This window comes from Lithobates pipiens, unplaced genomic scaffold (assembly GCF_037356315.1).
Source record: "Lithobates pipiens isolate NorthernLeopardFrog02 unplaced genomic scaffold, aLitPip1_a1.2 Scaffold_18, whole genome shotgun sequence".
In the NCBI taxonomy this organism is placed as follows: domain Eukaryota; kingdom Metazoa; phylum Chordata; class Amphibia; order Anura; family Ranidae; genus Lithobates; species Lithobates pipiens.
The window spans coordinates 504,616,863-504,761,041 of record NW_027507758.1 but is presented as its reverse complement, the minus strand read 5'-3'; the positions used below and the strand labels follow the sequence as shown (position 1 = coordinate 504,761,041).

At 44.4% G+C, this 144,179-nt stretch overlaps 1 protein-coding gene and 1 non-coding gene across 2 annotated transcripts; one reads left to right on the top strand and one right to left on the bottom strand.

Annotated features, from left to right (window-relative positions):
* Positions 1 to 24,359: 24,359 nt before the first annotated feature.
* Positions 24,360 to 96,263, bottom strand: IL20RB (interleukin 20 receptor subunit beta). Its single transcript, XM_077488690.1, has 7 exons — positions 95,884 to 96,263; positions 53,468 to 53,591; positions 46,486 to 46,679; positions 38,886 to 39,013; positions 33,996 to 34,146; positions 30,308 to 30,447; positions 24,360 to 26,204 (listed from the first exon to the last, which is right to left on the bottom strand). The coding sequence occupies exons 1-7, from the start codon at positions 95,954 to 95,956 to the stop codon at positions 26,094 to 26,096; spliced, it is 921 nt and encodes a 306-aa protein (XP_077344816.1). The 5' UTR covers positions 95,957 to 96,263; the 3' UTR covers positions 24,360 to 26,093.
* A 35,169-nt stretch (positions 96,264 to 131,432) lies between these two features.
* Positions 131,433 to 131,505, top strand: TRNAK-CUU (transfer RNA lysine (anticodon CUU)). The gene has a single exon. It is a non-coding gene; the product is annotated as a tRNA-Lys (tRNA).
* The last annotated feature ends 12,674 nt before the right edge of the window (positions 131,506 to 144,179 follow it).

Below are 144,179 nucleotides of genomic sequence, written 5' to 3'. Positions count from 1 at the left end.
CCAGCGTCGGTGACGAGCAGTGTTCCCGGGAACACGCCACCACCAACGTGCACACGCAGCACGCTCGCGATCCCGAGCACGCGCCATGCACAGTGGGGGTGTAACCATCTGTGATCGGCCGTGACTTCATCACAGCCGATCACGTGGTAAACAGCCATATCCAATGGCTGTTCACCCCCCTCGGTGGCGAGCGGTGTCTCCATGACACGTCGCCACCGAAGGAACAGGGATGCGTGCGCACGATTGCGCGCTTTCCCTGTTTAAACGGGAGGACGTCATATGACGCCCTCCTGCCACAAGAGATGCGCCGCCTGCCCATCATTCGACGGCCAGCGGTTGGGAACTGGTTAATCACTACATATTTTTTATTATTTTTAGTATTTTTTTATTAGTTTCTAACGAGGTCACTGTTTATATATTTATGTGTAAATCATTTAGACGGTAATAATTGTCTATGTACAATTTAATGAGCACTAGTTACTAGTTAGTATATTTAGGGGCACTTATACACGCTTGATTGAGTCACAAATCTATCATCACCTGTCACATAACATTTCGATTAGCTGCTAGAACAGCACCATATCTACTTCACCTCCCTTAAAGAGGAAGTAAAGGCAATTTTTTTTATTTTTTTTAAAACACACCCTGTAAGGCAAAGGCATAATGAGCTAGTATGCATAGCATACCTTTTCATTATGAATAACTTACCTGAGAACGAAGCCCCCCCGAAGCGGTCCTCCTTCTTCCTCTTCGCCCCTGCCATGTATCCCGGAGCGACTTCCGGGTCTCGCGGCTCCGGCGCTGTGATTTGCTGGAGCCGCGATGACGTCACTCCCACGCATGCGCACGGGAGCTGACACTCGCGGCATATCACCGCGATCTGCGGCCTGCCCAGTGCGCCTGTGCGCCGCTGTCTACGGCGCATGCACCATAGACAGCGGTGGCTGTGTTCGAGTAAATATCTCCTAAACCGTATAGGTTTAGGAGATATTTCTTGGACCTACAGGTAAGCCTTAATCTAGGCTTACCTGTAGGTCAAAGTTGGTTGTAAGAGTTTACAACCACTTTAATAACCATACAAACAATAGTTATTTTTACCAATCCAATATAAGGTTACTTGATAAATATCCTTTCATGGTGTGAGTGTTGCCCATCTGCTGGCCATCTCTTTCCACAACTTCCTGGGTTCCCTGAATGCTTTGCAGTTTCCCTTCTGCTGTTTACTGTCAATTTTTAAGAAGAACTACATATCCCATGGTACCCTTATCGCCACCAGCAGTAACTCCACCTCCTGAAACCCCTCCTCTCAGCACCTGCATAGTTTAGAAGGCAGACTCTGTGAAATGCATGACACAGCAGGGCCTACTCGCAGGGTGTCACAGAATACATGAAAGTAAATGTGTGAGGACCTTCACTAAGTACATTTACAAACTTCAAGATTGTTCAGCTAAATAAGAGTAGGCTAGAAATTAAATATACACTATATAAATTACCAAAAGTATTGGGACTACTGCCTTTACACGCACATGAACTTTAATGGCATCCCAGTCTTAGTCCATAGGATTCAATATTGAGTTTGCCCACCCTTTGCAGCTATAACAGCTTCAACTCTTCTGGGAAGGCTGCCCACAAGGTTTAGGAGTGTGCCTATGGCAGCCCTCAAAAATTCCACTCGCCTGCTCGCATTTTGTGAGTGGATTTTATGGGCTGGTAAGCTATGGCTGCCTGGGAGCGGAGGGAAGGGGCGAGTTAAGCCGGAAGCCTGAGTTGAATGGGAGTCCTTCTCCCAGCGATCATGGAGGAGAAGAGAAAGGAGAGCCGTCCGCAGGGGCGTTTCTAGGGGGTGACTTTTGAGGTTATAGCCCCGAATCTAGGGTCCATAGCCCCGAGTCTCTCAGAGACGGCTGTGGTCGTGGCCTCTCTACAGCTGGGCCGCGAGTGCGGCGGCCAGCACCAGAGAGTGGGCAGGCAGTACGGGAGAGCCGAGCAGCCGAGAGAGCAGAGAGATGTAAGGAAGGGGCTCTCCAGGGACCCTGATGTAAGGGGGAGCTCTCTGGAGACCCTAATGTAAGTGGAGGGCTCTCTGGGGACTCTGAGGTAAGGAGGAGCTCTCTGGTGACCCTGTTGTAAGTGGAGGAGGCTCTCTGGGGACCTTGATGCAAGGAGGGGCTCTCTGGGGACTCTGATGTAAGGATGGGCTCTCTGGGTCTCTGGGGACTCTGATGTAAGGAGCGGCTCTCTGGGGACCCAGATGTAAGTGGGGGGCTCTCTGGGGAGCCGGATGTAAGTGGGGGGCTCACTGGGGACCCAAATGTAAGTGGGGGGCTCTCTGGGGAACCTGATGTAAGGGGGGCTCCCTGGGGACCCTGATGTAAGTGGAGGCTCTCTGGGGACCCTGATGCAAGTAGGAGGCTCTCTGGGGACCCTGATGTAAGGGGGGGGGCTCTCAGGGGACCCTGATGTAAGGGGGGTAGGCTCTCTGGGGACTCTGATGTAAGTGGAGGGCTCTCTGGGGACACTGAGGCAAGGGGGGCTCTCTGGGGACTCTGAGGTAAGGAGGGGCTCTCTGGGGACCCTGATGTAAGTGGAGGAGGCTCTCTGGGGACCCTGATGCAAGGAGGGCCTCTCTGGGAACTCTGATGTAAGGAGGGGCTCTCTGGGGACCCTGATGTAAGTGGGGGGCTCTCTGGGGAGCCTGATGTAAGTGGGGGGCTCACTGGGGACCCGAATGTAAGTGGGGGCTCTCTGGGGACCCTGATGTAAGGGGGGCTCTCTGGGGACCCTGATTTAAGTGGGAGCTCTCTGGGGACCCTGATGCAAGTGGGAGGCTCTCTGGGGACCCTGATGTAAGGAAGGGGGCTCTCTGGGGATCCTGATGTAAGGGGGGGCTCTCTGGGGACCCTGATGTAAGGGGAGGCTCTCTGGGGACCCTGATGTAAGGGGGGGCTCTCTGGGGACCCTGATGTAAGGGGGGTAGGCTCTCTGTGGACTCTGATGTAATAAAAATATATGTAATATACAGTAGAAATATATATGTATATATATATATATATATATACACACGCATGTATATTGGATACATGTGTATGCCTGCCCAAGTGTATGATTTTCTTTACTTCGCTGCTGTGGGCTCTAGCCCCAGATTTTTTGTAGACCTAGAGACACCCCTGGCTGCCTGGGGGCCCTGATGCAAGGAGGGCCTCTCTGGGAACTCTGATGTAAGGAGGGGCTCTCTGGGGACCCTGATGTAAGTGGGGGGCTCTCTGGGGAGCCTGATGTAAGTGGGGGGCTCACTGGGGACCCGAATGTAAGTGGGGGCTCTCTGGGGACCCTGATGTAAGGGGGGCTCTCTGGGGACCCTGATTTAAGTGGGAGCTCTCTGGGGACCCTGATGCAAGTGGGAGGCTCTCTGGGGACCCTGATGTAAGGAAGGGGGCTCTCTGGGGATCCTGATGTAAGGGGGGGCTCTCTGGGGACCCTGATGTAAGGGGAGGCTCTCTGGGGACCCTGATGTAAGGGGAGGCTCTCTGGGGACCCTGATGTAAGGGGGGGCTCTCTGGGGACCCTGATGTAAGGGGGGTAGGCTCTCTGTGGACTCTGATGTAATAAAAATATATGTAATATACAGTAGAAATATATATATATATATATATATATATATATATATATATATATATATATATACACACACACGCATGTATATTGGATACATGTGTATGCCTGCCCAAGTGTATGATTTTCTTTACTTCGCTGCTGTGGGCTCTAGCCCCAGATTTTTTGTAGACCTAGAGACACCCCTGGCTGCCCGGATAATCAGAGCACAGGGAACACAGTGTAAACAGCTTTCATTTCACATTGCTATGTTCCCTGCTGCTCGCTGTCACATACAGCCCCTCCTCCTGACGGACTAGGGGAACTGAAATGAAAGCTGTTATCGCTGTGTTCCCAGCACTCTGATCACCCGGGTGGCTCTCCTTTACCTCTCCCCCCCTGTACAGGTAGGCTGCATGGTGGACACAGGCTGCATGGTGGGTAGGGTTGCCACCTGTCCGGGATTCACCCGGACAGCTTGGGTTTGGAATGATGTGTCCGGGTTTCAGACTGCCTGAAACCCAGACACATTATTCAGACCAGACTATGGCTTCCCAGCAGGTGGCTGTGGTTGGCTAAGCTGAGAGTGTCTGTTACACTCTCTTTTACACTGCCCAAAACCAGCATTAATAATCCCCCCCTAAAAAAAAAAAACACAGACGAGAGAGAAGAGAGGGCTTGATTTGCACTGCTTTCTCCCCTAACCCCCCCCCCCTCCCCACCACCCCTCTGTGGATGCTCACACTCCAATTCCCAGCACTGTGCCTCAGAAAAGGATAGTGGGGGACGGGAAGTTCTAAGTCCAGCAGCCTCAAATACATCTGAATGAGAGGTGCTGACTGCTAAGGGGTGAGTGAACTCACCATCCATCCGTCTGTGACTGAAGTCTCCCCCCTTCTCTCTCCTGCCTCTGAGTGAGTACACTAAGGTAAATTGGGGTTCTCAGAGCACCCCTTACATCAGAGGCCACAGTGTTCCCCCTTACATCAGAGTCCTCTCCATTCTTTAGAGTTCTCAGTGTTCCCCCCTTAAATCAGGGTTCCCAGAGCATCCCTTAGAGTCCCTAGCGTTCTCCCTTACTTTAGAGTCCCCAGAGTGGATGGAAACTCTTTGTATCCAGATGTAAAACGGTAACGCTGTGGACCAAAAAATTGCTGTACGCCGCTAAAGTGTTCGGGTTTGATTTGAAGAAAAGGTGGCAACCCTAATGGTAGGCAGAGGCTGCATGATGGTCACAGGCTGCATGATGGTCACAGGCTGCATGGTTGGCAGAGGCTGCATTGGTGGACACAGGCTGCATTGGTGGACACAGGCTGCATTGGTGGACAAAGACTGCATGGTGGGCACAGGCAAGCTGCTTTGGTGGGCATGGATAAAGTTGTTGCTAATATTTTTTTTATAATCTAATTCTGCATAAAACATTTAAGTGTCATTTCATGAGATAATTTATTTGGGCATGTTTAGGGGTGAATTAGGGACAGGGCAGGGTCAGGGTTGGGTGAGGCAACTGGTGTCGAGCAATCCTTGAGGCCTGGCTAGTAGCTCAGGACTTGAAATTTTGAGTCCTGGTCTATGGGAGTATTTGACTATTCTTCTAGAAGCACATTTGTGAGGTCAGGCACTGATGTGGACGAGAAGGCCTGGCTCACACTCTCCGCTCTAATTCATCCCAAAAGGTGTTCTATCAGGTTGAGGTCAGGTCTCTCTGCAGGCCAGTCAAGTTCTTCCACCCCAAACTTGATCATCCATGTCTTTATGGACCTTGCTTAGTGTACTGGTCCAAATCATTCGGTTGGGGGGGGGGTTTGGTCTGGGGTTGTTTTTCAGAGGTTGGGCTTGGCCCTGGTTCCAGTGAAGGAAACACTTAAGGCGTCAGAAAAGCAAGACATTTAGGACAATTTCATGCTTCCAACTTTGTGGGAAGAGTTTGGGGATGACCCCTTCCTGTTTCAACATGACTGCCCACCAGTGCACAAAGCAAGGTCCATAAAGACATGGATGAGTGAGTTTGGGGTGGAGGAACTTGACTGGCCTGCACAGAGTCCTGACCTCAACCCGATAGAAGACATTTGGGATGAATTAGAGTGGAGACTGTGAGCCTGTGTTTCTGGAAGAATGATCAAACATTAGCATAGACAAACTCCTAAACCTTGTGGACAGCCTTGCCAGAAGAGTTGAAGCTGTTATAGCAGTAAAGGGTGGGCCAACTCAATATTGAACCCTACGAACTAAGACTGGGATGCCATTAAAGTTGTTGTGCATGTAAAGGCAGGTGTTACAATACTTTTGGTAATATAGTATGTGTTACATTTTGACCATGTATATGCTTTAGGAATTAGCACAGATTTTTGTGTAAGGTTGCTTAGGTTTTATCATAGCCTCTCTCACAATTAGTGATGGACGAACTTCCGACGGGACGTTTCGCGAACGCGAAACGCGAACGGACACAAACGTTCGCGAAAACGACCGTTCGCCGCGGGCTCCATTGACTTCAATGGGAGGCGAATTTCGCAAACCTTTAGGTCGAATTTGCGGCCACGGGGTAATTATTAGGGGGTAGCACGTAGTCCCACCACCTGGACAATAGCATAATACATGTATGAGGTGAATTTGGGATCGATAACTACAAGCATTTTTTTTTTATTTGGGAAATTGTTCTGACAATTCAGGACTATGGAGCTAATGAAGGCAATGGAGGAGAGGGAAGGTCAGGGACCAGGGTAGGCAAACAAGAGGGTGCAGGAGATACAGAGCACTGACAGCAGCACCGTAATACAGAGCACTGACATCAGCACCGTGACATACAGCGCTGACAGCAGCTCCGTGACATACAGCGCTGACAGCAGCTCCGTGACATACAGCGCTGACAGCAGCTCCGTGACATACAGCGCTGACAGCAGCTCCGTGACATACAGCGCTGACAGCAGCTCCGTGACATACAGCGCTGACAGCAGCACCGTGACATACAGCGCTGACAGCAGCTCCGTGACATACAGCGCTGACAGCAGCTCCGTGACATACAGCGCTGACAGCAGCTCCGTGACATACAGCACTGACAGCAGCTCCGTGACATACAGCGCTGACAGCAGCTCCGTGACATACAGCGCTGACAGCAGCACCGTGACATACAGCGCTGACAGCAGCTCCGTGACATACAGCGCTGACAGCAGCTCCGTGACATACAGCGCTGACAGCAGCTCCGTGACATACAGCGCTGACAGCAGCTCCGTGACATACAGCGCTGACAGCAGCTCCGTGACATACAGCGCTGACAGCAGCACCGTGACATACAGCGCTGACAGCAGCTCCGTGACATACAGCGCTGACAGCAGCTCCGTGACATACAGCGCTGACAGCAGCTCCGTGACATACAGCACTGACAGCAGCTCCGTGACATACAGCGCTGACAGCAGCTCCGTGACATACAGCGCTGACAGCAGCACCGTGACATACAGCGCTGACAGCAGCTCCGTGACATACAGCGCTGACAGCAGCTCCGTGACATACAGCGCTGACAGCAGCTCCGTGACATACAGCGCTGACAGCAGCTCCGTGACATACAGCGCTGACAGCAGCTCCGTGACATACAGCGCTGACAGCAGCTCCGTGACATACAGCGCTGACAGCAGCTCCGTGACATACAGCGCTGACAGCAGCACCGTGACATACAGCGCTGACAGCAGCTCCGTGACATACAGCGCTGACAGCAGCTCCGTGACATACAGCGCTGACAGCAGCTCCGTGACATACAGCGCTGACAGCAGCTCCGTGACATACAGCGCTGACAGCAGCTCCGTGACATACAGCGCTGACAGCAGCTCCGTGACATACAGCGCTGACAGCAGCTCCGTGACATACAGCGCTGACAGCAGCTCCGTGACATACAGCGCTGACAGCAGCTCCGTGACATACAGCGCTGACAGCAGCTCCGTGACATACAGCGCTGACAGCAGCTCCGTGACATACAGCGCTGACAGCAGCTCCGTGACATACAGCGCTGACAGCAGCTCCGTGACATACAGCGCTGACAGCAGCTCCGTGACATACAGCGCTGACAGCAGCACCGTAAGCAGCCCCAGGAGGAAGTCAGCACAGCACAGGGATGGTGTGATCCCCTCATAATAAGAACCCCCAGGAGGAAGTCAGCACAGCACAGGGATGGTGGGAGCCCCTCATAATAAGAACACCCAGGAGGAAGTCAGCACAGCACAGGGATGGTGGGAACCCCTCATAATAAGCAGCCCCAGTAGAAATATGACACCGCTCAACCTCTTCAAAGAGGAGGGTAGGGGCATATAGTACGGTGTGCTTTTTTGGGTCAGGGAAGTGAGCCAAATGAATTAAGAAGGTCTGTGTGCTTGATTCCAAAAATTGTTTATAGACATATACATGGTCTACTGATCACATGTGTTGAATTCCTCCGAGATCCATGCCTCATTCATTTTTAGAAATGTGAGGTAGTTAACACTGTGGTGAGCTAGGCGAGTACGCTTATCGGTCACAATCCCCCCTGCTGCGCTGAACGTCCTTTCGGACAGGACACTGGATGAGGGGCAAGCCAACAGTTCGATTGCAAATTGGGCAAGCTCTGGCCAGAGGTCAAGCCTGCCCACCCAGTAGTCTAGGGGTTCATCACTCCTCAGAGCGTCCACATCGGCCGTTAACCCAATGTAGTCGGACACCTGACGGTCTAGGCGTTCCCTGATGCTGGATCCGGATGACACCTGTCGATGGGTCGGCTGAAAGAATGACCTCATATCCGAAGTCACCAACACATCTTCAAACCGGCCTCTTCTTGCAGGCGCTGTTGGATTGGTACCCGCAAATCCTTCTCTGGGAGTGGGAATTGCTCCTCTGCCAGCGCACGCAAAAGCAGAATGCAGCATTTCTCGAAGCAAGGCCTGGAAGTGCTGCATTCTGACAGCCCTCTGCGACGGCGGTAACATTTCCGCCATTTTGTGTTTGTACCGGGGGTCTAAGTACGTTGCCACCCAGTACTGGTCCTTGACCCTCATGCTTTTTATACGGGGGTCCCTATTAAAACACTGGAGCATGAAGGCCCCCATTTGCACTAAAGTGGAAGCGGTGTGGTGGCCTGGCTCCTGCTCATCATCCAGGATAATGTCGTCCTCTTCATTCTCCTCTCCCCATCCTCGCACAACAGGGATCCCAGAAAGGTTTAAAGCATGCTCTTCTTGCTCCTGCTCATCCGCCCCGGCACCATCCTCCTCTGACTCCTCATCAGACTCCTGTTGTTGACTTGTCTCAGATAGAGTAGCCCCCCCTGGGAATTCATCCAGCATTGCGACTTCCTCATCTTCCCGCTCCTGCTCCTCCACAGCCTGATCAATGACACGACGCAATGCACGCTCCAGAAAGAAGGCATAAGGTACCATGTCACTGATGGCGCCATGGCTGCGACTGACCAGTTTGGTGATCTCCTCAAATGGCCGCAGAAGTCTGCATGTGTCGCGCATGAGCAGCCACTGGCGCGGTGAAAAAAAACCCAGCTCCCCAGAACCGTTTCTTTCGCAGAGTTCATACAGGTAGACGTTAACTGCACGTTTCTGCTGGAGCAGCCTATCAAGCATATAGAAGGTTGAGTTCCATCGCGTCGGGCAATCGCAAATAAGACGTCTGACCGGCAGATGGTGTCGCCGCTGAATGTCAGCAAGGCGAGCCATGGCCGTGTAAGATCTTCTGAAATGGGCCGAGATTTTCCTTGCCTGCCGCAAGATGTCCTGGACCCCAGGGTATTTGACAAGGAATCGCTGCACGACCAAGTTTAAGACGTGTGCCATGCACGGCACGTGCGTGATTTTGCCCTGTTTCAATGCGCTAAGCAGATTGGCACCGTTGTCACACACCACTTTACCAACTGTCAAATTGAGCGGTGTTAGCCACTCATCTGCCTGTGAACGCAAAGCTGAAAGGAGTGCCGGGCCAGTGTGGCTCTTTGCTTCCAGGCACAACAGACGCAGCACGGCATGGCAACGTCTCACCTGGCATGTGGAATAGGTTCTGGGGAGCTTGGGCGGTGCAGTGGAAGAGACGCTAGCAGCGGAAAAGGAGGAGGCAGCTGAGGAGGAGAGGGAGGAGGATGGAGTAGGAGGAGGAGAAGAAGAGTCAGGCCTGCATGCAATCCGTGGCGGTAAAACCAAATCTACACGGGTGCCACGGGTTACATGCTTGACGGCCGTCAGAAGGTTCACCCAGTGGGCAGTAAAACTGATATACCTTCCCTGCCCGTGTTTGCTAGACCACGTGTCTGTGGTCAGATGTATCTTGGCACCGACACTGTGTGCCAGAGATACATTCACTTGCCGCTGAACATGGCCATATAGCTCTGGGATGCCCTTCTCTGAGAAATACTTCCTTCCTGGGACCTTCCATTGTGGTGTTCCAATGGCCACAAATTTGCGAAAGGCCTCCGAGTCCACCAGTTTATATGGCAGTAGTTGGCGGGCTATGAGTTCTGACAAGCCAGCCGCCAACCGTTGGGCAAGAGGGTTATCCGGCGTCATCATTTTTTTACGCTCAAACATTAGGCCCACGGAAGCCTGCCTTTTTGCAGAAAAATGTGAGCTTGGCGTGATGGAAGGTGGAGTGGAGGACAATTGTGAGGAGAGAGGAGAAGGAGAAGTAGAAGACGAGGCTGGACGGTGAGAGCCTGCAGTGTGGCTTTGTGTGTTCCGTTGCTCCCACTGGGCTCGGTGATGGCTGCTCATGTGCCTTCTTAAGGCGGTCGTCCCTAGGTGAGTATTGGGCTTACCGCGACTAACGCGTTGACTGCAAAGATTGCAGATGGCAACGCTATTGTCAGCAGCGGACACGTTAAAAAAAGCCCACACTGCGGAGCCATGTGCCGGTGTCCTGGGAGCGCCAGATGTGACCGTACATGGTCGATGACTCGCTCCTGATACATTTGCAGTCTGCTTTGTCCCTGCTGTGCAATGTAAGTCATTGCTGCTTCTCCTCCCTATCTGCTGGTCCATATCTCCCTCTGAACTCCCCTCCTCTTCCTCTCTTGTGGGCACCCACGTGACATCACTAGACACGTCATCATCAACGTCACCTTCCCCACCGCTATAAGTAGAGTAGGCAGCAACACCGGGGACCAACCTCCTCCTTGGGCTGATCTGGGTACTGGCGTCAGACTGCTGAGTAGCGCTTGTTGCTACCTCCTCTTCCTGATCCAATACCAAGAGTGGCTGCGCATCAGAAATGTCCTCTTGATATGGATCGGAAAATAATTCCAGTGACTCAAGCGGAAGGTATGTGGTGGTGGTGGTGGTGGTCGTGTTGTTGGTGGTAGTGTCTTTGGGGGTGCACATAGCAGAGAGTGAAGAAGAGGGTGCAGATCGAGAGGATGAGGAGGGTGCAGAAGAGTAAGGCTGAGCGAGCCACTCAACCAAGTCTGGTGCATCCTTTAAAGTAATTGAACGCACCTTCTGCAACTTCCCACTTTGGCTCAAGCCTGTTGCTCCTGCCCTACCCCTACCACCCCTGCGGAAGGGCCTGCCTCTTCCTCTGCATGTCATTTTTTAAATGACCCTGTGACAAAACTCTTAGTCCCTATACCGCTGAAGGACTGCTGCAGTATAGGTGAGCGGTCAGCAGTGGTGCACGTCAACCCTATCTATTGTGGACCTATAGCGGTCCTTACAGAACAGCAGACTGTACCGCACTCAAGCCTATGTACCGTAGCACCCTATACCAAGTTACCAGTCCTTATAAGAACTTTTGTGGACCAAGCAGGTTGTGTATTAGTGTTTAGCAGACTGTACGTCAGTCCCTATACCGCTGAAGGACTGCTGCAGTATAGGGCAGCGGTCAGCAGTGGTGCACGTCAACCCTATCTATTGTGGACCGATAGCGGTCCTTACAGAACAGCAGACTGTACCGCACTCAAGCCTATGTACCGTAGCACCCTATACCAAGTTACCAGTCCTTATAAGAACTTTTGTGGACCAAGCAGGTTGTGTATTAGTGTTTAGCAGACTGTACGTCAGTCCCTATACCGCTGAAGGACTGCTGCAGTATAGGGCAGCGGTCAGCAGTGGTGCACGTCAACCCTATCTATTGTGGACCGATAGCGGTCCTTACAGAACAGCAGACTGTACCGCACTCAAGCCTATGTACCGTAGCACCCTATACCAAGTTACCAGTCCTTATAAGAACTTTTGTGGAACAAGCAGGTTGTGTGTTAGTGATTAGCAGACTGTACGTCAGTCCCTATACCAATGAAGGACTGCTGCAGTATAGGGCAGCGGTCAGCAGTAGTGCACGGCAACCCTATGTATTGTGGACCGATAGCGGTCCTTACAGAACAGCAGACTGTACCGCACTCAAGCCTATGTACCGTAGCACCCTATACCAAGTTACCAGTCCTTATAAGAACTTTTGTGGACCAAGCAGGTTGTGTATTAGTGTTTAGCAGACTGTACGTCAGTCCCTATACCGCTGAAGGACTGCTGCAGTATAGGGCAGCGGTCAGCAGTGGTGCACGTCAACCCTATGTATTGTGGACCGATAGCGGTCCTTACAGAACAGCAGACTGTAACGCACTCAGGCCTATGTACCGTAGCACCCTATACCAAGTTACCAGTCCTTATAAGAACTTTTGTGGACCAAGCAGGTTGTGTGTTAGTGATTAGCAGACTGTACGTCAGTCCCTATACCAATGAAGGACTGCTGCAGTATAGGGCAGCGGTCAGCAGTAGTGCACGGCAACCCTATGTATTGTGGACCGATAGCGGTCCTTACAGAACAGCAGACTGTAACGCACTCAGGCCTATGTACCGTAGCACCCTATACCAAGTTACCAGTCCTTATAAAAACTTTTGTGGACCAAGCAGGTTGTGTGTTAGTGTTTAGCAGACTGTGCGTCAGTCCCTATACCGCTGAAGGACTGCTGCAGTATAGGGCAGCGGTCAGCAGTGGTGCACGTCAACCCTATCTATTGTGGACCGATAGCGGTCCTTACAGAACAGCAGACTGTACCGCACTCAAGCCTATGTACCGTAGCACCCTATACCAAGTTACCAGTCCTTATAAGAACTTTTGTGGACCAAGCAGGTTGTGTATTAGTGTTTAGCAGACTGTACGTCAGTCCCTATACCGCTGAAGGACTGCTGCAGTATAGGGCAGCGGTCAGCAGTGGTGCACGTCAACCCTATGTATTGTGGACCGATAGCGGTCCTTACAGAACAGCAGACTGTAACGCACTCAGGCCTATGTACCGTAGCACCCTATACCAAGTTACCAGTCCTTATAAGAACTTTTGTGGACCAAGCAGGTTGTGTGTTAGTGATTAGCAGACTGTACGTCAGTCCCTATACCAATGAAGGACTGCTGCAGTATAGGGCAGCGGTCAGCAGTAGTGCACGGCAACCCTATGTATTGTGGACCGATAGCGGTCCTTACAGAACAGCAGACTGTACTGCACTCAGGCCTATGTACCGTAGCACCCTATACCAAGTTACCAGTCCTTATAAAAACTTTTGTGGACCAAGCAGGTTGTGTGTTAGTGTTTAGCAGACTGTGCGTCAGTCCCTATACCGCTGAAGGACTGCTGCAGTATAGGGCAGCGGTCAGCAGTAGTGCACGGCAACCCTATGTATTGTGGACCGATAGCGGTCCTTACAGAACAGCAGACTGTAACGCACTCAGGCCTATGTACCGTAGCACCCTATACCAAGTTACCAGTCCTTATAAGAACTTTTGTGGACCAAGCAGGTTGTGTGTTAGTGATTAGCAGACTGTACGTCAGTCCCTATACCAATGAAGGACTGCTGCAGTATAGGGCAGCGGTCAGCAGTAGTGCACGGCAACCCTATGTATTGTGGACCGATAGCGGTCCTTACAGAACAGCAGACTGTACCGCACCCAAGCCTATGTACCGTAGCACCCTAGACAGACCAAGTTACCAGTCCTGATAAAGAGCTTTGTGGAACAAGTGAGTTGTGAATGATTAGCAGACTGCAGCAGAAGGGCAGCAGTCAAGTATAATATTCTTTCTATATTTGGAAGAAAGAATATTATACGTGTACAAGCCTATTACCGTACCACTGATACCAGTCCTGAAAAGAACCTTTGTGGAACTAATAGTAACAGCAAGTCTTTAAAATTATCCTCACTGCCTGACACACTGCTTCCTGCCTGTCCCTATACAAATTGGCAAAAAAGAGTAGGCTGGAACGATTAGCTGGAACAGCTCTTTTGTGGACCTGATAGTAACAGCTAATGATGATGATGATGATGATGATGAAGAAAGACTAATCTGGCTGAGCTGTCCCTAAAATAGCAGCATACAGCGCTCTGTCCCTTTATCTAAACTGACAAAAGAAACTCAGGCTGCTGACCTAACACCTATACCAGTCCTGAAAAGAACTTTTGTGTACCAAATAGCTAGCGTTTTCTCTGTCCCTACTCCACACAGGATCCTTTCCCTACAGTGACAGAAGAAAGAATGTAAAATGGCCACCGGATCGGGTGTATTTATAGGTTAGGGGGAATGTCCAAGTGTCCATGAGCTGTCATGTCTCAATTGGTTGTCCTGTAACACATGATAAACGTGTCACGAAAGGTTAAAGTTCTTGTATACATTAAACACGTAAGTCCGCCGGGGCGAACGACGGAAAAAGGCGTTCGAACCCGCGGACGGCGAAAGTCGGAAATTCGCCGCGAAACGACCGCCGGGCGAACCGTTCGGCCATCACTACTCACAATACGCAATGGTTCTGTGCAAGTATCACTGCCAGACATGGTCAGCAAAGAGAGCAGAGACCTATGTGTACATTGTAGTCACTCATAGCAACTCATAAGCATTAAAGTGGAAGTTCATATACTGCATGTACTTTGATAAATGAATAGCACCGTGTTTGAATTCCTTCTGCACTCAACATTAGAAATTTGTGGCTAATATCAGCAAAACCATGCAATTCATACATGGATTCATACAGCCCCCCTCATGCTACCTATGTCCCGTCACTGTAAAGCCTGCCTCTCTGTACCCTGATGCTGTCAAAGATGTCGCTAACATGAGTGGCACCATGTGTGGCACGATGTCACTAATAATTCATGGCAGTTTCCAGTGCTGATTGCTGGACAACCTATGTTTGAGAGGATTCAAACATAGTGCTATGCATTTATCAAATTACAGTATGGCAGCTATCACACTGAAAGCGCTGGCCATTAGCGTTAAAGTATCATTCGTTTTAGCAGCGTTTTACCGATGTTTAAGAAGCTCTTTTGCGCCACTTTTCAGGCACTTTGGAAGTGCTGCCCATTCATTTCAGTTGGCAGAGCATTTTGGGAGTGTTGTATACAGCGCTGCCAAACTGCCCCAAAAAATGCTGCTTGCAGGACTTTTCCTAACGTCCCTCAAGTGCACCTCCCCAGTGTGAAAAGACACTGAAATTAATGGTAGGCAGTTTTCAGGCGCTATTTAGAGGCTATTTCTAGCGCTAAAAAACGCCTCAGTGTGAAAGGGTTCTATATGTGTTATATGTATGGCTGCCACCTGTCCGAGATCCACCCGGACAGTTTGGGTTTTGAATCATGTGTCTGGGTTTCAGTCCACCTGAAACCCGGACACATTATTCAGACCTAATCTCATTAGGATTCCCCATTTAACAGCCACCAACTCTCCCCCTCCCTCTGCAGCTTCGGCGGCTCAAAGCCCCCAGCTCTCCCCCTCTATCTGCACTTTCAGTTTACACTCTACCCCCCTTCTCACTTAGCTGCCCCCCGAGCCTACCCTGCTCTAGACATATGCGGTTCATTTTGTAAAAATCTAAAATTTGTACATTCGGAAGCATCTGAAATACAAATTTCTATGCTTCCGAATTGTATACGAAATGCGAGATTTCATGGACGAATTTTGGATCCAAATTCTGTTACAACAGAAACGTGACTGGTGTTTTGTTGACCAATCAGAGGTTTTCTTCTGCTGCTGAGTGAGGGTTGGGAAAATGACCTTTTTTAATATGAGAGTGGGAGACTGGTACTGGTAATAGATGGGAGATTCAGAATCGGACAAAATGAGAAAGTTTGTTAATATTGTTTTATTATTGTCATAATAATTACGATTATTTGTTATGATGAAGTTAAAAACCCAGAAAATCAGCACAGCACAGGGATGGTGGGAGCCCCTTATAATGAGCACAGCACAGGGATGGTGGGAGCCCCTCATAATGAGCACAGCACAGGGATGGTGGGAGCCCCTCATAATGAGCACAGCACAGGGATGGTGGGAGTCCCTGGGTTTGTACCCCTGCTGTTCTCATTATGAGGAAGTCAGTACAGCACAGGGATGGTGGGAGCCCCTCATGATGAGCACAGCAGGGGTACAAACCCAGGAAGGCAGTACAGCACAGGGATGGTGGGAGCCCCTCATAATGAGCACAGCACAAGGATGGTGGGAGCCCCTCATAATGAGCACAGCGCAGGGATGGTGGGAGCCCCTCATAATGAGCACAGCGCAGGGATGGTGGGAGCCCCTCATAATGAGCACAGCACAGGTATGGTGGGAGCCCCTCATAATGAGCACAGCACAGGGATGGTGGGAGCCCCTCATAATGAGCACAGAACAAGGATGGTGGGAGCCCCTCATAATGAGCACAGCAGGGGTACAGCCCCAGGAGGAAGTCAGAACAGCACAGGGATGGTGGGAGCCCCTCATAATGAGCATAATGAGTCGATGACTGCCATATTGAGAAAAGCATTTTTTGCTTTTTAAATTCATCATAAGGAATGTTCGTTAACGAACCTAAGGAAAATGCATATTTCGTATGAATCCAAATTGAATTTCGGACACGAATTGCAAAATATGCTTTGGTCCACCTCCACTGTAACACAACATAACTGCCTTTCATTCACGTTACATGCTGCTCTATCTCTCACTCCCACTAAACAATGCCGCACTCACTTCAGAACTGCCGCTCTCCCATTCATTCAGCCTCTTCCTTCCCTTCACCGCTGACTATGGTCCTCCTCTGATCATTGCCTCCTTGCTCACCTCCATCCGCAGCTCTCACCATAACAATTTACGGACCGCCTGCCGCAGTTTTACATCGCTACTTTGAAGAAGATTATTGTTGTTATGGCAGCAGCTAGCTGCCATAACCCCGGTATCCTCTTCTTTTATGGGCGGTCCGCTTTCAGATAAAAGTGGTCTCTGCGGCAGATTCGCTGCGTGATCACTTTTATCGGCGGCGGTAGAGGGCCCTCTCGCCGCACTCCGTGCCCTCCGCCTATTACTGGAGCCGTCGGTAGCGGCAGAGGCGATCTGATCCTTCTCCTGGCTTGGTATGGAGACGAGTGAGGGGAAGATGGCCCCCACCCGTCTCCATATCAGTCCAGTCAAAACGTCACTTCCACCCATAGCTCTTAAAGGGACTTTTTTAATTTTTTTTATTGCATTTTAGTGTAAATATAAGATCTGAGGTCTTTTTGTCCCCAGAACTCATATTTAAGAGGTCCTGTCATGCTTTTTTTTTATTACAAGTGATGTTTACATTCCTTGTAATAGGAATAAAAGTGACACTTAAAAAAAAAAAAAACAACAGTGTAAAAATAAAAAATAAAAGGTAAAATAAATAAGGAAAAAAAGTTTTTTAAATGTGCCCCGTCACGCTGAGCTTGCGTTCAGAAGTGAACACATACGTGAGTAGCGCCCGCATATGAAACCGGTGATCAAACTACACATGTGAGGTATCGCCACAATCGGGAGAGAGAGCAATAATTCTAGCCCTAGACCTCCTCTGTAACTCAAAACGTCGCCTATGGAGATTTTTAAAGGTAAAAGTTTGTTGCCATAAGCGGGCGCAATTTTGAAGCGTGACATGTTGGGTATCAATTTATTTGGCGTAATATTATCTTTCACAATACAAAACAAATTGGGCTAACTTTACTCTACTTTTATTTTTGAATTCAAAAAGTGTATTTTTTCCCAAAAAAGTGCGCTTGTAAGACCACTGAGCAAATACAGTGTGACAGAAAGTATTGCAACGACCACGATTTTATTCTCTAGGGTGTTAGAAAAAATAAAATACAATATATGTACCGTATTTATCGGCATATAACACGCACTTTTTCCCCCTTAAAATTGGGGGAAAGTCATGGGTGTGTGTTATACACCGATCCCCACTGTCTGTGAGCTGAAAAATACAGAGCGCCGCTGAAAAATACAGAGCGCCACCGAAAAGGACCGAGCCGACTGAGGGAGGCAGGACTGCGAGCGGAGCCAAGCCGAGTACACAGTACAGTCGGCTCGGTCTTTTTTGGCAGCGCACGCTCCAGAAACAGCAGGTAGGCGGGACTGCGAGCGAAGCCGAGCAGTCAGCTCTGTCTTTTTCAGCGGCGCTCGCTCGATCTGTCTCGGCGGAGGGAAATTTAAACGTGGGCAAGGCTGCAAATGGCACTGTGCAAGCTGCAAATGGCGCTGTGCAAGCTGAAAATGACACTGGCAAGCTGCAAATGACACTGGCAAGCTGCAAATGACACTGGGCAAGACTGCAAACCATGCTGGGCAAGGTGCAAATGATGCTGGGCAAGCTGCAAATGACACTGATCATTCTGCAATGATGGATAAGGCTGCAGATGCACACTGATGAGGCTGCATTGATGGGCATTTAAATGTAATTTTTTTTCCCTTAAACTTTCCTCTTAAAACCTTTTTACTTAAAATGCCCTCCTAAACTTGGGGTGCGTGTTATACGCCAGTGCGTGTTATAAGCCAATAAATACGGTATATATATATATATATATATATATATATATATATATATATATATATATATATATATGTGTGTGTGTCTTTGGGGGTTCTAAGTAATTTTCCAGCAAAAATTTTAATCAAAAAAAATAATAATTTATTTGTAAACAACAAATCTCAGAAAGAGGCCGGTCCTTAAGTGGTTATAGAAGCAAGCTCCCTTCTCTCTGCAAGTCTCATTCCATTTCTTTCCCCCCTCCTCATCCTTGTCTGTATCCCCCCCAACTCCAACAACCTACTACCAGGGCCGTCTTTAATATTGATTGGACCCTGGATAAAAAAAAAAATTTGGACCCCCCCCCCCCCCCATGCAGTTTCGCTCTCCACCTGATTTGAGACATATAATAAAAAGCAGCAAGACTCAAAATCAGTTTACTGAATCAGATCAGATAGCGACTTGGATTGGTTGCCAGAGGTTACAGTGTATCATTACCACTCACTGACTGGTTGCTAGAGGTTACAGCACATCATTTCTGCTTGTTGATTGGTTGCTAGAGATTACTGTACATCAATACTGCTCATTAATTGGTTGCTATAATTACTGCACATCAATACTTCTTACTGATTGGTTGCTAGAAGTTATAGCACATCATCTCCTCACTGCCTGCACACCATAGACTGGGGAGATGAGAGGGCCCATTAATAGACATTAAATTCCTAGGGGTCCTAGGACTCCTGGGCTCAGTGGCAGTGCAGTGCAGATTTTCAAGCATGCCCCTTCACCTCCCCAGTGGGCAGCATTCAGTATAGGTGATGGTGGATATGACCTCATGATATACATATGAATACCGCCTCTATTTACATATGAATCTTGCCGGTCTGCCTATATTTACATATGAATGTCATCCCTATTTACATATCAATGTCGGTATTTACATATAAACACTAGACATGTGCACACTGAAATATTTCGTTTTGGAATTTTGTTTTCGTCCGAAAACTACATTTATTTAGTTACTCCCGAAATTTGTTCTTACTTATTTTATTTTTCGTTAAAAATTGCATTCGTCCGAAAATCCAAATGAATTAAGGTCGAATTTGTCATTGAAGGCTTATGGTGTCTGTCGAATGTTCAAAGAAGATTCGACGGAGCAGCTAAACTGTATGACTCTGTATAGTTTAGCAGCTCTGTTGAATCTTCTTAGAACTTTCGACAGACACCATAAGCCAAAGATTCAACGTTTGTATGTTTTTCGCTGCTTTGTGGAATCTTTGTCGTTCATGTTGAATGTATATAGTTCAAACAGAAAATGGACTGGTGATAGTGATCACTGATCAGACAGGTAACAAGGTATATAGAATCTATATAGAATCTCAATCTATGATATAGAATCTATAATAATAAATCCCCCCCCCCCCCACAACACGGGCAGCCTCTGAGGCTATCACAACACTAGCAACACTAGTATCACTATCAAGTTCACAACACTAACACAATAGCAGCAGATTATTATGAAAAAGTTAAGTTGAACTGTAGCTTGCTTCACTATTGTTCTGCTTCTGTGCTTATGCTTAATTGCTAAATAATTCAGGTTCTCTGACAAACGGACCAGCTAAGATTGACTGTCTTCTGAAATGATTCAGTGTGTGTGTCTCTCTCTGCTAGCAATCGTAAGTGAAAGTAAGTTGGCTGTACGTGTGTACTTAGTTCTAGCTATTTTACTGCTCCTCCTCTTTGGTTACAATCAGCCAATAACATTCATCATCATCATTATTTTTATTTTACTTCCCCCACCCAATTCCAGCAGCGATCTTTTCTCTCTCTGTCGAATCTTTTCTCTCTCTGTCGAATCTTTTCTCTCTATGTCAAATCTTTTCTCTCTATATCAAATCTTTTCTCTCTATATCAAATCTTTTCTCTCTATGTCGAATCTTTTCTCCCTGTGTAGAATAATCTGGGACTAATAGAGTTAAGGTTAAGCACATTCGACCACGGGTTCCATAGACACAGATTGTTATTGTCAGCATCGTGTCGAATCTCCTATCTATATCGAACTGTTGTCACAACTAAAACGAAAATAAAGCATTTATTTATGTGGGATCTTTCGTTTTTCGAATTTTGCACTTTAGTTATCGTTTGTTAAACTGAGATATCAAGACACAGCATGGGACTATAACCTCAAGGAACAGGGGAATTTTAAATAGGATAGCTACTAAGTATGAGGCAGCTGCTTTTGGCCCCACAACAATGACAGGGCCCAGGGCAGCTGCCCCTTCTTTTGCCTTAAAAACGGCCCTGCCCACCACCTATCTTTGCTGCATCCCCTCTTTCTATCCCCAGTCACCCCCTCTCTCACCTCCCTCTCCCCACCTTCCTGTCCTTGGTTGATCCCCCTACCCCTCCCCTTGCAGTCCCTCCTATGTATACTACATGTAAACCCCCCCACCATCCTTCCGCATTATTACTCTCCTTGGGGCACCCAAAAGTGTCCAAGGGCCTTTTACTAATCCTTTAGTGTATATTACAAAAAAAATTGCTGTGCACTGCTAAAGTGTTTGGGATTTGCTTGAAGAAAAGGTGGCAACCTTAGTTATATGGCTGCTTAAAATTCATTGAATAATTTTCTATTTTAACTTATTTCAGTTTAGATAAATACCAGATAAATTCTGGTTTGATGTTATCCACTTGGAGACCAGCCCATTGTAGCTTTACTACTACAGGGCGGTCGCTCTGCACAGAATCATGTATATATGTGAGTCTACTCTTCCAGACAGAGGGCATGCCACTTCTGATGTGAATAGACACAGCAGAAGCCGAGTCAGTCAATGGATGACCGCCGGCACCCACTGATCGGCAAGGAGACAGACTGGACAGAGCTCAAGGCAGAGCTCTATCCTGTCAGAGGGGATGTGCTGGATCCATAATCCAGCACATCCCTTACTAAAAGTAGCACATAGTATACACAAAAGCCCTGGCTAGGCACACATTTAACCTTTGGATCACCCTAAATGTTTAACCCTTTCCCATATAGTGTCATTAGTACAGTGACAGTGCATATTTTAGCACTGATCACTGTAGCAGTGTCACTGGTTCCCACAAAGTGTCAAATGTGTCAGATTGTTCGCCACAATATCACTGTCCCACTTTAAAGTGGATGTAAACTCTGACACATACCCAGTGAAGAGAACAGCCTCAGATGATACACAGATGAAACAAATCTCCCTACATAAATTTTACAAGTATATAATCTATCTTCAGCTTTTTATATCCTTTAGAAAGTGCAGATCGTGTTACATATGTTTCTCTTCCTATTCAGCAGTGGGTATGGATTATTGGCATACAGCCAAGACAGCTGATTGGAGGAAAGGCACACACCCTTATTCCACATTGGTAAAGGAAGGAAGGAGTGTGCAGAGCTCTGTTGTGAGCTCTCTGCTAGTCTATTTATAGCAACTTCCCACAACAAAAATTTCAGGCTGCTTTTATCGCCTGTGTGATAACTTGAGAATTTGTCAGAAGGTATCAGGCTGATAACAGAAGAACGGAGAAGGAGAACGACACGGCACTTAGTGCTTTGAAGAGAGATAAGAAAACACTGCGGATAGATGTGCCCAGCACAAATTTCATGAACTGAGTTTACATCCACTTTAGGTCGCTGAACGCTGCCATTACTAGTATCAAAAATAAATAAATAAATATAATTTCCAGTATATATCCTATAGATGGTAGATGCTATATCCTTTGTCACAAACCAATCAATTTACGCTTACTGGGATTTTTTTTACCAAAAATATGTAGCAGAATACATATTGGCCTAAGTTTATGAAGAAATTCGATTTTTTTAAAAAAAATTTTTGGATATGTTTTATAGCAGAAAGTTAAAAATGATTGCTATTTTGTAAAATTGTCAGTATTTTTATGTTTATAGCGCAACAAAATCTCTATTTGTGGGGGGGGGGGAAATGACATACATTTCATTTATGTACAGTGTTGCATGACTGCACAATTGTCAGTTAAAGTAACGCAGTGTTGTATAGCAAAAAATGGCCTGGTCATGAAGGGGGTAAATCTTCTGGAGGTCAAGTGGTTATTAAAACTGCGATTTGCATTATTATAATAGATGTCCTCATAAAATGCACAGGAAAATTGGGAAATGGCAAATATTTTTCAGCCATATTCCTAAATGTCAGATCTGTCCCATGGCCTAGGCGGTATAAGAGCGTCAAGGGGAGAATACATACTGTACTATATAGCTGACTTATTACTGTACATCTTCTGATCCTTGTAGGTTTGTATGGATTGGAGTTGTCCTTTTCAATTGCCACAGTTCCAACTGTTACTTAAACCATATCTTAAGCTAAAAACAAAAAAATGTATATATTGCAGCTTGCTAGTTCTTAGATTTGGTGGCTGCATTAGTTTTTCTTTTTTTTTTTGGCATTTTCCCTTTATTTTCACCTGGTGATCCTGCAAATAACACACTTCCTGTCTCTGTATGGCCACACTCATTAATCAACTTATATATCTATGCAGGGAGCCATGGTTGTCACCCAGGCTGGACTTGATGGTATTAGTAGTTTACACAGAAAGATGAAGGATGTACACTATTTGCTATCTTTTCCTCCTATAAGAAGTGACAGACACTGCATTTCTGGTAAGCTCAACTGGTGTTTTCTGTACCTACTAACAAATATTCTTGATTAGGATAGTTCAGATAACTTACTGCCCAAACTCAATCATGTACCTACCCAACCGTTACCTAATTTTCCCATTAATGACACGAACACTGTGTTGGATTTAAATGGCCGCTTGGCCTTTTATTAACTCAAAAACATATTTAACCATAAACCTTATATGAAAGATGTTTGCAGATCCTTGACGACACCAATCCAAAACTTTTTGGAATCTGTGGTACCTCTAAGTTAGATTCTGTCCCCAGCCGCACCACCATCTCAGGGACTTACTAACTGACCACAGACCCCTACCACTTTACTACCCAGAAGCCTAGACTGAACTAGACAAACCAGGAGGACTCCTTACCTGAGATGGGTCTGATAGGGAAATCCCAGAACTTAGGGGATTCCAATAACATGTTGACTGCTGAACCACATTCAAAAAGATGTATTTTAATATTCAAGCCTATAGTTTTAGCCATAGGCAGGGGAGCAAGCGTATACAGTACACATGGTGAAGTAATTGCTATCTGAGGCTGGGAGCCTAAAAACATTTATACATTCTAAAGAGGGTGGGGGTACCTTGTGAGCCTCTTTGTAGGCCTCATCAATTTGTTGGTTATTTACATTGATAAACAGATGGTCACTTAGCACCTAGACATCACTTCCAGAGTTCTCTGGGAAAATGCCTTTTCACAGCTGGAGGTGTGAATGGCACTTGGACACAACCAAGACAGCTGTTACATACATCCTGGACATTTGCCACAAATACCTCTGCTTAATCAGAATACATGTTTTGATAATGATAACTAAATGTTTGATAAATAAATGGAGATTCCATTTACCCACTCAGGTCCAATCGTATTTATCAACATTACCTCTATTTGTGCCTTCGTCAAGGACCCCAATCGCCAAACCTTTTGCCTAAAGCTCCTCCAAACTTTTCCTCTGGGCGGAAGGCAGGACTTTCCCCACCGACTTGTCTTCTGCAACGGAGCCTCCTACTTCCTCCCTTCCTAACATTCCAGCTCCTCCTTATCCTGCACTAACTCCTCCAATCAGGTAAGAGTGAAATTTACTTCTGTGAAACCATACCAACCCCTCTTTAACCCCTTGCAATATGATCGTTCCTTCCACCCCGTCATGTATGCCCTGCGCTTATATTTCATTCCAGCTCAGTACACTTCTTAACCTGAAATAAAAGGGAAGAGATAAAAAATGCAGCCACTTTAAAGCCCAACTGCAGGTTAAACAGTGAACGACCCTTGCAATAAATAATTGAACTTATATAAAATGTGCCAAACATATACTACATTTCCAAGAACTCTTTGTTACCAAGTAGACTGATAATTGTACAACAATGCTTACAAACAAAAAGTTTCTGAAATAATTTATTTATAAAATGCAACTTAATTCAACATCTCTTTTACAGACCACACAGGACATACTGTATCTGTAGTCATCATTGGTCAGTGTATAGTTTGATGTCCTCAATAAAACTGTCCTGTAAGAGCGGCAAGGATGTGGAATTCTCTTCCACCAGCGGTGGTCTCAGAGGGTAAGCATCGGTAGTTTAAAAAAACTATTAGATAAGCACCTGAACGACCGCAACATACAGGGATATACAATGTAATACTGACATATAATCACACACATAGGTTGGACTTGATGGACTTGTGTCTTTTTTCATCCTCACCTACAATGTAACTATGTCAGGCATCCAGATAAATTCTGTGTGTTTATTTAGCCAGGAGCTACTTAAAGTAGACCTCCAGGCCACAAATACTTCAGTTAACTGTACATTTATACAGGAAAGGTGATACAATGCTAAAGTAAGAAAGTCCACTCAGTGTATGTCAAACTGAGTGTTATTATCTCGGGATTTTTCCCATAGAGTCCCCAAGCTAGGCCTGCAGTCTCTCGTCTCATGACCAGTGTTAATTTTGGCAGCAAATTTAGTTTTAGTCTTAGGACTAAAATGTCATTTTAGTTTTAGTCCCATTTTAGTCTTCTTTACTTGTTTTAGTTTTAGTCGTATTAGTAGACTAAAACTTATTTTAGTCATCTAAAATCGATGGGTGTGGTTAAATTGTTAAACATTTCTCTACAACTTCCAAACTCATTATATATTGCTGGAGTGAAAAATCTAATATGCTATTATTTATGTTATTGAGGTATGAACATGCACTACACGACATTCAGTTTTAGTCTTAGTCTTTTGATAAAATGCCATTTTAGATTTAGTCCCATTTTAGTCTTGACTAAAATGGTATTTTAGTTTTAGTCGTATTCTAGTCATCTCAGTTGTTTTAGTTTTAGTCATATTTTAGTCGACTAAAATGGTAATAAGTTAGTAGACTAAAATGTTTTAGTCGATGAAATTAACACTGCTCATGACTCAATGTAGTGCAACCACCCTCTCACACTCCAATACCTGCAATCATGGATGTTGTCTGCACATGCAAAGGGTGCTGCTTGAATCAGGAAACACATTGGCCTGGGTTTATTCAGCTCAGATCAAAAAGAATAGTTCAGTAGTATCCACCAGCATTCGGCTAATAGAACAGCCAGCAGCACAATATAAGAACTGGGATGAAAATTATAATCACTCACGTAGTTACCTTAGTCAACTGTGGTGTAATCTACGTCTGATTATATTGCATCTGTACACTACCGGCTTTAAAACTGATGAAAATCCAGTTGCAAAAGGAACATATTAAGTCCATGAACAAAGTGCTAACGGAAAGCAAACCCATTTTAGAGAAATCACGGCGTCCTCTAGGTCCATTGTACATACAGTGACATAAAAGTTGTAATTTTAAGAATTCATAACTAGGGAATTGTAGTCCCAATTTGTCTCCGCTTGAAAACCAACCAAAGGTTTCTGCCATTATCAGTTTTTCTTGATGTCAATTTCACACTTTATTTGAGCCCAATACAATTCTTTCCTCCAACGTTCTTTAGAACTGTAGATTTTCCAGTACAATCGCTGTGTCTTCTTTTCTGTTATTCATGTTATTGACAAATGAGCACTGAAGGTTTTATAGACTCCTAGTAGTGTTCTCTGTGTTATGAAAGGTCATCGGGATATCTCACATTTATCTGTACATTACTCCTGGGAGGCGATAAGATCATGAAGCTCAGCAGTGTTCACTGTTTCACATTTTTCTTGACCTAAGTAAAAATTGCTAGCCATTCCACGACCAGTGTAGAGTCCATTCTACGAAGGCAATCACGAAGAGAGTTATCAGTAAAACATCATACTTATATCAGATACTAAAATAAATTGTAATTAGGTCCATCTATGTAAATAAAAGAAAATACTAGTCATTTATTTTAAAGTGTGCAAACATATACCTGAAGTCTAACACAAGGCACATTTTAACACTGTTGTTAGCATTAGATCAGGTTTATTTTAAGGCTACATGCCCACAGCGGCTCGGGTGCGATTTGCACAGGAATGCTGTGTTTCTTTTGACCTGTTTCAGGTCTGAATTCAGCCAAAAATTTGGGCTGAAATCGGACCTGAAACGGTGAATGAGGATGCACCAGACTCCTGCTGTGAACCGCTGCATGCTCATATGTGAACTCAGCCTTAAAGAGATGTATGGGGAATTTATCTATTTTTGTAGAATCATACTTAGCTTGCTGGATGCAGAATCAGTCTGATGCTGTATCTGTCCCCTACCGGCTCTAACACTGAGAACTGAGCGATCTAACACCACTGATCGCTCAGTTCTCACAGCTCCGTAAGCAGATAGCTGCTTACTGTCAGTCTCTGCTCAGCCTGGAGCATTGGGCTGTGGAGGGAGTGGAAGCAACCATCTCAGCCTCTATGCAGCTCGCTGAGAGGCTGAGCCAGGTGCAGGTCCGGCTTGGACCGGCTCTGTGACATCAGCTGACAGTGGGCTTTAGCCCGCTGTCTACCGAAAACGGGTCACAGCAGTGCAGAACGATCTGCACTCCTGTGATCTACAGGGGAAGTACAGCCAAACAAGCTTTGGCTGTACTTCTCCTTTAACTTTAACGTTTATGTGAAACCTTACCTTGTAAAACAACGCATTCAGTTTAAAATAGAGACGCACTGCAAAACATTTGTGTGTATACAGTTTATAAATGATCACACAGCCTCTGTTCTCAGCTGCATGAAGGACTTAGAGAGGTGGTGGGGGTAGCAACTGTAGGGGCTGTCAACATGAGACAGAGAAACAGCTGGACACTAATCTTCCCAGTGAAGAGCTGTGCAGGGGAATGCCAGCACAAGTCTAGCCATTGGTGCACAGGCAGGTTGTGCTCCCAAGTGGAATGCAAAGATGAAAACTGACCACACTGGGAGGGATGTGCTTCCATGCCTAGCATGAGTTTGAAACAGAAAAGCAGAGGAACTGGCAGGAACGCCAGATATTTCACACAAAATAAGTGTAGCACCCTGGTGTTTAGACAGTGTTGCTAACACATTTAGTTTGCCAGGTAGCAATTGCCCTGGCTGATTGATAGAAGATCCACTGATCCCTCCCTAAATTCTGGAATTGCTGCACCTTTTCTCTTCTGTCACTATGTGGCACTGTGCTTGGTGACATTAGATTGACAGAGGCTTAGCAAGGTCAGATCATGAATGGATGGGGTGTCTCAGCCAATTGGCGGGGGTTATTTTCAGTCCCTTGGCCTGCAGGGAGAGCCTATTTATTTGGGTGGAGTCAGATGATCGGGTTCCGAGCCACCTGGACGGCTGTCTGGGTGGACATGTGTTATGTCACCTAGGGCTGTTGGCTGGAAGCCTGAGGCCTATCCCGGGGACACCTGGCTACTAGGCTGCCTGAAGCCTATCTAGGAGCAGGAGAAGCAGCATAGGGTGGGACTGCAGGATTGGAGTCCAACCGAGTTGAGAAGGTTCAGCTGGACGGGGGAACCAGTTGTGGTTGGAGGTAGAAGGGAAGCTGGAATAAGGGGTTGACCTTGCCGTCATATTATGATGGTTGTTGTGATATGGCTGAACCAGAGTGACTCCATCTTTATAAGTTCATATAAGATTAACTTGGGTTAACCTATTAGTGAGTTTAAACTCTGTATTTACAGACTGTAGCAGTTTTCCTATAAAGCATACATATAAGAAAATATAGCTTGCATAAGCAGTTTTATTTTGTACTGTCTAAATAAAGAAATTGTGTCACAATATGTCTGGGCCACAAGACTCATGACTGTGACTCATGAAAGCAGATGACATAATTAATGATATGTAATGATATGTAATGTACACCTCTGTATTAACCACACCCATGTTCTATGCAATGATTGGCTGATAATGGTGCATATAAATTGTATACTCGCCCAGAATAAACCAGACAACCCCTGAACACCAATCTTGACTCATCTCTTCTTGTGTTCAGCAAAATGATGTCTCCTTAGTCTGCAGTGCTGAGTGGGTTTCGTAAGTGTTGGTAATTGCCGTAATTATACCTAGCTGGTCTTTGGTCAGGTATATAGAAATTTAAATTCCAAGCAAAGAAGAATCCTTATGCATCAGTCCAGAGAAGAGAGAAGAGGGATCATCACCAGCACCCGACAATACTCTTACCATCAGTGCAATTTAAACATGCACATAAAGCACGATCCTTGACAATCACTCCCCTGAAGATGCACAATCGTGATGAAACGTTGGGTGTATGAGGGACTAGTGACATGCGGAGGAGTGCGGGAGTGGCTTCCATTCTTTGTGCCGGTTATATTCTTATTTTTACGCTGGTAAAACTTCAAATAGAATGTGAGTGTATTTTTATTAGAATCTATGAATAAAGAATGTTTGAATTTTTATGGTATTTGCGCAATGAGATTATTTCTTTCATTCCCACATATGGCCATTGAATTACTATTGAGGATATATCTGTTGGAGTGTGGTGGAGTAAACATTTATTTATATACCATCTGATGATACATTCCGCATTGAATTGCTGAGTCAGCATAAGGAAGAGACTGGGGGATTTGATTGACAAGGATCGTGCTTTATGTGCATGTTTAAATTGCACTGATGGTAAGAGTCAGTATTGTCGGGTGCTGGTGATGGTCCCTCTTCTCTCTTCTCTGGACTGATGCATAAGGATTCTTCTTTGCTTGGAATTTAAATTACACCAATTATATATATGAACTTTGGTTTCATTGTTTTTTAATTTTTTAGTGCTACACTGTACTTTTCATATATTCTATATTGTGTCCAGCAACATTGTGTTAGCTGCTGTAGTTTTTTTATTTTTGTTGGCTTATAGAGCAACAAATGTATTTTTTCATTTTTTTCAGGTATATAGAAATACCATTTTAATCACAATAGCAAATGTCAACTCCGTATTATTTATATCATGCGATTTTTTTTAAGTACAGTCTGGGTTACTGACCACAGAACAAGTATGTAGTAAGTAAGGTCAGACAGAGGGCAGAGATTTTGTTCTGGGTCATTGCTTGAAAGTTTTGAAGCTGGATAGCAAAGTCAGCATGACAGCCAGGTAACTAGTGTTTCTACAAGAAGAGGTCAGCAATAGCAGCTTCTAGATTTTCTGTAAGCTGACAAAGGTAGCAGAGTTCCCTCCGGTAAATATCTAGACGCAAGGATCAATCCTACATAGCTCCCAATGTCCCTCTGTCCCTCATTCCTCCTCATTTGTCCCTCATTTTGGTCTGATCTATATAGATGTATATAAAATGCACTTTTTCATAGTTAGTAAGGTTGAATAAAGACACCAGTCCATCCAGAGTGAATGTCTACAATTGTCCCTATCCCTGTATGTTGCACACTCACATCAGTCCCTACCCTCAAGGAGCCCACAATCCAATTAACCTACCTGCATGTCTTTGGATTGTGGGAGGAAACCGGAGTACCCGGAGGAAACCCACGCAGGCACAGGGAGAACATGCAAACTCCAGGCAGGTAGTGTCGTGGTTGGGATTTGAAACAGCAACCCTGCTTACTGCTAGGTGAGAGTGCTAACCACTACACCACTGTGCTGCCCTTAAATCCCCCTAAAATCCCCCTAAAATGCCCTTTTTATCTATCAAATAGTGTTTTTCAGCGCTAAACCTTTCATCTGATTTCTAAATTGCTGCATTTGTAAATTCCAAAAGCCAACATAAAAGAATACTAGTGGTAAAAAAGGACTTGTGGGTTTAACCAATCTTGATTTTTGTACAATTCTTTTAAGGGGGCATGGCAAGGGGTGTGTCCTATGCCTACACACTTTTGCTGATAGGTGTCCCTCATTCCCTTCTCAAAATGTTAGTAATATGATCCTATAAAGTAGTGGTGTAAGTACAATACACTAAATGATGTCTTCTTACCAATACATCAGGAATGTCCACTTGTGGGCAGCAGGAGTCCCGCAGCACCCTGATAACTCTTCTTGCTGCTAACGCCAATGGCACCAAAGCAAACACAAATGCAGATAGGAGGCCAATAATCAAACCTTTATGCTCAAGTGCTATAGAAAAAAAATGGAATATGACAATTAATAGCAAATTATATATCTTACCAACTGTAAAGTAAATACATTTTTATCAAATTTTTTAAAAATATATACAAACCACAACAAATTGTAATGTGTGCTAAGTACTAAGGGCTGATGTATCAATTGGGTTGATTTACTAAAACTGTAGACTGCAAAATTTGATGCAACTGTGCATGGTAACCAAGCAGCTTCTAACTTCATCTTGTTCAGTAAAGCTTGTACAAAAGAAAAAAAAAACAGGAAGCTGATTGGTTTCTATGCAGAACTGCACCAGATTTCGCACTATCCAGTTTTAGTAATTCAACCCCACAGTGCCAGTGTTTAGAGTTGACAGCATTACCCAACTCCCACCATTCAGATTCCAGCTTTCAGACTTCAACTGTCCATTTCCTAGATAGGTTGAACCTGATTGGTGGTAGTGAAGCAATGCTACTGACACACCATCCTCACGATGCCACCCAAACCTGCTGTCTTTTACCACTGCCTCCACAAAATATATGAGATCTGTGTCAGTATAGTGAGTAGCACTGGAAATGCATGATGGAAATGGTGCTTAATTGTTTTTTACCATTGCAGGTGGTCTTCCACAGTAATGTACTTTATTTATCTTACTTGATGGCGTTAAATATTAACATGGCGTCGGACATCACTGGCTCATATTCCCTTGGTACAGCCACTTCACTTGTGTTTATTAGAATCTGTAATCTTTTAACTTAGACATTAACTAGACATGTGTGATTCATTTAGTTACATATCGAAATTTGGATGAAGTTTTCATTATCCGAATGTATCCAAATCTGCAAATCACAATACTAATGAATTTCAACTAATCTGAACTAAATTATAATAAAAACAACAAATTATTTTGTATTCATTTGTTCAATTTGTTTGCAACTTCAGAGGTTTTTTTATAAGTTCAAAAATATATATCACATGCTGTATTGTTATAATTGGCCAAAGTCAAAATCGTAAAACATCAGACGCATGAAATGTGCATGAAAATCATAATGCAAAGTTACACTGGAAGTCGCAGTGCCATCAACCTAATACTATGAATTTATGGCCATATGGCAAAGAAAGAGGAGGGGCAGGAAGGATTTTCTTACCATCAAAAACATTGACAATCACATAAAATCAGAAAAAAACTTTATTATAATATATGAAAAAGAAAAAAAAAATTATATGTAAAGATACACAATTACAATACAATAAAATCGAGGATAATGAACCAATTATAGAGACTTATCTGTAACTATAGTGTTTACCTATGCTATTAAGCACAACATATAGTTTAGTTGGTGTGCTCCCATTTATTGAGCTCCTGAGAAAGTGCTTCAAACCATGAAACATGTTGAGTATGAGTATTGGCTAACTGTGCACACCAACTAAACTATATGTGGTGCTTAATAGCATGGGTAAACACTATAGTTACAGCTAAGCCTCTATAATGGGTTCATTTTATTCTTGATCTAATTGTATTGTAATTGTGTATCTTTACATCTACATTTTTTTTCTTTTTCATATATTATAATAAAGTTTGATTTTATGTGACTGTCAATGCTTTTGATGGTACCAAGAAAATTCTTCCTACCCCTCTTTTTTTCCTTGCCATGTGGCCTTAAATTTATTCAGACACTGATCTGTTTCGGCCCCACCCTCTCCCTCCTCATTGGCTGAGTTTGATTGACAGCAGCAGGACCCAATGGCGCTGCTGCTGTGTCTCATCCAATCAGGAGGGAGAGTCCCGGAGGACTGAGGCATTCGTGGACATTGCTGGATCGAAAGGGGGCTCAGGTAAGTATTAGGGGGCTGCTTTACACAGAAGGCTTTTTATCTTAATGAATAGAATGCATTAGGATAAAAACCTTCTGCCCTTACAATCACTTTAATGGCTGCCTACCACAGGTTTTTAGGTGCTTATTAACAGAAAAGAAAAGAAAAACAACACAGTGAAAAGTAAGTACGGTGTAACATTTTTGTGTTCTGCCAATGCAGCCACCATTGTGATGCCAATTGCTATTGCTGGCTCCACTTTACAAGATCTCATTGTATAGATATTATAAATGGATAGGCTTGCAGGTGTAACATTCAAAGTTGGGTTAGGTTGGGTCATGGTAGGCTGCTGGTATAGGTTTCAGACACTGAATTGGCTGTGGGATTTTAGAACCATTCCCTCCAGATCTCTACAAAAGGACAAGAAGGATCACCGTTTTGACCCAGTCTACCATGACAACCAGCCAATAGATTACAAAGGACAGGAACAGCAATCCAAGATTCTCCTAATGTTTATATCATACTTGGATCTCCGTAAGAGAAATATCACTAGTAGAGATCATTATGGTGTTGAGCATCTTTATAACCAGAACCCTATGTGCACTTTATTTGGCAAATTTATGTTCAAATGTTTCTAAAAAATAAATGTTTTTTTATCATGCACAATACCGCTAATAAAAGGGGCCCTCCTAAACAGATGTCACAATCTGACAGAAATGCAAAAAGGAGTAAAGCCTCCGTTCACACGTGTGTGACTTTGGACACATTGGACACGTTCATTTGAGACTCCCACATTGATTTTTTATCCTTTCCATTTTATTTATTGGATTGTGGATTGTTTTTACTTCATTTTTATCTTACAAGTTGTTGTGAGAATCTATAGCCTAATAAATGATATTGGTTGACCTGCACCACATGGAGCTTTTTCCTCTTATTCCCTTTTATATCCCATTGTGCTATTTTTGATCCTGGTTTGCCTACGTCTATGTGGATCCCTTTGTGACATCTTTGGTGGTCGCTCCAACGGCCTTTTGTGGATTTCCACGGTTCTGGGACTGCGAGTTATCTACCAATGCATCCTAGGCACACCTAAGGAGAATCACAAGCGTATTTGACCCACTGCCGTACGGTATGTGTGTCCAGCCTTGCTGGTAAGAGTACCCTATCCTATTTACATCACTGTAAGGATTTGAGTGACATATTTATATCCGTGTCAAGTCTATCCAGTTTACACCACTGTCAGGATTTGAGTGACATACCTATATCCGTGTCAAGTCTGCCCAGAAGGGAGGCCTTAAAGAATTATTTCACGTTTATATTTTGAACTGTTTAACCGGACTAGTTTATTTGCACTCACTGTGTTATTTTTTTTGTTCCCATCCATGGAGTTTTACGTTTGAGCACTATATATATTGTTTCACACATAAAGTTGCATGAAAAGTCGCAGCCCATTCAGTTCATATCTATGCGACTTAAAGTCATAGTGACTTTAAAAAGTTTCTTGAACTACTCTGATGCGACTTGAGTGCCAGACCGTGTAAAAGTCACATCAGAGTTGCACTCCAAACTCACACCCAAAATTTGCCAACTTTGGAGTCTCACAAGTGTGAACGGTGCCTAAGTTTCCCACCAGTACATCGGTAATGAACTGTTCACCAGCCGTTTTTCTCCCAGAATTAACAATACACAGATTTTGTATAAAATAGATGAATGCATTGTGTTTTTAGAGTTTATAGCTATTATGTTACCTGGTACTTTAACACACGCTAAATCACTCCTGCTGCTGTTCTTGCTTATAGGTATTGCCAATGCAACCACAGACGCACAGTACTCACGCCCTCCCACTAGCTGATCGAAGGAAGTGGATGTAACCTTTCTGCTCAACTTCATATTCTCCACCTACAAATCAAATCAGTATATAAGCCACACATGTATAGTAGGTAGAGCACATTACATTCAAAGTAACCCTTCCCATTTTGTCCCTCAAATGCAATGTTTTACTTTTTCATTTATTTCGTCTATTTAAGAAGCACCTCTTAGCGACTCAAATATGATAAATATGTATGGAAAACCACTCAATATAACCAGATATCCACGTGCATAGATGCAGTATATGTCACCAACACACCAAAATGCTTGCTAAAAGCTTATGTCTGTGAAACAGGAAATTGCCTCACGATGAGCATTTGCTGTGCTGTTGACATAAAGTGGTGACATCCAATGTTTTACCACCACAGCATCCATCATTCTCATGTCTATACACTCTATAGAATGTGCCAGGGCTGGTGCATTGTTCATACATGGACCCATTCATGTTCCAAAGCATACACTGGATGTTTCTAGATACTTTTATCAGCATAATGAGATGTTCTTATTGATTTTCATTGTGATTATTCTCTTCATCAAAATAAAAAAAGTTGTTTTTGGGCTAGCTTACACTTGCTTCAAAACTTCGGACAGGCTTTGTTAGAGCTCTCTGAACACCAGTCAAAGCTCCTGTCACTAAATAAAATGGTTAGCTTACAGTCCTGTCTACACCTTGCTTTTGCTTGGTGCTTCAATGAGGCTTCAATGAGGATTTGGTGGGGCTTCGATGAGCCTTTGGTGGGGCTTTGGTGAGGCTTCGTGGGGATTCAATGAGGCTTCAATGGGGCTTCAGTGAGGCTTCAAGCAAGCTTTGCCATAGACTTCTATGGAGGTTTTAAAGACGCTTTGAAGCACTGCTTAAACTACACGGGGCATATTTTTTTAAGCAAAGTAAAGGAAAAAGCAAGGTATAAACAGGACTGGAACCTAACCATTTTATTTAGTGACAGAAGCTTTGACTAGTGTTCAGAGAGCTTTACTAAAGCCTGTCTGAAGCCTTGTTTTGAAGCAAGTGAAAACTAGCCGATAATGTGTGTTGAAGCCGAAGCAAGTGTAAATGAGCCCTTAGGGTTAGTTTTAAGGGTGACTGTTAAAGCAGAACTATAGGCAAAAAAAACATGCATATAATATAGTCTGTCACTTGTATTACCACAACAGTTTTTGTCTTCTAGGTCTCCCCTGTAACTTAAAGTGGAACTTCGCTCTCCCAATTAACATTGATTATGTTTAAAGTGGTTGTAAACCCTTACAAACCACTTTGACCTACAGGTAAGCCTAGATTAAGGCTTACCTGTAGGTCCAAGAAATATCTCCTAAACCTACACGGCTTAGGAGATATTTGCCAAAAGACAGGCACCGCTGTCTAAGGCGCAAGCGCCGTAGACAGCGACGCGCAGGCGCACTGAGTGTGCCGCAGTTAGCGGCGATATGCCGCGAGTGGCGGCTCCCGTGCGCATGCGCGGGAGTGACGTCATCGCGGCTCCGTCGAATGACAGTGCCGGAGCAGCGAGACCCACCAAGAAGATGGAGGCTCCGTACACAAGGGGACAGCGGTGACTTCACTGGCTCCTGTGTCAGGTAAGTGACACATAATGGACTACTATGCTATGCATAGTAGTCCATTATGCTTTATCTTTGCAGGGAATCAAAGAGGAAGTAAACCTTGTGATGCTAGCATTAGTAAATAGATAGGACAGTATATCAGATTTACTTTTTATTTTTTACTTTTTAAAGGGGTTTCTCAGCTAAATATATACTTTCCTGCATGCATTCTTGTGCTAGGGACAAATGGATTCAAGGAAGTAAATTCTACATAAATCACCTGCCCTCACTCAAGTTGGCCACAGCCAGAAATGCTAGGAGCTTGTTTTTCAAAGTGATTTCTCAACAAAATAAAGCATGACTCCAGCCATCTGATGGTATGAAAGTTTAGTTGAGAGCACAAACCAATGTCACAGTTAGGCCCCTTTCAGACGTGCAGATCCGTATTTAGCCATCCTCTTGTTCAGCGGGGATCGCTCCGTTGATCCCCGCTGAGCCGGCGGATGACAAGTCCATCTCTGCACACTGTGCAGGGATGGACCTGTCAGAGAGACTGCTCTCCTCTATGGGGGGGGGGGGGATCAAAATTACAGACCGCCTGTCCATTTTCATCCGATCCGCCAGACAGATGGAAAATAGGACATCCATCCGTCTGGATTTAGCGGAGCGGGTCTAACTTTTTTTGAAACTGTTAAATCAATGGGTTTAGTTCTACTTTAAAATGGAACGAAATAAACGTGAGCAGACAGCCTCTTTATTGGAGGAGAGACATGCAATGTCTCTTCTGCAATAAAATAAACTTACTTAATTGTTCAGAGTTCTTTGCAACTCAGTTTACATTCCAACTCAGTGCCTGTGTGCTGGGATGACTGTTTTCTTGGCAAAAGATAGGCACACAAAGAAGCTTAGGAAAAGATGCCCGTGCCGGCGGGGGACCATCAACCATTGAAGCAGAGGTAAGTATTGCGGACTTTGGTTCTGCTTTAAAGCATTTTTGTAATAGAAAATGCCACTTTTTTTTATTGTGAATGGTCCAGAGAAGTTATGTGCATACCTTTTCCAAATAGATCCAGAGGGTGGTTAGGGGAGGGCTAAAATATTATTTTTATTATGGTAATTTTGAAAAGAAAATATGACTTTAATGGTGCTACAAGGTACTCAGGTATCCTTTAAAAAATTTAATTATTTTATTAGAATTTACAAAAAGATTAAAAATGTTACATTGGTACCATCACACCATTTCTTAATAAATTATAATGTCCGTTACTGTTGGCACCATCAGCCCTCATAAATGGGTTAGAACCCTCAACTATACACAACAATGAGTATGAAAAACTGGTCCATTTCCCAAGATAGCCAATAATGACTGCTTAGAGGGAAGATGATGTCCAGTTCATAGTCCTGCTCGACATGTTTTGCGACAGGTGCACTTCTTCAGGATCTAAAGGGTTAAAATTGTTTTTCTAACGTATATGATACAATAGTAGGGCATGTAGGGAGGAGGCAACCAGACAAGACAGACCCGCGTAGCTGCTCTCCTGGCGAACTCCAGGCCTTGATAGAGAGGAAGGGGCACACATTAGAGAGGCTCATCTGGAAGGATACCCTCTTTTAGGCATGAACTAAGACTTCCTGGTCACTACTCATAGGACTAATGCCCCGTACACACGGTCGAACTTTCCAACAACAAAATCCGTCTGACTTTTTCCGGCCCGGATTTTGGCCCAAACTTGTCTTGCATACACACAGTCGCACAAAGTTGTCAGAAAATCTGATTGTTCCGAACGCGGAGACGTAGAACACGTACCACGGGACTATAAGCGGGCCAGTAGCCAATAGCTTTCGTCTCGTAATTTATTCTGAGAATGCGTGGCACTTTGTCCATCAGAATTGTCTACACACGATCGGATGTTGTTGTCGGCAAATTTTAGAACCAGCTTTCACTGGAAAAAGTCAGATGGAGCCCACACATAATCGGATTTTCCGACAACACGATCCGATCACACATTTTCCGTCAGAGAGTCTGACCGTGTGTACAGGGCATAATGCCTATATAAATATACTCTGTATCCAGTGCTAAATTATAAGCTATGCTTTTAACTACAAGGATACTATATCCATGCCTTTGTTGACAAGTGGATACCTACCTGTTTATTTTTAGGCAGAGACACCTTTAATATATAAGTGCATCCCCATATCCATTCTTGGGGGGACTTAGGTTGGCCCTCTCGTCTGCTTCCTCCCTACATGCCCTTCTATTGTATTATATAGGTTAGAAAAACAATTTTAACCCTTAAACTCCTGAAGAAGCGAGCCTGTTGCAAAACATGTCAAGCAGGACTATGAACTGGACATAATCTCCCCTCTAACCAGCCATTATTCTGTATTTTGGAAAACTGGGACATGCTTTTCATACTCAGTGTTGTGTATACTTGGGGGTTCTAACCCATTTATGAGGGCTGATGGTGACACCAGTAACGCACATTATTGTTTATTAAAAAATTGTGTGGTGGTATCAATGTAAATGCAGGCTTCAAGTGACTAAAGCAGGTGATGAAGATTCAATATAATGCTTCCTTACTGCTTGTGAAATATTCTCTGAATAGCTATCTGAATATGGATCGCTCTTCAGAGACCAAAGCTAGTTTGAACAGACCTTCGCAGAAAGCCTTGCATCCTTTTCAATAAATACAAGGCTGTCTGTGAATTGGTGAGAGGAGATCCTGTGGATCTCTCCTCTGATGTCATAGACAGATCAAAGGTCACCACATTGATTGAGCTATGAATGAAATAGTAATTACAATGTAATAATACATTGTTATAGTGTATTATTCATTGACACTTGCAGACTATCTGCAAGTGTCATTCTAGCCAGGAAGGGCTGTATTTTGACAGTTGCTCCTGCTATGTACTACATAGTAATTCCAAGCTCTCAGTTTAATGGTTAAGAATGGCTGACAATAGCAGCAGGGAAGAGTAGGCAGCAGGAGAGGATCAGGGCATAGGAGGTATGCCCTGGAAAGTTTCTTGATGTTTTTTTTATAGCATATCTCCTACAACTAAGGCTTTCAAGTGATTTGAAACTACACTCCCATCCAAGACTACTCTGTCCACACTTTGAACAGTGTGTGAAATCTATCACAAAATGGCTGTGTGCATAAACCTTTACAGCTACAATTGACCCAGCTCCTACGTCTTTATATCAGCCAGTTTAGACTATATGTACTCACCTGGTTTTCTTTTTCTTTTTCCCAGAAATACACAAAATACTGGAAAGATTCTCCAAGGTCTTCAATGTTTAATGTTAAAGTGTTACGACCATGAGCTTGAAGGGTAATATTAGGAGGAATTAGGATCGCTATCAGTAAAAGAAAAAAACAATTTACTATATATTCACAAATCATTTCTCATGTAACATCAGTGAGAAACTTTAGCAAATTGCCAGCTGATCTAAGTTTTTCAAAGACTTAAATCGAAACTCCAAGCAATTAAAAAAATATTCCTTGTAGTGGGGCTGTGTCTGAACTGAAATGATTTATTGCTCTTTTGGCTCTAGATCAGGGATCTCTAAACTTTCTAAACAAAGGGTCAGTTTATTGTCCTTCAGACGGACTGTGGCCATTGGTAGTAGAAAAGGTCCCAATGACAGCGGGGAAAAACAATGCCCCATCATTGGTGTCATTGGGAAAAAAAACTGCTCCATCGTTTATGTCATCTAACCCAATTGTTGGTATCATTGGGAGGAATTGTGCCCCATCTTTGGTGTTATTGGGAGGATATATGCCCCATTGTTGGTGTCATTGGAAGAAATTGTGCCCCATCATTGGTGTCATTCGGCCCTATTAATGGTGTCAGTGGGAGGAATTGTGCCTTTTCACTGGTGTCAGTGGGTGTGGAATTATTATTACCCATTTTTGGTATCAGTGGATGAAATAGTACCCCAAGGGCCAGATAAAAGCAAGCAATGGCCCACATCTAGCCCCTGTGTCGCAGTTTGGAGATCACTGGTCTAGGGGACCAATAAAAGAAGATTTACTTATCGAACCTTCTGCTCCTCCCTGCTACTAAGCCAGTCCCCAAAGCTTAATTTCCTCCATGCTCCAGTCTAGAATCCCAAAGTCATCAAGAACAAAGCAGAGTTCATAGCCCTGCATTGGACTTGTTGAAACCAAGGGACAGGCCACTGCCAAAGCATGGAGTGCGCCATTTACCGGGGGAGCGGAAGATCAGGTAAGTAAAACTGTTTCGCCACTCGCCTAGACAAAGGATAAGGACAATTAACCCTTGTAGTGCACAGCCCCACTGCAAGAGATCATTTTAAATTTCTCCCATAGTTGGACTTTAAGCTGACCCAACATGCTACAAAGTTAACATAGGCTTCAGGCAACCAGCCTTATAGAAAAACATTTATTATGAATACAATATTTCATACCAGGCAGACATACAGTATTTTATACCAGGCAGATGTGTGGTCCACTATCTCCTAAATCACCGTATCGCTGAGCTCAGAGCCACTACGACGGAGAGAGAGAGAGAGAGCACATGTGAAGGGGTTTGAATTGACTGGGAGTGTCTTAGCAACCTGCACATACTCCTTCCTATGTATGGAAAGATTTTCCATTGTATATTATTGATAAGGTGACACTTTGTTGCCAGTCTAGTTTGTTATGATAGCTTTGTAGTAGGTGAGATAAAATCAACATCTAACATTTTAGTGACTAATATGAAGGAGAAATGGCCAGGTTTTGTTCTTTCTATTCTATGTCAACCATGCAAGTAATTGCAACAGGTGTGAGTTACTGTTGAGGTCAAGCATTGTCTGGAGCTGTGTGACCCATTGATATGACCCTGTGATATCAATAAAATCAAGTGCACGTCTGACATATGATTCATTCCCATGTTTACTTTATACTTTGGAAAGTTCTCACATGTATGGTGGGTTGGACCACAGGGATACCCTAGTGGCCTCCAAAGATAATAAAATGTACATTAATTCCCCTTACTGAGGATCTCTAAAATCTGTGCCCAAAAATGTAGATGGGGCAATGTACTAGTCACTAATATGCATTATTTTATTTTTTTTCATTTACATTTAGATTTTTAAGGCAGCACTTGATCATTTAATACTTATTTCTAAGTGCAGTGTATATTTTCTAATTTTAAATTACCTTTACTGTGGTCTCCCTGCAGCTGATCCTTTCTCATTATTGACCTACCATTCCTTGTTCTGCACTGTATCTTTGTGTGAAGGTGGCCATTTTGGTAGAGACAGGGCTTTGTTTCCTTATGTTGGAGCCTCCAGAAAGTATAACAATGAGCAGCACAGCAGTGACATCACCAAATATCACCCCAAATCTCCTGGTACTAGGGGGTTTATTTACTATAGCTAGAGAGTACAAAATCAGGTGCTGCTGTCCATGGTAGCTGTAAAGGAAAGTCCAGAACCCAGCTTGGGTGCCTCTGTCAAGATATACAGCTTCCTCCAGTCTTGACCTGGGAACAAGGTATTAAAGCTGAGCACCCAAGACTAGGTGATACTAGCTTAGATGCAACCTGAAACTCTTTATTATAAAGAAATACAGGTTTTTATATAATTCAAAAATAGGTCTGTCACCACATGAACAATAAAAGCAAATGTTACCAAAAACATCACATAATGGTTAGATAATGTGGTGGACTTGACACAAGGCTAATCCCATCATGTAGGAATCTCTAAAAGTTAGCCAATTTAGGCAACAGATTGAAACACTAGGTTACTCAATTGACTCAATTAACAATGGGAATTCACACCAAGACAAAGCTTTGATTAATCAGAGATCTAGACTGTCCGGCAACAGTCTAAAACAGTCTATGAGACAAAACGTATACAATTACCAGCAGTCGGAAAAGGTGTAATTAATTTATCTTCATATATTTCTTGAGGGATAATAAATGATTGTTGATAAATATATCTGTCCGAAATATTGTTCTTATTCAGAGAATTAATCCAAGCCTCGCTCTCAGCATTTACCACAGGGTTGCCCATCATTGGAGAAAGCCAGGGCACATAGTAAGTAAGCAAGAGGCCTCCCTGCAGTCCCCTCCAGTCCCCTGGTTGGATCTGTAACAGTAGCCAATCAGCTTTTAACTTCAGCTTTTAAAATTAAGCTCTTAAAAAAAAAAATACTGGAATCTGATTGGTTTCTATACAGAGCTGCACCAGATTTTGCACTCTCCAGTTTTAGTAAATGAACCCCTAGGAGTCTCACACTGCTGATATACAACTATGATGTTGTGGGCACAGTAGTGCCTAGGCTAGGCAAACTCACATACCAGGAAGTGCATTGATGTTTTTCAGGGGAAATTCCAGATAAAAGGTACAATATACTTTTCAGGGTACTGCGTAAGAACAATTAACAATTCTAGATATTTGCATGTAGCAATTCTTCACTTTCTGAGTTCAGGTCCACTTTAAAAACAGAAGATATGTTTTGAGAACAGGTTAAAATCCATCAACCAAGTGTTTATTTTACATTTTAAGAGTTACAGATGTAGATGGGAAAATCTTTAATTTGTACTCCCCTAATAAAAAACATTTCCTCAGGGTCCCTATACTGTCTGCATTCTATTGTTTTAGATACCCAAAAATAGACAATTTCTAACTGATTGTAATTCATCCATATTTTTATATTATCCCAGCAATAAAGGTCCAGACCAACAAGCTGTGAAACTTGAGGTTAAAGCAAAGATGCAGTCAAAGGATTATTTGCCATTGCCCACACATATTTTTAAAGCTGAACTCCTGGAATTCAGCTACATGTACTAGTTTAATATGGGCTAAGTCCAATTAGGCCCATTCTAGCTGTTGGACTTATCTATTTTATTTTATGACAGATTTATTATGCACTGGAAGTACAGATATTACTATACTCCCTGCACTCTATCAGGAGAAATGCTGCTTTATCACACAGAAGCCACTTTGCCCACCCCTTCCCCTCAGCTGCCCTTTCAGAGAAGGCTTTGTATTTTGATTAGCCAAGAGGAAGAGAGGAAGAAGAGCGATTGGATAAAACTATGCAGCTGTCAAAGCTGGGACCAGAAGCTCCAACGTTACAGGACCAGAAGTAAATCAATTGCTGTAGTCCTGGGGCTCAGTTAAAATTAAAATTGTAAATTAAAGTGTTAAGTTTATGAGGTGGCATGCACCTTGTTGGACTTAACCCATAGTAATCCAGAACAGTTTAGAAAATGGTTAAATTCCTGGAGTTCAGCTTTAAATGATCAATGCACATATTTGCAAGCACACCATGGATCGTCCAAAGCTTTTATTGCAAAAAGATCACACCACAAATAATATAATTGGATACTAATATTTATAGGTAAAGTTAATTCAGGGAATATCCGATTGCCTCACAGGGGATCAGGAAGGAATCCCCCCCCCCTGCTGGAGCAAATTGGATCATGCTGTTTTTTTTCCTTCCTAGATTGTGTACAGTGGCGGCTGGTGGTAATAAACAGAGCACCCACAGCCACCCCCCTCCCTGGACTGGTCAGTTGGGTCTGGAGCACTTACCCCATCTATGGCGGGCAGCGCTTCACCCAGGAGGCAGGCATCAGGGGTGACTTCCCCTGCTCTCTGTGTGCATCATGGCGGCTTCCCCTTCCCCAGCACTCTGCGGGCATCACAGCTACTTCCCCCGCTCGCCGCAGGCACCACAGCGGCTTCCCCTGCACTCCGCAGGCATCATGGTGGCTTCCCTTTCCCCTGCACTCCACGAGCATCACGGCGGCTTCCCCATCCCCTGCTCTCCGCGGGCATCACAACCGCTTCTGTTTCCTCTCTCCTCCTCAGTGGCTAATCAAAATGCTTCTCCTTTCCCCCAATCGGGAAATGGGTCAGACCCACTTCCTGATTGGCCGGGAGGAGGATCAGTGTTTCAATAGCGAATATTCATTTGCTATTGTAACACACCCAGGTGGGCTCAGTTCGAATTAGCTGTGCCCCAAGCCCACCCTATTTTGAAGCCTATTAGAGCCTCTAGCTCTAATTAGGTGCTTCAAACCCCCCCCCCATCGGAATTCATGCATCCAGCATCCAAATAGGGGCCTGACGCATGGATGGGGGAAATCAGCACCCGGGAGCCCCTAATGAACGCGCCACCACTGATTGAGTATATAAGATTGGAGGATTTTTTCCCCTTTTGTGGGTTGAACTAAATGGACTTGTGTCTTTTTTTCAAACAGACTAACTATACGTAACTACATGATATGTAAAGGACCAAGTGCTAAATGACAACAAATGTTTGGTAAAGTGGTCCAAAAAATTGGGTTCCTTTAAAAACGCATATAAACACAAACACAGCTAAATGCGGCTAAACACAGGTGCCGCGTTTAGCCGCGTTTTGCATCTGAAACGTGGACATTTTTGCGTCTGAACCCATTTTTTTGCATCTGGAAAAACGAGGTTAAACACAACTGCATAAAAACGGCAAAAAACGAGACTGTGTGCATGGACACATAGGATAACATTGAATGAGTTCAGGGGCAGTTGAAAAAAGTGTCCAACTGCATCTGAACATGCGTTTAACAGCGTCTCGTGTGCATGAGGCTTTAATTCTCCTGAATATGATTTTTATAATTTCATATAACTATTACAATGTTGTTATCAGTATGGATAAACAAGTTTGGGCAGAACCACACACATAATACTGTGCTCTGTTTTAATTAACTTTAATTATCTGAACTAGAACTAGTTTGTACAGAAGAGGATGTTTATTACTGAGATATAATTACAGGTTGCATAAAAAACACCTAAATATAAATAAATATATTTATAGATAAATAGCTAGCGTTTAGTGCTACTAAATTAAAGATATCAAAGAAAAGTGGACATGAATTGACATATACTGTGTATACATACTGTGTATATATATATATATATATATATATACACACATACATATACACAGGTGCATCTAAAAAAATTAGAATATCATCAAAAAGTTAATTTATATCAGCAATTCAATTTAAAAAGTGAAACTAATATATTATATACATTCATTACACATGGAACGATATATTTCATGCATTTCTTTTTTTCATTTAGATGATTATGACTAATACCCTGTACACACAGTCGGACTTTCCGAGAGAAAATGTGTGATCGGATCTTGTTGTCTGAAAATCCGAATGTGTGTGGGCTCCATCTGACTTTTTCCATCAGAATTTCCGACACACAAAGTTTGAGAGCAGGATCTAAAATTTTCCGACAACAAAATCTGATCGTTTAAATTCCGATCGTGTGTAGACAATTCCAACAGACAAAATGCCACGCATGCTCAGAATAAATTATGAGATGAAAGCTATTGGCTACTGCCCTCTTTATAGTCTTGTCGTATGTGTTCTACGTCACAGCGTTCAGAACGTTCAAATTTTACGACAACTTTGTGCGACCGTGCGTCTGCAAGACAAGTTTGGGCCAAAATCAGTCGGATTTTGTAGTCGGAATGTCCGACTGTGTGTACAGGGCATTACAGCTAGTGAAAACCCCAAATTCAGTATCTCAGAAAATGTTAATGTTGTGAAAAAGTTAAATAAAGTTTAATTAACTCAAAAACACTTGTTAAGGTTTCCTGAGCCTTTAAATGGTCTATCAGTCTGGTCCAGTAGGTTACACAAACATTGTGAAGACTGCTGACTTGACAGCTGTCCAGGAGACAGTCACTGGCACTCTCCAAAAGGAGGGTAAGTTACAAAGGGTCATTGCTAAAGAAGTTGGCTGTTCACAGAGTGCTGTATCCAAGCATATTAATGGAGAGTTGCGTGGAAGGAAAAAGTGTGCTAGAAAAAGGTGCAAAAACAACAGAGATAACCTCAGCCTTGGGCTAAGGAGAAAAAGGACTGGATTGTTGTTCAGTGGTCCAAAGCCCTCTTTGGATGAAAGTAAATTTTATATTTCAATTGGAAATCAAGGTCCCAGAGTCTGGAGGAAGAGTGGAGAGGCACTGAATCCAAGTTGCATGAGGTCCAGTGTAAAGTTTCCACAGTCAGTGATGATTTGGGGAGCCATGTCATCTGCTGCTGTTGGTCCACTATGTTTTAACAAGTCCAAAGTCAGCACAGCCTTCTACCAGGAAATTCTAGAGCACTTCATACTTCCCTCTGCTGACCAGCTTTATGGATTTCTTTTTCCAGCAGGACTTGGCACCTGCCTGTACTGCCAAAAGTACCAATACCTGCCTTAAAGTGGTTGTAAACCATTTAAAACCACTTTTTTGCTACAAGTAAGCCTATAATTAGGCTTACCTGTAGCTACACTGGATATCTCCTAAACCGGCGCAAATATGCCAAATACGACTTTGCGATGCCACACTGATTTGCAAAAAATGTTCCTGCACTATTTTTTGTGATTTCAGGTATGACTCGCATAAACAGCTGTGCATGAAGTCACACAAATGTCAGCCAAGTCACACCTAAAGCTGCACTGACCTGAGGCTTTGAAATCATGCGACATTCAAAGTTGGAATCAGTGTGAACAGGGGCCAAGTCAACCTCTATCATTGCTTCTGCAATATCACTTGATCAGTGTTTGTGTTGGCGTGTTATATGGATTCCACAGCTAATTGTGTCTAATCAAAGCATAACCTAACTTTAGATTCCTATGCTACCCATAGAGTCCTGGATATGGGCAGATGGAAGTGTAAGAATCAAATAACATTTCATCTAATCCAGTATCACCCCCCAGGATTGCCACGCTAATATTTGTTCTGAAAAGAGACTGCATAAAAAACTAGATAAAGCAAAAGGAACTAAGAAGAAAATTATAACTAGTATACGGTAATCAAAACTCACATGTCATTCTGTTGAACAGTTCCTCCATTTCAGCCCAGACAGATGTTCGCTGGACGTCCTGCTCTGATCGAACCCGAAATGCGTACAAGACATTAGCGGCCACATCATAAGTAACATTGCATTGGTGCTCAGAGATAGATTGGCATTGATAAATGTCATTCCAGGTATGATTTTTATATACTCGCTCATACTCTCTGGGAAAACAAGAAATCCATAATGAAGCAAAGTCAAAATGAATCACTATGTCAAGATGATAACAAAATTCTAAAATATCAGATTAAAAATCATGTATCAGCTATGGCTTTATGAAGAAGTAGGACATGCTCTGAGATTAGATGTAACAGCTTGTAAATGTGTGAAAAGGCGGTAACTCACGTTTAGCAGTGTTTCGTTTACAGGCGTTTTTAATGGAGATACATTTTTGACTATTTAAAAAAAAAAAAAAGCTTCTATCTTCTAAACACAAACGCTGCTAAGCGCGGCATGTAAACACGTCCAAATGAACGTTTTCAAACGTTGGTTACTATCTGTCAAGTTAAATCATTCAGGAGAATTTTTAAAATGTGTACATTAAGCCTTACACATTAGGTCTGGTGCTAGAATTATTGCTCTTCATCTGACTTTCGCGGTGATACCTCACATGTGTGGTGTAAATCACTGTTTACATACCAACATGGGACCAACGATTATTTCATTTGTTTTACATTGTATCTTTACATTTTTTTTTATCACTTCTATTGTTATTACAAGAAATGTAAACATCCCTTTGTGATGAGCAATAGGCAAAGACAAGTCCTCTTTTGGGCCGGTTCACACAGCGGGCGATGCGAGGCGACACGACTCGCCTCGCCTCGCTCCCGCAAGTCGCCCCCGTTCTGTACAATGGAACCGTTCTGAGAGGAGCGACTCCAGTCGCTCCGACTCAGAAAAAAGGTTCCTGTACTACTTTTGGGCGACCTCGGGGCGACTTGCATTGACTTCTATACAGAAGTCATCTGCAAGTCGCCTCTGAGGTCGCCGCAGGTCGCGGCGAGGCAAGTCGGAGACGCCTCGCCTCAGGGTCCCTGCCCTTAAAAGCTTTGGATCATACCAATATCGTTATGATCTGATGCATTTTTCAACCAAGTTTTTTTAAACCAGTTTACAACCAGTGAAACTGGAAGTGACAAAATCCTCCCGCTTCCAGCTTCTTAGACTAGGGGTAGGCAACCTTCGAGAGATGGAGATCTACTTGAACAACACTGATGAAGTCAAAGATCACCAGGCATAGTGTCGCCATAAAAAACAGACAGTAAGACCGAGCGACTTTTTTTTTTTTTTTCATAAAATATTTTTACTCAGAACAAAATATTTTTACTCAGAACAAAAATAAATATTACAAGAGAGTGCAGGGTCTAGGAGTGCGTTGTTCAGAGAATGCAGGTTTCATCAGTGCATTACGCTCAGAATGCAGGGATCAGGAGTGGGCTGCGCTCAGAATGCAGGGACCAGGAGTGGGCTGTGCTCAGAATGCAGGGTTCAGGAGCGTGCTGCACTCAGAATGCAAGGTTAAGGAGTGCGTTACACACAGAAGGCAGGGTTCAGGAGTGCATTGCGGTCAGAATGCAGGGTTCAGGAGTGCGTTGCAGTCAGAATGCAGGGTTAAGGAGTGCATTGCGGTCAGAATGCAGGGTTCAGGAGTGCATTGTGGTCAAAATGCAGGGTGCAGGAGTGTGTTACGCTCAGAATGCAGGGTTCAGGAGTGCGTTACACTCAGAATGCAGGGTTCAGGAGTGCTTTACACTCAGAATGCAGGGTTCAGGAGTGCATTGCGGTCAGAATACATGGTTCAGGATTGTGTTATGCTCAGAATGCAGGGTGTTGCACTCAGAATGCAGGGGATCAGGAGTCTGTTGCGCTCAGAAGGCAGGGGATCAGGAGTGCGTTGCACTCACAATTCAGGGTTTAGGGGTGCATTACGCTCATAATGCAGGGTTCAGGAGTGCAATATGCTCAGAATGCAGGGTTTAGGAGTGCAATATGCTCAGAATGCAGGGTTCAGGAGTGTGTTGCGCTCAGAATGTAGGGGATCAGGAGTGTGTTGCGATCAGAATGCAGGGTTTAGCGGTACGTTGCACTCAGAATGCAGGGATTGGGGGGAGGGAGGTGGGAGATGATGTGAAGGGTGGATAGAGGACACTGCTATGTGAGTGACCCTGCCCATAACAGTGTCCTCTGGCCCTTCACATCACCCCCACACACACACACACACAGTGGTGTCTTTGTCTTCGGCCCCCCCTTCCCCTATAGCAGTAACCTCTGCCCCCCCCCCCTTTCCCTCCCATAGCACAGTGTCCTACCTGTTTCCACAGCGGAGACCAGGAGGCAGCACAGTTCTGCACAGAGGGCGGGAGCTGGCAGAGTGACTTTTCATATTAGCAAGCTGGTGATTGGCTGCTTAGGACCACCCTGTGTCCTAGCAACCAATCACCAGCGTTTTAACATAAAAAGTTAATTTGGCCGGCTCCTCCTCCTGCCCTCAGATCTGAGCTGTGCTTCCTCCCAATCTCTACTGTTCACTGATCACAGCAACAGAAGAGGATGAGGCGGGGGGGAGAGAGACCGGGACATAGATGGCACGGCGGTGCCGAGGAGGAGGCTTGAGGCTGGGAGGGGAGACAAGGTCCGGCACATAGAAGACGGGAGTCAGCAGTGGAGAAACCTGTTCGCTCTCCACCTGTCTTCCTGCCTGCAGTCGACAGGTGGTCTGCAATCAACGGGTTACCAACCCCCATCTTAGACCATAGAGATGATCAGGGCCATTCCGGTCACCAATTAGCTTGATGGTCAGCCGGCAGGACTGCCGGCTACAGTCCCGGGTTCCCGGATGGGCTGTAAAAGCAATCCATGGGGAATCCCTTGCCAATTTTTTATGTTTTTTTCTTCCTTTTGCAGGCCATGTGTCCTGGTGTTTTTTAAGGAGAATGGTGCATGCTCACTGCCCCCTTTTTCATGGCTTCATGTATAAGGAACTGGTGAGGGAACCCAGGCAAATTTTTTTTTTTAAATGACAGCGTGGGATCTCCCTCAAAATCCAGGGGACCAGGAAAAGGAAAGGCAGTGAGCGTGTAGCACTCTCCTCCTGAACCAGACCAAGCCACATGCCCTCAACTTTGAGAGCTACCTTGTCAGGAGGGCCCAAAAATTCCAGCTACTGCCTTGTTTCTCATTCATGTGCCCCAATGTAAATGCAATGTCATTCACTTTGTTTAGCAATGTAATTTTATATATCATTTTTAGGGAAAGTTTTGTTATTATATAATTAAACTACATCGGTGCAATTACACCTGTGCAGCGTGTTATATGGATTCCACAGTTAATTGTAGCTAATCAAAGCATAACCTAACTGTAGATGCTACCCATAGAGTCCTGGATATGGGCAGATGGAAGCGTAAGAATCAAATAACATTTCAACTAATCCAGTATCACCCCCAGGATCGTCACCGCTAATATTTATTCTGAAATGAGACTGCATAAAAAACGAGATAAAGGAAAGGGAACTAATGCCGCGTACACACCTAGCCAACTATCCAGCGGACGTAGTCTGACGGACTTCCCGCCGGACTTTCCGAACTGGCTACTTGCCCACGCACGGAACTTTTTCAGCGGACTAATACGGCATACCAAGTCCGCCGGACTATCCGCCGTACTTCTGAAATGAACGGACTCGCCCACACACGCGGAGGAAAATCCGCTCATTTTGAGCACGTCTCCAGGTAGCCGGGGCCAGCGAAGGAGGCGTCGCTGGCCCCGCCACCAGGTATGGACTTAAAGTAGAATCCCTATGCCGAAAAATCGGCGTGGGGGTCCGCCCCTAGGTCCACATCAGACCCTTATCTGAGCACGCTACCCGGCCGGCCAGGAAAGGGGGTGGGGACGAGCGAGCACCCCCCCCCTCCTGAGCCGTGCCGTCCCAAAGCACCTTGTCCCCATGTTGATGAGGACAAGGGCCTCTTCCCAACAAGGTCTGCGGGCGGGGGGCTTATCGGAATCCGGGAGCCCCCTTTAATAAGGGGGCCCCCGAATACCGGCCCCCCCACCCTATGTGAATGAGTATGGGGTACAGTGTACCCCTACACATTCACCTGTGGAAAAAAGTAAAAATAAAACACAACACACAAGGGTTAAAATAGTTTACAGCTCTGGGGGTCTTGTCAGGGGTCTTGTCCCCCTCTTCGGTTCTTCTTGCAGGGCCACCGCGCCTTCTTCTAGCTCTTTTACAGGCGGTCTTCTGTTGCCGCTGTCGCCGTCTTTTGTTCTTCTTTTCTTCTCTTCAGATGTTGCCTCGTCGCATCCTCCGCTCACAATGGCAGGGACGCTGCGCGCGGTGACTTATATAGGGACATCACTGGATGATGTCCCCGCCTATTATGATGTCACAGTCCCAGCATCTATATAAGTCGCCGCGCGCAGCGTCCCTGCCATTGTGAGCGGAGGATGCGACGAGGCAACATCTGAAGAGAAGAACAGAAAACGGCGACAGCGGCGACAGGAGACCAGGCCACCGCCTGTAAAAGAGCTAGAAGAAGGCGCGGTGGCCCGGCAAGAAGAACCGAAGAGGGGGACAAGACCCCCGAAGTCGGAAGAAGAGGGTGGCGGCTGCGAAGAAGAAAGCTGGGCTCCTCCGCTAGCAAAAGAGCTAGCAGAAGATAGCGGAGGAGTCCGGCAAGAAGACCCCCGAAGACGGAAGACCCCCGGAGCTGTGCAATAAACAATTTTAACCCTTGTGTGTTGTGTTTTATTTTTACTTTTTTCCACAGGTGAATGGGTAGGGGTACATTGCACCCCATACTCATTCACATAGGGTGGGGGGCCGGTATCCGGGGGCCCCCTTATTAAAGGGGGCTCCCGGATTCCGATAAGCCCCCCGCCCGTAGACCCCGACAACCAACGGCCAGGGTTGTCGGGAAGAGGCCCTTGTCCTCATCAACATGGGGACAAGGTGCTTTGGGGTGGGGCAAGGCACCCCCCCATGTTGAGGGCACGCGGCCTGGCACGGCTTAGGGGGGGCGCTCGCTCGTCCCCACCCCCTTTCCTGGCCGGCCGGGTAGCGTTCTCGGATAAGTGTCTGATGTGGACCTAGGGGGGACCCCATGCCAATTTTTCGGCATAGGGATTCCCCTTTATGTCCATACCAGGTGACGGGGCCAGTGACGCCTCCTTTGCTGACCCCGGCTACCTGGAAACGCGCTCAAAATGAGCGGACTTTTCTCCGGGCGGGAAAAGTCAGTTCATTTCAAAAGTACGGCGGAGTGGCACACACACGGCCGGATTGTCCGCCGAAATGCGAGTCCGGCGGTAAGATTGGAGTGCAAAACTACTTTCTAAGTCCGCCGTACTTTTGGGTAAAAAAAGTCCGCCGGAGGCTACACACGGGGGGATTGTCTGGCGGACTTGAGTTTGCCGTACTTTTCCACCGGATTGTTTGATCGTGTGTACGCGGCATTAGAAGAAAGTTATAACTAGTAGAATCAAAACTCACATGTCATTCTGTTGAACTCAATTTCAGCCCAGACAGATGTTCGCTGGACTTCCTTCTCTGATTGATTACAGCATGGGGTCTCTAAATTTCCAGCTACTGCCTTGTTTCTCATTGACGTAAAAGTAAATTAACATACAGACATGTGCCCCAATGTAAATGCAATGTCATTCACTTTGTTTAGCAATGTAAATCCAGTGGCAGTCACAATGAACAGTGCCCCTGCAACCCACAGATATGACGACACCCCATGACAGGCCGTTCCTGTTGCATTGCTGCCACAAATGACTGCTCCCTGGCCAACTGCTAAATGTCAACAAGCCAGCAGGGGATACTGGCTGATGTATCTGACCACATATGGTCATGATATCAGCCAGTGGCTAATGGCTATAGCTGTGGGATTGATTTCTTCCCTTGGCTTTGATGAGAAATTTCCAGAGCGTGGGGTGGGAAAATTCAAATCCCCAGCCTGAATATTTACTTTCCCCTGACCAATCCTTGGGGAGGTGTGCTCAGTAGGTGGGGAGGGAAGGGGTAAGTAAGCCGGAGCTTGGACAGACAGGTTTTTTGGAGCCTGGTTATCCTGCCTGCAAGGATGAACTGCTAATTCTCCAAGGGGCTGCTTGTCCCTGGAGCCTTCCAGAACTGGCTGCTAGACTACTCCATGCTACTCCAGAGCCTACAAACATGATCTCCCTCCCGGGTCTGTGAGTAGAGCCTGAACACTGTGCTGCAGTTATCAATAGTCTGCAGCTGTGTATGACTGTTCCAGTTAGCCCAGATTGCCCGAACTGTCTTAGGTCATCAGCTGCAAGAGTTCAGACTGTCCCAGTACATTAATTACATAGATGCATCCGAATGCCCGAAAGATGCAAAATTTGGCCGAATTTCGATTTGTTACGAAACGAATTGCACAAGCCTACTGGAAAGTCCAGTCATGTGTACGCGGCATTACACACCACTTTTACCTACAGGTAAGCCTATAATAAGGCTTGCTCGTGGGTACCATGAATATCTCCTAAACTTTCACCATTTAGGAGATATTCGCTGTATATTCGCTGTATCACAATGTGCCGACGTCATCGGCACATGCGCACTGAAGAAGCAGCTCTCGCGCCGTTTCTTCAACTGCTGTGCCATTACCAATGACTCCTATGTGCATGTGCATGAGTAACATCATTGCGGGTTTGACGAATCACAGCAACGAAGCCTGCGATACCGGGACATAACTTCGGGAGACATGTCCCAGGCCACAGCGGTGTGCCAGGACAGCTCCGAGGGCTTTGATCTAAGACAAGTATTTCATAATGAGCTAGTATGCTAGTATACAATTAACTCATTATGCCTTTGTCTTGCAGGATTTTTTTTGTTTTTGTTTTTCTGTAGGTTTACCACCTTATACTAATCATTATAAAGAAATTAGCTGCATTGTCTCTAAACCTTAACATTAAATACTAGTCATACCCTTGTGACTGGACGGAGTATGTCACATTTCCCCAGGACTTTGGCAATGGTTTCCAGTGCAAGATATGGATCAGGTTGGTGGAATGTATAAAAATGTTCTCTGGAGGTGGAAGCAAATCTGGTTCTAGAAAATATAAAAATATGAGATTAAATGTTTCATAACAGGAATCTGCACTGATAAAAATAGGCTTGGGTCACTTTAAAAAAGTACTGTATAGCATGATTTACTGATACAAAGTCTATGGTTGAAAACAATCAATATGAAGAGATAGCATGTGCCCTAGCTCAGACTGTTACTATAGGAACTGACCAGAAGTTTCTACTATGTTAACCACTTGACCTCCAGAAGGTTTTATCCCCTTCATGACCAGGTAATTTTTTGCTATTCGACACTGTATTATTTTAACTGGGAGTGAGGCTGGGTTCACACTGCAGCGGTCTGAGAACGGATGTGATTCACACCGCACTGCAGTGCAAATCACATCCAATCTCTGTGCGATGCGAGTTCAGCCATACAGATAGTATGGCTGAATTCGCATTGCACACGGCCCAAACTCGCACAGGACCCTTTTTTTGGTCCGCAGCAGAATCAGATCGCATGGGTGTTCACACCATGCGTTCCGATTCCTGTCCGAGTTTGCAGATCGCACTGCGATATGCAAACTGATCTGGGGGTGTCATTAACATTTTACTGACACTCCCAGCAGTTCGCATAGGGCAGTGTGAACTGCCACCCGGAGGTTTGCGATGCGGGAACCCTCAGCGGATTTGCGGCGTTCCCGCATCGCTGCAATGTGAACCTAGCCTTACAAGGTCATGCAACACTGTACACAAATTACATTTATATAGCTTTTTTCACACTAGTAGTGCTTTCTTTTGTTGGTATCTGATCATCACTGTTTTTTTTTTTTTTTTTATTAATATTATATAAACAAATAAAGAATGAAAGTTTGGGGTAAAAAACTAATACTTTCTGTAATAAAAAATATCCAATAAAACAAATGTTATCATAAATTTCTTGAGGCCCTTAAAATGCCGGGACATTACAAATGACCCCTTTTTGGAAAGTAGACAGTCTGATTTTGTAAGAGACATGCTGAGTTTTTTTTTTTTTAAGTTGTAATTTTTTTGTCACAATTTTTTCTTGAAAATTAGGAAACAAAATTCTTCTATGACTGGTGTGACGGTGATCAGGGACACTGACTGACAGTGACAGTATGTTAATAAAAAACTAAAACAGATTTTTAAATTATTTTTTATAAAAATGTTTTTTTTTTTTTACTATTTTTTAGTAGTTCAGTGTCCCCATTTTTTTTTTACAGTTCGATTGTGTTACAATGATGATCATTGTAACAGCAATGTTTTGAACTGTCATGAATGGGCTACATTCATGACATCTGTGATTAATAGTGATCTGTGTTCACAGCTCATCACATTGTACAGGGTTTTTTGACTGGTCGAGGTACCATGTGATAGCTGTGAGCCAATCGCAGCTCATTTGTATAAGAAGCAGAGCTGTTATAAATGAGATTCATTCATAATAGCTTTGTTTATTATATAGAGATCAAATGATCCCTTGGCCCGGGCATGTCGCCCTGCCGCAGTATATGTACTGTGCCGGATCAGCAAGTAGTTAATAAAATCAGAGAAGGCTCCTGCCAAGACTCGGATTACTTGGTGTAACTGTTGTTCCCATGGTGCAGTTCTGGGTGCCACCAGTGGGCGTCCTCAGCAGCCAGTTGATTCCAGTACTTAGGCTCCATCTGATGCTGACTGCTTGGAAGGTATATAATCCCTCCCTTAATTGATAACTGTGCTTCTGTTTGTGAACGGTGTCCTTGCCTAATCCTGTATTCTGTGGCCTGCATCCAGTACCCTGTGTCCTGCTCCGCTCCCCTTGTTCCAAGTCCCAGTACTGACCTGCCCTGTTCATGTGAGCTCCCTACATTTTTGTAGGTAGCGTTTGTTAGGTTGTTGTTCTTCTGGATTTGCTGCACTGTCAGGATTATTTCTCACTTTTACCTTATTTTTACAAGTATGGCCCCAGACTTAACCAAAGGACCACTACTAATATTTAGTAAATGTAATACTACAGAAAACTCTCAGAGACAGCAGACATAAAACAGAAGATGTTTAGAGACTACAGATATGGTATAACAGATGGTCGGAAATGGTTAATATGTTATAGGTGTTGGAGAATTCATGTCCCAGTCTCATGAGACTACTAGAGATCATTGCTACTATATCCAAGTCAACGCTTCCACATTTGTGTTCCATACAGCCTACTTAAAATGTAAAGGGAAGGACAACACATATTGTTATATATCAATTATTTCAACATATTGAATGATATACTTACTGAAATTCAATTCTTTGAATACATAACTTGTATATATGGGAAAATTGCACTCAGTGATCTAATTGTAATTGATAATATGTGACACAACAGCAGCACTCATAAATATGTACACATCATAAAAGCAAATAAAGAAAAAATGTTGCGCGCCAAAATAGTGATATATATATATATATATATATATATATATATATATATATATATGACAAAAGTCTTTCCTCGTTATATTATCAGAGGATATAACCCGTTAAGTTCTTCACATAATCCAAAACACATAATATGTTTAAAGTGATAAAAGTGTCCAAACACCAGTTAATCCTTAGGGCCGGTTCACACTGCGACGCGAGGCGAGGCGACGCGGCTCGCCTCGCCTCGCTCCCGCAAGTCGCCCCCATTCAGTACTATGGAACCGTTCTGAGAGGAGCGACTCGAGTCGCTCCGACTCAGAAAAAAGGTTCCTGTACTACTTCGGGGCGACTTCGGGGGCGACTTGCATTGACTTCTATGCAGAAGTCCTCTGCAAGTCGCCGCTGAGCTCCCCGCAAGTCGCGGCGAGGTAAGTCGGAGACGCCTCGCCGCGGCTCGCTGTGTGAACCGGCCCTTAGGTGAAAAAAGGGTGGTGTCCTTCCAATTAAGGACAGGTGCATCACCTCGTACTCCCCAGGGGAAAGATAAAACAAAAATACAGCAATGCCTCAGATTGCGAGTAACATGGTTTACAAGCGTTTCGCAATACGAGCTATTCTTTTTTTAAAATCCTGACTCCATTTGCAAGAGTTGTCTCGCAAGATGAGCAGGATTCAAGCCAATGGGGTATGCAGTACCGCATCTGGCCAGAGGTGCGGGGGCGCCAGTGGCACTCTGAGCCACTCGGATGTACTTGGAGCCACTGGTAGACACTCAGAAACACTAAGTTCCCGAGTGTCTCCAAGTGCATCCGAGCGGCTCCAAGCGTTCCCTGAGTGTTTCCAAGTGTCTCCGCCTCCCCCACCTTTGGCCACATGCGGTACTGCATACAATAGCAGTCACTGTAGAACTAATTATCTGCGTTTCCATTGACTCCTATGGGGAAACTCGCTTTGATATACAAGCGCTCTGGATTCCAAGCATTCTTCTGCGAGTACCTGTGTATTGTCTTGTTGAGTACCTGTGTATTGTCTTGGTAAGTGTTAGTGTCAGGTAGCTAGTTGTTAGGTAATTTGTATAGGGTATAATCCCCAATCCTCATTAAATTTAATAGGTACGATGCCCGGCTGGTGTGGAGAGGCATTTTGTTGTACATCTTGCGGCATGTATGCGTTCCTTGATCATCCGATCAAAGGGTGAATACTGCTGTGCAAAATGTAAGTGCATTGTTTCCCTGGAAGCCCAGGTTCTGAATCTGGAGAAGCAACTGTGAGCACTGAGAAGTCCCTCCATACTAAAGGAGAGCCGGGAACGTACACAGCAGGTACAGGCAGGGGCCAGCACAGAGGCGGGTGGAGACAAAGAGGTGCAGGCACTAGCAAAGAGTAGATGGGTGACCGTCAGGAAGGGTAGAGGGGGGAGTGCCAGGGAGGCTGATCCAGAGCTGGAGCATCCCAATAAGTATGCTCCATTGAGTGACATTGGTGAAACCAGTCAGGGACCAGCACTGCTGGAGCTGAGGGACTCTCCTAGCTCCCAGGGAAATAATTCCTCCATTGAGAGTGAGGGGGGAGCAAAGGAAAAGGAAAGACAGAGTTTGGTGGTAGGGGACTCAATTCTTAGAAGGACAGAGAGGCTAATCTGTAACAAAGACCTGAAGCGCCAAACAGTATGTTGTCTACCAGGAGCTCAGGTTCAGCACATCACGGATCTGGTGGACAGATTACTGGGAGGGCTGGGGAAGACGCAGCTGTCATGGTGCACGTTGGCACCAATGACAAAGTCAGAGGCAGATGGCGTGTCCTAAAGAACGATTTTTTTACTAAATTGAGGAAAAGGACCTCCAAGGTAGTATTCTCAGGAATACTACTGGTACATCGAGCCACACCAGAAAGGCAGAGGGAGATTAGGGAAGTAAACAAGTGGCTGAAGAGCTGGTGTAGTAAGGAGGGGTTTGGGTTCCAGGAAGACTGGGCCGACTTCTCAGTCAATAACCAGTACTATAGAAGGGACGGACTGCACCTAAATGAGGAGGGTGCAGATCAGCTGGGAATGAAGATGGCCAAAAAGTTAGAGGGGTGGGAGGGGGAGGGTCCAGAGGTAGAGATAGTCAGTGCGGAACATATTCCAGAGGGTAGTATTGGGGTATTAGTGGTAGGTTGACTAAAGCACATAAACCCATGGTAAGTATAGTAACAAGTCTTATTTACAATCTCAGAACACCCAATAAGAGTATAATATGCGACCTACGTGGCATGTTCACCAATGCCAGGAGCCTGGCAGACAAGATGGGTGAACTAGAGATACTGTTGTACGAGGAGGATTTTGTGGGAATTTCAAAGACCTGGTTCAACAGCTCCCATGATTGGCTGGCAAACATTCAAGGGTATATCCTTTATTGCAAGGATAGAGAGGGTAAAAAAGGGGGGAGGGGTATGCCTATATATCAAGAATAATGTACAAGTGAATGTGAGAGATGACATCACTAAGGGAGCTAGGGAGGAGGTGGGATCCTTATGGGTAGAGCTCCAAAGGGATGAAGCTAAGGAGAAAATAATACTGGGAGTATGTTATAGGCCCCATAACCTGAGGGAGGAAGGGGAGACAGATCTCCTATCACAATTTGGATTAGCAGCAAGGATGGGAAGTGTTATCATAATGGGGATTCTAACTATCCAGACATAGACTTGGCGGAGGGAACTGCGCATTCTTTTAAGGCTCAGCAGGTCCTAAATGTCTTGCAGGACAATTTTATGGGTCAGATGGTAGACACACCAACTAGAAATAAAGCGTTACTGGATCTACTGATTACCAACAATACAGACCTGATCACGGATGAGGAAATACGGGGCAATTTAGGTAACAGCGATCACAGGTCAGTTGGCTTCAGTATAAATCACAGAAATAGGAAACAAGGGGAATACAAAGACACTGAATTTCAAAAGAGCCAACTTCCCTAAACTACGAACCTGGCTAGAAGGCATAAATTGGGATAAAATCTTAGGAACAAAGAACACGGAGGAGAGATGGGTTTGCTTTAACAGCATATTAACCACTTGCCGACCGCCGCACGACGATGTACGTCGACAGAATGGCACGGGCAGGCATAAGGGCTTACATGTACGTCCTTGCCTGCCCGCGGGTCGGGGCCCGATCGGGCCCCCGCCCGGTGCCTGCGGCGGTCGGTATTCGTTCGGGAGCGATCCCGGACGAGGGGACGGCCATTCATTCATGGCCACCCCCTCGCGATCGCTCCCGACGAATGAAAATGTCCGGTGACATCACTTCCTCTCCTGTAATGTAAACACAGGAGAGGAAGTGATGTATTCTCTCCTCCGTGTCGGTATTTTTCGTTCCGGCACCGAGGAGAGAGCATCGGTGAGTTGCACAAGCACTACACTACACAGTAGAACATGCCAGGCACACTCACACCCCCCCTTTACCCCCCGATCACCCCCCAATTACCCCTGCCCCCCCAGTCACAGTGACACCAATTGCTTTTTTTTTTTTTGCATTGGTGTCATTTGTGACTGTAATAACTGTTAGGGCAGTTAGGGTTAGCCCCCTTTAGTTCTAATGTGCCCCCCTAACCCCCCCAATAAAGGTTTAACCCCGTGATCACCCCCCCTCGCCAGTGTCACTAAGGCTGGGTTCACATTGCAGCGGTTTATGAGAACGAATGTGATTCGCACCGCACTGCAGTGCAAATCACATCCGATCTCTGTGCGATTCGAGTTCAGCCATACAGATAGTATGGCTGAATTCGTGTCGCACCCGCCACACCCGCCGCAAATTCGCACGGGACCCTTTTTTTGGCCCGCAGCAGAATCGGATCGCATGGGTGTTCACACCATGCGATCCGAGTTTGCAGATCGCACTGCGATATGCGAACTGATCTGGGGGTGTCATTAACATTTCACTGACACTCCCAGCAGTTCGCATAGGGCAGTGTGAACTGCCGCCGGGAGGCATGCGATGCGGGAACCCGCCGCGGATTCATGGCGTTCCCGCATCGCTCCAGTGTGAACCCAGCCTAATAAGCGATCATTTTTCTGATCGCTGTATTAGTGTCACAGGTGACGCTAGTTAGGCAGGTAGGTATTTAGGTTCGCCGCAGCTTTTTATAGCGCCAGGGACCCCCATATACTACCGCATAAAGCCCCCTGATTTCCCCCTAGTTAACCCTTTCACCAGTGATCACCATATAACTGTTACAGGTGACGCTGGTTGGTTAGTTATTTTTTTATAGTTTCAGGGCACCCGCCATTTATTACCTAATAAAGGTTTAACCCCCTGATCACCCGGCGGGTGTCATTTGTGACTGTAATAACTGTTAGGGCAGTTAGGGTTAGCCCCCTTTAGTTCTAAGGTACCCCCCTAACCCCCCCAATAAAGGTTTAACCCCGTGATCACCCCCGTCGCCAGTGTCACTAAGGCTGGGTTCACATTGCAGCGGTTTATGAGAACGAATGTGATTCGCACCGCACTGCAGTGCAAATCACATCCGATCTCTGTGCGATTCGAGTTCAGCCATACAGATAGTATGGCTGAATTCGTGTCGCACCCGCCGCAAACTCGCACGGGACCCTTTTTTTGGTCCGCAGCAGAATCGGATTGCATGGGTGTTCACACCATGCGATCCGAGTTTGCAGATCGCACTGCGATATGCGAACTGATCTGGGGGTGTCATTAACATTTCACTGACACTCCCAGCAGTTCGCATAGGGCAGTGTGAACTGCCGCCGGGAGGCATGTGATGCGGGAACCCGCCGCGCATTCGTTGCGTTCCCACATCGCTCCAGTGTGAACCCAGCCTAATAAGCGATCGTTTTTCTGATCACTGTATTAGTGTCACAGGTGACGCTAGTTAGGCAGGTAGGTATTTAGGTTCGCCGCAGCTTTTTATAGCGCCAGGGACCCCCATATACTACCGCATAAAGCCCCCTGATTGCCCCCTAGTTAACCCTTTCACCAGTGATCGCCATATAACTGTTACAGGTGACGCTGGTTGGTTAGTTATTTTTTTTATAGTTTCAGGGCACCCGCCATTTATTACCTAGTCTCACTAGTGTACCCCTAAATTTAGGGGTGTCTACTTTCCAAAATGGGGTCATTTGGGGGGGGTTTGTGCCATCTTGGCATTTTATGGCCTTCAAAACTGTAACGCCCTTAGAAAGCCTGAAGGCGGTGCTTGGTTTTCGGGGCCCCGTACGCGGCTAGGCTCCCAAAAAGTCCCACATATGGGGTATCCCCGTACTCAGGAGAAGCAGCAGAATTTATTTTGGGGTGTCATTTCACATATGCCCATGGCATGCGTGAGCAATATATCATTTAGTGACAACTTTGTGAAAAAAAAAAAAAAGTTTGTAATTTTCCCGCAACTTGTGGCAAAATATAAAATATTCCATGGACTCAACATGCCTCTCAGCAAATAGCTTGGGGTGTCTACTTTCTAAAATGGGGTCATTTGTGGGGGTTTTGTGCCATCTTGGCATTTTATGGCCTTCAAAACTGTAATAGGTAGTGAGAAGTGAAATCAAAAATTTACGCCCTTAGAAAGCCTGAAGGCGGTGCTTGGTTTTCGGGGCCCCGTACGCGGCTAGGCTCCCAAAAAGTCCCACATATGTGGTATCCCCGTACTCAGGAGAAGCAGCAGAATTTATTTTGGGGTGTCATTTCACATATGCCCATAGCATGTGTGAGCAATATATCATTTAGTGACAACTTTGTGTAAAAAAAAAAAAAAAAAATATTTTTTGTCATTATTCAATCGCTTGAGGCAAAAAAATAAAATATTCAATGGGCTCAACATGCCACTTATCAATTTCCTTAGGGTGTCTACTTTCCAAAATGGGGTCATTTGCGGGGGTTTTGTACTGCCCTGCCATTTTAGCACCTCAAGAAATGAGATAGGCAGTCATAAACTAAAAGCTGCGTAAATTCCAGAAAACGTACCTTAGTTTGTAGATGTGACAACTTTTGCGCAAACCAATAAATATACAATTATTGACTTTTTTTTTTACCAAAGACATGTGGCTGAATACATTTTGGCCTAAATGTATGACTAAAATTGAGATTATTGGATTTTTCTAATAACAAAAAGTAGAAAATATCATTTTTTTTCAAAATTTGCGGTCTTTTTACGTTTATATCGCAAAAAATAAAAATCGCAGAGGCAATCAAATACCATCAAAAGAAAGCTCTATTTGTGGGAAGAAAAGGACGCAAATTTTGTTTGGGTACAACATTGCATGACCGCGCAATTACCAGTTAAAGCAGCGCAGTGCCAAATTGTAAAAAGACCTCTGGTCATTTACCAGCAAAATGGTCCGGTCTGAAAGTGGTTAAAGGGGTTGTAAAGGTAAATGTTTTTTCACCTTAATGCATTCTATGCATTAAGGTGAAAAAACATCTGACAGTCCCGGCGCCCCCAGCCCCCCCGTTTTACTTACCTCACCCCTCGAAAGTCCCACGCTCATCCCCCGACATCCTTTCCACCGTTCAGCCTGGCCGCTGATTGGCTGGAGTGGATGGATGGAAAGCAGCGCAGCCATTGGCTCGCGCTGCTGTCAATCACATCCACTGACGCGGAGCGCCGGGAGCGGGGCCGTGTGATACAGCGAGCGGCAATAGCCGCCGGCTGTATCACGGGAGCACGCCCGCAGATGCTTCTCACCATGCGAGGGAGCTCGCATGAACGTGAGAAGCACCTGCAGGAGGAAGCCAAGACAGCCGCCGAGGGACCCCAGAAGAGCAGGTTTGGGGCCACTCTGTGCAAAACCAGCTGCACAGGGGAGGTAAGTATAACATGTTTGTTATTTTAAAAAAAATAATTCACTTTACAATCCCTTTACATAAGGGCATTAGCCAATGCATCCCATTGGGTAATAAATTTAAAAAAGAGAACAAAAGTCCTGGATGGCGTAACTCCAATGTAAAAATGCACATAAAAGCAAAGGAGAAGGCCTTCAAAAAATACAAGGTTGAGGGATCATCATCAACATTCAGACTTCTAAAGAATGCAACAAGAAATCTAAGGGTGCAATAAGGACGGCTAAGATAGAACACGAAAGATACATAGTGGAGGAGAGCAAAAAAAATCCCCAAAAATTCTTTAATTATGTAAACAGTAAAAAAGGGAGGAAAGAACACACTGGCCCCATAAAGAATGAGATCTGGTTACAAACTATGGCGAGATGGCAAAGATATTGAATTTCTTCTCCTCCTCAGTCTTCACAAGGGAATCGGGGGGCTTCAGTAACCAAAACTGCAGTGTTTATTCTTGTGACACATCACAGGAAGCACCTCCATGGTTAACAGAGGACAGAATTAAAATTAGACTTGGGAAACATAACATTAATAAATCACCGGGACCAGATGACTTGCACCCGAGGATACTTAGGGAACTCAGTCAAGTAATTTCCAGACCATTGTTCCTAATTTTTACTGACAGTCTACTGACTGGAATGGTACCAGCTGATTGGAGAAAAGACAATGTAGCACCAATATTTGAAAAGGGCCCAAAATACATCAATGGGATTTACAGACCAGTTAGCCTAACATCAATAGTATATAAACTCTTGGAGGGGATGATAAGGGACTATATATAAGATTTTAGTAATGAGAACGGTGTCATTAGCAGTAATCAGCGTGGATTCATGAAGAATCGTTCTTGCCAAACCAATCTATTAACCTTCTATGAGGAGGAGAGTTGTCAGCTAGCTAAAGGAAGGCCCATAGACGTGGTGTATCTGGATTTTGCAAAAGCATTTGACGCAGTTCCCCATAAATGTTTACTGTACAAAATAAGGTCCATTGGCATGGACCATGGTGTGAGTACATGGATTGAAAACTGGCTACAAGGGTGAGTTCTCAATCCATGTACAATGGGGAGTACTCGGAATGGTAAGGGGTAGTTAATGGGGTCCCCCAGGGTTCTGTGCAGGGACCAATCCTATTTAATTTGTTCATAAACAACCTGGAGGATGGGGTAAACAGTTCAACCTCTGTATTTGCGGACGATACTAAACTAAGCAGGGCAACAACTTCTCCGCAGGATGTAGAAACCTTGCAAAAAGATCTGAACAAATTAATGGGGTGGGCAACTACATGGCAAATGAGGTTCAATGTAGAAAAATGTAAAATAATGCATTTGGGTGCAAAAATACGAATGCAATCTATACAAGAACCTCTAGAGGAATCTAGGATGGAAAAGGACCTGGGGGTCCTAGATGATAGGCTCAGCAATGGCATGCAATGCCAAGCTGCTGTTAACAAACCAAACAGAATATTGGCATGCATTAAAAAGGGGATCAACTCCAGGGAAAAAACAATAATTCTCCAGCTCTACAAGACTCTGTTCCGGCCACACCCTGAGTATGCTGTCCAGTTCTGGGCACCAGTCCTCAGGAAGCATGTACTGGAAATGGAGCAAGTACAAAGAAGGACAACAAAGCTAACAAAGGTTCTGGAGGATATTAGTTCTGAGGAAAGGTTGCGAGTGCTGAACTTATTCTCTCTAGAGAAGAGACGCTTGAGAGAGGATATGATTTCAATATACAAATACCATACTGGTGACCCCACAATAGGGATAAAACTTTTTTGCAGAAGGGAGTTTAACAAGACTCGTGGCCACTCATTAAAATTAGAAGAAAAGAGGTTTAACCTTAAACTATGTAGAGGGTTCTTTACTGTAAGAGCGGTAAGGATGTGGAATTCCCTTCCACAGGCGGTGGTCTCAGCGGGGGGCATTGGTAGTTTCAAGAAACTATTAGATGAGCACCTAAACGACCGAAACATACAGGGATATACAATGTAATACTGACATATAATCACACACATAGATTGGCCTTATTGGACTTGTGTCTTTTTTCAACCTCATCTACTATGTAACTATGAAAGACTTTAACGGTTTATATCCTCTGATAATATGTTGAAGAAAGACTATGTTATATATATCTCTATTTTGACTGTGCAACATTTTTTATTTATTTATTTGAATACATAAATGCATAATTTTCTCTGTTCTGTTGAAGCATATAGGAACCTTTCTCACAGCCAGTTAGCTGCGGCCACTGGATTTCTGTGGCAGGAATCAGTAGATTCTTGTGCTGGAATGACCAGGTTATGTGATCAGCAGCGGCTATTCAGCCCATTTGTACTAATGGCGGGTTGACATTCTCATGTAGCAGCACACAACAGTACCCTGCAGTTAAGGAGAGATGTCCAAGCCTGAATGCAGCTGACTGTGTCCAGGCTTGGACATTTGTCTCTAACCACTGCTGACTGTTCTGTTTGTGGCTACATGAGAATAGCAACACCTGCTGCAAGACCACCATTTGGTTAAATGGGCTGAGCGGCTGCTGCTGATCACATAACCTGGTCATTCTAGCAGCAATAATCTGACAGTTCTTTCCACAGGTATCAGGCAGGCACAGCTACCTAGCCGTGTGAAAGGGGCTACAGTTTAAGTATTGTTACAGATTTTTTTAAACATAATACAAACGTAAAATAAGCAATAACCACAAAAAAAAAGGCTAATGCTTATTTAAACTAAATTCCACTTTACTAGATGGTAATCCAGTTCTTCAAGTTCTGGAATCCCAATAATGTAAGAAAAAAATTGCAGCTACTGGAGAGTAGAAACCAAAATACAATGTATTAGGAGATATTCTAAAGATAAGGAAAGAGCCTTATATGTGCCCTACGTAGCTCTATGCACAGCTAGATTGTAAGAATTGTTTATCACATCTTCCAAGTTCCCCATTAACTCGTTGGGCGTCAAGTGTGGGTAACATCAGAGGCCTACCCCATGATGAGTTCTTCTGGGCTACATTAGGCACTTTGTTGTAGGGTCACTTTACACACACACACACACACACACACACACACACACACACACACACACACACACACACACACACACACACACACACACACACACACACACACAGAGTACCTTTGTTTTGTGCCATCTTCACTAGTGTCTTGGGATAAAGCTAAAGTTGCTGTGGAGGAATACTTCACACACTTGACCTCCACACTTGAGATGAACATACACCATGTACACTGTGCTGCAGCTGTTCATCAGTTAACTGTTGGTTCCCTTTGATAATCTACATCTTCACTGTAACCTGCATTTCAGAGGGAAATGCTGAGCCAATCTTCACATCCACCTGTCCAGTGTTTTGTGCTACAATTCCCCAGTAGAAGATCGGGCCCCGCCATGCACTCTGTGCAGTCTCCATATGTGCACGTAACTTGACTCTTGAACCGCCGTACCTCTGCACAGGATGGGAAACTCTGTGGGGTAATCTGCTTCCATTGTGATGGGAAATAGACCATGGGTGGATGGAGTGCAGACAACATCTCCCTCGCTGCTAGACGCCATGCCACCTATAACAGGTACACACTATCGACAGGGTGCTTGTTACACTTCCGTTACTCTTGACAACTACTTATGTCTTCACGTTACTCTACTCCATACTGATGTCTTCATAACCCAAAAAGTCACCGCTCTCGTGACTTTTTCAAAGGGACCCTTTGAAAAAGTCACGAGAGCGGTGACGCAACGCATCAGGGAGGAGACAGGTGTCATTGTCGTCACTTCCAGTTGCAGCCGAGACCGGAAGTACCTTGTGTCTACAGCGCTAAAAGTTCTGCTTAACTGTAAGTGATTTTATGGATTAATAAAATAGTTGTTTACATATTACACATCGGAGCCCCTTCTCTTCTCTCCCTTTGTTATTGGTGTATGGTTATGGATACCTGTGATTTATGCTGATACTTGACGGGCTGGAGTGGATAAGAGTGTAATAGCCAGCATTGCATATATTGCCATATGGTCCTCAGTGGCCGCCATTGGAGGAGTGGATCAGAGAACTAACAGCCAGTATTATATATACAGCGTTATATGGCCTTCAGTGGCCGCTCTTGGTGGTGAGAGGCTGGGGGAAATAAGGGGCACACCCAGAATCACTTTTGAGCACAAAGCATCGGTGGATATGCATTATTTGAAGTGGATTGCACAACAGCTTATTAAACTCACTTATGAGGATTCTTATTTTAATGTAATTTTCTGTTTATTATTTTTTGGGACTGCATATAATATTTATTTGACGCTCACGTTATTGATTATTCAATCAGTGTGATACACGGATATACTTTGAAAATATTTGCTACCTCATTAGCATACTGCACTTTATTTAAATTTGTTTGCACAATACTTTGGTATATGTTTGCACTTTTTTAAGCATTTTTGCACGTTGGCACACTTATCACTACTTGCACTTTATCATTAATGCTATGTACTGTATTTAGATGATTAATTTTTATTGATACTGTATTTATAAATTTAGAGGTGAGGTAGCGCCACATATTATTTATCACTATTTTTATAACTGTGCAGAGATCACTTTTCTATGTTGGCAGCTTCCTGACAATTTGATATATTGATTTTCTTAGAAAGTAGATATTTGGTTGTGCGCGCTAGTACTTTTTAGTTTATCATCACTCAATTACGTCAGTTGATAAAATCACAGATATGCACCAAAAAAGAAAATTATATATGAAATCTCATAAAGGGAAGAATACATTCAACAATCCAAATGAAACAATTTAAATTGAATTCGACATTGAGCCCCGTGGGTACCCCCACTTTGGTCTCATAGACCCAGAAGGACTCACAGCGGCTCAATTGTCTAATGAAATTGACCCCCTCCAATGTTGAGTCACCTTCTCAATCCCCCAAAATTTCAATTTGGCGGGGCTGCGATTGTGAAACGTTCTAAAATGTTTGGAGAAATTGTGAGTAACTAGGCCCTTTTTAATATTACTCACATGTTCTCCAATTCTTACATGTAGTGGTCTAGATGTTCTCCCTACGTATTGGAGCCCACATTCACATTCCAAGATGTATACTACTCCAGATGTTGAGCATGTTATCAATTCCTTGATTTGGTACACCTTTTTAGTGGCAGTGGTGACAAATTCCTTAGGTTTCTTTACATTAGCCCTAGCCTGTTTACATGGGGGGCAGCGGCCACAGGCATAAAACCCTGTCAGAAAATTGAAGATCCTATTTTCAAAAAGGACAGGAGGATCAATGACCCCTGGGGCCAGTTTATCTCTCAGGGACCTTCCTGTATACAAAAATCGGGAAGTGACGGACCCAGTACTCTTTACTGTTTAAGGATGGGCCAATGCCTACGGACGATCTTTTCAAATTTTTTATGTTGGATATTAAAGTCCAAGGTCATTCTCGTATGCATAGCTGTATTCTGTTTATCCTTAGGACAATTGGACACCAGTTTTGTTCAGTCAAGTTTCAACAGTCTCTATTTCTCTCTCAACAATGGACTTGTCATACCCCTTTTCCAAAAAGCGGGCAGATAGAACCTGGTTTAGATCAGGAGAAGGAGCAGCGAGCAGTCACGTGAGCACCGAGCAGTGCTAGGAAATAAGGTAGAAATCCTCATATTTTTTGCAAAGCACAGACACTAGGAAATAGAATGAACTAAATAACCTAACAAACAGGAAAAACCTAAAATCAAACTATATACAATATGTATAAACATGAACAAATTAGGTAAACCAGAAATGCAGGAAAACAGATGGGAAGGAGGAACCAGGACTGGGATCAAGAATAAGGGAAAGAGATAAAAGGCAGCAGGGTACAGGATGCAGGTAAGGAGCAAAATCAAGATATAGGCAGTAAGCATAAACAGGCAAGCAAAACACTGACTGTAATAGCAGAGGAGGACTTATATACCTTCCTAGCAAGCATCATCAGGTGGAGATTAATTACTGGAGACTGCTAGCTAATGGGAGACACTGGAACTGCAACCTCCCACTCTGGGAAGTACAGTCCTGACAGCCATCTTGGATGTGGGGAGCTGCTGTGACTTCCGGGTGCTTCCCACTGAGCGTGTGTGAGTAGCGATGTATTTTATCAATCAAGAAAAAGAAAAATACTGTGCTCCTAATAGAATAAATTACAACTAGAAATGAACATAAAGCAGCAGATAATATATGGAATACACACATATAACATTAGAAAAGGGAAGAAATAGCTGTGCTGACAGTGAAACCACTAGTGGTAAACCAGTGCTAAATAAATTAAATATATATATATATATATATATATATATATATATATATATATACATGGATGTGAAAAAGTCTATATAACGGAAAATTGTATACTCACCTTTCCGTAATTTTCCTTTCCTGACGCATCCCATGGCAGCACACACATTGGGTTGTGACTCCACCTCCACAACCTGATAGGACTGGTTAGCTATAAGATTTGAAGAGGAGTCCACCATTGCATTCTCAGTAACTATAACCTTAGATGGGTGGGATCCTGTGTGCTGCCATGGGATGCGTCAGAAAGGAAAATTACGGAAAGGTGAGTATACAATTTTCCATTTTCCTGACGCATCATGGCAGCACACACATTGGGAAATAACTCGCTACATGGGTGGGTGCTTTTCAGAAGTTTTTATTTACTCAGGTACAAGGTATGGATGAATTTGATTGAATAATTGATCTCCCAAACTCAACCGTAGTTAATTGAGCCGGGTCTATTCTGTAGTGCGACATGAATGTTGTTTTTGACTTTCAAGTTGCTGCCTTGCATATAGTCTCTGGGGATACTCTACACTACGCTGCCCATGAAGCCACCACCGCCCTCATTGAATGCACTTTCAGGTTTTCTGGTATTGGAAGATGTTGAACTAGATATGCTTTCTTGATAACTTTAATCAACCAAGAAGCTATTGTTCTTGAAGAAGCCGCCTGACCCCTCTTGGCGCCATGCGGAATGACCAGGAGGTTCTCTGTCTTTCTGAATGGAGCAGTAACTTCCAGATAGGTGGAGATTGCAGACTTCACGTCCAGAGGATGAGGATTTCCGTCTGTGTTGAGAAAAAAAGGGAGATTGATCTCCGGGTTAAAGTGGAAGCTAGACGCTACCTTCGGCACAAACTTGTCCAAAGGTCTGAGTACAACCCTGTCTGGGTAAAAAAATAGGTGTGGTTCTTTGATTAATAGAGCTTGCAGTTTGGAGACCCTCTTGGCTGACGTGATTGCAACTAGAAATGATAGTTTAAGTGTCAAGTCCCATAGGGATATTGATCCTACCGGCAAGAAAGGTTCTTTTGCTAAAGCTTCCAGAACGATTGACAGGTCCCAGGTCGGAAAAGTTGGTTTTCTGGGAGGCCTTATTTTTAGGCATGCCTTCTGAAACTGAATGATGAGGGGGTTTAAAGCCCATTTGATTCCTGTCATTGTGGATATGGCAGAGACGTGAACTTTTAAGGTACTTGACCTTAACCCTTTCTCTAGGCCTAGTTGTAGAAATTCTAACATTTGAGAGACTGATGGAGAGAGGGGGTTCCAGGACTGCTGTTGGGCTATTGCGGAAAATTTCTCCCAAATCTTATTATATATGTTGTTTGTCGATTTCTTCCTTGCTTGCTGTAAGGTAGATACTACTCTTAACGAACACTCCTGATCTAACAACCTTTCCCTTTCAATTTCCAAGCCGTCAGTTGTAATCGCTCTGGTGACGGTGTATGAATTGCCCCTGCGAGAGCAAGTCTGGGAACGGCGGAAGTGGGAGAGGCTCCTCTGTGTTTAATTGCAGGATGGTCGGAAACCATGGTCTTCTGGGCCAGAAGGGCAACACCACTATTACTGTGGAAGACGAACTCCTCAGTCTGGCCAGAAACCTGGCTATCAGGGGCACCGGTGGGAATATGTAACCTAGGCGAAATTCCCAAGGATGGTGGAGACAGTCGATCCCCGTTGCTGTTGGATAGGCGGTCCTTGCTAGGAAGTGGGTACACTTGCAGTTCGCTGGAGTTGCTGTCAGATCCATATCTGGAGTGCCCCACTTGCGTGTGAGAAGAGTAAAGGTCTTGTGACTGAGAGACCACTCGTTGTTCGATATAAACATTCGAATTAGGTCGTTGTTGTTTGCCTATCGCAAAGCGCAGGTACTTTTGAAAGGTCTGATGCACTGGAATGTGTAGATAAGCGTCGAACAAATCGACCGAAAGCATCCAATCTTTCTCTCCTACTTTTAGTAATATTGATTGGAGACTCTCCATCTTGAAAGATTTGACTAGAATCATTTGGTTCAACTTTTTTAAATCTAACACAGGCCTCAGGTCTCCTGTCTTCTTTAAAACTAAGAAAAGGGGAGAGTAAAAATCCTCTCCTCTCTGCTCCTGTTGGACTTCTACGATTGCCTGCTTCTGGAGCAACTCCATGATGTATTTGACTAAAAGCTTCAGTTTCAGATGCGAAGATGGTAGTTTGGTGGGCCTGTAGTGTTTTTTTGGTGGTTTTTGCTTGAACTTCCACCTGTGGCCTTGCTGAATGGTGGATATCGTCCAGGGATCTTTTATTCTGTCTATCCATACTTGGGCAAATAGCCTCAGCCTCGCACCTACTATTGCGGGCTGGGCATGCGTGGCATCAAAAAGATTTTTGTTGGTCTCCCGGAATGGTTGTCTTTGATTTTTGGACTCTCACAAAAGAGGGTTGTGTGCTTCGCCAATTTCGTTTGAATTCTTTCCCGGGTCTATAAGATCTTGCGTCCCGATACCTCTCGGGCAAGTGTCGTCTGAAGGGCGGATTTTTTTGTTGTTTGGATCTTCTGTCAGACAGTATTAGAACCGATTTTCCCCCCGTGACCTTTGATATTGCGGAATCAAATTTTTAACCGAAAAGATTAGTACCGTCATAAGGGATCTTGCACCAACTGGATTTGGAAGTTGCGTCAGCAACCCAAGGCTTCAGCCAGAGTGCTCTCCTGGAGGTTACTGAGGTTACTGAGGTTACTGAGGCAAGCATTGCTCTTGCTGAAGACCGTATAACGTCCACCGCCGCCTCTGCTACAAAATCACCCGCTAGGCTGAGTTCCTGCAGCGCTGAAATAATCTTGTCTTGATCTGCTGCTTCCAGTATTAATTTTTTCACGCCGGATGTCCAGGAGGTGATGGCTGTACCGACTGCTGCTAGAGTAATTGCTGGCCTACAAGCCCCACCCGCTGCTGAATAGGCTTTTTTTAAGATCGAGGTCGATCTTACGGTCCATCAGATCCTTAAATGTTACGGCGTCTTCTATTGGTAAGGTTACTTGGCGAGCTAATCGCATTAGTGAGGAGTCTACCACAGGAGCGGAGATAAGAGGGTTCACTGCTGGCTCTTTTAGGGGACAGAGCTTTGCTAATCTATTATTTAAACCAGATTTTTTTTCTGGTTTTTGCCACTCATCTTTTATAAGCTCTTCTAGCTGTTCGATAAAGGGAAAGACTTCCGGGTCTTTTTTTAGGTTAGGGAAATATTTTCGTAACTTAGGTGGGGCGTCTCTCTCTTCTTCCCAACCGATCGCCTCCTTAACTGATTTCGCAAATGGGTTTATCAATGCAAAGTCGAAAACCGTAGGGGTCAGGGGTTCATCTTCCTCTGGGGAGTCGTCTGGATCCTTAGGAGTGTGTGAGGTTGAGGCTGAGTTAGATGACCTAATTGGATCATATGCTGTCACCTGTAAAATTGGCTCTTTAACCGAGTCTCTTATTATGTTGGATGCTTCTCTTGCGTCAGCTTCTTTATCTTGAGTTGTTTCCTCCAGACAGATTTGGCACACAAGTTTATGAGGTAATGCTTGCGCTCCACAAACCCAGCAGGTATTAACCGCAGGACGGGTATGGTGCTCCTCTTGGTGCGAGTATGACGACACTCTGTGGTGACGGGAAGATCTTGACCGACTACGCGGAGAGTGGGAGTGTCTTGAGGGGGAACGTTCCTTCCGTTTAGAATGGGATGACCCCGATGACATGCCAGAACTACCAAAATGAAAGATATTAATGGGCAGTGCTTTCTTTTCTCCTCTTCACTACTTACCAATCCATGCGCCCCTTACCTTGTAGTTCTTGGATGGTCTACTATGGCAGTGGTCTCCATAGGGCAGAATAGAGTATACCTGTGACCAGAGGTTTTCAGTGTGAGAGCTAATGCAGAGTATAAGCAGAAGGTGCTGACATAGAATAAATGGTAAAGTGTCATAAAGATGATAGAAAAAACCTTACCAGAGACTAAGGAGGACTTGTCTTGCAAGGCAGCAGGCTGTGTGATGAAACCAGGATGGAGAGTGGTGTAGAAAACACAGGCAACATTAGAAATGGGAAAAGGTAGTTTTTAAATAGACCGCCGTCGCCGGAGGAGTGACGTCACGGCCGCGCATGCGCTTTGGCCGCCCGCGCCGCCCTGAGCCATCTTGGATGCTGGCAAATGGAGAGGGCAGAGGAAATGTCACTTCCTGAGCGCCGAGCATCCAAACGCGGCCGCCATGATGGAAAGGACATACCACTGTAGAATTACAGAGCTCAGCATGCACGGAAGAGGCAAAAGTAGGAAAGAAAGAGAAAAAAAAGGAAAACCAAAATGAAACAAAGGAAAGAGGTATGTGGGGAAAAGTAAATAGAGCAGACTAATAGATGGAAACAAAACAGGGGAAGACCGCTGCAAAACTTAAAAAAAACTCTTTAAGGCTTTGTTAGGATTTTGGATTTTGTTTTTGCCCCTGAGACCACCATAGTGGGGCCCCTGCGTTATAGCTTATTTAGAGACTGTACAGTCAGGGGCTTCCAGGTAGGAGAGGCCGAACCTAGCTGGGGTGGTGCGGTAAGGGGCTCCATCTGCTAACCGAGCGAATACATGATGTCCCATTCAGGTGAGGAAAAAAAGGAGAATGCAACAGTGGACTCCTCTTCAAATCTTATAGCTAACCAGTCCTATCAGGTTGTGGAGGCGGAGTCACAACCCAATGTGTGTGCTGCCATGATGCGTCAGGAAATAAAAATTAATAAATAATCACAACATAGATTAAATACTTAAAGAGTGAGTCCAGCGAAAAAAAATTTTTTAAAAGTCAGCAGCTACAAATACTGCAGCTGCTGACTTTTAATAAATGGGCACTTACCTTTCCTGGAGTCCAGCGATGTCGGCAACAAAAGCCGAGCAATCGCTCGGCTCTCGGCTGCTGCTGGCGCTATTCTCGGTGAGGGAATCAGGAAGTGAAGCGTTGTGGCTTCACTTCCCAGTTCCCTACTGCGCAGGCGCGAGCCACGCAGTGCGAATGGTCCGCGCTGTCTCTGGGACCCGTGTGTGTCCCAGCAGACAGCACGTCAGGACAGGAAGAGGCATAGACTCCCATGGGAGTCTATGCCTGGAAGTGGGTGCAAATACCTGTTTTACGGTTCCAAAAAGTGGAGGTTCAATTTTTGTGAGCCTCCGCTTTAAATAAATAAAAGTCCAAAAGAATGTGATAGCAAAGAATTGAAAGTAGGTGCGAGATTTAATGAAAAATCAAATAAAGTCCAATTTATCGACTGATATAATGTGATATAAATGTGCAATCTTCCATCACCAATGAGTGCCAATTAACAGAGGCAAGCAACAAACAGCTTGCGGCTAAACACCCAACCGGGATAAACAGCTCAGAGGGCGTCCAACCAGGAACCCAATGCGATCGACAAACCACTATTAAGATGTAGCAAAGACTCTTGTATGTATACCAGGTGTCACAGATATGTCGGGAAACTTCTTTTTCCTCCCTCCAGCCATGTGACAAGGAGATAGAATGAGTGAGAACGGGCAGACTTCTTTCACTGCACGGTGGCGCTCTCTATATTGCCACCTGCAGGCTGGGGGGTATTTTCTGAATGGACCTGCAGCTTCCTAGAACGTGTGACATGTCCCAGGAGATGGCAGGCGGGGGACCAACTGTTAGAAATTGGTACCTACTCCAAGGAAAAAAAAAGTTCCAATAGTGGTGGTGGTGGGGGGGGGGGGTGGGGTTGTTGGTACTGATCTTCCCTTTATAGGTGAAGTTCTGCTTTAACTTCTCTCTTCCTACCTTGCCGTTTTTTCTATACCCCCTCTAACTTTTTATTTCATTATCCCCCATGTGTTAAGTTATAGAAATTAAGATAAATACTAAAATACTGTGAGCTTATAGTATGTTGCTGGAGATGGATTTAATTACTCCTGACTTTATCTGTGATTTGGTATAATGCTACATTACATTTACTATTGCTTATGAATGCCCGTTCTGAGAGTTCATTATTCATTTATCACTGTATTACACTACATTATGGTATTGTACATTGCTTCATTTCCAGCCCTGCGATATGTCTCTCATACTAAGAATAAAGAATTTACACATAAATACTCAACTTTAGAGGATATTTTTTTTTTGGGGGGGGGGGGGAATTAAATATAATATAATATTGTACTGGCTCACCATAATTTTTTTTTATCTGCAGTTGCAACTAGGGAGGCAGTCATTATCTTGAAATCCAAACATCGATAGTAGAGTGCAAATACAAGTCAGAAAAATATTTTCCAGAATCCATGTACAGCATGCACTTTTATCAGCCTGCAGTTAATTGTTGAGAGACCTAACAAGTATTTACCACTTCACTCCCTTAGGATGTAGCTGTACACTTACCATTTTGCTAGCTTAAGACCAGACCACTTTTTGAGATTCGGCACTGCGTCGCTTTAACTGAGAATTGCGCGGTCGTGCAATGTGACTCCCAAGCAAAATTGACGTTCTTTTTTTTCCCACAAATAGAGCTTTCTTTTGGTGGTATTTGATCACCCCTGTGGTTTTTATTTTTTGCGCTAAAAAAAACAAAAACAGAGCGACAATTTTGAAAAAAAAAACGCATTATTTTTTACTTTTTGCTATAATAAACATCCCCAAAAATATATTAAAAAAAACATTTTTTTCCTCAGTTTAGGCCCGATACGTATTCTTTTACATATTTTTAGTAAAAAATCGCAATAAGCGATTATTGATTGGTTTGCGCAAAATTTATAGCGTTTACAAAATAGGGGATAGTTTTATGGCATTTTTATTAATATATATATTTTTTTACTAGTAATGGCAACGATCAGCAATTTTTATTGTGACTGCGACATTATGGCGGGCACATCGGACATTTTTGACACATTTTTGGGACCATTGTCATTTATACAGCAATCAGTGCTATACAAATGCACTGATTCCTGTGTAAATGACACTGACAGTGAAGGGGTTAACCAGGGGGTGGCAGTGTAGGGTTTAAGTGTGTCCTAGGGGTGTGTTACTAACTGTGGGGGGCATGGCTGTGTGTTAGTGAACACTGATCTCTGCTCCAATCATAGGGAGCAGAGATCAGTGTCACTTGTTGCTAGGCAGAACGGGGAGATGCTGTTTACTTCAGCATCTCTCCGTTCAGCCTCCTCGTGAGACGATCGCAGGTATCCCTGCAGGGATCGAGTCCGCGGGATCCATGACCGGACTCACGCGCACGTGAGCCCCTTCAACCACCATCACAATTCAATCAATCCGAACCCAGCCATATCATCAGCGATACGGTCGGATCCCATATACGAGCCTCTCAGTCGCATCTACGGAGGATTCAAGTCTAGTCGCAGCATCTCCACAACGATTCGAGTCCTTGCCAAACGCAACTCTAACAACCGAGCCGAATCCTGTTGCATCACCGATTTAAATGAGTCAAATCTTTCACAGACTATTCCATAGCTATAGCCCAGTTCAAACTAGTCACATCGACAGTACGAATTCAGCAGCACTTACGTTTCACTTTCTCAGTCTATCCATGCACGATCATACACAATTCCCTCCACCAATTTGCTCAGTGTTGCGCACGGTCATTCCTACATAATCAGAATTTTCTTTCGCCTTTCAACAAGGCTGCATTCTTGCAATCGCTGCGAGTCTTTCTGCATTTGGCTTAAAAACAGCCAACGTCTCCAGTAGCAACATGGCTACTCATACGTTTTCTCTATCCCTTTTCCCCAACAGGTCAGTAAGGTTGCCAGTTGGTCCATCCTATGCCAGACTTGGACTGTCTTTCACCCAAAAAAAAAAAAGAATAAAAACCCATTGTCGAGGGCTTGCATCTTCACCAGGGGGCCAGCTTTGCCCCAAAAAGCTCTTTGCAATCCCCCTTGTCAAAACAAAATTCTCATGTCACCTTACTACAGGCTCCCGGTCAACTCAGTTCTCGCCCCCAACCAGTCGACTTCACAACTAGGGCATAAAGTCAGGTGTGTAGTTCAATGGGATTCCCCCTTTCTCTTAAACACTCTTTCACTACATATTTTTACTTCACATACAGAATTTGACCTGCTCCTGAGGCGTTAGCAACTGTCACATACTTCTGTGCACTTCACTCTATTTTCGAAGCACAAGCCTTCAATACGCAGACAAGGTCGCCTATCTCCATACTTGCTGGCAGTGCAAGCGTTAGTAGACCGAACCCACGTCAATTAACTACAGATCGCAACATTCCTACTTAGTATACCAGACTTCAGCTACCCACCCCAGTCCGCCCTGGGGCGCTCTGGTTTATTAGTCTGTGCCAAGCACAGACGGACACCTGAGCTATCGGTTACCTAGCCAGTCACCTCCTGGCTCACCTCGGTTGTCACGCATTCTTTTGAGTTTTCTAAAGTCACACTCAACAGCGCTCGAGCACAAACCAACTGTCACTATGGCTGTCGTTCCTTGTCCTGTTCTTGTTTTCCTTCCGACTTTCATCTTATCTACCCAAACGCAACTATCCCCTCCTACCTTCGCAACCTACCTCAAACATACGCACCCACCCCCCCGTTGCTTTTAGCTGATGCCATGTCACAGGCAGGCAGTGAGGACTTTGCCTCAGCCCTGCCATCACCCTTTGCGGGCTCAGCAAGCGGTGGTTTACAGTCTCACAAGTGCTTGGACCGTTAAATAAAATAAAAAAAACAACAAAGAAAAAAAAACATATATAAAAAAAAAAACATCATAACAGAACGTTGTCGCAGGAGTAAATCCTACCGTGCCGCAGCCAGGAAACCAACCTTTTAGGCTACTGTTTCCACTGCCAGTGGCAGCCCTTCCAAGCACCACTTCAGTCTATCTTCTTTGCGACTACTCAGCTGCACTCCTGGGTGACCACACTGTCAACAGCAGTCACCGAAGTCCAAGCAGAGTGACAGCCCTGGAGGTACGCCCAGCCGTGCCCCTACCAGCTCCAGTCACCACCGTCATTCCCGTACCTTCACTTACATGTACACCTAACATCTGCACCACTGTCTTCCCTGCACACCTTGTCCTAGCAGGGCATCTAGGAGGACATCTTGGATGACAATGATGTTAACTTAGCATCCCTCCTCATAGCAGTACACAACTTGGCCTAGAACAAAGGTAGAATTGGACCCGTATCTGCATGCAGCAGGTCACAAGTACGCAGGGTGCCCATCCTTTGACTATCACCGCTCATTTTCAGCCAGGGCAGCAGCCAGACTCAAGGTGATCCTTTATCTCCCACCTTTTAGTGTTTCTCTCCCAGGTACAAGACCCTGACTAAATCCTTAAATTAAGATGTGCCAGCTATAGCGGATCTGCCCATGGGAGTCGCATTTCTCACAAATTAGAATGGCATGCCAATGTTCATTCCCTCAGCATTTCTCTCTTCACCTCAGGTAGTCATGGACACCACAGCCTCCACAGGTCCTAGCCTCAATTTTTGGCCAACTTGGGTTTATAGGGCCATGGCCATCAGAAATCCTCTTGATTCTTGGGTTCAGTTAGTCCTCCTCTTTGTTCGACCTCTACCCCATTGTTGCAGTAGCTCAAGTCTGGTGCAACAACTGGGCAGGACAAACAGTGACGTTCACCACAGACAACCAAGCCACAGCTAGTATTATAAATAAAGAAGGTCCTAGACGCTGGCCATCATGGCCTTCCTGCGCAGGCTGGTGCCACTATCCCCACAGCACCAATCTAACGTCCTATGCGTCCACATCCCAGACAAACGCAAAAATCTGGCCGATGACCTACCCGTTAACTTTGCTTCATTATTTTTGCAAGAACCTGGAACCGACCCGACCATGTCTCTTATCCCACACTGGTCGTAGCTAACCTCGGATTCAAACAACACTTTCACGACGCTACCTGCCTTATTAATCTTTCATTATCTTACAACACTCTGAAGGCCTACCGTACAGCCTAGAGGTTCTATGTCAGGTTACTAGCCTCAAACCCCAGAGCAATACCAGGAGTTCTCCATCACATCCTAGCCTTCATATCATGCCGCCACACACAGTTGGCATTGTCACACAATACCTTAGACTCTACTCAGCTGACATCCAGTATTTCATCCCCTTACGAGATCCAAACTGTCTTGTTTGCCACCCATATGGTCAAGACCATGTTGTGTGGTATTCACAGGCAATGACCCCAAATCAGTATCAAACGGCTACCCATCACCAGCGCCATATTCCGAGACGTGTCTTTCATCCTGTCACATTCTCCTTTGGTTAAATTCAGCCTGGTCATTAAAGCAGCCATCTATCTGGCTTTCTACAGCTTCTTACGCCCCAGTGAATTCAGTCACCGTCCCAGTTGTAAAGTGTTACGTAGACGCCACCTCACACGCCATCAGACTTACTTCATCTTGCACCTCAGGGTGTCCAAAACACAATAGTCCAGTCCAGGGGTTGACATCAAACCTTTCCAAACTCTCAAAGCCTGGTGCCCCGTGTCCATTCTAGATCAATTTTTGGCTCACCTTTTTGATCCCTCGCAGGACAGCCCATTACTACCGTTCCCGATTAGTACCCCAGGCAGCAACCAGTTCATTAGTCATGTCAGGTTCCTTTTGAGCAAATTAGGCCTGGACCCTGGCCATTTTCTTGGACATTCTTTCGCATTGGAGCAGCATCAGCAGCCTCACGAAACGGGGTCCCAGACCACGTGATCAAAAGATGGGCAGGCGAGAATCCACCTGCTTTACTCGATACAGCCCCAAACCACAAGTGGAAATGTCATGAGCCTTCAGCAACTTTGCCCTGTAGTGTCTTGTTGTACATAAATTAATAATTACCTCCCTAACCAAGTCTTTTGCGGCCTTCTCTTTGCATATTGCCTAGCAGACCAGGGCTCACCCCCCAGCTCACAAGGCACACTTCAGGTCTATTTTATGTTGTTAGTCTTGTGACGTGTTTATGTGTTCTTTCATATCTCTTAGAGCGGAGGGCTCCGACCATAAATAAGAGGGCCAGTATGGTGGCCTGTAATTATGGGAGGAGCCTGGAGGGTATTTAATCAGACCACCCACAACGGTCTGTGTTGGTTCCAGTGCAAGGTACCCACCCACCCATTTCCCTTCTCAGAGTACTTCTCTTAAAACACGCTTCTCTACAGAAACATCCATTTACTTTCTTAAGGTATGCGGCCTTCTCTTGGCATATCGCCTACCAACCAATAGATTTCGTTCCACTTCACAATTGTGTCCCACTTGTTGGCGATTCTTCACAAAAAATTAAAATTTTATATCTTTATGTTTGAAGCCTGAAATGTGGCAAAAGGTTGAAAAGTTCAATACTTTCGCAAGACACTGTATGTATGTATGTATGTATGTATGTATATATATATATATATATATATATAACAAAGATCACACCAGTCTCATGCAGAATCTTCATTAAAACTTCATTATTAAAATACTTCAAATACTCACAAGAGTACTTGATTGTGGCATGTAAAACACAGCATTCAACCAGGTATGGATTCTCTCATATTGTTGGTAAAGGCAAAACCTGCCACTTGGCACTCACACAGAAATGTGTCATGAAGTGCAGTTACATACTAGCACAGTGATGGTGGACCTCGGCACCCCAGATGTTTTGGAACTACATTTCCCATGATGCTCCTGCACTCTGCAGTGTAGATGAGCATCATGGGAATTGTAGTTCTAAAACATCTGGGGTGCCAAGGTTCGCCATCACTGTACTAGCACGTCTCAGTTTACAGAACAGAAGCAGCCAGAGCCCAACCTTCTCTGACTGGAAAAATAGTGATTTACTTTCCTTAAGGTTAAAGCTGAACTTCACCAATTCATGTAGGTACATTTTCAATAAAAATCATCATCAAGTGTACCTGATTTTGACTTGGTATTGAGCAGTCTACTGCTCAGCAAAGCTCCAGACTAAAAAGGAGACCATACAAGAGACAGTCAGCTGTGCAGTGTTCATGTGCAAACATTGAGCTTCCTGACAAGAGAAGCAGAGTGACAAAGAGATGAGCTCATCAGTGTCCTGCGTCACTATTACTGTCCAATCACAGGCTGGGGGCAGGGACAAGACCTTGGTGCATTAGGTAACTGCAGTGGAGAAATACTAGGGCACTGTCTGCCTGTGCTGTGTGACAGGGCCGTGTGTGGGCAGGTTGAAACGATTAGTTAGGTGCTGTCCAAGCTGAGAGGGTTATGCCCCATACACACGATCGGATTTTCTGACAACAAAACATGGATCTTTTTCCAAAGGATGTTGGCTAAAACTTGTCTTGCATACACACGGTCACACAAATGTTGGCCAAAAATTCTGAACGTGAGAACGCTGTGATGTACAACGAGCTGAGAAAAAGGAAGTTCAATAACCAGTGTGGCTCCTTCTGCTTGATTCAGAGCATGCGTGAACTTTTGTGTGATGGACACACAATCGGACTTTCCGACAACAAGTTTTGTTGTTGGAGAATTTGAGAACCTGCTCTCCAACATTTGTAAGCGGAAATTCCTACAGCAAATGTTCGATGGAGCATACACACGGTCGGACTTTACATTTCCTGGCGAAAAGTCCGACCGTGTGTGCGCAGCATAAGAGCTAATGTCATGCCTGGTCTCTTGATCTTGGTTCTGCTCTGGGTCTGGTGCACTTTGTCCCATGAGATATAAATTGAGTCAGTGGTCTGGCTCAAAAAAAAACGTCCTTCCTTCCTGCCCCCAAGCAGAGCAATGGGAGAGAGTCTAGCACTGCTGTGGGTTGTAAGACCTATAAGGGATTGACACGGAGGATGAGTCCCAGAGAAGCAGGAGAATGTTGTTCACCAATGCCCACGTGTAGAAGCATATAACTTGGAGTTTGCCCTGCAGACACCAGAACTGGAGAATGCCTCTGAAGGACTTGCATCTGCATGAGAGTGCCTCTGAAGTACTGTAATTGCTGGACTACACTTCTTCAGGTATGCCGGGGCAGCACTCAGTCTGTAGTTATAGTCAGGGAATTAGGAACGTATAATGCCTTGCCTGTTTAACTGTGAAATGTCTACTATGTGCCCTTATTAAGTAAAATGTTGAACGTTATCACTGCCTGGTCCAAAGTTAATAGAGAGTTGTATTGCAAGTAACTGGCACACACAGGGTTTGCCTAGTGGGTCCTAACACATTGGAGTATGAAGGTATGCATGAGGAATGGAGTAATGAGAAGACATATGTGGTTGTCGAGTGTAACCGGAAGTGTAATAAGCAGACTATCGATTACGTGTACCCCATAGCAATGGGGACAGATTGCACCGCAGATGTAACCATCCTGTGCAGAGGTACAGAAGTTCAAGAGTGGAATTGAGTGCACGGCAGGGCCCACTCCACTACTTGGGAGTAGTTGTGGAAATCGCTCTTCAGGTGGATGTGGACAAAGGCTCAGGCTGTTGTTTCTAAATGCAGACTAGAAAGAAGGAGTGCATTGACACAGGAACCCAGAGTTAACTGGAGAGCAGTTGTGGTGTCAGTGTGCATGGTGTATGTTCATCTCTAATACTTGACGCCCACCTTAAGGTTGAGTATTGCCCTATGGCACCCTCAGCCGTGAAAACATACCAGTATGCACGGTTATGACACTTGTGTGAATAAAGCGACCCTTTAACTCAGTGCCTAACATAGCCTAGAAGAGCCAACACCTTCCATGTGACCCAGTTCTTGGCGCCAAACTAGTTAATGGGGAAGCATGGAGGAGGTGACAAACAACCTATCTCCCCCTGTAGGCCCCACCTGCCCATATGCTTGGCCTACATGTGCATATCTCAAAAATGGAGATATGCACATGTAGTGAAATTCCTTGTGTGTATTTCATCTGTATCTTTAGCTATTTTCCTGGAGTTCAGCTTTAGCTATCTACCAACAGATCTAAGCCTCCCACCACATCACAATATTGTCGGGGCCTTGTTTTCAAATGCCATTTCTCATATTTTCAGGTTAGTTTTTTTACTTACAAACCAGTTTAACTTGTTGAGCTCTACACACAAATATGTTTATGTTTAAACATACTTTTTAGATGATTCTTGCCCCAGATTTTATCCAATAGTCAGTGTTCAGTGCACAATCCTAAGCAATGCTTCCAGCTAGTCTTATCATTCTTGAAGCAGAACTTCAGCCTTGCTTACTCTGATTTCACCATATACTGCAAGCTTTTCACAGTGTGCACTAGAAGCTGCAATAAGTGAGATAGATTATGTCATTTCTTGGCTGGAGGACATCCATCATCTGGCTCTTTCCATCCAAGCTTGAATGTCTGTGATGCCCACTTTCCTAAATATAATATCACATGTAGGTATTGCCCAGTGTAGTCTGAATGCAATTCGGTCTTCCTAGGAATGGCCAGTCCTCCAGATGGACATTTGCATAAGTCCCCCTGGGGCTAGCCCACAGAACTATGGACTCTTGAGGAGTACTGAGACAGGGCGCTGTAATGTTTTCAGAAAGCTATGTAGGGCAGACTGCCAGCCCTGCCCTCCAGACATGACCTGCCTGCAGTTACTGGTGGTCATGAAGGATCTGGGTTCTGTTTGCCCCAATAACCTACACTGGTTGTTTCAGCTTAATTTTATAGGAACCTTAGACTAAGTTCACATTCACATTAAAAGCAGGCATTTGAGAGGCGTTAGACCCCTTTCACACTGGGGCCGCCCTCGCGTTAGCACTAAAGTGCTGCTCGTTTTAGCAGCAGTTTACCGCTGTTTAAGTGCTGATTTGTTGCCACTAGCGGGACGCTTTTAACCCCTGCTAGCGGCAGAAGAAGGAGTTAAAACCACCTGTGTTGCGGTGCTAGATGCCATAACCCCAGTATAGTTTTTTCCCCTTAGGCGGCCAGATTTCCAATAAAAGTGATCCGAGTGGCGAATTTGCAGCGGGATCACATTTAGAAATGACGGGAGAGGTGCCCACCCGCTGCTTTCCGTTGGTTCCCAGGCTAATGTTACCGATTGGAAACATCCGGTGCCGACAGTTTCTTCGCATAGAGATAAGCAATGGCAAGATGGCCATCGCTCATCTCTATGCCCTTGGAGGACCAGAGCGACGTCACTTCTGGTTCTCAAGCCATGTGAACATGTCTTTTTTTTTTTCTTAAAGCAAAAGGTTACTTTTTTTAAATCTTTTGCTTTTAAGGTTAGAGGAGAAATTTGAGGACCTGTCATGCTATGTTATCGCAAGCTATGTTTACAAAAGGACAGTGTAAAATTTTTAAAAAGGTAATAAAATATAAACAGTGTTTACACCACACAAGTGAGATATCACCTCAAACGTCTGAGTGAGAGGAATAATTATAGTACTAGACCTCCTCTGTAACTCTAAATTGGTAACCTGTAGAAATTTTTAAAGCGCCACCTATGGGGATTTTTAAGTACTGTAGTTTGCCATCATTCCACAAGCGTGCACCATTTTAAAGCATCACATTAGGTTAGGTACATCATCTTTCATAGTATACAAAAAAATTGGGGTATTTACTATGTTTTTTTTTTTTTTCCAAAAAATTGCATTTGAAAAAACGCTGCCCAAATCCATGTGACATAAAAAATTGCAATGACCACCATTTTATTCTCTAGGGTCTCTACTAAAAAATATAATGTTTGGGGGTCCTAAGTAATTTTCTATGAAAAAATACTGCTTTTTACTTGTAAAAAACAAAGGTCAGAAAATGAATACACACACTTTAATGCTCATTATGTCTTGTGTTCACGCGCATTGTATTAACCACTTGCGGACCGCCAACTGTACTTATACTGCGGCAGGGCAGCCACTCTGTGCCAGATCATGTACCTAGCAAGTGATCTAACACTGCTGGGTCTAGGGTGTGCTCAGCAACCCACTCCTGCTGTGATCACACACAGCAGGAGCCCAGCAGTGGGTACCGTGGACTCAATGTCTGCCGGCATCTGCCGATTACACAGGACAGAGTCAGAACGACAATCTGCCTATGTAAACAAGGCAGATTTACGTTGTCAAAAGAGAAGGTAAAAGCAGAAACACAGCTCAATCCTTCCCCCAGTCAAAAAAACCTTCTACACAGTGAGTAAGCACAACCTGGGAACACAGTTAACCCTTTGATCATCCTTGATGTTAACCCCTTCCCAGCCAGTGTCATTAGTACAGGGATAGATGCATATTTTTTAGCACTGATCGCTGTATTGGTGTCACTAGTCCCCAAACAGTTTCAAAAGTGTCAGGTGTCCGATTTGTCCGCCGCAATATTGTAGTCTGGCTACAAGTTGCTGATTGCTGGCATCACAAGTAAAAAAATATATATATCCCATAGTTTGTAGGTGGTATAACTTTAGCGCAAACCAATCAATATGCGCTTATTGGGATTTTTTTTACCAAATATATCTAGCAGAATACATATTGGCCTAAATTGATGAAGAAATTCGAGTTTTTACTGGGTATGTTTTATAGCAAAAAGTAAAAGTTTTTTTTTTCAAAGTTGTCAGTCTTTTATATGTTTATAGCCCAAAAAAAATAAAAAACGCAGAGGTGATCAAATACCACCAAAAGAAAATCTATTTGTGGGGGGGGAAAAAAAGGATTAAAAATGTATTTGGGTACACTGTCGCATGACCACACAATTGTCAGTTAATGTAAAGCAGTGCCGTATTGCAACAAATGGCCTGGTCATGAAGGGGGGTAATTCTTCGGAGGTCAAGTGGTTAAAGAAGGCTATTAAAATGAATGGGCTGCCCAGGTACTGTAATGGACAAAAAAACAGACAAGTATTTTGACAACAGACAAAAAACAACAATGCAGCAAGCCACAACACACCACCATAGTGTGTAACCATGCACTGCGGTTCTCTGCAATGCAGGTGCAGTGAGGTGCCATTTAGAAAGAATGCCACCACAGTGCACCAACCCACATAATATGCATTACAGCAATGCATAGGTGTGAAGTGAACCCAGCCTAAAAGTCCACCTCAGATTCATGCTGCTGGCTTTAAAGTAGAGTGAATAATCCACTGCTATTATAAAAATGTAAGAACATAAAAAAAGCTATAAAAACATGTAAGAGAGCTTTATGCAAATGGGAATTGTGCCCAGAATTCTGTAATTACCAGAACATGCATATTACCAATATTTCATGATCTTTTCTTTTAAATTTAAAGTGTAACTATACTCAAAGTGGAACTTCAGTCATGTTTTCATCTTTCCATCTATTTAATCTTCTACCCTTGTTGTTTTAACTTTGGATAGTAAAACTTTTTTTTTCTGTAAGTAAATACTTTATACAGACCACTTCCTTTTTCTTGTCCGGCAAAAAGCCTAGGCTTATGACACCATGCACAGCTCTCTTTCTCACTCATGAGAGTTTGTCAGGAAGGGAGGAGGATGGGTCATAAGAGGGCCAATGAGAGCTGCAGAGCTGGAGGTGTGCCTCTGTGTATCTGCGTAAATCCAGGAAGTGAACAGACAGCAGCTTCAGCTGCCCACAGTTAAAATGGATGCAGCCAGACCTGGTGGATGGAGATTTCTGCAGCATATTTGGCAAGTACAGAATCACAGTATATATAAAATAATATGTAAAGTGGTTTGAGGGAAGCTTCAGAATGGCAAAGATGTTTTTATTACAAATTATGTGACTGCAGTTCCTCTTTGAGTACAAGATGTTATATATAGTGTGGGGTGGCTGACTAAGGCCGCGTACACACGGGCGGACTGTCTGGCCAACTAAGTCCGTCCGACAATCCGACAGACAGTCCGTCCTACTTTTGAATGAACGGACTTGACCACACACGATGAACAGACAGTCCGCTGAAAGCTTGCGCGATGACGTGTACAGCACGTACGACGGGACTAGAAATACGACGTCCAATACACTGCATTGCAACCTTCGGCCGTGTAAATCCTTTCTGAGCATGCGCCATACTTAGTCCGTCCAACTTGCCTACACACGAGCGGACTGTCCGCTGAAACCAAAGTTGGACGGACAATATTACGGAAATTCCGAAAGACTTAGTCCGCCAGACTGTCCGCTGAAAAAGTCAGCTGAAGCCCACACACGAGCGGACTGTCCGCTGAAACACGTTTCAGCGGACCAAGTCCGTCAGACAGTCCGCCCGTGTGTACGCGGCCTTAGTTTGCTTTTTTGCTTTTTTTTCTGAAGATGGACCAATGTAACTATATATATATATATATATATATATATATATATATATATATATATATATATATATATATATCATGCCAATACTTGGAATTATTCTTTAAATATATTTGGGTGCGCTTAGGAAACAGTAACACTACATTACCTAAAAATGTAAATAGTAGAGGCAGTAAAAATCTTTACAGCTCATCAGTTTACATCTAAATGATATCCCTAAAATGTTTCTACCTCTGGCATGTGCGAGGAATATGTGTTGTCTGATAGGTGTTTACTATGTACATGTGTAACGGCACATGTGTGTGTACTTGTGATCCTTTCATGTTTATTTTTGTAAACATTTTTTTCATTGCTATTTAGGCTACTTCCAGACTGGGGCAGCCATCGCCTTAGCAGCGTTATTCGGCCACTAGCGGCCGAAAAAAGTGTTAAAACCGTCCACGGCTGCGCAATGCCGGCGGTTTGGCGGCGCTGCTTCATTGTTTTCAATGAGCAGGGGCGCTTATGGAGGGGTGTATACACCACTCCTATAGCACTGCAAAGATGCGGCTTGCAGGACTTTTTTTTACCGTCCTGCAAGCGCACCTCGGGCTTTCACACCAGAAAGACAGGAGAGGCACTTTACAGGCGCTATGCAGGCCGAAGTTTTAGGGCTGTAGCGCCTGTAAAGCACCTCAGTGTGAAAGTAGCTTTATTATTATCACAAGAAAGCTGATAGAACAATGGCAGCATCAGGTTTTCTTCATGAAAGGACAAAGGAGTTGATTTACTAAAGGCAAATAGACTGTGCAGTTTGTAAAATGCAGTTGCTCCATAGCTTAGTAATTGAGATAAAGGTTCACTGTGCAAAGAATACTCAATCACATGCAAGGAATATTAAAAAAACAGCATTTTCGCTTGCCCGTGATTGGATAATGGAAGTCAGCAAAGCTTCTGCTCATTTGCTAAGCTCAGGAGCAACTGCACTTGCATAGTGCAAATGCACTTTGTAGAGTGCACAGTCTCTTTGCCTTTATTAACCACTTCCAGACCGCCCACCGTCATTATATAGCAGTACTTTGAAATGTAATATTGTTGTTTTGGCAGCAACTAGCTGCCATAACCCTGATATCCACTACTTCAGTGGGGGGGTCTACTTTCAGATAAAAGTGGTCTCTATGGCAAATTCGCCACAAGATCACCTTTATAGGGGGCGGGAGAGAACCCCCCTCCCGCCACTCTTCGTGACCTCCGCTGGTTACCCGAGCCACCGGCAGCGGAGGAAGCGATAGCGTCCTCTTCCATGTTTGGTATGGAGCTGAGTGAGGGGAAGATGGTCCCCGCTCAGCTCCATACAATTGCAGGGTGAAAGCCACATAAAACCTTCACTTCCACCCGTAGCTCTTAAAGGGACATTTATTTTATTTTTTTCCCTGAAACAACATTTTTTTTTTCTTCTTTTTTTTTCCATTTTAGTGTAAATATGAGATCTGATGTCTTTTTGACCCCACGTCTCATATTTAAGAGGTCCTGTCATGCTTTTTTTCTATTACAACCAGTGGCGGCCCGTCCATAGGGGGCGCCCGGGCGCCGCCCCCCCCTGTGTGGTCACAAAAAAAAAAAAAAAAAAAAAAAGTTTTAAAACTGCCCCTTTAAAAAAAAAAAAAAAGTTCTTTAAGGAAGTGCTCGAGCGCCGGTCACACTGCACGCCGGGAAACGCCACGCCAATGCAATCATGAGATTGCAGGCGTGGCGCTTCATTTGCGGGCGTTTAGCCCGCCTCAGGGCGCTTTCTGAAGCGCTGAGTAGCTTCCGCCCGGCGCTGTAGTATGTGTTACTACGGCCGGGCGGGCAGTTTGATTGACATCTGAGTTGACTCAGATGTCACTTCCTGTCTTCTCTCTCCCATCTCACCTGAGAGAGGAAACAGGAAGTAAGAGGAGTAGAGCGGGAGTGCAGGAGAGGAGCGGCTGCGGAGAGCACACAGTCAGGTAAGTGGTGTGTGTGTGTGTGTCTGTGTGTCTGTGTGTCTGTGTGTCTGTCCTAATCAGGAAGATTGCCATATTCCAAGTCACATGTTCTTTTACCATTGGAGTAACAGTATTGAATCCATAACAAAATCAAAGACCAAGCTCTATACTAGTGGAGTCTGTGACCAGAGAATTGGCATTTTCTACAGCTGTTAACCTAGCAGTTACCAATGGCCTTTTTACATATGTTTTTCTTTAATGAAGAATAATATGCATGTAGAAGAGACCTACTTAAAGCTTCATTTATATTCTTTTTAAATCTGATCCTTATTTAATAACTTATGTACATTGTTAGAATGGTATGCACTTTGCTGCCCTTTGTATTTTGTGGAAAACTAATTGTACTCAAAAAAAGAAAAAAGGCATTTTTTGTTTTGTTTTGGCAAATACCAGTCATTCTATTTTTGCAAAGTTTGCACATGCTCTAAATGTCCACATTGGTTATAATCTGTTCTTTTCTGTAAAATGATCTGGTAAATGTGCTCCGTGCATTTCTTATTAAATATTTTATCTGCTTTTCCATGTGCAGAAAATTGTACTAGAATGTTGAGTGTGGATTTGCAGTTGGCAGGTTTTGTTCAATACTGTTCTGCAACTGACCTGTAATCTGTTGCCACTAACACCTCTCACTTGTCCGTATAACTTGCGTGTGTGTGTGTGTGTGTGTGTGTGTGTGTGTGTGTGTGTGTCCGTGTCCGTGTCCGTCCATGGTACAAGGAAAGAAAAACAAATTGTCTATGGGCTGCTTAAGAGCAACAAGATGTAGGTGTGGCTATGTGTCTTTCCCCATCCTGAGAACCCTGCCACACAACCCCTTTGCCTATGTTGTCTTTGTGGCAATCCTGGCCTGGTAGTGCCTAGTATGACACCATTTATACCCAGCAAATTGCACAATGTAGTGTTGTTGTGGGTTATGATTTCATCTTCCAGTTAACTACAGGTGAATACAAAATGCAACTCACACTATGGCTCCTAATTCGAGTATTGTATTGCCCTACCCCCCCCCTCCCAAACACCCCATTAAAAAGCTTGCAATGACTGCGCAGGAAAAGGGCAAATTTGCAAACAAGCATCTTCAAGCACAGTGTACAGTAATACAAGTCTTTGTTTGTAGCTACTCATCTGGAAGAAGTGGCAGGGTTAAAAATTGCTTAACGTAAATGATTTACTGCCAAATAAATCCCTTCAACTTTAAAAAATTATCGCAGCTACGTTAGTTACTTTAAAGCTAATAGTGCCACTGGCAACACATTAGGAGTAATCTGTATGCACAGTCTCATTGTCCTATTTCCTATGTGTTTTATTTGTTGTGGTTCACATCAGTGAGTTTGATGTAAACTTGAAGAGTTGTGTTTTACTATTCAGTCATTTACATTTCAGATCTTGATGCAAATGAATCTTTTAGTGTTTGTGGATTGCGTGAGTTGTACTTGGCTAGATTCAATGATCCTTCCTTCCTTTTGCTGTTCTTCAAACCAAATACACATTTCCCTCACCACCAAATAGGGCCTAATATGTGCATATAACAGTGATAAGCACAGTGCAACTCCGATGGTAGGTAGGGAGTCTATGTCTATGTACACAGCTACTGTATTTGCAGGACAATGAAATTCTGGATACACGCCAATATCATTCTACAAATTCTGGGTGTGGCTTATGAGAAGTGGGAGGGGCCAACCGTGGATGGGCGGGGTCTTGCGCCCCCCCATCCTAAAACTTCACCAGCCGCCACTGATTACAACAGATGTTTACATTCCTTGTAATAGGAATAAAAGTGACACATTTTTATTTTAAGAGATCAGTGTAAAAACAAAAAATAAAAAGTAAAATAAATAAGAAAAAAAAAAGATTTTAACGCGCCCCATCCCGCCAAGCTGGCGTGCAGAAGTGAACGCATAAGTGAGTAGCGCCCGCATATGAAAATGCTGTTCAAACCACACAAGTGAGCTATCATTAGAGTGAGAGAAATAATCCTAGCCCTAGATCTCCTCTGTAACTCAAAACATGCAACCTGTAGAATTTTTTAAACGTCACCTATGGTGATTTTTAAGGGTAAAAGTTTGTTGCCATTCCACGAGCGGGCGTAGTTTTAAAGTATGACATGTTGGGTATCAATTTACTCGGTGTAACATCACCTTTCACAATATAAAAAAAATGGGTTAACTTTACTGTTGTCTTATTTTTTTAATTAAAAAAAGTGTATTTTTGCCAAAAAAGACCGCTGCGCAAATACAGTGTGACAGAAAGTATTGCAGCGACCGCCATTTTATTCTCTAGGGTGTTAGAAAAAATATATATATAATGTTTGGGGGTTCTAAGTAATTTTCTAGCAAAAAATAAAAATGATTTTAACTTCTAAACAGCAAGTCTGAAAAATAGGCCCGTACTTAAAGTGTTTAAATCAACCCTAAAGTCTAGCATTTATTCATCTAATGGGCATTTTGTGTTATAATTGCAGGGGGGCAACCAATATTCATTTGTTTCCTAATAAATAATTCCTACAAATGAATGAGGATCCTGACCCTCAAAGATGTAAGATTTGTAGCCCTTCCATACTACATGACAAATCAGAAAATATGAAGAATACATAAGCAGAGGGAAGACAAGCAACAGCAACAGCACTACAGCATCTGAGTATTATTATTATTATTATTATTATTATTAATAATAATAATAATAACAATGTGTTGCAATACAGTATCCCTTTTATTGATGTTGCGCAAACCTTGCTTCTTGAAACAAATGACTGGCTGTGAGTTGTAACATGTTTAATAAAGTAGCTCATAGAGTTGTATTTAGTATGATGAGTAAACTGCATGCAAAGTGTTACTATGGATAGGTTGGGGAAAACTGTCAAAAGTGTCACAAGCAGATTGCAGAGGAAGGAGTGCAGACAGGACCAAACTAGGTGCTATGGACTAAGGCAAATACACTTTATTTAAGGATACCCCGTGTTGTTTTAAAATATATATTTTTAAATGTGACTGAACGAAAAAAAAAGAACATATGTAACAAAAGCACCCATTTGTTTTACCTTCTGTTCAATCTCTGGATATCTGTATTGACCCAACAAAGAAAGCTTTTCCTAGAAACTGAGCTTTTAGTGCATAGAAAAGTAAAAGTACAATATACAGTATCTAACAAAAGTGAGTACACCCCTCACATTTTTGTAAATATTTTATTATATCTTTTCATGTGACAACACTGAAGAAATTACACTTAGCTACAATGTAAAGTAGTGAGTGTACAGATTGTATAACAGTGTAAATTTACTGTCCCCTCAAACTAACTCAACACACAGCCATTAATGTCTAAACCACTGGCAGCAAAAGTTAGTACACCCCAAAGTGAGAATTTCCATATTGGACCCAAAGTGTCAATATTTTGTGTGGCCACCATTATTTTCCAGCATTGCCTTAACCCTCTTTGGCATGGAGTTCACCAGAGCTTCACAAGTTGCCACTGGAGTCCTCTTCCACTCCTCCATGATGACATCACGGAGCTGGTGGATGTTAGAGACCTTGCGCTCCTCCACCTTCCGTTTGAGGATGCCCCACAGATGCTTAATAGGGTTTAGGTCTGGAGCCATGCTTGGCCAGTCCATCACCTTTACCCTCAGTTTCTTTAGCAAGGCAGTGGTCGTCTTGGAGGTGTGTCATTATCATGTTGGAATATTGCCCTGCGGCACAGTTTCCAAAGGGAGAGGATCATGCTCTTCTTCAGTCTATTTCCCAAAGAGAACCTCTGGATCTGATGCTGAGCACATCCACTCAGCTCCTTTGGTCGACCATGGCGAGGCCTGTTCTGAGTGGAACCTGTCCTGTTAAACCACCGTATGGTCTTGGCCACCATACTGCATCTCAGTTTCAGGGTCTTGCCAATCTTCTTATAGCCTAGGCCATCTTTATGTAGAGCAACCATTCTTTATTTCAGATCCTCAGAGAGTTCTTTGCCAAGAGGTGCCATATTAAACTTCCAGTGGCCAGTATGAGAGATTGAGAGAGATAATACCAAATTTAGCACACCTGCTCCCCATTCACACCTGAGACCTTGTAACACTAAAGAGTCACATGACACTGGGGAGGGAAAATGGCTAATTGAGCCCAATATAGACATTTTCACTTAGGGGGGGAATACATTTTGTTTACTTTACTTTACATTGAAGCCACGTGTCATTTCTTCAGTGTTGTCACATGAAAAGATATAATAAAATATTTACAAAAATGTGAGGGGTGTACTCACTTTTGTGAGATACTGTATATACAGTTGTAGCACCCTCTACCATAAGTAGGTGCTAGAGTGAGGATTTTGTAAAGGGAAACTGTCAGTTCTGGTAAATTTGGGCAGGACTATGCTTCAGGTTAGGCCTGTTTGTTTTGATCTGGAGGGCAGGGAGTAGTTAGTGCAGCAGTGGATGTGACCACCTGTGCTTTAGTCATGAGGTGCCTCCCCTGCTTCCAGGGAGAATGTTCTTGAAAAGCGGGGCAGGGCCTAGGACTGGAGTGGCAGGCAGCTCAAGTAAGGAACCCTGACCAATCCCCAACTGGAATTGGCAGTGGGCAGGTCTCCTATATAAGCTTAAGTAACAGCCTCCTGGGGAGGAGTTGTCAGCTGGGAGACACATTGAGAATGGAGTACCAAGCAGCAGCAGGGGCCCCATCCCCATGGGGGGGGGTGCAAGGTCTAGCGGAGGAGCCTAGGAGAGCTTGGAAGGAGCTTCACCCTTACACGGTCATGGATGAAGTATTCTGTAACAGAGGGGCTGGAGAAGCTGTTGGAACATACGCCCAGTTAAAGTTCTCCATCATGTACTCGGGGCAGGAGAAGGTCGGTGAGTGGGCCACAGTGGATTTCTGGATGAGACATGCCAGAGGAGAGACTGTGGGGAAAGTGTCAAATTGTTGCAGCCTGAGGGCATAGGATTTGCAGGCTGGACTATCTGGGAACAGTAGTCCACCAATCAACACATGCTACTAAATTACTAGACAATCGAGGAGTGGTACTGCAGACCTCTGGCCTAGTAACAGTGCAACCAATTCTAGCCAGCAACTAAGACTGTTCAGAGTGGTCTCTTTTGTCAAGAGAGGATGATGTGGCAGGAAGAGTAATGATTTATAGTGGAAGTTTGTGCAGGAGAGTGGAAGTCCTGGGAGTAACAGTCTGCAGGAGATACGCAGAGGAGGAGTAATAGTCTGCATGGTATTATACAGGGGAAGTGACTGTAGATATTATGTGTACATCAGTACTTCAAGGCTCAAACTTCTTTCTAATTCTTAAATATGATGGCAAAGCAATTGTTCTATGGGCATCCCATATTTCCTTTCCCCAACTAAGTTATATCCAGGGCTGGACTTACCATTGGGCTTGACTGGGCTCAAGCCCATGGGCCCGGTCCAATAGGGGGCCCCGCCGAGATACATAGGCGAGTGTACTTGGCTCAGCTTCGCTCACAGTCACGCCCAGTCCCACCCTATGATGGACATAACACGGGAGTACACTTGGCTACTCTTGGCTCCGCTCGGGACTGCGAGAGGACCAGAGAGCTGTCGAGAGGACCAGAGAGCCGTTGAGAGGACCCTAGAGGATCCAAGAGCTGCCAAGATACAGAGGACTCTGCGCCATTTTTAAACTTCAAGACTGCAATGACAAGGCTGCAAATGACACTGGGGCAAGGCTGCAAATGACAAGGCTACACTGACAAGGCTGCAAGTGACACTGACAAGGCTGCAAGTGACACTGGACAAGGCTACAGATGGACACTGATAAGGCAGCATTGATGGGCATTTAAATGTACGTTTTTTCCTTAAAATTCCCTCCTAAACTTAGGGTGTGCGTTATAAGCCGGCGCATGTTTTACGCCACTAAATACGGTAATGTATAGAAGGTAGGGCCTGAAAGTGACTCAAGCCCAGGGGCCCCCACCACCCTAAGTCCTGCCCTGGTTATATCCCTCAATAAACGAAACAATACAATGCAAATGACTGTTCATTGTCTCAGGAGTGATATATGGAGGTCTGGCAGCAGGGTGACATGGTGGATGTTAGTTACTAGAAGAAACCAAGCGCTACACAGTATTCAGCTTTTCTGGTGTAACAGCATCAAAACCATTGAGATTAGAAGTATTTTCTATTAGTAAACACTAAAAAAACTTTTGCTTTGGAGTTTAGAGCATGGTGTTTCAGTAATGCGCACAGTGCAGTATATAGGGCACTGAGCCAGTTCTTAGTAACACAGGCCCAAAACCAGTCTGTCATCTCGTGCCTGCCAGAGTGATTGTTACTCATGTCTAAGTGTTTCCTGAGAAGAAACCATGTTTTTCTTTGCTGTCCTACTAATTTCTCCCAATTTATCTGTTCTCCTTTATAAAATTTTTGTATCAAAATATGCACAATGTAATTGTCCATGCTAAAACACAGTCACACTGATGAAATTAAGTTACAAATTATGCAAGCAAAAAGTAAGCTGTGTGTGAGATAGATAGAATCTCATACAATATTTTGTACAGGTTGACAAACAAATAAAAATAAAACACATTTTACATGGCTTTTAAGATCTATGATCGAGCACCAGGTGATCCTACCAATGCCTGAGGGTATGTTTCAGGTGCTACCATCTAGTATTTGTAAAAATATGCTCCTACATACAAAGTCTTACCTGTAAAAACCGTATGGACAGAAGCCAAGCACACCAGCATTGCTTGAAGTATATATCTATGGAGTGTTCTCATTCTCTGTTTAGCCTATAAGACAGTCCGGTTATAACACTGCAATGTGTTACACGGCATTGTACAGCCATACTCTCAGTAGCAGCTCTGCTCAGCGATACTGTATACTTGTATATTTAAAGTAGACTTGGAAATCCTGTTCTTCACCACAACCTGAGCTGCCTTCCTGAGAGGCGTAGCCATCATGTCATCAGTTAAATGAAACAACAATAAGGAATGTTGCTCGGCTCACGGGGACTATGTGATATATGTTAAGGCAGTTCAGTGCGACAGAGCGAAATACTAAAAAGGCAAGGTAAAAAAAATGTAGTGACCTTATGAAGCTAGATTTTTGCTTGCATTGTTACTAAAATATGACCTGATTTGTATCCAAGTCACAATAACAAACACAGGTATTTATATGTAGCGACACCCCATGGCTGGCCACTGAATTGTTGTGTGACTTCTCTACACACCAGAAGATGACACACCTCCCTTACCCAACACTTACCAACACACCTTAAGGTATTTCTAAGAAATTATTTTTCCAAACATAGCCTAAAAGAAGAGGCTAGGATTACCACATTACAAACAATTAATAAGACAATAACATTAGTTTGCGTGAAACAGAGAAACCTCAGGTGGCACAGTGGTGTAGTGCAGTGGTCATCAACCCTGTCCTCAGGGCCCACTAACAGGCCAGGTTTGCAAGATAACTGAAATACATCACAGGTGATATCATTTGCCACTCGGTGATTGCAGTATTCTAGTCTGCATCTCCCCCAAGGTAATACATAAAACCTGGCCTGTTAGTGGGCCCTGAGGACAGGGTTGATGACCACTGGTGTAGTGGTTAGCACTCTCACCTAGCAGTAAGACGGGTTGCTGGTTTGTATCCCAACCATGACATTCCTTGCCTGGAGTTTGCATGTTCTCCCTCTGCCTGCGTGGGTTTGCTACGGGTACTCCAGTTTCCTCCCACAAACCAAAGACATGCAGGTAGATTAATTAGCTTCTGTCCAAAATTGGCCCTAGTATAGGAATGGGGACCTTGGATTGTGGGCTCTGTGAGGGTAGGGACCGATGTGAGTGTGCAATGGGATAGGGACAATTGTAGACACTCACTCAGGTTGAACTGGATCTACTGGTGTCTGCCTTACTAACTATGAGACTACTAGATGGTCCTAACTTTCTATAACAGTCACAGTGAATGATGAAAAAAATGTTGACTGGCAAAGTTGGGGCCCTTGAAAAAAGCACAACAGTTTTCAGCAGACAACACATTAACTTGTATGATGTTTGTCTCTTACTAGACCCAGAGCACCCTCTTCTGGGTCTCTAGACACATGTTCTAATTCAGTCAAGTTCAAGATACACAGGAATAAAAGTTGCTGTGATCTCTCTCTCTCTTTCAATTTTCTGAGTCAGTCACTCTATTCCTTCTTTAAAAATGGTGGGAGTGCTCTCTAGTACAGTCTTTGTAATCCAAAGAGGCAGTAGTAGCCAGTAGTCCTCTGATGGTCAGGGGTCTGTTGATGGTCAAAGTCACTCGCCGCATCCAGCAAGAGAAACACTGATCGGGATCCAGGTCCCTACACAAATTATGATGGCAGTAGTAGTCACCGATCAGCGCTCTTCTGGACAATGCAACATCAGATAAGAGAGCAGGATACCTTCTCATACAAGTACATGGTACAGCAAGCACGTATCAGGAATATGAAATGTTGGGGGTAACAAACGCTTTAAGGCAAACCCACTGGGTCACAGCTAGTTCACAGAACCAGCAAACAACAAAAGTCATACGGCCAAGAGGCCTCTCACAACAGTAGACATTCTCTGGACTGAAATGCACATAAAATCTTATGGGAAGATAGCTGCCCATGCAGTGCAAAGTAAAAGCCCTTGTACACATGGTCGGACATTCCGACAACAAAATCCGTCTGATTTTTTCTGACAGATTTTGTCTAAAACTGGTGTTGCATACACACGGTCGGACAAAGTTGTTGGAAAATCCAATCGTTTAGAATGTGATGACGTTCGTTCATTACGACGGGACTACGTTCAGGCTAGTAGCCAATAGCTTTGGTCTCATAATTTGATCGGAGCATACGTGGCACTTTGTCCGATCGGAATTCTCTACAAACAATCGTACAAAGTCCGATCGGATCATGTTGTCGGAAAATTTTATATCCAGCTCTCAAACTTTGTTGGTCAGACATTCCGATGGAAAAAGTCTGATGGAGCCCACACACGGTCGGATTATCCGACAACACGGTACGATCGGATATTTTCCGTTGGAATTTCCGACCGTGTGTACAAGGGCAAAAAGTCACTTTTTTTTTCTCTATCCCAGCAACATACTGCATATTCAACTTTCTTCATTTCTGTAAATTAAACAAAGTCATGAGTAAACCCAAATCAACTTATCACACAGGGCTATACATTTTGTCCCATTGAGTCACATGCTCACTTATACTCACCAAGCCTTTGTTTAAGTAACATCATAGTTAGAAGCTTAACGTAATTTGACAAAGCAGATGCCGTTGAGAAGGGGTGTTGAAAGAACAACAGCAAAGTTGCTTATAAACTGAAAATACTGTATGTATTATTCCTATCTATGCAGCAGATGGCCCTGCAGAATTATAGTGTGTATTCTATGGTAATGTAACCAGAGGAAGTATTATATTTCTCAGTGTATGTGTTCTCTTATATTTCTGCTTCCTGTTCCATAAAACAACATGTTCTGATATTCCTCCATGAAAGTAAAGCTGTATTGGAGTATACAAGTGCATATATTCAATACCCTGCACAACAACCTTGTGGGTACAAGGACTGCTGCATATGTTTGCAGTGTATACAGCCACTAGGTACAGATTCTGTTTAATACTCCCCTTTAAGCTCCTCCCACTGTTAGGCAAAACATGTCCTCTGTGTCACCTACTACTGACCCCTTAGCTCTGCTTCACTTATCTGACCTCTGAACTCTGCCTTGCAACTTACTGATCCTATCCTCTGCCCTGCTTACCCTCTGTACACTGCCCTGCTGGCCCCCCCATCCTCTGCCCCCTTGATATTTTTTACTGCACCCCCACACTAGACATGCTAGATCTGGCCCTGCTGGTGATATCTTCCACCAGTTCAATTTCTTTGCAAAGCGTGCAGAATGATTATTACCTAGAATGTAGTGACAGGACAACTACAGGTGATCATCAACAAGTGATAGATAGCACAAATAGCACACCATCCTTCTCTTTTGCATAGACAGATTTAAAAATGAAATGCTTGGGGTTGACAAGAGTTTGGTATCTCTGGTGCTCTTTCCCTCTTCACAGAATAATCTTTTGGCACTGAACTGTAGATAGGGACAGCAAGGTCTTTAATTAACTGACTCTGGCAGGGGCACCCATCTTTAATGGTCAGTACAGAATACTGGAGATAGTAAACACCTCCAACCCTGAGAAAAGTCAAGAAGGGGGAGCTTTAAAGCAAGGACATTTTAAATTAAAGAACCCTTATCCTTTTATATAATTGAATAATAATAATAATAATAATAATAGATTTCTGAACAACTTTGCCTTTAGAAACAGTAGAAATGTTTTTGATTAGACCTCAGTTGTTCTGTTTTATGATGATTAAAGTGTTTTCTTTGTGAATTAGGCACCTGGATGAAAATTCTGTGAATGCCTCAAACTGCTGATTGTGCTTCTTTGTGCTGCAAAATACTAAAACTTTCAGTCCCATTAAATATTTTATGAATCATGTCTTTTCAGACATTTAATTCCACTGAAAAGACTTCTGGAGCTGTTTCTGTGAAATACTTTTCCTGCTTCCCATTAGAAGGTTGACAGGATGCAGATTAATCAGTACAGTGATGTGGCTGCCAGAAGATCCTAGTACTTGCTATGTTTAGTGGTAAATCCTCTAAGAAATATCCATTACTAAGTAAACATTATTCTATAACAAGCACCATTTTTTTTTAATATACAGGATATCCAGGGCTAAATATCGGGCTAAAGGAACCGTACAGCCTTCCACAGCAAAAATATCTATAAGCTAGTAGAAATAAGTGGCTGTATAATTTTGGGATGTATCCATACACCATCCATAGCTGTGCTATAACCCAGTTCTGAATGCACAGTGAGAAGCTGAGACACAAGTAGATGATTTGAATGATTTTACCTGCAATGATTTTTTGGATTTATGATGGAAGCCATGACATATAAATTCTTCCTGTTTTCAATTTTGTACTTTATATTATGTAGCGTCGGCTCCTGAAGAGCACGTGTGTTTTTTTCTATTTAAAATTCCTAAAACCACAGGGTTTTAGGGTCAATTATACCAAATTATGGTTTCAGTACCAGTCTAGCTGGATTGCACTGTGTTCTGCTTGGCCACAGATGGTGCTGTCACCATTGGCAAGTGTGAGAACGCAGTTTAGCTGGGCGCATTGAGTGCCATTCTTTCTTTGAACCAGCCCAGTGGCAGTGTCATCTTGCTGTGCATTCTGGGAGAGGGTACTTAAGGTACTGACATCACGTGCTTCTGGGTTCCGGTCCAGAAGATCTTTCTGTCTGCTTGGTGCTGGTCCTCCTGACTAGCCCCCATGGCCCTCATGGCCTGGGGTGCAGATCCATCCAATTACGAGTCTCAGGGCAGGCTAGCCCGAGGCAAAGTAACTGGAAGGAGGATTCAAAGGTGGTCTCATCTGTGGAGAGGCCCAGCAACTGGAGAAGCAACCAGGGGAGGACTCTTCGGGAGAAGGTCATGCTGAACACTGGCTTCTCAGAAAGAGCCTGGAGGCTCAGTTGAAAGACACCAAGTGAATCTACACTCATACGGTATCGCCAGACCGGCTGCGAGATACTGGTACCGTATGATAGCTCTCTAAATTTATCTACATCCTTCCGTTACATCAAGTCTGTGGCAGAGACTTTATTCACCAGTGTTCTACATCCAAGTCTGTGGCAGAGACTTTGTTCAAGTGTTCTATATACAAGTCTGTGGCAGAGGCTTCGCTTTACTCAAACACTCTATCGGCTGCTAGGCCTAGTGAGAGGAGGTCTATCCGGTAGCTGTGAGAATCCAGTTGTGAGTGGCAATTCTCTGGATTTCTATAGTGAGAGACTTCCTATCTTTTGCTGTTCCAAGAGTACCTGAACTTCCTACCTAACCCTCTACCCTTCATTGAAAGTCTGTTCTGTCTACCTGTTGTCAAATAAATATACTAAAGGTGGATCCAGTGTCAGTTTCTGCAGTTCTTTGGGCAATCTACCTCGGGAAAGCCCTAGACGTACACAAGGTCAGGAAGGTAACGGTAAGCCCAATTAAACCAGCCACACCTTCGGGGTCAGTGCTACATGTGGGGGCTCGAGTCCGGGATTTGCTGTTACCCCTCACAACGAAAGAACTGTACACGTGGTATCTGCATGGTAGAGGGTTAATTTTTTTTGGGGACTGCGCCATTTTGTGAAAGATTATTGACATCCCCTGTTAGCGCATAGTTAGACCGGCCACGTAGTTTAGACCGATCGCGTACTATCCTCTTATTGGGTGTTCTGAGCTTGCAACTAGGACTTTTTACTATACTTACCTTGGGTTTATGTGCTTTAGTCAAACTACCACTAATGCCCCCAATACTACTCTCTGAAATATGTTCTGCGCTGACTATCTCTACCTCTGGTCACCCTGTTCCCTAGTTTAAAAACCCCTCTTGGAAGTGCAGTTGCTGGATACCTGAGGGGGACATGCAAGGAAAATAAAAAAACAGCATCTTTGCTTCTACATGATTGGATGATAAAATCACCAGTGCTTTCCCTTATATTTACAGCGAGTACACTTGTATTGCAGAGTGGATTTTCCCTTTAATTTTATTAAATGTTTTGCACAATATAACAATATAACAATAAAGTATATACATAATTTCTTCTGCCATGATGCACCACAATGCATGGTAGTGCGTTAAACTGCATTGTGTTGAATTGCACTGCATGTGTGTAGGAAGTGCGTTGGGTCAATGTGTTGGGGTACCATTGGCGATGGATGGCACTGCAACACACTGATGCTTGTAATGGGAATTAAAAAACATAGGCTGCAGTAATGCACATTTACCACAACACAAAGGTGTGATTTGGCGCTAAAACATGGCAATTCACAGAACAATCCAAAACACAAATTTTCCCAGCATACTTACCAGCTAGCCAGCATAATATAGAGAAAAAAAGTCTAAACTGTTTCCACAATTTACATTGGATGCAAATATATATGAAGCCGCACTGCCACGTCAAGGCCCCTCTGCAAAGTGCAGTCTCTAATGTTTCCAAATTGAGAAATATATAGCAAGAAATAAATTGAGTGTCTAAACTAGCTCAAACATTTTAAAAATTGAGGTTTTTGTTATATATTTGCATTCATAAGTGAAGCTACATAGAGCTCCCAGGGATCCCATTGGATCTTCCTTATGGCTTGTGCTTGGTCACAGTGAGACCTAGTATGATTGGGATTTCTGTGTCTAGCACTCGACAAGGTTATTTCCACTTATTGTGAAAAAAAATCATATTATTCCAGCCTGTTTTATTGCTGGTTCGATAGTACCAGAAAAAAAAAAAAAAAAAACTGGCCTCCAACCTCCCCTTATAGCCAGTCCAACACACACCTAAAAAGAATGGTCCACCCTTCTGGAGCCTTAATGGACCATTCTGCTGAAGCCTGAAAGGCCCACCCTTCTGGAGCCTTAATGGGCCATTCTGCTGCAGCCTGAAAGGCCCACCCTTCTGGAGCCTAAATGGCCCACCCTTCTGGAGCCTGAACGGACCACCCTTCTGGAGCCTGAATGGCCTACTCTTCTGGAGCCTATATGGTCCACTTTTCTGGAGCCTGTACGGCCCACTCAATTGGAGCCTGAACAGCCCATTCTTCTGGATCCGGAATGGCCCACTCTTCTGGAGCCTGAATGACCCACTCTTCTGGAGGCTGAAAGGCCCACTTTCCTAGTGCCTAAAAGGCCCATTCTTCTGGAGCCAGGATGGCCCATTCTTCTGGAGCCTGAACGGCCCACTCTTCTGGTGCCTGAATGACCCACTCTGCTGGAGCCTGAACGAGAGTGTCACACTCTGCTGGAGCCTGAATGGGGGCTGTCCATCCCAACCATAAGGGGGGTGATTGGAACAAAACTCTCCTTCAGATGGAATCCTGATGGATCCATCTTCTAAAAGCCACTCAGCCCCCGGGCCTTAATGACAGCATTTGGTTTAAACCCTTCTTAGAAGGGTTTGTTTCAGGTGGCAGGGAGCAGTAACGAATAAGTAATTAATACTAATTCAGGATATTTATATCATACCAATTAATTTTATCTCATATTATATTTTCTATTTATTTATAATCCATGTATTGTGCTTACAGTATATCGATTGATTTTTGCCAATCGTTATATGTTATATTTTTTCATGTATGTGTTTTTTGTTTTGTTTTTCTTTTGGATTAATTTGTATTTATTAATTTATTTTGTTGTTGTGATTGCTAGTTGCTTCCATGTTTATATTGTATTAATTTTGAATTATTAATTCAATTTGTTGTTATGTTTGCCAGTCTTCCGCGCCACCTACCCCTGGTTTTCGGTTCTCCTTTTTTTTTTTTTTCTCTTGAATTAATTTCTATTTATTAATGTATTTTGTTGTTATGATTGCTAGTCGCTTCCATGTTTATATTGTATTAATTTTGAATTACTAATTCAATTTTTTGTTATGTTTGCCAGTCTTCCGGGCCACCTACCCCTGGTTTTCTGTTCTCCTTTTTTTTTCTACTCACTCTTAAGGATAGAATTTTACTTTTTTGACACTTATTCTTTCCCAATACTTCCCTTACTATGATCACAGGGTTCACCCGGCACACGCAGCCGCCTGAGTTTTATACTCTGGGCGGCATACTTGGAGGCTCTAGCCAGCATGTTCATCGCCAGCCATCCTCCATCTTGCCATCTCAGCGCTTGTCCGCCGGAGTGGCCTGTGTGTGTCAGTGGGTGAAGTGGGGGGGGCCCCGCTCCGACGCCTCTGTCTGCTGACATGCGTAATGGGGGCAGGGCCGCGCGCACACCACTCGGGGGGCTGGTCAGAGCTGGGTCCACCGCTCTCCATCAGCTGGCACAATTACCTCGGTGCCAGCTGATTGGAGTTTATCTCTCTTATATTTTCTGCACTCGTCTTTCTGGCTATCCGCAGACTTCCCATGCGGGACGCCAGTCTGACGATTCACCGTTTTTGTACCAGTGGCTGTTTTTACAGGTATGAGGATTACTGTAATCAGCATATCTCTTATACCCCTACCTCTCTTTACCAATTCATATCAGCATAGAAATTTATATAGGGCTTTTATTGTTGTCTTGCTCTTTTTCTAGCATTGCCAGGTATCTGATTGTTTGCAGATACACAGCTATTTGACAATTTACTATTTAATCTATTAACCTTTCCAGCGTACATTTTCTTAACTATTGATTTGATATACCATTTCCTAACACCCTATGCTTCCTATGTCTCAGAGCATATATATTTTTTCATTCCAATTAAACTTGGACATTTCTCCAACTGCTCTAATATTTAAAAATAATTTTATAAATTCCTTATTACTTATATACATTTCATTGTCCACCAATACTATAATTTACATATTTTCTCTATATATCTATGATTCTCCAATCTGGACAGATATAAAACATGGAGATTGACATACACGTATAGTGAGCAAATAAATTTACACCCTTCCACATACCTATATATATTTCTCAATCCTTTTTTTTTTTTTTCTCCATTGACTCAGCACTTTTATTCAGCCCAAGTGTTTCCCTGTTATCTAGTCCAGCTACCATCTTTTCCCTTGTTTTTCTTTACAGGGGTCCTTTAGGGAAGTGTATCTGGGATTCTCCTGCTCTAGCAATTACAGAATATCAATGATACACTCTTGCTCCATTATATCCCCCTGCCCCCCCCCCCTTTAGGAAGCCATGAACACTGGCAAAACCTGCTATCCATCCGATATCGCTCATTGCTCTTGCTTTTAAAAAACAAATGTGGGAAACATCTAATTGTTGTCACAAGCTTTGTGAGTACCATCTGCATTCCTCCTTGTTTTCAACTTTCCATGCTGTATTATTTGCCTGTTTGATCATTTACCTGCTCTAATATTCTGCCATCTGTTATTCAATAGAGTCCTTGTATTTATGTTTCATTTACACCCCTGAAGAAGGAGACTACCTACAGCTCCGAAACGCGTAGGGTGATCGCATCCACATTGACTAGTATATAATGTATAGTCCTATGCTTTTGTTATCCATTGTTATAAATTTCCATGACATGTATCCACCTGTTTTATATGTATGTGATTTTATATATTCAATAAAGTAAAGTAATTGTTCTTTGATCTTAGCTTGTACGTGCCAGTAAAATCCACTCCTAGGGGGTCTTCTTTACGCAATTATTCCTGGATGTGGCACAACTACCCTACACAGCCCTGCCGAACCATACCATTGTACATGGGATCGTTCCGTCATTTGACAGAGCGATCACGTGGTAAACGGTCGCGGTCATGTTCTCGGGTGCGCACCCCCTGGAGCGGGATTCTGGGAGGATGTCACTGTACACCCTCCCAGAGTTATGCAACTGCCCTGTAGCCATCATTTGGCTATGGGCCAATTGGCAAGCGGTGTATGTGTGTGTGTATGTATATGTGTATGTATTTGTGGCGGGGCAAAAAAGTATTTAGTCAGCCACCAATTGTGCAAGTTCTCCCACTTAAAAAGATGAGAGAGGCCTGTAATTGTCATCATAGGTATACCTCAACTATGAGAGACAAAATGTGGAAACAAATCCAGACAATCACATTGTCTGATTTTTGAAAGAATACATTTGCAAATTATGGTGGAAAATAAGTATTTGGTTACCTACAAACAAGCAAGATTTCTGTCTCTCACAGACCTGTATCTTCTTCTTTAACCACTTCAGGACCGCCGTATTGCCAATGTACGTCAGCACAATGGCACAGGCAGGCACAATCACGTAGATGTACGTGATTGCCTTCCAGCGGGTGGGGGGTCCAATCGGACCCCCTCCCGTTGGATACGACGGTCCGGTTCCCTCCAGGAGCGCTCCGTGATGAGGGGATGGCCGTTCATTTTCGGCCACCCCCTCTGGATCGCTCCTGGCCAATGAGAAGCTTCCTCCCACTGTGTATTGTTTACACAGGAAGGAGGAAGTGATGTCATTCTCCTCGGGGCGGTCTTTTTGACCGGACTACGAGGAGAAGAGAAAAAGTAAGTGTGCACCAACACTACACTGACATGTAGGTACACACAGGCACACAAACCCCCCCCGATCCCCCCCCGATCGCCCCCCGATCCCCCCCGCCCCCCCTCCCCCCCCCAGTCACAGTGTCACTGATTGCATTGATCATTTCTTTACTGATCAATGCGTTCAGTGTCAGTTGTGACAGTAAAAACTGTCAGGACAGTTAGTGTTAGGTCCAGGGTAGCCCCCTATCACCCCCCAATAAAGATTTAACCCCCTGATTGCCCCTAGAGTTAACCCTTTCACCCCCTTTTGCCAGTGTCACTAAGCGATCATTTTTCTGATCGCTGCATGTGTCGCTAGGTAGCTAGTTATTTTTTTAGGTTCACCGCCAGGTTTTTATATCGCTAGGTACCCCGATATACTACCCAATAATATTTTTAACCCCCTGATTGCCGCTAGTTAACCCTTTCACCCCCTTTTGCCAGTGTCACTAAGCGATCATTTTTCTGATCGCTGCATGTGTCGCTAGGTAGCTAGTTATTTTTTTAGGTTCACCGCCAGGTTTTTATAGCGCTAGGTACCCCGATATACTACCCAATAATGGTTTTAACCCCCTGATTGCCGCTAGTTAACCCTTTCACCCCCTTTTGCCAGTGTCACTAAGCGATCATTTTTCTGATCGCTGCATCAGTGTCGCTAGTGTCGCTAGGTAGCTAGTTATTTTTTTAGGTTCACCGCCAGGTTTTTATAGCGCTAGGTACCCCGATATACTACCCAATAATGGTTTTAACCCCCTGATTGCCGCTAGTTAACCCTTTCACCCCCTTTTGCCATTGTCACTAAGCGATCATTTTTCTGATCGCTGCATGTGTCGCTAGGTAGCTAGTTATTTTTTTAGGTTCACCGCCAGGTTTTTATAGCGCTAGGTACCCCGATATACTACCCAATAATGGTTTTAACCCCCTGATTGCCGCTAGTTAACCCTTTCACCCCCTTTTGCCAGTGTCACTAAGCGATCATTTTTCTGATCACTGCATCAGTGTCGCTAGTGTCGCTAGGTAGCTAGTTATTTTTTTAGGTTCACCGCCAGGTTTTTATAGCGCTAGGTACCCCGATATACTACCCAATAATGGTTTTAACCCCTTGATTGCTGCTAGTTAACCCTTTCACCCCCTTTCACCAGCGATCACAGTATAAGTGTCACTGGTGACGCTGGTTAGCCAGTTAGTTATTTAGGTTCCCCGTCAGGTTTTTATATAGCGCCAGGGACCCCCATATACTACCTAATAAAAATTTGAACCCCCTGATTGCCCCTAGTTAACCCTTTCACCACTGATCACCGTATAAGTGTTACGGGTGACTCTGGTTAGTTTGTTTTTTATAGCATGAGGGCACCCACCATTTATTACCCAATAAAGGTTTAACCCCCTGATCACCCGGCGGGTGATATCAATTAGGTTTTAGGGTCAGGGTCTGCGTCGCCCCAGGCAGCGCTAGGTTAGTGCCAGTACCGCTAACACCCACACGCAAAGCATACACCTCCCGTAGTGCTATAGAATCTGAACAGATCAATATCTGATCTGATCAGATCTATACTAGCGTCCCCAGCAGTTTAGGGTTCCAAAAAAACGCATTGTTAGCGGGATCAGCCCAGATACCTGCTAGCACCTGCGTTTTGCCCCTCTGCCCAGCCCACCCAAGTGCAGTATCGATCGATCACTGTCACCTACAAAACACTAAACACATAACTGCAGCGATCGCAGAGTCAGGCCTGATCCCTGCCATCGCTAACAGGTTTTTTGGTAGCATTTTATATTTAAATCCGGAAGGCAGTGCTTGGTTTTCGGGGTCCCGTACGTGGCTAGGCTCCCAAAAAGTCCCCCACATGTGGTATCCCCGTACTCGGGAGAAGCAGCAGAATTTATTTTGGGGTGTAATTTGACTTCTGCCCATAGCATGTGTGAGCAATATATCATTTAGTGACAACTTTGTGCAAAAAAAAAAAAAGTTTGTAATCTTCCCGCAACTTTTGGCAAAATATAAAATATTCCATGGACTCAACATGCCTCTCAGTAAATAGCTTGGGGTGTCTACTTTCCAAAATGGGGTCATTTGGGGGGGTTTTGTGCTATTTTGGCATTTTATGGCCTTCGAAACTGTGATAGGTAGTGAGGAGTTAAATCAAAAATTTGCACCCTTAGAAATCCTGAAGGTGGTGATTGGTTTTCGGGGTGCCGTGCGCGACTAGACTCCCAAAAAGTCCCACACATGTGGTATCCCCGTACTCAGGAGAAGCAGCAGAATGTATTTTGGGGTGTCATTTCACATATGCCCATAGCATGTGTGAGCAATATATCATTTAGTGACAACTTTGTGCAAAAAAAAAAAGTTTGTAATATTCCCGCAACTTGTGGCAAAATATAAAATATTCCATGGACTCAACATGCCTCTCAGTAAATAGCTTGGGGTGTCTACTTTCCAAAATGGGGTCATTTTGGGGGGTTTTGTGCTATTTTGGCATTTTATGGCCTTCGAAACTGTGATAGGTAGTGAGGAGTTAAATCAAAAATTTGCACCCTTAGAAATCCTGAAGGTGGTGATTGGTTTTCGGGGTGCCGTGCGCGACTAGACTCCCAAAAAGTCCCACACATGTGGTATCCCCATACTCGGGAGAAGTAGCGAAATATATTTTGGGGTGCAATTCCACATATAACTATGGCATGTGTGAGCAATATATCATTTAGTGACAACTTTTTGTAAAAAAAAATTTTTTTTTTTTTTGTCATTATTCAATCCCTTAGGACAAAAAAAATAAATATTCAATGGGCTCAACATACCCATCAGCAATTTCCTTGGGGTGTCTACTTTCCAAAATGGGGTCATTTGGGGGGGATTTGTACTGCCCTGCCATTTTAGCACCTCAAGAAATGAGATCGGCAGTCATAAATTAAAATCTGTGTAAATTCCAGAAAATGTACTCTAGTTTGTAGACGCTATAACTTTTGCGCAAACCAAAAAATATACGCTTATTGACATTTTTTTTACTAAAGACATGTGGCTGAATAAATTTTGCCCTCAATGTATGACTAAAATTTAGTTTATTCGATTTTTCTTATAACAAAAAGAAGAAAATATCTTTTTTTTTCAAAATTTTCGCTCTTTTTCCATTTATATCGCAAAAAAAAAAATCGCAGAGGCAATCAAATACCATCAAAAGAAAGCTCTATTTGTGGGAAGAAAAGGACGCAAATTTCGTTTGGGTGCAATATTGCATGACCGCGCAATTACCAGTTAAAGCAGCGCAGTGCGAAATTGGAAAAAGACCTCTGGTCCTTAAGGTGTTTATTGGTCCGGGGCTGAAGTGGTTAAGGGGCTCCTCTGTCCTCCACTCATTACCTGTATTAATGGCACCTGTTTTAACTTCTTATCAGTCACACTCCAAACTCCACTATGGTGAAGACCAAAGAGCTGTTGAAGGACATCAGAAACACAATTATAGAACTGCACCAGACTGGGAAGACTGAATCTGTAATAGGCAAGCAGAATGATGTGAAGAAATCAACTGTGGGAGGAATAATTAGAAATTGGACATACAAGACCAGTGATAATCTCCCTCAATTTGGGGCCCCCTCCTTACCTCTCAAGGCCCCCTTTATCTAGATACTAGTATTCCTGTAGGCCCGCTGATCACACAGGAAGAAGAGGAGGAGGATTGTGTCAGCTTGGAGGTGAAGGATAACAGTCAGCATCAGCAGCAGTCTTCAAGGGATCACAGTCCCCAGAAACCCATGGAGTTGTAAGTGGCTGGGAGGAGAAGGTTGAGGATCATGTGATCCTTAGTGACCCAGAGGACTCAGGATCGAATGCCTCTGCAAACCTTTGCTGCATGGCCTCCCTGATCCTGCAAAGCCTGCAAAAGGACCCTAGAATTTGTGGTATCAAGGAGAGGGATCATTACTGGCTGGCAACCCCTTCTCGATCCACATTACAAGAATAAGGTTGCAAAACTTATCCAGCTTTCGCAGAGGGAGCAGAGGATGAAACATCTTCGGGAGGCCTTGCAGAAAGGTTTGTGCAATGCGTTTCCAGAGCCTGGGAGGCTACAATTTCCTGGTGCTGGACAACGTGTTGCTGAGGTTTCGTTCAGTCACAGAAAGAGCGGTGGAGAAGGTGGCCAGCTTACTGATGCCTTCAGACAACAAGAGCATGTAATTACAATTCTTGATATAATATTTCACAGCAGGGCCAATTCCAGCTCCCACTAAGAGTAACTGTGAGGGCTTACAGTGTTCTGGTACCACCAACACCTAAGGTCCAATGTTCCACAGAGTGTATAGGGCAGGCCATATAGTATATACAGGCGGTCCCCTATTTTCAAACATTCAACTTACAAACAACTCCTACTTACAAATGGAGGGAGACAACAGGAAGTGAGAGGAAATCTACCCCTATGAAGGGAAACTCTCTCCTGTAAGAGTTAATATGGGAAAAAGCTGATGATTTATCACCAATCCTTGTTTCCCTAATAACCCAAAATGTTCAAAATCCAATTGTCATTGGGACAGAAAGTGAGATGAAAACTTCTGAACAGGGGCACAGACAGAAAAAAAAAATGTTACAGGGGTGATAACCCTTCCCTATATTATCCAAAAATACCCGGCCATAGTAAAATGACATCCTTGCCTTTTAGGGGGGTATCTGAATGATACCTGTAGCTAGAGGCATCATTCAGATATCATTCTTTGCAGCCAGTGATTCTGTGCACGATAAGAATGATCATAGCGTTCCACCGCTTGACATCCCCCCCCCCCCCCCACTGCCATCTGGTGCTTCTCCGGGCTCTCCCGTGCGATCGCAGGCCCGGAGAAAGAATCGCCAGGATGACGAGCAAAGAGATTTTCGGTCATCTCTATGACCGTCGGAGGCCCGGGCACGACTTTATGACCGTTGGAGGCCTGGGCGCGACGTTATGACGTCACACCTGGGTACCCGGAAATAAACAAAGCCACGATCGTGGCTGTCAGCATGAGATTAGTAAAAAAAAAATCCCCGATCTCATGCTTTCTAGCCTGGAGGAGAGATGTGAGGTCTTATTGACCCCGCATCTCTCCATAAAGAAGACCTTTCACATAGATTCTTATTACAAGGGATGTTTACATTCCTTGTAATAGGAATAAAAGCGATCAAAAAAAAAATTTAAAATGCCCCTGTTCCCGGTAGCTCACACTCAGAAGCAAATGCACACGTACGTCCCGCCCACATATGTCAACACTGCTCTAACCAAACATGTGAGGTATCGCCACGTGCGTTAGAGTGTGTGCAACAATTCTAGCACTAGACCTCCTCTGTAACTCTAAACTGGTAACATTTTTAAAGTGTCGACTATGGAGATTTTTAAGTAATGAAGTTTGGCACCATTCCATGATTGTTCGCAATTTTAAAGTGTGACATGTTGGGTATCTATTTATTCAGCGTAACATCATCTTTCACATTATACAAAAAATTGGCCTAATTTAACTATTTTGTTATTTCTTAATTCATGAAACCCTTTTTTTTCCAAAAAAAAGGCATTTGAAAAATTATTGTGCAAATACCGTGTGAGATAAAAAGTTGCAATGTCTGCCATTTTATTCCCTAGGGTGTCCGCTAAAAAAACATATATAATGTTTGGGGGTTCTGAGTAATTTTCTAGCAAAAAAAGATGATTTTTACATGAAGGAGAGAAATGCCAGAATAGTATTGAAGTGGTTAAAATTAGATTTTTGGGCTGGAGCTACACTTAAAAAATGTACCTGTTCCAAATTACAAACAGATTCAACTTAACAACAAACCTACAGTCCCTATCTTGTTTGTAATCTGGGGACCGCCTGTATACTGCTGCTGTTCACAGTATATAGGGCCTGGGGGCCCCACGCCTTTTTTTTTTTTTTATTTGGGTGCGGGGTTCACCTTAATATCCATACCAGACCCAAAGGGCCTGGTAATGGGCTGGGGGGGGGGCAACATTACATTACAGCCACAGGCAGTTTTAAATTACTTTTTTTCCTTTAGAAATATCATTTTGTTCAGGGACTGTTCTAAACACAGGAAAAATGCGCCACTTTACAGTCATACTATAGACACCCCCAGACATGATATTTAAAGGAATATTACACTTTTATTGTTTCACTTTAAGCATTATTAAAATCACTGCTCCCGAAAAAAATGGCCATTTTTAAAACTTTTTTTTGCATTAAAACATGTCCCCTGGGTCAGGACCCGCGTCCCCAAACACTAAGGACCCAGCAGGTGACCCTTGAGGAAGATACTGAATGAGAAGATTTGGGGAGCTCAGGGGATCCAGTAGAAGTGGATCAGCAGGTCTAGTGAAAGACTGGGGGTCAGTTGAGTGAAGATCTACAATAGGAGATTGTAGAAAAAGTGAACAAGTTCATTACAACCTTTGTTGAAAACTGTTTAAGGATTGTTGCCATTGTTGCAGCTGTCCTACTCATGCAGATGTGGTGTCTTGCTGGGTGCCTTTCCCTGCATGGCTGTCTGCCTATAGAAGTCTCAGAGTCTGCTAAATTAACATTGCAACTACTAAAGGGTGTCCTGGCCCTGAACATCTCTCCCACATTTCTGTTTAGGAGACAATAAATCTCTTTGTATTCAAGAAGTGTCAGGCACACATTAATCTACCTTGCACTGCACCTACCATGCCTTGTAACCCACTCCAAACAGAAGGATGTCAGCTGTCCCTAATTCTGGAGGTCACCATTAGGCCTGGAGAGGCCTGGCACTTGGCTACATGGAGAAATCTTCTCAGTAGGGTGCCTGGTCTGCTTCCTAGCCCTGAACTTCCATCACAGTGGAGGTTAATAGCTTCAGGCAGAGCTGCATTCATGATGGTCCGAGGGGGACAGCTGAGGTTCTAGCAGTGGTGTTGCTATGGGGAAACAGGGGGCGTGGGGCAAGAGGTGACACCAGCAGCTGGTTTTAGGCCAGGGCAGAAGGGGCTCCAGTCTCGGCCGCAGTGTGTTAGCGTGGAGGGGAGCAGCAGTGTGCTACTACAGTGTTGGCAATCACTAGCACGGAGCATTTGCCCACATCTCCTGCGGGTTGTCCCCGGGTCTCCAGCACAGTGATTGTTGACACTTTAGCAGCTAGTATCTGTCCCAGCCAGCTGCATGTTTATAATAGTGTCAGAGGGAAGTTTTGCACAGGTTCCTCCTCTACTCTGACGTGTCTTCTGACAAGACAGGAGGAGGACCCGGTAACTGGTAAGTCTGTGCAGGAATCTGACTATTTGTGCAAGAAGAGTAAGGGTGATTTATTCTGGAAAAGAATACGATTTTTTTTTTTTTTTTTTTGCTGGCAAATCTGGAGGCGAGTGCCTTTGTGTTTAGGTGGGGGGATTGTGCTTGTAGGGGAGATTTGGCGGGGAGGGGTTAAATAAAATAATGTGTGCTGAGGGTGGCTTGGGTGGGGGAATAAGAGAATTTGTGTAAGAAGAGGGGTTTATTGCTGGAAGGAAGGGGTATATGAGGGTGTGGATTTGTGATTAGAGGGGAGATTTTTGGGTGGTTAACATCATTTGTGTAAGAAGGAGGGATTTGAGGGGATTTATGCTGAGAGGGGGAGGTCTGTGCAGGGAGGGGGAGAAGAGGGGATGATTTGTACTGAGAGGGGAGGTAAGAGAATTTGTATAAGAAGGAGGGGTTTGGGGATTTATACTGGGAGGAGGGATATGGGTGGCATTTTGTGCTGAGAAGGGGGATTTGTGCTGAAAGGGGGTATGAGGGTGATGATTTGTGCTGAGAGGAGGGATTTGTGTTGAAAGGGGGGGAATGAGGGTGATGATTTGTGCTCAGAGGGGGGATTTGTGCTGAAAAGGAGGAAATGGAGGGGGTATTTGTACTGGAAGGGGGGCATATGGGGAGGAGGATTTTTGCTGAGAGGGGGAATATGGGGGGTGGGGGAAGGAGAAAGAGGAATTGTGCTGGAAGGAGGTATATGGGGGTGAGGGTCACTCCACACATTGTTCTTTAACCACTTCCATTCTAGGCACTCCCCCCCCCCCCCCCCTTCCTGCCCAGGGCAATTTTTAGCTTTTAGCTCTGTCGCATTTTGAATGACAATTGCGCGGCCATGCACCACTGCACCCAAACTAAATTTTTATAATTTTCTTACCACAAATATAGCTTTCTTTTTGTGGTATTTGATTACCTCTGCGGTTTAAAATTTTTGCGTTATAAACAAAAAAAGACCGACAATTAAGAAAAACTGATGGTCACTGATAGGCGGCACTGATGGGCACTGATAGGTGGCATTGGATAGGCAGAACTGATGAGGAGCAACTGACAGGCATTACTGATGGAGCATTGGCAATTTTTTGGGCACTGATTGGCACTGTTATGGGCACTGATTGGCGCTGACTGGTGTTTATTATGGGGACAGGCTGGAAAGTGTTGGACACTGATTGGCAGCTGATGGGCACCTTTTGATGGGGGCCGTGCTGATAATCAATGTGGTGATTATCGGCACAGGCCCCACCTCTGACAGGGAGATCCGCCGATCATTATATCACAACCACTTTGCCACCGTCATTCTGCTATATGGCAGGCAGCAAGTGGTTAAAGGATGGTGGGGGAGCCGTGGCACCATGTTTTACCGCACCAGGTGACACCAACCCTAGTGTTGCCACTGGGATCTAGTGGTATCTCAGTCTTTGCTTTGAAGACAGAACAGTTGGAAAGACTGCTTGTGTTGCTTTCCAACTCAGTGAGTTACTCACCACCTCCATGTGGGGGACAACTGCAGTCTGCTGCTGGCGCAAAGTAGCACTTCATGGCAGTCAGTATCTTCAAAGGGTCCACCCAGGAGGGGAGATCCTTTCGCTATTCCAAATCTTCAGGCTCTAAGGTGTTGGAACAAGACAGATGTTACATCTGCATCCTCACAGGACAAAAGTCCACGATCGAAGTGTGTATGGACACCATTAGAAAGTGTCAGGCCGCGTACACACGGGCGGACTGTTCGCCCAACCTTGTCCGCTGAACAGTGTTTGGGCGGACAGTCCGCTCGTGTGTGGGCTTTCAGCGGACAGTTTCAGCGGACAGTTGGACGGACAAAGTCTTTCGGAAATTCCGAAAAACTGTCCGCTGAAACTGTGTTTGAGCGAACAGTCCGCCCGTGTGTGGGCTTGTCCGCTGTACTTTCGAAATGAGCGGACTGTTCCCGCTCGGAAATTCCGCCCATTTCGAGCGCGTGTACAGGTAGGCGGGGCCCGCGAAGGAGACGTCGCGGGCTCCGCCGCCTGGAATGGGCTTAAAGGGGAACCCCAACGCCGAAAAAAATCGGCGTGGGGGTTCCCCCCAAGTCCACACCAGACCCTTGTCCGAGCACGCTACCCGGCCGGCCAGGAAAGGGGGGCGAGCGAGCGCGCCCCCCCTCCTGAGCCGTACCAGGCCGCGTGCCCTCAACATGGGGGGTGCCTTGGGGAAGGGGGGGCCGCGCGCCCCCCCCCACCCCAAAGCACCTTGTCCCCATGTTGATGAGGACAAGGGCCTCTTCCCGACAACCCTGGCCGTTGGTTGTCGGGGTCTGCGGGCGGGGGGCTTATCGGAATCCGGGAGCCCCCTTTAAGAAGGGGGCCCCTGGATACCGGCTCCCCACCCTATGTGAATGAGTATGGGGTACAATGTACCCCTACCCATTCACCTGTGAACTAAAGTACAATAAAAAACACAACACAGAGAAAAAATATTTTATTGCACAGCTCCGGGGGTCTTCTCGCCGGACTCCTCCGCTATGTGTGTGTAGCTCTTTTGCTAGCGGAGGAGTCCGGCTTTCTTCCTCCCCGCCGCCGGCCTCTTCTCCCGACTTCGGGGGTCTTGTCCCCCTCTTCGGTTCTTCTGCCGGGCCACCGCGCCTGGTCCGGTGGCCCGGTCTTCTGTCGCCGTCTTCCGTTCTTCTGTCGCCGCCTTCGGTTCTTCTGCCGGGCCACCGCGCCTTCTTGTAGCTCTTTTACAGGCGGTGGCCCGGTCTTCTGTCGCCGCTGTCGTCGCCGCCGCCGCCGCCTTCCGTTCTTGTTCTTCTTCTTGTTCTTCTTCTTCTTCTCCTGGAGATGTTGACTCGACGATCTCTCCGGCCGGAATGCCAAGTACACGCTCCGCTGCCACTTATATAGTGACAATGGGGCGGTGTCACATGGTATATGTCACATGGGTTGGTCACATGGTGACCCCGCCCCCTTACGATGTCATAGTCCCCATGTGACATCAACCCATGTGACCAACCCATGTGACATATACCATGTGACACCGCCCCATTGTCACTATATAAGTGGCAGCGGAGCGTGTCCCTGGCATTCCGGCCGGAGAGATCGTCGAGTCAACATCTCCAGGAGAAGAAGAAGAAGAACAAGAAGAAGAACAAGAACGGAAGGCGGCGGCGGCGGCGACGACAGCGGCGACAGAAGACCGGGCCACCGCCTGTAAAAGAGCTACAAGAAGGCGCGGTGGCCCGGCAGAAGAACCGAAGGCGGCGACAGAAGAACGGAAGACGGCGACAGAAGACCGGGCCACCGGACCAGGCGCGGTGGCCCGGCAGAAGAACCGAAGAGGGGGACAAGACCCCCGAAGTCGGGAGAAGAGGCCGGCGGCGGGGAGGAAGAAAGCCGGACTCCTCCGCTAGCAAAAGAGCTACACACACATAGCGGAGGAGTCCGGCGAGAAGACCCCCGGAGCTGTGCAATAAAATATTTTTTCTCTGTGTTGTGTTTTTTATTGTACTTTAGTTCACAGGTGAATGGGTAGGGGTACATTGTACCCCATACTCATTCACATAGGGTGGGGAGCCGGTATCCGGGGGCCCCCTTCTTAAAGGGGGCTCCCGGATTCCGATAAGCCCCCCGCCCGCAGACCCCGACAACCAACGGCCAGGGTTGTCGGGAAGAGGCCCTTGTCCTCATCAACATGGGGACAAGGTGCTTTGGGGTGGGGGGGCCGCGCGGCCCCCCCTTCCCCAAGGCACCCCCCATGTTGAGGGCACGCGGCCTGGTACGGCTCAGGAGGGGGGGCGCGCTCGCTCGCCCCCCTTTCCTGGCCGGCCGGGTAGCGTGCTCGGACAAGGGTCTGGTGTGGACTTGGGGGGAACCCCCACGCCGATTTTTTTCGGCGTTGGGGTTCCCCTTTAAGCCCATTTCAGGCGGCGGAGCCCGCGACGTCTCCTTCGCGGGCCCCGCCTACCTGTACACGCGCTCGAAATGGGCGGATTTGCCTCCGCCTTACGTGGGCGAGTCCGTTCATTTCAAAAGTTGAGCGAACTGTTTGCCCAACCTTGTTCGTCAAACAGTCCGCTCGTGTGTGGGCAAGTCCGCTCATGCAAATTTTGAGCGGACTGTTTGATGAAACTGTTTGCCGAACAAGGTTGGGCGAACAGTCCGCCCGTGTGTACGCGGCCTCACAGATAATAATAGCACTCCCAGCATACATCAGCAACCACCTAGCCTAATTATTGTCCAGGTATTAACCACTTGACAACCAGCCAAGCAATATAGCTCTCAAGCTGCTTTCAGGGGATTTCAAACACTAGAATGTCCCCAGGAGCAGAAGCACACTTAAATGGCAAACAAAGCCTAAACGGAAACACTCTATACAAATCAACAGGTAATAACTTAACTTCTTAGATAAACTGTCCCACACACTCAATGCATACACATGTGTTTATGTGTAAACTGTCCCACACAAGTATGTGTAGGTGGATCCGTATGGCACTAGTAGCTTCAGTCCTTTTGGTGTCTTCAGCTAGCCACTTTCATTGGTGCACTTAAACTCCTGGATAGCAGGGCCAAACAACACAACTGGCCCAGATTATCAGGTGAAACATAATAATATTCTATTATTGAAAATATTTCTCCCGAATCAATAACCGCCTTTTAATTTTTTCTCTAAATTAAATTTTTCATTATAAATTTCTTTTTGCACAGATGCCAATTTTATTGACAAACAAATGTCTAATTTATTTCACATTGTTAACCACTTACTTACCTGCAGTATAGTAACGGTTGGACGTGTGAAATACAGACATTCTGTTTAATTGTCCTCTTCAACGAGGTATGAAAAGTATTTCGGATCTGCTGTCAGCATAGAAGATTGGGGATTTTCCATCTCTTCAAAAGGTGGGCTCTGAGGCACAAACTTAGGCCTGTGTGTCCCGGTGTCAGTCACTTTAGGAGAAGAAGGGGCGGTGGCAGGCCCTGTTTGTTGGGATGGCCACAGCCAATCCATTCCCATCTCTTCATCTTCGCTATTCTCATCCCCTTCAACCAGAGGCACTGACTGAGACCTAGTCACTGGTCTGAACCTCTGAGAGGCTATGGATGTGGACTGTGAATCTGGCTGTGGTGACACACAAACTGCTTCCAACAAAGGTAACAGATGGTTGCGGTGCCAAGTCTTTAGCGGGCCTGTGCTCCCTTCTGGCTGGATTTGATACACTGGGAGTTCTGGCAACTGTTTGCAAATGACATAGGGCTGCGACTTCCAGCGGTCAGCCAAATTAAGCTTTCCAGGGACACCCAGGTTTTTCAGCAGTACTCTATCACCTGGTTGCAAGTCCAGCACTCATACCCTGAGGTCAAAGTTTATTTTGTTCCTCTGTCCTCGGGCATCTGAGGCAGCTTGCGCCTTGTCATAGGCGGTCTTCAGACTTTTCTGTAAGCGGCCACATACCCTTTGTGGGAGGATGTTGAGATATGGTCTAAAGACGTGCCAAAGGCCAAGTCTACTGGCAGCCGGGCCTCCCTTCCAAACATCAGACGCTAGAGAGAATATCCTGTGGCATAGTTTGCTGTGATGTTGTAAGATACGTTCCTGTTAAAGACTTGCTTGACTGACATTCCTTCTGGCTCCAGATCCTGCTTGATGTTCCACTACGCTGATCTCTGGCTTCCTGACTTTCTGGCTTTTCTGACTATCCGTTGCAGTTACCGAACTTTGGCTATGTTTTGACTAAGTTTGTTCTATTTACTTTTATTAGTAAAGAAGTGTGATTTAACTGTAATTCTGTCTCGGTCTGATTCGTGGTTTTTGACAGTAGGCAAAAGCTGTGAATTCAGAAGATGCAGTCAATCCACTTGTTGGTAAAAAAAAATCCAGATTACATGAGCAGGATCACTGCATCGATCAGTTTGCCATAGCATTACAAATGCTCCTGAGTCGCATAGCTCACCTGTAATCTCCCACTGTGGCTGCTCCTGAGTTGCAGGCCATCCCTGCTGCTGCTCTAGTCTCTGTGCAGGCACCTTCCTTGAGTATTACCTCTATAAGAGCGATGTCTGGTTCCACTCCGCTTCCCAAGAGTCAGGTTGAGATATACTTTGAGATGCTGCTCCAGGCGTTTCCCATGGACAGAAGCAAAGTAGGTTTTGTGATATCTTTGTTCTGAGAGAGCCTTGGCCTGGGCAAACCCTCTATGGGAGATGCAAAAACCTGTTGTCTTGAGTTACCCTGAGTTTGTGGCTTTTTTTAAAAGGGTATTTGACGTTCCCACACTCTCCGCTTCTGCTGCCAAGTGCCTCATGTCCCGTAAACAAAGTATGAGAACTGTTGACGATTATGCAATTGAATGCCGTACTCTGGCAGCACAGGTTGCTTGGAACAATGAGGCCCTCATGGCTGCTTTTTCTCATGGTCTCTCGGATTCCATCAAGGATGAGACAGCAGCCCGAGATATAACCACTGAGCTGGAAAGGTTGATCACATCTGCGATCCTCATTGACTCCAGACTCAGAGAAAGTCTCTCTCCTAAGGAGCGCTTGCGGAAGCCTCCTGTACAATTGTCTCGAGAATTGCAGTCCCTACCTTGCCTCCCTCACCTACAATGCCTCCTGGTACCAAGTTGGTCAGTGAAGGTGAACCCATGCACTTGTGCTTCACGCGTCTCTCTGCAGGTGAGAGAAATCTTAGGAAGGAGAGATTGTGCCTTTATTGTAGTCAGGCAGGTCACTTTTTGAAGTCTTGTCCTACCCGTCCAGGGAACGCCTGAACCTTGAGGTCCTGTCACGGACAGACCTTAGGTGGCGTTGTTTGGTCCCCAGTTATCTAGAAGGCTAAGCCCCTGGGTTTTGGGTACCCTTTCTTGGGCTGAGTTGTCTGTCAAGATACGGGCTCTAATCGACTCTGGGGTTGCAGGCCTGTTCACAGAGGTGGCTCTCTAATTAGGAAAATTATGTTCTCGCCTCAGGCCTCGCACTCACGGGGGCATCACAGCTGCCTAGTATACCTAATTAGAGAGCCACCTCTTCCAGCAGCAGAGAACTCCGCCATCACACAGTCCTGAGTCCTCTCACTCTGCTACAGGGAGAGATACAGACTGCGAGTGAAACCAAGTTACCATGTGATCGAAGTTCATGTACAGCTCCAGATCACAGACAGGGTGAGCAGCTCAGCAGAATCAGCCCTGACAGATCTCCCCCAGCTGCCCACACAGCCAAACAGGAGAGGAGAGAGAGCTTCTGCTCCTCCTCCTCCTCCCGCCCTCTCCTCCTGTGTCTGCAGGAAGATTCAAGCTGAAGTCCAGCAAACAGAAAAGGAAAAGTAGAGTCTGATCCATTCATCCATCCATCCAGTCCCTCCTGTCTCCCAGCAAGTACACTGATGTAGGGGATGCCCTTCCTTCCCTCCTTCCTCCACCCCCTCGCTTTCTTTCTTTCCATCCTTTCTTTCCGTCTTTCTTTCCAATCTTTTTCTCTTTCTTTCCTTCTTTCTTTCCATTCTTTCTTTCCTTCTTTCCTTTATTTTACTTTTTTCTTTCTGTCCTTTCTTTCCATTATTTTTCTTTCCTAATTTCTTTCCATCCTTTCCTTCCTTCTTTCTTTCCATCCTTTCTTTCTTTTCTCTTTCTTTCTTAACTTCTTTCTTTCTATCCTTTCCTTTCTTCTTTCTTTCCATCCTTTCTTTCTTTTATCTTTCTTTCTTTCTTTCTTTCTTGCTTCTTGCAAGCCCTTTCGGAGTCCATTGTATCATTCAACTGATTTAGAAATTTCTGGTTATGAGGTCATTTATTCCATCTCTCAGCAGTAAATATAACATCATTGTGTCCATGAAATTTAGTGCATGATGTAAAATAATGTCTTCTGAAAACTGAGATGTTAAATGTATTCATTTAGCGCAAGCCATCGCCCAGAAGAAGACCATGACTGAAAAGGTCGAAACGCATCGGGATTTCATACAGTTAAATTATGTAATGTAATGCTGTATATCTATATGGTTGCATTACTGCATCATGGAATATGTATTATGTCCCTAAACCAGAGTCTATATTTTAATAGTAACATGTATTTGTAATTTTTTCTAATAAAGATTTTTTTTTTATAATTCCTTTACTTCGATCTAGATACCTTGCTACATTAACCACTTCAGCCCCAGAAGAATTTACCCCCTTCCTGACCATAGCACTTTTTGCGATTCGGCACTGCGTCACTTTAACTGACAATTGCGTGGTTGTGCGACGTGGCTCCCAAACAAAATTTACGTCCTTTTTTTCCCCATAAATAGAGCTTTCTTTTGGTGGTATTTTCTGTGTGCAAACACCAATTGCTCAGCGAGAAAATACTTGTAAAACTTTGGAATTGCCAGGCCCCCCTCCCTTCAGGGGTTGTTGCAGGACACTGAAGCAGATCCTTGGATGTGAGTCCTGCACAGGAAATCAGAAATTAGCCCGTGAAGGAACTTGAAGACATTGTTATGCCGCGTACACACGACCGGACTATCCGGTGGACTTAGTCCGGTGGACAAACCTCCGGACTTTGAAGCGGAGGTCTGCCGGGCTTCAAAACGAGCGGACCTGCCCACACGCGACCGGACTTTTCCGGCGGACTAGGTGCGGCTCCAGGTAGACGGGACTAGCGAAGGAAGTCAATGTCACTGCCTTCGGCTTATTGGAATCCAGGAGCCCCCTTTAATAAGGGGGCCCCCAGATACCGACCCCCCCACCCTATGTGAATGAGTATTGGGGTACCATGTACCCCTACCCATTCACCTGGCAAAAATAGTGTAAAAAAAAACAACACATTTTTTTAAAATAATTTATTGCACAACTCCAGTGGTCTTCCGTCTTGGGGGGTCTTCTCGCCGGACTCCTCCCCTATCTTCTGCTAGCTCTTTTACTAGCAGAGGAGCCCAGCTTTCTTCTTCTTCGTCGCCGCCGCCGCCCGGGGGTCTTCTTCTGACTTCGGGGGTCTTATCCCCCTCTTTGGGGTCTTGTCCCCCTCTTCGGTTCTTCATGCCGGGCCTCCGCTTTCTTCTCCCAGCTCTTTTACTAGCGGTGGCCCGGTCTTCTGTCACAGCCGCCTCTTCTTCCAATTTCGAGGGTCTTGTCCCCCTCTTCTGTTCTTATTGCCGGGCCTCCGCTTTCTTCCTATAGCTCTTTTACTAGCGGTGCCCCGGTCTTCTGTCGCCGGGGAGATAGGATCTTCACCGTGTACAGTGATGTTATCTTTAATTGTTTTATCGTGTAATATTAGATAGATAGCTAGTTTGGATATAGGATTATTACTCAGATGAAGCTGGCGCTGGCAACGATGCAGATGATGAGAAGACTCTAATGCACACGGTTGGACTTACCGACGGAAAATGTGTCACACAGACCTCCTGTTGGCGGAGTAAAACAGTGTCCCAAGAGGCTGATATAGGCTGTGCCAGCCCTTTTATATCCTTTCCCAGCAATCTGTTCTGTCCACTCAGCATTCTGTTAACTGTAGTTCAGATCAGTCCTGCTGGCATAATCACTTCAGCATTCTGAATTACACATCCCATGATCCTCTCACAGGAAAAAGGAAATTTACACAGAGTCCAGCAAACACTAGAGGGAGCCAACCCCACATTAATAACACAGAAAATGTCTCTAGATTGTAGCCATAATAGCCAGCCCTGGCTACAGGTAGATGAGTTGTCTCGGCCAGTCGGTGGAAGTTTCTTTGGCTGCTGTACATGCTGCGATGGGCTGTTTGTTCAGGAGGAGTCAGGTGATCAGGTTCTTCCCCCCGGGGCTGCGGCCTGGGTGGGAATGTGTCAAGTAACTCCTGGTTGCTAGGCTTGAAATCTGAGACCTATCCAAGAGTCATACTGGTTGCTAGATCTATGTAAGGCCTATCCAGTAGTTCAGGGTTCCGCAAAGGATGAGCAGCAAAGGTTAGCCCAAAGCCTGGGACGATACCGCGTGTGTTAGAGGCTCAGCCCGAGGGGAGCCTGATCATTGCCAGAGGTAAAGGAGAAGCACAAAGGGATCACCACTCCTGTCTCCAGAGGCAAGTTTTGAAAGGGATGAAGTTCTGAAGAAGTACCAGAGCAGATGCTTCACTAGCCGTGACAGTGAAGTAAGTGGGAAAGCTTCAGTGAAGACTCATCCAGGTAGATAGCAGGTAGCTGTAAGTAAAACTTGAAGACAAGTACAGCAGTTAGCTGTGGGTGAAGCTCGAGGGATCCAGAAGGTATCTGAGAGTCCAAGTAGTCTACGGCGAGCTGAGCTTAAGGCTCTATGGTGGAATACTGTGAGTTAAGCTGGAAGATCTACAGAGGGATACCGTGAGAGAAGTTGTTGCTATAGGAGACAGCAGTTGCTAGAAGATACAGATTGTTGCATTCAGCTTAACCACTTCAGCCCCGGAAGATTTGGCTGCTGAATGATCAGGCCATTTTGGTGATTCGGCATGGTCGCGCGACACTGCACCCAAACAAAATTGACATCTTTTTTTCCCCACAAATAGAGCTTTCTTTTGGTAGCATTTGATCGCCTCTGCGTTTTTAATTTTTTGCGCTATAAACAATAAAAGAGCGACAATTTTGAAAGAAAAAAAATATATTTTGTACTTCTTGCTATAATAAATATCCCCATTTCTTTTTAAAAAAAAAAAATTTTTTTTCAGTTTAGGCCGATATGTATTCTAATGTAAAAAGAGAAAACTGTGATATCCCAAAAAATTGATAAGCAGCAGATCAATATGTTATACAACACCTGCTCAAATAAATATCTAAAGGTGCTACGCTAAAACATGACAGCACTTAACCAATTCAATGTAGTGCAAAAATTACCATAATAACATTGAAAATTAATATTACGTGCAAATTATGCGAAAAGTGCTCTAAAAATATAAAGTGCAAAAAGTGACATAAAGTGCAATAAATGAATCGAATTGCTAAAGTGCAAAAATGATAAATAAATTAATAAATTTACACAATAAATGATATATATAAATCAAATTTGTAAATTAATAACACATAAAAAACTACTATATAAGTGCAGTAAATGTGACCATGTCTCACTGTCACATAAATATTAATCCAAATTCAATCTACTATATAACAGTCCTCGAATGTGTATTGAATATAAACACTAACGTGCAGATCCAACTTCCACCAAAAGATGTCTGTGAGCCACCCCCACCACGAATAAACAAACTGCGGCTTACCAGAACTTAATGGTCCCTTATTACAGGGGACCACACAGCGTGTTGTTTGTAACCACAGCCGAAGGTAAGGATATGAACACAGCAGAACTCTTAAAGTTGTTCAAAATATCCGCCACAAGGGGCCGTACTTGCGTTCCAATGGTATATCAAAACTCCCACATATTACTCCACTGTGAATGAAATATATGCGGCCAAAAATGAAAAATATTATCACATAGCATAAAACCTTTTATACTTTAATTCTCTAGTTTAAAAATGTGCATGTACATAAAAGACAAATGTATCCAGCATAAACAAGCGAGCCATCCGGCCTCGCTACACAGCCTGTGGCTTCCGGGACTTGGCGTACAGCAGTGACGTCAGAACCTCGCTCCTCCTCCCTACGCATTTCGTCATCAATAGGACGTCGTCATGGGAACGATATGTATTCTACATATTTTTGGTAAGAAAATCACAATAAGCCTATATTGTTTGGGTTGCGTAAAAGTTATAGTGTCTACAAAATAGGGGGTAGATTTATAGCATTTTTATTATTATTATTTTTTTAATAGTAATGGCGGCGATCTGCAATTTTTATCGAGACTGCGACATTATGGCAGACACATCGGACATTTTTGGACACAATTTTTGGACAATTGGCATTTATACAGTGATCAGTGCTATAAAAATGCACTAATTACTGTAAAAATGTCACTGGCAGGGAAGGGGTTAAAACTAGGGGGCGATCAAGGGGTTTAATGTGTTCCCTGGTAGGTGATTCTAACTGAAGGGGGGAGTTGCCTAAAGGAAGTGACGGATCGTGGTTCCTAGCTAATAGGAATACACGATAGGAACACACGATCTGTCACTCCTCTCAGAACAGAAGAGTGATTTCCATGTTCTGTCCCTTGTGCTCGCGATCGCTCGTGGCTGGCGACAGTCGGCCACAAGCAGCGGTACCCCCGCTGCGCGCTCGCCTGCTATCCTGATCCCGCTAGCCGACGTATAGCTACAATGGTTCACGGGATCGTGTCGACCTGCCGCAGTAAAATGACAACGGCTGGTCGGCAATCTGTATTGCTGTTTGCCTAGTTCTATTTTTGTCTATGGAAGTTGCCTTAATTGCTATTGCATTTGCCTAAGAGTGTCCTGTGCCCTAACCCTCTCTCCCACCATTCCTGTTAAGAGAAATAAAATCTCTTTGTTCATTTTTACAAAAAGTAAGAGAAACTTCAGGGTCCTCCAGACACAACAGCATGCTGTCCGCATATACGGCCATTCTTTCTTCAAGGCTACCCATCTGAATTCCACAATTTCAGATGGAGATGCGAAGGGAAAGAGCAATTGGCTCCATCATGAGGGTGAATAGCCCAGGGGAGAGGGGAATCCTGCCTAGTACCCCGGCCCACAGAGGAAAACTCCTACATTTACCCCCTATTATAATAGCTGCTATTGGGCGCTCTCACAGTAAAGAGATCCACTGAAGGAACACCTCTCCAAATCCGATACGGATCAAAACCTCCCTTATATACACCCAGTCCACTGAATTGATGGCTTTCTCAAGGTCAAGAAAGACCAAGGCACAATTGTCAGGGTGATCAGACTACAGCTCAGTGTGGGAAAAAACCTTCTGCAGATTGATGTCATTGGCCTTGTTGGGCATGAAACCAGTCTGATCTGTAGAGACCAAAAGTGGAAGTATTTCAGTAAGTCTAATCACCAGCATTTTTGTGAGGTTCCAAAGGTCTAGATTGAGTAAGGCAACAGGCCTATAGGATCAGCATTGTAGAGGGTCCTTATCAGGCTTAGCCAACAACACTACATAAGCTTCATAAAACAATGGGGGAGAAGAGCCTGGGTGAGTAGGCATTACATATACAGTATTAGTGCAATAAACATGGAGCCAGATGCTCAGCATAATGTTTGTAGCATTCCACCGGGAGCCCATCAAAGCCTGGAGAATTGCAATTAGGAAAGGAGCCAATAGCAGCCAGCACCTCCTGCACTGTAAACAGGGCATCTAACAGAGTCTTAGTGTCCTCAGGGAGCGAGGGCAATGTAAGATTATCAAGGAAGGTATGGAGGGTATTGACATCATAGGCTGGGATAGGAGAATACAGAGTTTTGTAAAATTTAGCAAATGCCTGGAGGCACCATCTGCATAGTAGACACAGGGAATAACAGTGGGAGTAAAGGAGTCCACAGTTAAAACTGCTAGCAGCTCGCCATTTTTGTCACCCTGCTCAAACACATTTTCAACATGTTTTTGGTTGGAGCACTGCGTTAAGTTTTGGTATTGGCATGATAAATCCCGCTGCCCCTGCTGCAGGGCTGACAGAGGGACTAAGAAGAGATGGTCAGGATGATTTTGCACACAACTGAGTTCTCTATCTTGTAATGTTTGAATGGCATGGTCTTGGTTCACCCCAGAAGTCTTAATGGCCAATATATACAATGCCTTGAAAAAGTATTCATACCCCTTGAAATTTTCAAATATATATACCATAGTTTGTAGATGCTATAACTTTCACACAAACCAATTAGGCCTCATGTACACTGCTGCTGGTAAACGGATGTTTAGGAGCAGTTGGGCATTTTTTTCAGCTGCCTATGAACTAGGGTTGCCACCCTTTCTTCAAGTCAAACCCAAACACTTTAGCAGCACACAGCCATGTTTTTTTTTAATAGTATAAACTATACGCACATTTTGATATTAAATAACATTTCTAATAATATGAAATGAAAGTGGAGGTTCACCCTAAAACAAAAAATGACATTTAGCATTCTAAAAAAAAAAAAAAAAAAAAAAAAAAAAAAAAAATATATAGAATTTTTTTTTTTTACTTTGCCTAGCAACAGGGGTTTCTGGTGTCTTCCTAATCTGCCTCTTCTTATTCCACTGCGCTGTTTCTTCAGTTCCTCCTCTTCAGTGAGCAGCCCCGTTGTCTTCTGGGACATGTTTGTGTCCCATAAAACAACAGGGCCATTCACAAAGCGCTGCGAGACTCGCTCATGCGCAGTAGGAAACGGGCAGTGAAGTTAGGATGGCGGCGCCGGGACCCGATCCGATGGATGGATCGGCCTCGGGGGACCGACATCACAGGCTCGCTGGACAGGTAAGTGCCCTTATTAAAATTCGGCAGCCACAGTGTTTGTAGTTGCTGACTTAAAAAAAAAACAGCCGGACCTCCTCTTTAAGTCCCCTTTTACATCAAAGTCCCCTTTTGCATCTGAACTCTCAGAGTTCCCCTTTTGCATCTGAACTCTAGGGACTCTGATGTAAAGGAGAACTCTAGGGACTCTGATGTAAGAGAGAACTCTAGGGACTCTGATGTAAGGGAGAACTCTAGGGACTCTGATGTAAGGGAGAACTCTAGGGACTCTGATGTAAGGGAGAACTCTAGGAAATCTGATGTAAGGGAGAACTCTAGGAAATCTGATGTAAGGGAGAACTCCGGGGACCCTGACGTAAGAGATGATCTGGGAACCCTGATTAAGGGAGAACACTGAGAACTCTGATGCACGGAGAGGACTCTGATGTAAGGGGTGTTTTGAGAACCCTGATTTACCTAAGAGTACTCACCCAGAGGCAGGAGAGAGAAGGGGGAAGACTTCAGTTACAGACAGGGATGGATGGTGAGCTCACTCACCCCATGGCAGTCAGCACCTCCAATCCAGATGTATCTGAGGCTGTTGGACTTTAAATTTCCGGCCCCCACTTTCCTTTTCTGAGGCAAAGCGCCGGGGATTGGAGTGTGGGCAGACACAGAGGGGTAGCGGTGGGAGGAAGAGGAGCAGATCAAGCCCTCTCTCCTCTCCAGTCTGTGTGTGTTTGGGGTAGAGTTTTAGTGCTGGCTTTGGTCATTGTGAGAGAGAGTGTAACAGACAACTGCAGACAGGAACCCTGCTGGGAAACCATAGTCAGGTCTGAATAATGTGTCCGGGTTTCAGGCAGTCTGAAACCCAGACGCATGATTCCAAATCCGAACTGTCCAGGTGAATCCCGGACAGAAGGCAACCCTACCCTTAACTATCCTCTATGTTATCTTATCAGTACATGTATACAAGAGAAGAGATCTCACCGCTCCAGGAGCACACATGCAGGCTGTAAACTGTCTCTTCGGCTGGGAAGCCACAGGTGCTGGCTATTACCACTAGCAACAGACGAAAGCTCTGGACGGCCGCACTCTTCAGAAGACCACTTTCTTTTGTTGGAAAAATTGCTGACGTTTCGCACTTTCTGTAGTGCTTATTCATAACCAGGCTATGAATAAGCACTACAGCTAGTGCGAAGCCTCAGCAATTTTTCCTTGTTCGCTGTGTTTGTTGAGCTGTGATGTGATTTTCCAACAAAAGAAAGTGGTCTTCTGAAGAGTGCGGCAGTCCAGAGCTTGTTTTTCGTCTGTTACATGTATACAGGGTCGTTTATAGTCGTTTCTAGGCAGCTGAGTTTAGAAGCATTTTTTGAAACGCAATAAAATGGGCTCAGGCTGATGTTCAGATGCATTTGAAACACCAAATGCCTGTAACAGCTTGTGAACACTGCTAAATGCGGTAACTTGCATTTAGTAGCGTTTCGTTTACAGACGTTTTTCATTTTAATAAAAAAAAACGCGGCTAAGCAGATGTATTTAGACACTGGTTTCTAGCTGTCAAGTTAAGTAGTTGAGGAGAGGTTAAACAATGTCCCGTGTACATGAAGCCTTATTATAGACTTAGTGGGATTTTTTTTTACCAAAGACATGTAGCAGAGTACATTTTAGCCTAAATTTATGACGAGATTAGATTTTTTTGGATATGTTTTATGACAAAAAATATCTTTTTTTTTTTCAAAATGTTCTGTCTTTTTTCGTTTATAATGCAGTATAACTAGTGGTGATTAAATACCACCAAAAGAAAGCTCTATTTGTGTGAAAATAATGATAAACATTTCATTTGGGTACAGTGTTGTATGACCGCGCAACTGGCAGTTAACTACTTCCCGACCAGCCGCCGCATTGTACTATTGTAGGTTGACTCTCCTGCGCGAATCGCCATCATTGTGGGGCGCGTACACTGTGATCTGTGGTTGCACGCGTGCATGCCCACTCGCTAGAGGGGGAACCAATCAGCGGGTCCAGCAGACTCAATGTCTTTGGCCACCTGTGTTCACTCCACAGAGAGGCAGAATGGGGATCTGCCAGTGTAAACAATCAGATCCCCCTTCTGTCTGGGGAGTAGAGTAAGATTGTTTGTTCCTAGTGATCAGGAAGAGCGATCTCTCTACGCCCTGTCAGTCCACTCCCCCTACAGTTAGAAACACCTCCCTTGGGAACATTTAACCCTTTGATCGCCCCCTAGTGTTAACCTCTCCCCTGCCAGTGTCATTTTATTTTATTACAGTAATTAGTGCATTTTTATAGCTGTATAAATGCCCATGGTACCAAAAAAGTGTCAAAAGTGTCTGATCTGTCCGTCGCAATGTCGCAGTCCTGCTAAAAATCGCAGATCACTGCCATTACTAGTAAAAAAATAAATAATAAAAATGCCATAAGTCTATCCCCTATTTTGTAGCTAGGATAACTTTTGCGCAAACCAATCAATAAGCTATATGGGATTTTTTTTACCAAAAATATATAGAAGAATACATATTGGCCTAAACTGAGGAAGAAATTTTGTTTTTTACATTTTTGTTTGGATATATACTATAGCAAAACGTAAAAAATATTTTCTTTTTTTTTTCAAAATTGTCGCTCTTTTTTGTTTATAGGGTAAAAAAAAAAAAAACGCAGAGGTGATCAAATACCACCAAAATAAAGCTCTATTTGTGGGGAAAAAATTATATAGATTTTGTATGGGTACCATGTTGCACGACCACGCAATTGCGACGCAGTGCTGTATCGCAAAAAATAAATATGATGTATGAGCTGTCTTAGAATGAATTCTGTAGCACACTATTTTATATATATATATATATAGAGAGAGTATATATATATATATATATATATATATATATATATATATATATATATATATATATAAAATATAAAATCTTTGTTGTGGCATCAGATTTCTCATAAAATCGGATGGGTTCTATTGAGTGGCAGCATCAAGGGGTTAATGTCTGGCAGGCAGAGTCATGCTGCACATGTGACCACGCTCACCCATCTGTTAGTAAATGCTTTCTTTGCAGTACATTGATTTATGGAAATTGGAAGTTAAAAGGTTAAATCTCCAGCTAACAAACACTTTAGAATTCTGCTGTGTAGTTGGAGCATTGTCCTCCTTTTTTGTCTTCAGTGGTAGGCATGGGCTATAAACAGTGCAATCATTGAAGCCAAAGAAGATCAACTGAACAATAGAGAAGTGATTATTAAAAAAAAAACTGCAGCCAATCAATTCCAAAGAAACCACAATAAAGTTTTGTGTAGTCTAAGAAGGGTTAAACTTCTGGTGTCTATGCATTACAGTATTGTTCTCCTGCTTACTGTATTTGTCAGTAAAAGTCCTACTAACTACTAGAAAATAATGGGTTAAGGTGTGTACGTTATATTTATATAAGGCTTCTTCAATTTATTTATTTTTATTATATATATATAATTATAGATTAATATAATAAATAAAAACTTAGATGCATTGGCCGGGAATCGAACCCGGGCCTCCCGCGTGGCAGGCGAGAATTCTACCACTGAACCACCAATGCTCTATGAAAGGCTTTGCCTCTATTATTATGGAACTGCTGTATCTTTTGTTGTACACTGCTTAAACTGCAGAGCACACCCACAGGAAATTATGGAAATGAGATTTCCCAACAGCCCGACTAGCTCAGTCGGTAGAGCATGAGACTCTTAATCTCAGGGTCGTGGGTTCGAGCCCCACGTTGGGCGTAGTATGTTTTGTGTGTTAGCTGAAGGTGTTTTAATTTGAACAGAATTAAAGTTTGTTAATTCTTCTCAAGACCAAAAAAAAAAACTTTCATACTTACCTCCACTGTGCAGTTCATTTTGCACAGTGTGGCCCCAATCATCGTCTTCTGGGGTCCATGGCTCCTCCTTGCATCAGCAACCCCCCTAAGAGAAGCGATCTCCCGGGGGGGGTTACCCTGCGGGCGCGCTCCCGAGTCCACTATTTGCGTCTATAGATACAGAATGCCAGTCACAGCCCTGCCCCCCCAGCGCCCCCGTCATTGGATTTGATTGACAGCAGCGGGAGACAATGGCTGCGCTCAGTGGCGGCTGGTGAAGTTTTAAGATGGGGGACGCTAGACCCCGACCACCCTTTTGACCCCTCCCACTTCTCATAAGCCCCACCCCTTATAGAGTCCACCAACTCCATCCCCTGTAGTACACCATATACCAGGCTGTACATTATACACAGGGCTCTGTACATCATATATCAGGCTCTACATTATACACCAGGTTCTAATGACACATCAATCTGTCTGACAGTCCAGCCACACTCCTCGTTCACCAGAGAAAAAAAAACAGGAAACACAAAAAAGGTGCCCAGGAAACAGCAATAGGCAGAGGTCACCGCAGACAATGAAGTGCAAAAAAGCCTAATAAAATAAAATGAATACAGGCATCACATTTAGGGACTGCAAACTTACATGTTTGCCTTTGGTGGTGGGATCAGAGGGATGGTGGTGATCAGGGACAGAGGGATGGAGGTGGGGTGGGGAGTGGGATCAGGGACAGAGGGATTTTGGGTGGGATGGATCAGGGACAGAAGGATGGTGGGTGGGATAAATCAGGGACAGAGGGATGGTGGGATGGATCAGGGACAGAGAGATGGGTGGATGGGATGGATCAGGGACAGAAGGATGGTGAGATGGATCAGGGACAAAGTGATGGTGGGTGGGATGGATCAGGAACAGAGGGATGGTGGGATGGATCAGGGACAGGGGGATGGTGGGTGGGATCGATCAGGGACAGAGGGATGGTGGGATGGATCAGGGACAGAGGGATGGTGGGATGGATCAGGGAGAGAGGGATGGTGGGATGGATCAAGAACAGAGGGATGGCAGGTGGGATGGATCAGGGACAGAGGGATGGTGGTTGGAATTGGACCAGGGACAGAGGGATGGGTGGGTGGGATGAATCAGGGACAGAGGGATGGCGGGTGGGAGGGATGGATCAGGGACAGAGGGATGGTGGGATGGATCAGGGACAGAGGGATGGTAGGTGGTATGGATCAGGGACAGAGGGATGGTGGTATGGATCAGGGACAGCGGGATGGATCAGGGACAGAGGGATGGTTGGATGGATCAGGGATGGTGGGATGGATCAGGGACAGAGGGATGGTGGGTGGAATTGATCAGGCACAGAGGGAGGGTGGGATGGATCAGGGACAGAGGGATGGTGGGTGGGATGGGATCAGGGACAGAGGGATGGTGGGTGTGATTCTACGGGTGTAGAATAACTATGGGCGGAAGCTAATCGGCACTTTGCATTGCACCACAAGGTGGGTTAAAAGCCCGCAAATGAAGCGCCACGTCGATGCAATCACAAGATCCCATAGTGCACTGCGTCCGGCAAATTATTTTTATCCAATGAAAAGCTAGTTATTTGGATAAAAAATCTGTGATATATATTTTTATGTATTTTCAGGTGCCCCCATTGAAACTAGTAAATAAATAAAAATAAATAAATAAAAATTCCATAAATATATCCCATAATTTGTAGACGCTATAACTTTTGTGTATCAATAATCAATCAATATACGCTTCTTCGTTTTTTTTTAACCAAAAATATGTAGAATACGTATTGACCTAAATTTTTGAAGGAATTCGATTTTTTTACATTTTTTTTATTGGATATGTTTTAAAGCAGAAAGTAAAAAATGTTGCTTTTTTTTTTTCAAAATTGTCAGTCTTTTTTTGTTTATAACTGAAAAAATAAAAATCGAAGAAGTGATCAAATCCCACCAGAAGATTTATGGAAATAAAGGCCAACATTTTTATTTGGGTACAGCATAGTATGGCCGCACAATTGTCAGTTAAAGAAATGCAGTGCCTTATCGCAAAAAATGGCCTAGTCATAACGGGGGTAAAACCTCCCAGGGGTCAAGTGGTTAACTAATATGGCAGTTACTGCAAACTCTTGCCCTGTTGAATGTATATTTCTCTTTCTTGACCGCACACTCCACTGTGTTATTAAAAGAGAAGAGGGGGAGTAATTAGTTGAACTATTGTGCAGTAATAGGAACAGGTCCTAGATTAAATACATTTAGATTTTTCTACAATGCATGTTTGCTTTTCCATTGTAAAATGCTTTTAAAGGCAGCCTGTATAAATGAAACATACAGCAAACCAGCACACTTTTTAACGTAACCAAAAAAAAAAAATCTGTATCCAACAGGTGGCAGAAGGTCTTTTGTATTTCTTCAGTACCACCTGGAATTACCCCGTAATCTCTATACATTCATGTAGCAGGGATGAGACAAATACCCCAGGCCTCTTCCCACAATATAATTGCCAGGCGTGTGAATGCATAAACAAAAAGAGATTTTACAAAAGTATATATTTGCTTCTCTGACGTGGTATTGTTCCAGATTATGCAGTGGGAACAACTCGATTAAAAGGTAGTTTATGCTATAAAATATTAGAAAGCACTTGTCAGTCACCTTGAGAAGGACATAGGTTTACTTTAAATGCAATATTTTGTAATACTTGCAAAACTATTTAGTATACTTTTCTCTAATTTATTGTTCTTTATGGTGGCATAATGCTGCATATACTGTAGGTACCATCCAAGAAATTGGACTTGTTACTTTTTTTTTATTACCACTTGGGGGCGCTGTGACATTGCCTATAGGTAAAAATTACATGTTAGTGGATTAGGCTAGTACTAACACTGGAAAATGCAACAAAACACAGCAGAGCACATATTCTTCTTTTACTGAATGTTTTTTAAATTATTTCCACTAGAAATAGCTATAAACAGGTAACTACAAGATCCATCACACCTCTGGCTTTTTGGAGATTCCTGAACAAATGCCTGTTTTGTTGGAAGACATTTGAGGGGTGGGGGGGCTTCCAAGACAATGGCTAATTAGCTATTTGTAATATTGTAATAAGTATGCACTTCTGCCTAGTGAAATGATGATGATGGCTACCTTTTAATCAGCTAGTGACAGATTTTTGAGCCTGCAGAATACTGCATATTAGGGATGAGCCGAACACCCCCGATTTGGATTGCAGCAGAACATGTGAACAGGCAAAAAATTTGGCAGAACACACGAACACCGTTAAAGTCTATGGGACACGAACATGAAAAATCAAAAGTGCTAATTTTAAAGGCTTATATGCAAGTTATTGTCATAAAAAGGGTTTGGGGACCCAGGTCCTGCCCCAGGGGACATGTATCAATGCAAAAAAAACTTTTTTTTAAAAACTTTTTTTAAAAACTTTTTTTTGAGAGCCTGGGAGAAGCACTGCATAGATGAGGTAAGTGCACCAGTCTGTCCCGCCAACTGACCGACCGGGGGGTTCGGTGGTGGTGGTACTGCTTGCCGGCCCCACCGAATGAAAGTTACCATCAGCGGCCACTGGTTCTATGGAAAACCACGCCCACATCTGAAGTCATACAAGAGCTATATAGATGATATAGAGATCGAATGGGAAGGTTCAGTAGAGGAAATTATGAAGGATATATATTAAAATAAGTATAACATTTCCTTCACAGAAGGGTGGAAAAGAGACGAAAGAAACTTTCTGGGTCTGGTAGTATATAAAAAGAATGGCACATTTGGTACCTGCACTCAAAGAGACGGATCAAAATGGAAATATTCCAACAGCAAGCTGTCAACACCTTAGGTTAGGTGATTAGGAGGAATACCGAAAGGGCAGCTCATGCGGATTGAAAGAAACTTTGAGGATTAAGAGGATTTTGAATTACAGGCTGGTATTCTAATACAAAGATTTAAAAATAAGGTGTGAAAACTATTTCTTGGAAGATATAAAAAGACAAGTTAAAACTAAGGATAGAGAATAGTTGCTGAAGGATAAATCAAGAAAAAGGAATGATTATGGCATAGAGTTTTAACGGATATTCGAAAAAATTATAGAAAAAAAAATATTGGCCCATACTGTTTAAAGATGAAATATTCTCCATGCAAGACCACAATTCATCTATAGAAAAGCCCCCTCTTCAAAGACAGACATGTTCATAACCTTCCTGATCCCCCAAAGAAAATAGTGAACTTTTTGGATCATAAAGGATTCCTTAAATGTGGGAGGTGCATCCTTTGTAGAGCATGTACTTCTAATCCAACAGCACGAGAAAGCAATATGACATAAAAAAAAAAATCATATTCTGTGATAGTACTTATGTTACCTAACTGAGTGGACTCCAGCTTATAGGCAGAACAACCAGAAAATTAGGGGTATGTGTAGGAGAACATACAAATAATATAAAGAGGCTTCCGTAATTACATCGCTTGGAAGCATTTTAGATTGTCTCTTAATAAGGACCCTAGGATATTATCCTTTTATGGCATTGACAAAGTAGAGAAACATTGGAGGGGTACCAAATTTGGAAAAAGTGGAAAAAATAATTGCACTTGCTGGATCCACAAAATGGGCACACTGACCCTTGAGGAATTGAATATAGACATAGACCTTATTTGTTTTATTTCTAATTTTCCGAATGATATACATTATTTATTCATAGCCTATTTTTTTTTTTTATTTCTTTGTGAATTTTTTTTTTATTCTAATCTGCCTTTTTTAATTCTCATAATGAAGTTATATATTGTGATAGAGTGTTTTAGGTATTGTTATATTATGGGACAGATAGCAGTTTGTTATGTGTGCATTTATGCATTAGATTTCACGGTTTATAACAAAAGCAAAGGTATCATTGGACTACTTTATAGTCTAATGTTGTTCATCTATATTAGCCCAATAGTTGTTAACAAGTCTGGTCAAATAAATTTTTGGTTATATTGAGAGAGAGAGAGATATAGAAATTACCTTCAGTTTTTAATGGACTTAAAGACAGGGGGTGACAATATGTCTCATTGAGTATAGTAGGTAGGGTTTTTTTTTTTTGCATATATTGAGCAGAGGTGAAGCCAGGAGTATCTGCTCCTGAGACTGTTGCATATTGATGATGAAACATGTAGAGTGGGACTTCTGATTGATGCCTCATTGGCTCAATTGCATGCACGATGAGTAAAGTGAGAGTGGCGCTCTCTGCTTTACATGCGATCATTGAGAATTTGTATGTGAGTGCATTGGCTTTTAACATTTTCATTAAAAAAGCAGTGTTTTTCATGATGAGAAGTTTATCTTCCCTTTCTTCTTGTATGCACGTATGCTTGGGCTATCATATGAGCTACTAAAGTTAGTTTAACAACCATGGAGGAATACCGATTAGAGCATTGATCGAATTTATACCTAAGGTTCATTAGTGCAATTTGACTCACTTGGTAACACAAGGGGGAGCATTTTACTAAAACTGGTGCATTTAGAATCTGGTGCAGCTGTGCATGGTAGCCAGTCAGCTTTTAACTTCAGCTTGTTCAATTAAGCTTTGACAGTAAAACCTGGAACTGTTTGGTTTCTATGCAGAGCTGCACCAGATTTTACACTCTCCAGTTTTAGAAAACCCCCCTTTGGGGTCAATTCCTATTGGTGAGTGTGGTGTGAAGTTAGGGATCCCATTTTTGGGGGGTGTTAGAAGGCACCCACATAGAAGAGACAACGTGGATGAAATACATATGCTGCACTAATGTTGATGTGTTTTCTCTATATCCCTCATAAATAATACATCACCTCCCGCTCGACTGACTAAATATAAACCAGATGCTGACCAGATTTGCCCCAGATATGGGGATACCAACATTACTTTCTACCACTTGATATGGTCCTGCCCACCCATCCAACAGTATTGGGAGCAGATCATAAAATTCCTCCATGACCATATGGGATCTCCCTTAACACTATGCCCACGCCAATGCATACTTGGTCTACTTCCCTTATCTGAAGGGGAGAAGTACCTCTCAATATTTTTGCAAGAAACTCTCTTTACTGCTAGAATGCAAATAGCTCAATTATGGCTCAGACCTACCTCTCCTACGGTTAAACAGTGGAAAAGGTCTGTGAATCTCACATTACTGTATAAAAAAGCCCTATACTCCCATCGTGGATGCCCGGGCAAATTTCAGAAGGTCTGGGATAGGTGGATAGAAGATTCCTCTGCTTGCGATGATTAGGGTTGAGGGTACACAAATATTAGGATGTAAGGTCCACCTGACACTACCCTTACTGCTTATACCAGAAACACCTCACGCGCACTAATGCTCCTTGCAAGAGCAATTGGGCTATGAAGACAATGGGGGTTATTTACGAAAGGCAAATACACTTTGCACTGCAAGTGCACACTACACGTGCAAAGTGCACTTGAAATTGCACTGAAAGTGCACTTGGATGTGCAGTCACTGTAGATCTGAGGGGGACATGCAAGGCAAATGAAAAACAACATTTTAGCTTGCACATGATTGAATGATAAAATCAGCAGATCTTCCCCTCATTTCAGATCTTTCCCTCAGATTTACAGCGACTGCACTTCAAAGGTCAAGTGTCGGGCTGACCCACCCCCAGCAAAGTGTTCCGCCTACCCCAACTAAGTCGGAGGCATGAACAAGTCGGGGTAAGCGTTTAGGGTTAGGGTTAGGGTTAGGGGTTAGGGTTAGGGTTTCCCCTAGAAGAACAAGGTTAGGACTCAGGGATTAGAATAGGGACCTCCCCCAAAGGTCAAAGGTCAGGAGGCGTGTCCCAGAGGTCAAAGGTCAAGTGACGGGCTGACCCACCCCCAGCAAAGTGTTCCGCCTACCCCAACTAAGTCGGAGGCATGAACAAGTCGGGGCTTGAACAAGTCGGGGTAAGCGACTTCTAGTGCAATTTCAAGCGCACTTTGCACTTATAGTTTGCACTTGGTAAATAACCTCCAGTATGTCTAGATGCACTTGTCGGAAAAATCTTGTATATCCTATTAACATGTGGTGGTGCCTGTTGCACCCATTGTTTGTTGTCCAATATGCTGTATTGACTTTTATGCTCAATAAACTTTACTTTTGATTTAAAAAAATGTTGATGTGTTTTGGAGTGGCACAGAGCATTATCACAATTTCTGGACTTTGATTACATTGATAAGTTGACTTGATTACAACATTATAATCACTTCACATGTATTTATATTTGAGGGTTACATTTTTATGTTATTGTTTTCAGAGCTCTGTACCCTTTTCATTGGGCAAGGTGTCTAGCCACCTCCCGCCCGCCCTATAGCCGAATGACGGCCGTAGAGCAGGCGGGTTCCTTCGCCTGGCCGTCCCTGGACGGCCTTGTGTTTACTTCCGCAATGCGCGCCGCCGGGGGCGCGCATCGTGGAAGTTTTGTATTCGCCGTCTCTCCCGGAGACAGGCAAACACAGATCGCCGTGAACGGCCAATCAAAGCGGCCGTTCACAGCGCGATCGCAGCTGCCAATGGGAGATGATCTCAAATGTAAACATATGAGATCATCTCCCATTGTCGTGTCTCTCCCTCCTCACACAGAGACAGCGTGTAAGGAGAGAGAGGATCTGTGAGTCAGCCCCAGTGCCAACTGTCAGCCCCAGTGCTATCTGTCAGCCCAGTGCCATCTGTCATCCCCAGTGCCAGTGCCATCTGTCAGCCCAGTGCCATCTGTCAGCCCAGTGCCATCTGCCAGTAGTGCCAGTGCCGACAGTGCCACCTGCCAGCGCCAGTGCCACCTGCCAGCGCCACCTGCCAGCGCCACCTGCCAGCGCCAGCCGTCAGCCCCAGTGCCGTCAGCCCCAGTGCCGTCAGCCCCAGTGCCGCCAGTGCCAGTGCCACCTGCCAGCACCAGTGCCATCTGTCAGCCCCAAGTGCCGTCAGCCCCAGTGCCGTCAGCCCCAGTGCCGCCAGTGCCGCCAGTGCCGCCAGTGCCACCTGCCAGCACCAGTGCCACCTGCCAGCACCAGTGCCACCTGCCAGCGCCATCCGTCAGCCCCAGTGCCGTCAGCCCCAGTGCCATCAGTGCCGCCAGTGCCGTCAGTGCCGCCAGTGCCAGTGCCACCTGCCAGTGCCAGTGCCACCTGCCAGCGCCAGTGCCACCTGCCAGCGCCAGTGCCATCCGTCAGCCCCAGTGCTGTCAGCCCCAGTGCCGTCAGCCCCAGTGCCGCCAGTGCCGTCAGCCCCAGTGCCGCCAGTGCCGCCAGTGCCACCTGCCAGTGCCAGTGCCACCTTCCAGCACCAGTGCCACCTGCCAGCGCCAGTGCCATCCGTCAGCCCCAGTGCCATCAGCCCCAGTGCCGTCAGCCCCAGTGCCGCCAGTGCCACGTGCCAGTGCCACCTGCCAGCGCCAGTGCCATCCGTCAGCCCCAGTGCCGTCAGCCCCAGTGCCGTCAACGCCAGTGCCGCCAATGCCAGTGCCACCTTCCAGTGCCACCTGCCAGCGCCAGTGCCACCTGCCAGCGCCAGTGCCACCTGCCAGCCCCATTTGCCAGAGCAATTAGCCAGAGCAAATAGCCAGCACCATCTGCCAGTGCCAGTGCCATCTGCCAGTGCCAGCCCCAGTGCCATCTGTCAGCGACATCTGTCAGCGACATCTGCCAGCGACATCTGCCAGCCCCATCTGCCAGCCCCATCTGCCAGCCCCATCTGCCAGCCCCATCTGTCAGCCCCATCTGTCAGCCCCATCTGTCAGCCCCATCTGCCTCCAGTGCCATCTGCCTCCAGTGCCATCTGTCAGTGCCACGTGTCGTCAGTGCCACGTGTTGTCAGTGCCACGTGGGGTCACTTTGTGGGCATTTCCATTGTCCTGGTGCTCCAGGGCCTTCAAAACTGTAATAGGTGGTTGAGAAATAAGATGTGTAATTTATGCTCCTAGAACGCCTGATGGTGCTATTTCAATATTGGGCCTCTGTATGTGGCCAGGCTGTGTAAAAGTCTCACACATTTAGTATCGTTATACTCAGGAGGAGTAGTAGAATGTATTTTGGGGTGTCATTTTTGCTATGTACATGCTATATGTTGGAAATATCTTATAAATAGACAACTTTGCGTAAAAAAAATGCGTTTTCATTTTTTTTCCACATTTTCCCAAAACTTCTGGAAAAAAAATGAACCATTCAAACGACTCATTATGCCTCATAGATTATACGTTGGGGTGTTAGCTTTCCAAAATGGGGTCACTTTGTGGGCATTTCCATTGTCCTGGTGCTCCAGGGCCTTCAAAAATGTAATAGGTGGTTGAGAAATGAAATGTGTAATTTATGCTCCTAGAACCCCTGATGGTGCTATTTCAATATTGGGCCTCTGTATGTGGCCAGGCTGTGTAAAAGTTTCACACATTTGGTATCGTAATACTCAGAAGGAGTAGCAGAACGTATTTGGGGTGTAATTTGTGATATACACATGCCATGTGAGAGAAATAACCTATTACATTGAAAATTTTGTGAGAAAAAATAAATAAAAAATCTTCATTTTGCAAAGAATTGTGGGAAAAAGATGACAACATCAAAAACCTCACCATGCATCTTAGTAAATACCTTGGGATGTCTACTTTCAGAAAAGGGGTCATTTGGGGGGTATTTGTACTTTCCTGACTTGTTCGGGTCGCAAGAAATGAGATAGGCCACCAGTACATCAGGTGTGATCAATTTTGTGCGATTCGTACCACAGCTTGTAGACTCTCTAACTTTCACAAAGACCAAATAATATCCACTAATTTGGGTTATTTTTACCAAAGATATGTAGCAGTATAAATTGTGGCCAAAATTTATGAAAAAAAAATTATAATTTGCAAAATTTTATCACAGAAACAAAGAAATATGCGTTTTTTTCGGTCTTTTTTCATTTATAGCGCAAAAAATAAAAACCCCAGAGGTGATCAAATACCACCAAAAGAAAGCTCTATTTGTGGGAAAAAAAGGACACAAAATTCATTTGGGTACAGTGTTGCATGACTGAGTAATTGTCATTCAAAGTGTGAGAGCACCGAAAGCTGAAAATTGGTCTGGGCAGGAAGGGTGTTTAAGTGCCCAGTAAGCAAGTGGCTAGGAATCTTCTGGCAGCAGCTGACAATATGATTGTATATATTTATTCTCAAATGCACAGGTGTTTTTGATCATTTTCTTCTTTTTTCACAGATTATTCTAAAGAAAATTTCTGATTTCCATCATTTTTTTTCAGTAAAGTAAAAGGTTTTGGTGTCTGTCAATATACTTGCTGCAGTTATTAGCAAGATTCAAATTATGTGTATCAATAGTAGAAATTGGATGACCAACCTAAAGATAATAAATCATTAGAGCTTCTGATCTGACTAGTCTTCAGTATATTTGCATTACCCCAGTCGGTGACCAGTCTCCATTGTATGTTCATTACCCCACTCAGTGACCAACGTCCAGTGTATGTGCATTACCCCACTTGGTGACCAGTCTCCATTGTATGTGCATTACCCCACTCTGTGACCAGTCTCCATTGCATGTGCATTAACCCACTCCATGACCAGTCTCCATTGTATGTGCATTACCCCACTCCATGACCAGTCTCCATTGTATGTGCATTACCACACTGGGTGACCAGTCTCCATTGTATGTGCATTACCCCACTCAGTGACCAATGTCCAGTGTATGTACATTACCCCACTTGGTGACTATTCTCCAGTGTATGTGCATTACCCCACTCAGCTACCAGTCTCCATTGTATGTGCATTACCCCGCTTGGTGACCAGTCTCCAGTGTATTTTCATGACCCCATTCGGTGAACCGTTTCCATTGTATGTGCATTACCCCACTCAGTGACCAGTCTCCATTATATGTGCATTACCCCACTTGGTGACGAGTCTCCAGTGTATTTTCCTGACCCCATTTGCTGAACCGTTTCCATTATATGTGCATTACCCCATTCGGTGACCATTCTCCTGTATATGCGCGTTAACTCACTCAGTGACCAGTTTCCATTGTATGTGAATTACCCCACTCGGTGACCAATGTCCAGTGTATGTGCATTACCCCACTCAGTGACCAGTCTCCGGTATATGTGCTTTACCCCACTCGGTGACCAGTCTCCATTGTATGTGTATTACCCCACTCGGTGACCAGTCTGCAGTGTATGTGCATTATCTCACTCAGTGAGCAGTCTCCATTGTATGTGTATTAATCCACTCGGTGACCAATGTCCAGTGTATGTGCATTAGCCCACTTGGTGACCAGTCTTCAATGCATGTGCATTACTCCACTCGGTGACCAGTCTCCAGAATATGTGCATTACCCCACTCGGTGGCCAATATCCAGTGTATGTGCACTACCCCACTCCGTGACCAGTCTCCATTGTATGTGCATTACCTCACTCGGTGACCAATGTCCAGTGTATGTGCATTACCCCACTCAGGTGACCAGTCTCCATTATATGTGCATTACCCCACTCAGTGACCAATGTTCAGTGTATGTGCATTACCCCACTCGGTGACCAGTCTCCAGTATATGTGCATTACCCTACTTGGTGACCAGTCTTCAGTGTATTTTCATTACCACAGTCTATGACTAGAGTCCAGTGTGTGTGCATTACCGCACTTGGTGACCAGTCTCCAGTGTATGTGCGTTACTGCACGTGGTGACCAGTCTCCAGTGTATGTGCGTTACTGCACGTGGTGACCTGTCTCCAGTGTATGTGCGTTACTGCACTTGGTGACCAGTCTTCAGTGTATGTGCATTTACTCTCAGTCAACCAGCATTCAAAGCATCTGCATAAATCCCCTGATCGACCCTTACATAATGTATATGTCTTTACTCATCACTGATTAATGTATTACCTCTTATGCCGCGTACACACGGATTTTCCGACAGGAAATGTTGGATGTGAGCTTGTTGTCGGAATGTCCGACCGTGTGTATTCTCCATCGAACATTTGCTGTCGGACCTTCCGCCAACAAATATTTGATAGCAGGTTCTCAAATTTTCCAGCAACAAAACGTTGTTGTCGGAAAGTCCCATTGTGTGTACACAAGTCCGACGCACAAAAGTTCACGCATGCTCAGAATCAAGCAGAAGGAGCTGCACTGACTATTGAACTTCCTTTTTCTCGGCTCGTCATATGTCTTGTACGTCACCATGTTGCCACGTTCGTGATTGTCGGCTAACATTTTTGTGACCATGTGTATGCAAGACAAGTTGGAGCCAACATCGGTCAAACAAAAATCCATGGTTTTGTTGTCGGGAAAGTCCGATCGTGTGTACGGGGCATTAGTCTCCAGAAAAGTTGCACTGATCACAGGTACCACGTTTTAGAAAAATAATGCTGTACTTTATTTAGCCTCCCCCCTTCTCACCATAAGCTGACTGGCTACCATGTTTTGTTTTACCGTATATACTCGAGTATAAGCCGAGATTTTCAGCCTCTTTTTTGAGGCTGAAAGTGCCCCCCTCGGCTTATACTCGAGTCATCGCTGTCTGCCCGCTCGATCAGCGTGTCGAGCAGACAGACAGCGGCCATTCTATAATTCAAAAGCCGCGCCTCCGGCTCCGCCTTCGCCTGTGATAGGCGGAACACT

What these genes read in the sequence shown, in the direction of transcription:
- IL20RB (XM_077488690.1), bottom strand. Translation starts at nt 95,956, where the DNA reads ATGAGAACACTCCATAGATATATACTTCAAGCAATGCTGGTGTGCTTG. An exon ending in TACTCCGTCCAGTCACAAGG is followed by an intron (nt 46,680 to 53,467) that starts GTATGACTAGTA and finishes TTGTTTTCCCAG; the next exon opens with AGAGTATGAGCGAGTATATA. An exon ending in AGCGTGTGTTAAAGTACCAG is followed by an intron (nt 30,448 to 33,995) that starts GTAACATAATAG and finishes TTTTTTCTATAG; the next exon opens with CACTTGAGCATAAAGGTTTG.